At 41.6% G+C, this 133,429-nt stretch overlaps 4 protein-coding genes across 7 annotated transcripts in view; 3 read left to right on the forward strand and 1 right to left on the reverse strand.

Annotated features, from left to right (window-relative positions):
* LOC147893416 (uncharacterized) overlaps positions 1-10,762 on the reverse strand; it is a 14,260-nt gene extending 3,498 nt beyond the window's left edge. The window contains exons 1-6 of one of the 3 annotated variants that reach the window (XM_087386230.1): positions 10,661-10,762; positions 10,270-10,628; positions 10,068-10,145; positions 9,928-9,977; positions 9,773-9,836; positions 9,629-9,684 (exon numbers count right to left, since the gene is read on the reverse strand). In XM_087386230.1, coding sequence (XP_087242356.1) covers positions 9,629-9,684; positions 9,773-9,836; positions 9,928-9,977; positions 10,068-10,145; positions 10,270-10,576 — 555 coding nt within the window. In that variant the 5' untranslated portion in view covers positions 10,577-10,628; positions 10,661-10,762. Of the gene's footprint in view, positions 1-9,628; positions 9,685-9,772; positions 9,837-9,927; positions 9,978-10,067; positions 10,146-10,269 lie in introns of all 3 variants that reach the window. The other 2 variants (XM_087386229.1, XM_087386231.1) reach the window with 2 other exon arrangements.
* An 8,247-nt stretch (positions 10,763-19,009) lies between these two features.
* ERD1 (Clp ATPase) lies at positions 19,010-27,440 on the forward strand. Its single transcript, XM_087385486.1, has 12 exons — positions 19,010-19,974; positions 20,130-20,287; positions 20,495-20,724; positions 20,952-21,060; positions 21,145-21,278; positions 23,507-23,608; positions 23,704-23,985; positions 24,550-24,689; positions 24,785-25,079; positions 25,165-25,398; positions 26,621-26,857; positions 26,967-27,440. Exons 1-12 carry the CDS (start codon positions 19,121-19,123, stop codon positions 27,291-27,293), a joined length of 3,102 nt encoding a protein of 1,033 aa, XP_087241612.1. The 5' UTR covers positions 19,010-19,120; the 3' UTR covers positions 27,294-27,440.
* Positions 27,441-54,294: 26,854 nt separating this feature from the next.
* LOC147893418 (Cyclophilin-like peptidyl-prolyl cis-trans isomerase family protein) lies at positions 54,295-106,724 on the forward strand. Of its 2 annotated transcripts, XM_087385879.1 has the most exons (13): positions 54,295-54,547; positions 54,880-55,113; positions 55,211-55,300; positions 67,207-67,302; positions 73,418-73,525; positions 73,682-73,731; positions 74,415-74,517; positions 97,387-97,440; positions 97,621-97,776; positions 105,815-105,937; positions 106,045-106,094; positions 106,193-106,332; positions 106,432-106,724. In XM_087385879.1, the coding sequence occupies exons 1-12, from the start codon at positions 54,356-54,358 to the stop codon at positions 106,293-106,295; spliced, it is 1,359 nt and encodes a 452-aa protein (XP_087242005.1). In that variant the 5' UTR covers positions 54,295-54,355; the 3' UTR covers positions 106,296-106,332; positions 106,432-106,724. The 2 variants fall into 2 exon arrangements, with proteins under 2 accessions (XP_087242005.1, XP_087242004.1); XM_087385878.1 differs by having other exon boundaries at positions 106,193-106,724.
* A 13,925-nt stretch (positions 106,725-120,649) lies between these two features.
* LOC147893419 (uncharacterized) lies at positions 120,650-121,633 on the forward strand. The gene has a single exon (XM_087385729.1). It carries the CDS (start codon positions 120,650-120,652, stop codon positions 121,631-121,633), a length of 984 nt encoding a protein of 327 aa, XP_087241855.1.
* Positions 121,634-133,429: the final 11,796 nt, after the last annotated feature.

Consider the following 133,429-nt stretch of genomic DNA (forward strand, 5'->3'; position numbering starts at 1 on the left):
TCTATCTGAAGAAGGCAGCTTAGTGATTAAGTATGTAGCTATGCATGTCCATTGGCCTTCTGGAATGGGTAATGGCTGCAACGACCCACCTGCAAGTTTGCTATCCAATTTATTTTGTTGGCATGGCAAGCACTCAGTAACATATTCCACCACCTCTCTCCAAACACCCTCCCAAGAGAAACTCTACTTTATCATTTCATACATCTTTGTGATGCATGTATGTCCTGCGTAAGGGACAAATGCAGCTCCCAGAACACCGACATTCTGTAGTGCGATTCTAGAGCCAACTAAATTCTGTCCCAGAACCACAACAAGCCATTGTGCATTTAAAAATTCAGGATGATCTTGACATGACAGATCCTGCATGCCTAAAAATAAGGTTTCTGCCCTCAAATCTGCATATACTCCTCTTGAATGCCATCTATCCAATCCTCGTAAATAGTGGAGACAACAGGCAATGTGCAAGCCCACATTCTCGACAAGGTATCTACAACCGCCTTTTCTTTTCCTTTCCTGTATTCAATGTTGACGTCATATGACTGCAATGAAGCCAACTACCTCCTTTGCTTGCCTAACAAGTTGGGCTACGTGCGAAAGTATATAACTGTCCTGTGATCTTTGATCTTGCTACAATACAAGTAGTGACATCACTCTTCCAAAGTATGTAGGATTACCAATATCTCTGGTCATAAACATCGTAAGTGAGCTCTCTGCCATCGAATTTTCTGCTTCTAAAGCTATCACCCCATGCTCTTGCCTTAAAACAGGCCCCAATCCTTTGCCACTTGCACCTGCCTCCACAATAATGACTGAAAAAGCAGGGCATACAACAGAAGGGCATGACATAATGCAAATTTCATATCTTCAAAACTGGCCTGCCCACAAGAAAGCATCTTTCTTCAGATGATCTATAGGAGGTGTTGCCCTTTTGGAAAAATGACAAATGAAATGCTTGCAGGAGGCGGCAAGGTCCAAAAGCCTCTCAATTACATTTTACCTTAGAAGGGTCCACTCAAATCCCATTCAGGCCCACAATGTGCACGAGCTATTCAACCTCTTCTCCCACAACAACGCAATTGCTGGCCTTAGCATAGAGCTGATGCAGCCTCAAAATTTCAAGCACCTCTTTGACAAGTACAATGTGCTCCTGTTTGCTTTTGCTATTAATGAGGATGTCATCAAAATAGCACTGGCTGCAATATTCTGTTCATCAGTGCCTGAAAGGTGACCGGTTATTAGCCAATCCGAATGGCGTCACTCTGAACTAAAGGACCCTTTCCATGCAGAAGGTTGTCTTGTGCTCATCACCCTCCTTATAAAATGCCTACTGGCATCCTAACCTCAAATCCATCTTGATAATTCATTGGGGGGGGGGGGAATCTATCTTGATAAAGAACTGGCACCCTTGAGTTCATCCAACAAATCATCAATCCTAGGGAATATAAAACCTGTTTTTAATAGTGGCCTTGTTCAGCTCTCTATAATCAATGCATATGCAGTACAAACCATCTTTCCTTTTCACAAGAAGTACAATGATGGCATTCAGATTAACACTTGACTCCCCAAGATGTTTCATCCAATCATATCCTAGAACAATGTCAACGGGATCCATATCCAAGGCAAAGACCTCCTGCAAAATCATGGTTATTGGAATCATGTATTGTCCATTGGAAACCAACTCTTAACCCATGATAAATCTTTGTGACTACCAGCCTAGCTTGCTGCTGCAAGGTCTTGGCGGTGATGAAATCCATTAGCATGGGAAAAGTCCGGTCACTAATATCACCTCTTAATCAGAGTGTCTCAACACTCCTTGTACTTATCAATGCATCAAGGGATATTGAGTACCATATTGGCTGAGTCCCAAATACTGCTCCTCATCCATAGGAGCATTTCTGTCACGGGGACGTGAAGTTATGAACCGTGACTAACTTTGGCTTAGGGGGCTAGCTTAGGGGAAGCGACACTTCCCAGAAGTCCCAAGGTGCACACACTAGGCCTACTTGCTAAAAGTTAGGCCCAAGGAAACCAATGTTTCATTGGTTAGAAGGGGTTAGGATTTTCATGTGAGGGGCAAACCAATGTTTCATTGGTTTGCAAGGGTTAGAGCATTAATGAGGGGGCCACATGGCAGCCCCTCATGCACACCTACCCTCTTCCTCTCCTTCCAAGGCAAAAAGGCGAGATTTTGGACGTTGGTTTTCTCTCTCTTCTTTCACGCATCCCAAGGTGAAGAGGGCACGCCGTATGAAGTCCAAGGAGGGCTTGACTCCTTGCATTTCTGGCCTGCACGCATCTCGAGGCAGTCTGTACGGCTCTACGGACTGCAAGAACTGCATTTAAGGTGTTCGTACCAGCTGTACGGTGCTTTCAACGCTGCTGTACAGATTGCTAGCCTGCTGTACGGAGAGAACTTTTGATTGGCATGTGAGCCAAGGTGGCTGAATTGCATCAATTGCTGGCTGTACGGAAGAGATACGCACCCCAAGGCTAATTGTACGGAGCATTCATCGCTGCTGTACGGGCTGTTTCACGAATCCCAAGGCAGGTTGTACTGACGTTAATCTACTGGCTGTACGGTCGCTAATTTGCTTCTGCTGCACGGATTCCAAAGACTGCTGTACGGACGTTTATTTCCTGTTGTACGGCCCCTTTCCCTTGCTGTACGGCCTGCTCATCTTCTCTTTCCTGCCCGTGATCCTCTTGCTCTTTCTCTCTCTCTCTCTCTCTCTGATTCCAGCTTGTAATCCCTCTCTTCCTTCCCCTCTCCTAGCTGCCTGTTACTCCAGCTAGCCTCAACACTGGATGTGTCGCTTCTGGAGGTGTTTCCGAGCTGGATTGAAGTCTGTTGAAGCTGGTTTGGGTTCTCTAGTCGCTATCCCTTTCATGTGATTGCATTTGGTGATTTTTGAAAGCTTGTTGTTGCTCCATCTGTTGTTTGGAGCTTCCTCTGGATCTTACAGGCTTAAGCAAACACTCAGTTACAGAGGGTGTGCCCGGGAGAGTGCCCGAGGGGCAGTGTATTGCATTTGGAATCCTTGAGGCTGCTTGAGCATTTCGGGAAGTGTCTGGATGCCTTGTCAGTAACAGTTGGTTACAGTCTTCGTGAAATGCTTGGATACCTTTACAATTGGTCATGGACAAATGGTGAATGCCTTAGCTTTGCCTTGGCACTTGGGTGCTAGTGTGTGCACTAGGATGGAATGCAGGTTATAGCCAAGGTTTTGGCTTGGACAGCGGAATTGCCCGTGGGGCAGAGCACAAGGGAGAGCCCTTGTTGTATGTACCAATTTCATTCCTATAGAAATAAATAAATATCGGAAGGGGCGCCAAGTGTTTGGGGCCAGTGTGGTGTCTTGTACTTTGTTTCATTGAGCAGGGGCACTCTAGCCTCCATCCATTTATTTCTCAAATTGTTTTCTAAGTGGTGTTGTTTAAGTTAAGTGGTTGGAAATGATGCAATGAGGCTGTGAATAATGAATATGCAATGCAAGTTATGGTCTACTGCCCTTTAGGAAACGGAAGGCTAGTTACAGTGGAACCATTGCCAGGATATCACCATCTCCCTACAGAGGTGAGCCCTGGGAGTGTTGGGTGAAGAAAGCCCCATTGCATTTTTGTTACAGCCATATCATCAACAACAATCATTGCCAGGATATCACCATCTCCCTACAGAGGTGAGCCCTGGGAGTGTTGGGTGAAGAAAGCCCCATTGCATTTTTGTTACAGCCATATCATCAACAATCATGTTGCACCGCGAGAGATCACTGACTATCTCCGAGCAGGAAGCAGACAGCTTTGAGAAGGAGCACAACATCAGTGAGGGTGAAGAAGAGCAAAATGATGAGGGACAGCATGTTTCTCCTGAGCATGCCACTAAGGATTCGCAAGACGAGTTAGATGAGGTACAGGAGCTTGATCCCAATGCCCTTTTTCAGTTATGAATGCAAAGTGCAGTGGGAGCCCTATCACAGCTGCAACAGACTTTCATGGAGATTATGCAAGCTTCTCCTGGTAGTAATGCTCCCCCTAGAAGCAAAAAGACAGCTGAGAAGAAGCAGACAAAGCATAAGAAGACTCAGAGGCGTGTATCTTTCAGTGGACAGCCACCAGAGATGCCTACAGTCACCCCAGTGGTAGGTAATGTCAATACTTTTCATTCAGTTAATCAAGGACAGCAAGTCCTCCCTCAGCCCATGAAGCATCCAGGATATTTTGGCGGAGGATCAGTTTTTCAGTCAATGGTGGGACAGCCCACCGAAGGGCTTAGTATGCCTGGTACATACTCGGGTAGTTTCCAGCCAGGAATGCAAAATTTGCAGCAGCATATGGAGGGTGGAATACCCCCTGCAAATGCCAATATGATGTATGGAAACATAGGAATGCAGCCCGGTATGCAGACAGGGATGCCAGGAATGATAAGCAACACTTGGAGTATGCCACAGATGCAGGGAGTGGGACCTGGAATGCCAAACCCCACCATGGGTACGGCTGGAATGGCTCAAAATGCGGGAGCAATGACGCCCCCACCGTTTTTACAGGCCCCCGTTCTTGACAATCTCACCCCTAAAGGCAAATTGAAAGATTATAAGGAGGGAGGGGCAGCTATGAAGTTTGAAACCTTCAATGGGATGCAGGACAGATTGAAGGCTCTGACATTTGTGCAACAGTTTGATGCTGCCTATTCCGGTGGTCATTTCACAGAGTCTTCCAAGGTACGAAAGGCAGCCACCTTCTTGAAGGGTAACGCACTGCAATGGTGGACCAATTTGCTTTTGCAGGGTAAAACCCCTAACACTTGGATTGAGTTCAAGCAAGTTTTCTCATCTGCTTGGCTCACCACCACTTTTGAAGTGGATATAATGACAGCATGGCATAAGCTGGATGCCGCAAACTGTAAGAATCTTGAAGAGTATAACAAAAAGTTCTAGGAGGCCTTATTGCCAGTCAGCTCGTATAGGACCGTATCATTGTCTGAGCAGGTGGAAAAGTATTGTTGTGGGCTGCCAAAGGAGCTTCGTGACTATTGCACCAAGACAAAGGTCTCTAACATATCTCGACTGATTGAGAATGCTACTACAGCCTATTCTCTCATGCAAGGGATGACTCCAGGATTCAAAGGTAAGCAGCAGGATGACTCTTTCACGAAAAGGAAATTTGTCAAGACAACCAAAGTCAAGTTTGATGTGGACCAGTGACCTAATAGTAAGCCCAGTACCAGAGAGAGATTGTCTCCTGAGGAATGGCAAGCCCTATTTGAAGCTGGAAAGTGTTTCCTTTGCAAAGAAGAGGGCCATCAGGCCAAAGATTGCCCCAATTGTAAACGGAAACAACCTATGGGAGCACAAGAAGCGACAAAGGACAGCCACGCGCGCTAGGAGATTTGTTTTCCTTTGGTAAAAAGCAGTAATATTGGTATGAATAATTGTAACAGCCAGAAATTGGAGTCTCCTCTTTCTAGGCTGCTTTGTTATTTCAGGATGTTTATTCCCTGCTAGCTTTGCATAGTAATTTGCAGGATGGTTCTTCCCTGCTAGTTTTGTTGATTTTTGTATCAATCGGAAGATGGAGAGTCTCCTCTTCTAAGCTGAATGGTAAATTGCAGAATAAGTAGTCCTTGTTACTGTTGGATTGCTCTTGTTGCCCGGCATTGCTAGAGCAGCACATCCATGTATCACATGCCCGTTTTGGATGCTCTTGTTGCCCGGCATGGCTCGAGCAGTAAATCCATTTAGTACATGCTGGTTGGCTTTTGATTTGAACCATGAGACAAGGATCCAAGTCTAGCATAGATCGGCTGAACCGATTCAGCTTGCGGTGATGCAAGTCTGAAAGGATTTCGAGTACCGCGATCTATGTTCCTAGGATCCATTATTGTGCTCTGTGTGTGGTTCAAGTTATTGGAGGCGAGTGAACTAGCAGATTTCACTCAGAGTGGTGTAGTCCACTCAGTTGTTGTGCTTTGAGCTGACTTCGGTTGTAACTCCTTCAGACTCAGCAGAGCATAGGTCTGGAGCATTGCCTGATGCTCAAGAGGGGGTAGTTCCTCCACCCCCTTGTCAACAGACAAGCTCACGGTATCTAGAAGTCGCTTGGTGACACTGTATGTCTCACCTGAGGTATTGTTTGCTAACAATACATCTGCTACGGGACTTCTATGATGAGTGTACTAGTCACTCCACATGGATGATGCATTGATATATGGATGGACTCGCGCGCTCTCCTAGACCATATCATCATTGCTCGTTGTTTATGTTTATAGCAGCAAACTTGATAGTTTGCTGTTTCAAGAGCAGGGTATGTCACGGGGACGTGAAGTTATGAACCGTGACTAACTTTGGTTTAGGGGGCTAGCCCAGGGGAAGCGACACTTCCCAGAAGTCTCTAGGTGCACACACTAGGCCTACTTGCTAGAGGCAAGGCAAGGTTTAGAGGGGTCTTAAAGTTAGGCCCACCGAAACCAATGTTTCATTGGTTAGAAGGGGTTAGGATTTTCATGTGAGGGGCAAACCAATGTTTCATTGGTTTGCAAGGGTTAGAGCATTAATGAGGGGGCCACGTGGCAGCCCTTCATGCACACCTACCCTCTTCCTCTCCTTCCAAGGCAAAAAGGCGAGATTTTGGACGTTGGTTTTCTCTCTTCTTTCACGCATCCCAAGGTGAAGAGGGCACGCCGTACGAAGTCCAAGGAAGGCTTGACTCCTTGCATTTCTGGCCTGCACGCATCTCGAAGCAGGCCATACGGCTGTACAGACTGCAAGGACTGCATTTAAGGTGTCCGTACCAGCTGTACGGTGCTTTCAGCGCTGCTGTACAGCTTACTAGCCTGCTGTACGGAGAGAACTTTTGATTGGCATGTGAGCCAAGGTGGCTGAATTGCATCAATTGCTGGCTGTACGGAAGAGATATGCACCCCAAGGCTAATTGTACGGAGCATTCATCGCTGCTGTATGGGCTGTTTCACGAATCCCAAGGCAGGTTGTACTAACGTTAATCTACTGGCTGTACGGTCGCTAATTTGCTGCTGCTGCACGGATTCCAAAGACTGCTATACGGACGTTTATTTCCTGTTGTACGGCCCCTTTCCCTTGCTGTACGGCCTGCTCATCTTCTCTTTCCTGCCCGTGATCCTCTTGCTCTTTCTCTCTCTCTCTCTGATTCCAGCTTGTAATCCCTCTCTTCCTTCCCCTCTCCTAGCTGCCTGTTACTCCAGCTAGCCTCAACACTGGATGTGTCGCTTCTGGAGGTGTTTCGGAGCTGGATTGAAGTCTGTTGAAGCTGGTTTGGGTTCTCTGGTCGCAATCCCTTTCATGTGATTGCATTTGGTGATTTTTGGAAGCTTGTTGTTGCTCCATCTGTTGTTTGGAGCTTCCTCTGGACCTTACAGGCTTAAGTAGACACTCAGTTACAGAGGGTGTGCCTGGGAGAGTGCCCGAGGGGCAGTGTATTGCATTTGGAATCCTTAGGCTGCTTGAGCATTTCGGGAAGTGTCTGGATGCCTTGTCAGTAACAGTTGGTTACAGTCTTTGTGAAATGCTTGGATACCTTTACAATTGGTCATGGACAAATGGTGAATGCCTTAGCTTTGCCTTGGCACTTGGGTGCTAGTGTGTGCACTAGGATGGAATGCAGGTTTTGGCTTGGACAGTGGAATTGCTCGTGGGCAAGAGCACAAGGGAGAGCCCTTGCTGTATGTACCAATTTCGTTCCTAAAGAAATAAATAAATACCGGAAGGGGTGCCAAGTGTTTGGGGCCAGTGTGGTGTCTTGTACTTGGTTTCATTGAGCAAGGGCACTCTAGCCTCCATCCATTTGTTTCTCAAATTGTTTTCTAAGTGGTGTTGTTTAAGTTAAGTGGTTGGAAATGATGCAATGAGGCTGTGAATAATGAATATGCAATGCAAGTTATGGTCTACTGCCCTTTAGGAAACTGAAGGCCGGTTACAATTTCCATCCACATCATTCTGTGCATGGTATGGTGTAGCAATGTGGTGTTCAACAAAGGAGCTCTGGAAGTCTGGTGCGGAATACCCACATTGTACTGAAACCCGTGTGTGTGCTATGCATGCCTTCCATGCCGTGTAGTACCACCTGGGTCAAAAGGAAACTAAAAGCCATCTCCAACTCCAGTTTTTGGAGTTTTCCCTGCACCATTTATCTCCATGTGGCTTTTTGGGTTTGCCCTACATCGTCTACTCCATCAATCTCCATGTGGACCATGTCCAGAATCTTAGGAGCATCCAGCAACTCATCATCAGAAAACTACATGATCATGCTAAGTTTGGCAATCCCATCATTTCTCATTTTGCAGACTTCCTGTGTTCAGGAGTCCATTTCTCACCACAACTTAAGTTTGCCATTGTCCTATTGTCCTTTGCAACAAATTTTTTGCCTTGGCCACCCCCCAATCTACATGCATCATTCTTTTTAAAGCTCACATAATGGTGGAAGAACATCTCATCCCGAATGTCCTCAAACAGAGCAAGATAGGATAGGTCAGCATGTCCATCAATGGCAGACTGGACACATTGCCCTTCTGAAATGCCGAACCTCCCATTTGATGCACGAGTTATGTCTGGTTGTAAGCGCTCACTTGCGGTAAGATAGGCATGAACTCCATATTTTACCATCCTGCCAAATGCATCTTGATGCATATATTGTGAACCAAAAACAGGCAAGAGAGGACTATAGGGGGAACATAGAAAGAAAGAAAGAAAGTCTATTAATGTCCACGGGAGACCAAGAGGTCTATGCGACAACCAAAAGACCATCTAGTACATCTGCTTAGGGAGGGCGCATGGAGCTCCCAAGGAGTGCAAAAAGGAAATCCGATTATTTATAGTACCTACATAATACTCTGAAAAACTTAATCAGCCATACATTAGTTTAAGACCGAGAGTCTTTTGGTTTGGATTTAGACTCTTTGATGATTGCTATTCCTTCACGGTATACTGCCCATCTTCCATCCTTCCTAGCAGTCTTAATCTTGGCTAATTCTGTTGCCTTATTCTTCAATTGAGCTAGTGTGAGTTCCTCAAATATCCATATCTTGGTCCCTTCCAATTTGTAAGATGTCAGAGAAGCTTGATTTCAGCATAATGATAGCATGTCCACCAGAGTGCTGCATATTAGTTGCTCCATCATCATCATCATCATCATCATCATCGCTTCTGAGAGAGAGAGAGAGAGAGAGAGAGAGAGAGACGTAGCGAGAACATGCGATACGTCACATGCATCCTCAACTAGAAGATGTGGCATGCTTAGATAGGGTTGTGCGAAGTGGGCATACCTACCTGGCTCTGACTCTTCCCACTCCCAAGAGAGGTGTGCTTAGTACAGTCCCACTCTGCACAACTTGATTGACACGATTCCAATAAGCCATAGGCAGGCACGTATACAAACTGCATTGAGCTGACATCATAGCTCATAGACATTTCAACCTTTCCTCACCTTAACGGCATGTCTCTCAGCTAACTTTTTGGCCTTTTGTGGACGTTAATACATTTGTATCCTTTCTGCTAGTAAACAAGAGGAGAGTAAAGAGAAAAAACTGCACGGTCGAAGAATTGCGAGGACACTAAACAAAGGCTTGCAAATTGCACAGGTTTAGAAGAGCAAGAGTAATCACCTCGACAATAGGATCCAAACCCACAGACAACGCATAACTTGATAGCCCAGGTAAGCCTGCAAGTTACATCAAACAATGGCTATAAGCTGTGTGAATCTATATCTCGGCCAATTAACTACCAGATGACAAGAACCTTTATCTAACCTCTCTTAAGTATTGCATAAACTGTTGTGACAGCAGCAGCCCCTGCCTCCCTTGTCTCTGCAACCTGCGCAACTAGCAAAGGATTTGGTTATAAGTGTTCATCTGTCATTAAGTTTAAAGTTCAAAAGAAGGTCAGCATAGTGATGTTGGTAAACCTGCACTGGGTGGAGGATCCAATCAGCCCTTATGACGGGAACGTTCAAATCTGCATGTAATGTACATTTGATTTGAGTCCCACGTAGCTTTACTACTAAATTCTCTTGAGCGCGGAAGTTTAAAAAATACTCTATATTACTTTTGCAAACGGCCAAAAGATCGGCAATGCCGTCCGGAGAACTCTCTTCATCTGTGCGTACAGCAATAGCATCCGCACCTGTGAAAGGAGCGTGTCAGTAGACACTGGCTCTCGAATGCATCGTCTTCATTCAGGGTTTCAAAAAGAAAAAACGAACGCAAGGCACTCATAACGTTTAGTCGTCCTCAATTTATGGACATACCCCATTGTATATAATTTTTGCACCTTGTTGCCAGAATCTCGGGAGCTTCAGCTGGAGAAGAACGAGCGACTTCGGCGATGAGGACGATGTTCTTTCTCTGCACAAGCACGCGGAGGAGAGGGTATGGAGCTAGCAAAGGGGGGACGGAAGTCAATCTGGTTTGCAACTGCTGAGGGTTGATGGAACTAAGCTGAGATTCAAGGATACGTTTCTTGTTTTGTAGAATGGATTGGAGTCTGCGAGGAGGCTTAGAGCTGCTGTTGAGCTCTCCTGTAGGCATATTCATCATTGTTCTCACCATGGCCATCGCCAGATCATGAAGGAACTCGATGGTGCGGCCTCAATTTCCACTACACTACCTTCCTCCTTGCAAATATCATCTGCAGACCACACTCTCTTGAGTGTCTTTTACCCTCTCTCAATGGCTCCTCTACATGAGCTTGTAAAGAGTTAGTTACCTACGGGGACAAGCAAGCCCCCGTGGAAAACTAGCATCGACACATCATTCTTAAACTTCTTGCGTGCTCGTCGTAACTTGTGATTCTAGTACACTCACAATATAAACTGTGACACAGAACCCTGTAATAATAGCTCTCGAAATACACTAAATTTTAGTAGAGTGTTAAATATGTTACCCTTGAATCTAAGGCCTTGTGTTTTTATTGCTTATCTTTATAATTGACTATATAAATTGATATCCTATGACGCTTAGTGGGTCGTGTATTAAACTCTAAAAGTCCATAAATATTTATCCTCTCATATCTTAATGTGCCTTTTGAAGAAGGTGAACAAAGAATGTCAACTTTATATCTTGTGTGCAATTGGATACACATATACATGTTAAAACAAGAGGTAGCGTACATTAAATAGGATCTAAGGAAAAGAAGAAGTATAAAGTATAAGTTACTAATAATATTTGTATTCTTTACAATTACAATCTTGTACTCTTTTAAAGTATGCCTTATAACAAGGCCATCATTGTCTAATGTAGTGTAAATGGATATGAACTATTGAGGCTTTACAATAATACATTTTTAGGTCCCCCTTTAACACTCAAGGATAGAAGATGTTCCAAACAATTTCTTGAGGAACTACTACAATTGTGCATTGAGATTCTGTCAACTTCTCTAGATAGATAGTGGTCTTTGCCTTTATGGACACTTGTAGATACAAGTCCCTTTGTAAAGCTTTTTAACAAAATTGACAAGCATCAATATAAGCATCGAAACGAAGGCTAGAACGAGAATTGAAATAAGCATGGATATCTAAGATGAACTATGATGCAAACATATAAAACTTCCATGCCTCACTTTGAAAAGATACATTCGGACGTTTTCATAGTGTATTGCATGGAAATTGTGTGTAAAACCTTTAGCATACATAAGTTAGACTTAAGCCATCATATAATCCATGAACACATGAACTCTTGAAAGACAAGTATAGCATAACAAATTTGTGTTATGTAGTCAATTATGTGAATCATTAGATAAACCTTCTGCATGATCCTCTAATAATACATTGACAACATCATGTTCATCATGTGCTAAGTCTTTGATGTCCTCCACATTAAGGACTATGTTCCCACCTTCAAAGACATGTCACTTCCTTGGTGCAATTGGAATCACATGCCACCATTTTATGTCCTAAGTGATAAGTTGAAAAATAATCTAAGATGATCGCTTGAAAAATAATGTAAGAATAACTTATATCATTAGGTGCATCAATAATTACAAAATCTATTGTCCAAACTATCCAATAAGAATATACAATATTTACATGTTCATCGGAATAATGAGATAGCACAAATGTATCCATAACATCATCCCAAACTATGGTTGAGTCAATGGCATTTCCTGAGCCTTCATTCGGCCCCTGCTTGCCCCCAAGGCCCGCGCACTACTAAAGGGCAAGAAGGAAGGAGGGGAGGGAAGCCAAGTTTGGGGAGCCTTTTCATGCTTACACTAGCTCGACTCTCTTGAAAGAAGTTTGCAAACTGCACAATCAAATATGTTGTGCTCATTTTAAACTTCTCTACATGAAAGTGTTGACCATGTGACCGCATTGCATTTGAACAAAAATCAAAAGAACATTTAGTATTTCAAAGAAATCAATGCTATTTCCAACTCCTCATCATGAGAACCATAAAAGTAGGAGATCGCTACTTATGTGAAGATCACATCCCTTTGCAATTTTCACAATCTCTCCCCTTTAATAGGCCTTTGTAGTTGCATCATGGAGCCATTCAATTTTGCATCTACTTTCGTAATTTAGAAAAATACTGTAGTTCCCTAACCCCTCCACTACTTCCTCTAAAAGCCTTAATATCTTCCTTAATTTCCATTGCAATCATATAGACAAAATGTATTCACCTTTAAGTTCAATGAAACACTCATCTTCTTTGCATGTCATTCCCTTGTGCCACAATTCCCTTCAACTCTTCGATCATCCCTATCATCCCAGAGTCAAGGTATAAATGGATTCCATTGCACAAGAGCCTTTGTGATGTAAAACCATAAGCCATTGAGTGGAGTAAGCTTCTATCTCATAAGCTACTTTTGGCATAAATAAATTACACACACAAAATAGTGGTATGTGCAATGGCCCACCACCATTGAAATTCGTTTAGGCAATTAAAACCCTTTAGTATTGATGTCATATTACACCTTAAGCAATAAATTTTTTATATGGTAAGTGTTTAGGAGGGCTTAGTGAGGTTTAGTTGAGATGAGACTTGCATGGAGAAGGATCAATGCATCTTCACTCATTTACACCTTTGAAGTGAATTTTCACTCTTAGGAACACGTAGTTTATTTAATTATTTTAAGTATCTAAACCCTAACCTATTGATGTACCAATGGGTATAAGCATCAATATAACCTCTTCTAAACTCTGGAACCTCTCTCTAAACCTTGGATCCTCCTTCTAACCCTGGAACCTCTTCTAAACTCTGGAACCTCCTTCTAAACCTTGGAACTCCTTCTAATCTTGGAACCTCCTTCTAAACTCTGAAACCTCCTTCTAACCCTTAAACTCCTCCTAAACCCTGCAACCCTTAATGAAGAAAAAGGCAAATACAAGTCCACTGCCGAAACATCAAATGAAGATCGCCTAGAGGCCATGACCATGAAGTTGAAAGAGGACATGATGCAGGCCATGTAACAAAAACTTCACTTATCTCAACCGCCAACTCAGACATATCCACGGTGAGAAAATGTCAGGTGTCCACACTGCATGGCCAATCATACAGCAAATGAGTGCCCGGTCCTAAGAGCTAGGATCACTGCACAAGCAAATCCACCGCCAAGGTTGTGGTGCCATATCCGCATCGTCGGTGGCCATGATGAAAACAGTTGCATCTTCAACATGCGCAACAACCCGCCACCTCGACCTCAATAATACCAAGCGGCACCCACGCCAGTATACAGGCAATCGGCACTTGCATAAGCACCACTAGCTCCGAGGCTAAATCTTGTTCCTTTTCGGACACAAGTCCCACAATTACTCACGAATCCAAATCCACGATCATATCCAAGAGCACCAAATCCAACTCCTCAGGCAGTTCCAATACATCAATTACAAGCCGAGGAAGTAGACTCGTCATTTGAGTATGAAACAGAGTACCCAATGTACCATGTAGAAGGTGCAGAGGGTCTAATACCAGTTTATGCAAATCAAGTACATCCCAACACATATCGAGCACCAATCAAGTGCTACAGTTGTGGAGAAAATTACTGGATCGCAGAGTGCCCTCATTGTGTAGCCGCGCTACATTCCAACCACTCTGCAAAGATTGTGGCATAGGACATGCCTGTATGGATTGTCCCATGAAAAATAAAGTCCCACAACAAATAGAGGTTAAGACTGACATCCTAATCGGCATCATTGGGGTGGACCATCAAAGTCTGGGTTTGGCAAGTGTAATATCACAACCTATAAATGTAATTACATGCCAATAGAAAGAGGCCGCCAAGGACCCTAACATTCCAATCCAACCAAAGCGACTTCTTAAAAAGAAAGCACAAGTGCCTCCACCTCCGCCAAGCAATGAGCAGCCGAGCTCATCCACATCAATTCCCGAGCTTCAAATAAAAGAAGCTCCATACCCAAATAAAGAGGTGGAGAAGGCTCGTTTTCAGGCACTTCAACAATGGGTACAAAAGGAACAAGCTCAATTTCGAGCCCCTGTTCCAACAACAGACTCCACAACATAATGTACCACCAGTCAACTTGAAGGAGTTGCATTCTCTAGCATCTTCAGTTGCCCTGTGTCAATTCCCATCGAAATCCTCTTACAAAATTATCCCAATCTTTGGGAGAGTTTCAAAGGATGGATTGAACTCGCAAATCCCCCTCTGCCTATGAACGACATCGAACATATCCCTGTGCAGATGGGTGAGAGAGATGACATATGCAACATTACTTTGCCTTTGATCCACAATGCATATAACGAAGTCCAAGCCATAGTAGATGGTGGAGTAAGTGTAAATGTCCTATCAAAGGAGCTCTACAAAGAATGGGGTCTCCCACCAATGCAAAAGGCTAATTTCAACATACGCCTTGCCGATGATTCACGAGCTAAACCCTTGGGAGCTGCACCCAAGAAGGAGTTTATCTCTGAGACTCTAGAGGAAGAGAAAAGGAGATCCAGCCTTCCTTCTATTTTGCCTTCTCTTGCTCTGCTTGCGCTGTCCTCCCGAACCTCTGGGATTTGTGCTCTCTCTCTCTCTCTCTCTCTCTCTCTCTCACACACACACACACACACACACACACACACACACACACTCACTCACACACACACACATGATCATCTTGTTGCCTTGTGGACCTTAGCTATCTATGTCATGGACATTGATTTTACATATACTAGTATCCTCCCTTGAATTAAGTGATGTAGAGTCGAAAAACCAAAAACAACAAGGCTTGATTGTCAACATCAAATGCAAAGCCAATGTCCAATAAATAAAGTCAAATTTTCTAATATTGTAGACTATTTCTAGCACGTCTCTTTCTATGATGGTGTAGTTGATTTTTGCATCATTCAATTGCTTGCACTAGATAGTCCTTCATGTATTCATCTGATTGGCATTGTACGCTCCTAATCATATATTTGCAGCCATAAGTGTGAACACAAAATTGGGGTTATTAGAATGGGATCTATGACTAATTTCAAATTAAAGGTCTCAAATGCATGCTCACATTTTTCTATCCATATGAATTCCACTAAGAACTTAAAAGGTCTTATAATCATAGCATACCTAAGAATCAATATTCTAGAATAGGCTACATGACCCAATGAATACTTGAACATCCTTTGCATTTAGAGGTAATTCCACGATTATCTTCATCTTATCCATGTCAATTTGCAATTCCATGCCTCGAGATTGTGTGTCCTATGACAACTTCACAAGTGACCAAGAACTGACATGGATGAAGGCAGCAGTTACCAATTGGGTGCCTTAATTTCGTAGATGAAGCTGGCATTTACTAAATTTTATATTTCTTCATACACCATGGTACATACCTTATATTTGTTACGTAGAGGTCCCATACCTTTAGGGCTGGAAGTTGGAACCTCCCCTAATGGTTATGGTATGTGTACTACTACTTCTAGGGAGTTTCCTTTCATTTCTTTACAAGACCAAACTAAACAATCTTTGTATTCTATCCGTAGTGATTTTACTTCATTTTCTTCCACCAAAATGAGTTGCCACTCATGAATCTTCCCTTTTTAGGGATAGTTTCGATTTTATAAACTTGGTTGGACCTTCATGAATAAGCTCTCTCCACCAATGCTATCAATTTTAGTTACCTCTGACTCTCTTTTTGCCTAGTTTGGGTAGGGCTATGGTGCAATGCCTCTTGTATGATTTTGGAAGCAGTTAGGTACCTTTTTTCAAATCAACTTCTGAAGATGTAGCACTTCCTTGGCTTTTACTGCTTGTCACATTAATAGCTCTTGACCTTTAGTCTTGATGTTTCATGTACTAGAGTTTCTTAAATTAACAAATTCATTGAGCTACCCCTCATTCTTGCATTCTGCTCTCACGTTTAGAAATTTTTGCTTTGAACGATAGGGCTTGAACTGCTATGGGAGTTAGATTCCCAAGTAAGCCACTTTTGCATTACAAGCTCCTTGATGCCCCTTTGGATTACATTATAGATTTGAAGTTTGTTCCCCCTCTGATGGTTTGGTCAAGCACATTTCCACCATGCTTATTTGCATCCTTATGAATTCATTGAATTGTTTGACCTTAACTTTATTCCCCACCTTGGTTCTTTTTCTTATCCTCCTACAAGTTAGTTTGGGAGGGTTGATTTTGGGGAATAAATGGCTAATTTGGGAGGTCCTATTTTAGGGAATCCTACTACAATTAATGCTTGGAGGAAATCACTCATAAATTGAAATTTTAATATGGCATGATCAATTGCTATCTCCAAAGTCTATGTCATTAGCTATCATTAATGACTTCTTCTAGATCATTGCCTGTTTTAATATTAACCATGAATATTTTTGACTTTTGGTTGTTCATCCCAAAGTGATAGTTCTATTGTATCCTTTTATCATCTATTTTGAACACTATCTGGGTATGAGTTTGTATTGATCAATGGTTGCAAAAGCTTGTATCTGATTGTTTATGTCACTTTTGAGAATCGCCTTCCAATAGTTTTACACGCCTATAATCAAGTTCCAACTCTTTTACAAGAAAGAGTCCTTTGAGATACTTGGCTCCATTGCTAGCTCATTGTCATAGCACAAAAGGAATCTAAAAGATATAATGGCTCTAGTCTAAACTCTACCACATTTATTTATTTCAATTGCCTACAAATGAGGTAATGTAGACATGATGGAGATAGATCAAGCACCTCAAGTCCTTAACGCATACATCAAGGAGACATGAATACTACATGATAACTCTATGAGAATGAAGCTATATAACCTTATGATGAGAAATCACATACACTCATGCAAGGACTAGTCTATTGCAGTCCACTCTAATAATGCAAGTTTACAATGACCACTTGGAAACAAGACCGAACCATCAATGAATGTACTACCTTCCAAACCAGTTCAATCACAATTTTGTTCAATAACATGTAGCCATCCTCTTGCTATGGCAAGGATAATCGACATTGGACTCTCATACTACCTCTTGAAGCACACAATAAAAGTATAGCCAATTGAACACATGAGTTGAACTCAAAAGTTGCATTGTGCCTTGAACTTGACGAGAACTTGACATTGTAAATCCTTTGAAATTAGAGAGGATCTTTGTGTATGTCCTCTTGAGGCTGACATTGTTGATAGAGGAAGCCATACTGTGTCGACAAATATTAAAAATGGAAAGAAGGAAATCCATTCACTTGAGTCGTCACCAACTGTGTTACAACAAAAATACCTTCAACAATACTATTAACACATACTATGGGAAACAAAGCACCTTAGAATAACTAAATATCTTTACTTATCCCAATTCATATTCACCTCAAAAGACCATGAAAAGAGGATCCATAACCCACCCTTTGAGAGATTCATTCTCAAGAATTGTTATCTTTTGGATAATATTATTAAATTGCATTTTAAAAGCGTAACTCTCTCTCTCTCTCTCTCTCTCTCTCTCTTAATGCTTTTGGGACTACGAAGGTAATGCTTTTGGGACTACTAAGGTACTGCATTTGTGTATGTGTATTCTTTACCATCACTCAACGTCATGCTCAATGTATTATTTTCTATGTTTTGTACCTGTTTTGCATTTCATCCTTAAATGAGGACAAGGTGACACAAATGAGATCTTGTACTAAAGTTGTCAACCCATGCATGGGAGCCTTTAATATAAATATTTTGAATGGAATGAAAATGTGTATGGTAAAATATAGTCAAGTCATGAGGGCTCTTAAAGACAATTGTTGACCATCTAATCATCGATTTTTCTTTTGTAGAATTTGAATCTGCATGTGTAGCTTGTCAACATCAATCTTCCATTGACTTAGCTATTGCCATTTAGCCTTGGATGGTTGGGAATGTGAAAAGATTCAATTGCGAGTTGACATCAACAATGGTTTTAATTGCCCCACGCCCTTGATACATAAGAAATACGCTAAGAGAAAGGCTTGTGGTCGATGCCACATGCCATTTTCATATGCTCTTTTCCCTAATGGTCCAGCGGCAAAGGACGTGGGAGGGACGGTGCCTGCCTTTGTGTGATTTTCACATAGGATTTATTTCATGGATCGTATCCTGTCTAGTTTTATTAGTTGTTGCACAGCTTTGCAGTCTGCAAAAGTCTGCAAACTCATGATTGATGTTAGAAGCAGAGGATGAAAAAGCACCTAGTGTGATATAATTATATACGAGTAGCAACTTGTCTATGAGATGGGTGAGAGACCCGCTGCGTTGGGATCCTTAGGTTCCTTGAAGGTCAAGGAGTAAAATTTGAGGTTGTAATTTACAAATCTTTGGACGTGAATGTTTTAAAAAAAAAAAGGATCTTTAGCATTGATATTGATATAATTAATATATTACAAAACGGATCTTTTATAAGGAAGGAGATAGAGAGGGGAAAAAGGGGGGGGGTGCCACGTGCGAATAAATAAAGAAGTCGTGGAGGGCGGCTAACGTTGCCGTGCGGGACTGTCCACGTTTAATTTTGTGTGAGGTGGAAAACGTAGACCTGGCGGCCATTCCCCCAAATTCCATCGTCTCCTCCACCTCCCCTGCTTTCCTCCTACGAATTTCTCTCCTGTACAGTTGCAGATTCAATATCTCTTGAATCCTCATCTTTAAGGCTTTCCCTTCTGTTCCACCGCATACAGACCCCGCAACAGCCTCCCACAGTATCGGAATTCCTTCACCATGGCTCTTGCCGCCGTTCATCTTCCTGGCGGCAGCGTCATCTCGTCCCCCCAGCGCCATCAGCATAGTAGTTCTCCCGCGGTTGTCTCCGAGGCTTGCCATTGGAATTCCGCAGCGCCGATCCGTTCCGTCCCTCATCATCGTTGCATCCTTGGTCGATTTGGACGTACCGCAACTTTTTCATCCCGTCGAACATCATCATCATCATCATCACCATGGTCATCATCCGCATCCGCCTCCTCTTCACGACGATTCAACGGAGCTTGCAGCAGCACGCGTTCCTCCTTGCACCGCACTCATCATCATGGTTTGCGAAAGTCAAGTTGCGTGGATGTCTTGCGGCCGCCCTCTTTCGTCGAGGCATTTGAAGCGGCGATTTCTTATTGCCTGATCAATCAAGGGACACAGGAATGCGGCCCGAGAGACACTTGGCGTCACCGGCAACTTACCAGACCGGTCGTGAAGGCGGTTTTTGAACGATTTACTGAAAGAGCTATCAAATCGGTAATGCTTGCTCAAAGAGAAGCCAAGGCTTTTGCAAAAGCGGAGGTAGGAACGCAGCAGCTGCTGCTAGGTCTGATTGCGGAAGACCGAGCAAGCGAAGGCTTCCTGCGCTCCGGGGTAACTATTGAGAGAGCGCGAGAAGCTGTCCGAAGCCTATCCGAAGACAAGAGCTCACCTGTTACTTCTGACAAGCCTGCTACAGAAGTGCCTTTTTCGGTAGGCAGCAAGCGTGTGTTTGAGGCTGCTTTGGACCACTCCAAGAAGATGGGCCATAATTACATTGCGCCGGAACACATTGCCTTAGCTCTTTTCACCGTGGACGATGGCCCTGCTACCAGGGTTCTCGAAAGGTCCGAATCAGGCGCTCTCAATCTGGGAATTTTTCAGTTTCCTTTGCAGCTATAAAGGCAACTTCCCTTGATATGTAATGGTTATTAATATGTTATCTTCAATCTTTGCCTGTAATCGTACTGCCAGATTTTTTATTTGTTCTGTGATTATACAGGTTGGGCCTGAAAACAGAAATATTGCAGTCAGAAGCAGTTTTGAGGCTCGAAGGGGAGCTAGCCAAGGAGGGTCGAACACCTCTGTCCTCCCTCCCTGTTCCTGCTAAAGCTGCTGCCGGTGCTGCAACTACTTCGAGGCGTTCTAGTGGCAAAAAAGGTCTTAGAGCATTGCGCTCTTTTTATCTTTCGTAATAGCCACAGTTTCCTTGGAGGGAAACATTAGTTTGAGGCAATTGTGTCTGTCATTTGCGCAAATGCGATGCAGTTTTTGTGTTTCTTAGTAGGGTTTCCCAGAGTGGATTGTCAGCAGCGTATTAACAGGTACCATGGCTCCAAGAATGATCTTTGTGCTCCCTGATTGCAGAAAAAGGTTCTCTTGCTGATTTCTGTGTGGACATAACTGCCCGTGCAAGTGAAGGTAAGATTGATCCAGTAATAGGTCGTGACAAAGAAGTGGAAAGAGTCGTGCAGATTCTTGCTCGGCGCACCAAGAACAATCCAATTCTTCTCGGAGAGCCTGGAGTAGGGAAGACGGCCATTGCTGAGGGTTTGGCACTGCGCATTGTCAGCTCAAATGTTCCCGAATTTCTAAATGTAAGTCTAGTCAAATAGGATCTGATTCTTATCACGAATTTATTGCTTGGCAAATCATATGTGACAACTAGAAGCTTTCTTAATAACTGAGCGTAGTGGTGAGCTTTAGGGTTTCTTTGTATGGTAGATCTTGTGGGGTGCAGGTGGGTTTGGACTGGTCAGGAGTCTCAAATTTGCTTTTCTTTTCTTTATTTTCTTTGCTGGGGCATTTGTTCTATCCTATGCAGGGCAAGCGGGTTATGTCTTTGGATATGGGGCTGTTACTTGCAGGAGCAAAGGAGCGAGGGGAATTGGAGACTCGAGTCACCAATCTTATAGATGAAGTCAAGAATGCAGGTTTCTTATATCGATTTCAATAGCCTTTACACTCTTTTACACATTATCGAATATGTTTTCTCATGCTGCATCTCCATTTGCCAGGAAATGTGATCTTGCTTATCGATGAAGTTCATACACTTGTGGGCTCTGGCTCAGTTGGAAGAGGTGGAAGCAGTGGTGCAGGTCTCGACATAGCAAATCTTTTAAAGCCAGCACTAGCCAGGGGCCAACTTCAGGTTTGAGATGACAGAAAAAACCTTTGAGAGATCTTGGCAAGCTTTTTGTTGATAGTTCCTTGTCTTTGTTCACCGTTTTGACTAGCCTGTAATGAACTTCAGATCAAGTGGTTTCTAGGCAAGGCGTGGGTATTTTGAGTGTTGTGGATGCATTCACTCGTCATTTTAAAACAATGCAGTATGGAAGCTTGGAATAGCCACAGGTTTCAAGCTGCCAAGTGCTTGCCACCTTGGTAGTGTGATGATTAGAGGACAGCTTGTGGTGTTCCTTCTTGCTGATTGATTCTTGACAAAGATGACTGACCAAACCAAATAGGGGCCCATCATAGCTTGTTTGAAGAAGGGTCATCAATGCTGGAGACAGCAACAACAGAATGTCTAGGTCGTTTTGGTTAGGTCAAAACACTTGCACACTTCATGTCAACATCTGAGGACAATCGCCAGCCCCAAAGAGTCCTGCAATCTGTAACCTGTCGACTGAGAGTTGTAGCCTACCAATATCATCTGCGTGGACTTAACATCCATCTTCCCCCTCTGTTTCTTGGGAATGTGAACAAAGGCATCACATCCGATATGTGGAAATAGGATACATCTGGTTTCCTCCCAAAATAGGCCTTAAAGCGAGTGACCTTCAGAACAGCAGTTGTCGAAGAACTGTTAAGTATATGTACTGCTGTAGCTGCAGCCTCCACCCAGAGGAACCCAGAAACCTCTCGGCGTGCTAGCATTGTCCAAGACATTTCCACCACGGTCCAGTTGTTCCACTCAACTACAAAGGCAGTTCCGGTATCAAATGCCCTTTGTCACAGAATTCTGCAAAGACCTGAGAACAGAACTCTCCACCTTTATCAGACCTTAGGAAGGTCAGTAGTAGCTTAAACAAAGAATCAGTACCCTCTAATTACTTCAATTTATGTTTTAACATGAAAAGAGGCTAATCCAATACAAGCAAAATTTGCAGGAGCAAGGGTCATTTAACAACTAACTGTACCTTACAAGTTACAAATTCAATCCTTAAGTCAAGATATAATGATGTTTTAAGTACTTTTGTCAAAATTGGACAGTGTGCCCAGATTATCTTGACAACTAACTTTGAGTCTAAAACAAATTTGAGGAATTTTAAACACTTTCAACCATGATCCATTTGGATCCACAAGTTGTTAGGGTTAGAGAGAGCTTGTGCATTATATATTGTGTAAATGAGGCCCACTTCCCCTATGTTGGTTCCCTGGTATATTGCTATCTTGATCTTTGGGATAGGAGATACAAAGACCCTTGAACAAGACCACCTAGTGGATCCTAGTGCCTTAGCTGTGCATAGAATAGATATTTTTGGGTGTGCTTTTTTGCCCTTTCTTTCGTTTTAGTAAATTTTTAAAAGAATTTTTATGTCCTAGATGAAGATTTCAATAGATTTTTTTTAATGGGTTCCCACACTTATTGCCTTGTTGCCCTTTTGTTTTCACTTTTCTCTCTCTTGTTATCGCATTCCTAGCAAGTTACTGGGTGCGAGTACCCCCCTCTTAAGCCATTCACTCCAGTGCCTCCTTTCTATTGATGGGGATTGGATTTCATAGGACCCATCTCTCTTGCCACACACAAAGGGAACAAGTATGCTCTGCTCGCCATCGACTATGGAACCAAATGGGTCGAGGCCAAGGCAGTTAAAAGCTATATAGCCTAGGTTGTGGGAAGATAGGTAATGCCTGTGTTCCCCAGCTGGTTATCGCTTATACCAAAGAGACTTAAAACTATAGACAGATTCTAAATGTATACCAAAAAGAACTGGATGGCATAAGTTCTCCAATATTTCTTGCATTTTGCTTTTCCATACAAAAATGGTCTAGTTCTATTCTCTATCCAATTTTTTCCATTTCCCTTCGTGCATCCTCCAGCTTTTGAGAAAGAAAGGCCATTTTGGCAGGGTCTGTGAGTGCGGACATCCTAGCAGTCCTACGGAATTTGTTTGAGTTCGTCACTGGAATTTCCTATCAAATTCAGTTATGGGGGTGGTCCATCACCAAGGTTAAAAAGAGGGGGTGGTTCATGTGCTGTGCACTAGTTCAGTTTTTATTTGTGAAGGCCCCCAACAATTGCAATTGAAATCGGAATATCATCTCTGAAGACCTAAGAGCTAGATCTGAAAGTTCTACATCGTATGTTTCTGTCTTCATATAGATTCACAATTTGGTTTTTGCATCTCCTCATTAACCCTTCTTTTCTGGCAGTGTATAGGTGCAACAACTGTTGATGAGCACCGAAAGCATATAGAAAAAGATAAAGCTTTGGCACGTCGTTTTCAGACAGTAATGGTTAATGAGCCTAGCCAGGTTGTTCGTACATTCACTTTGTGCCTCTGAGGTTGCAAATGCATCATGTTGTGGAAACGTTGAATCTAATTTGATGATTGAAATGTTGCCTGCAGGAGGATGCTGTTAACATTTTATTGGGGCTTCGAGACAAGTATGAGGAGCATCACAAGTGTAGGATAACTGCCGAAGCAGTTGAAGCAGCAGTATACTTGTCTGCTAGGTATATTGCTGATCGGTTCCTCCCAGACAAAGCAATTGATTTGTTGGATGAGGCAGGGAGTCGAGCTCGAATAAATGCTTTTAAGCGAAGAAAGGAGCGCCAAATAAGTATTCTTTCTAGGCCTCCAAGTGAATACTGGCAGGAAATTCGAGCTGTACAAGCTTTTCAGGAAGCGGTATGTTATGTTTTGTTGAACCTTCTTAGTAAGCAGTATGCATGGGTTGTGTTACTTAGAAAGAAATGAACACTTCAATTGTTTTTGTCAGGTTTGACTTAAATTTGTTTCTCCCTCTGGTCGATCACCCTGTTACTGTGCTACTAGAAGGCTTGGTTGATTGGCATGTGGCCGCTGTTTTGAGTAGTAGGAGTTACCATAAAGTTTTTGTGCGAATCTCAAGTGTACTGCAGTGATTGCTTAAGTTTGAGCCATGATTTTGCATCTTGTTCAATGTTCGTCCTCATGTGTTGTTCATGTTTGTGTTATTGCTTGCAATGCCTCGTGCACAACAATGTGTTTTATCCTGTCCCTCTGTCTGTACAGCAAAACATTGTTATCATGAATACCATAGTACACGAATAATGTTTTTTGCATGTTTGTTACCATTTTTCTGTTATTTTCAAGTCCACCAGTTTCATTTTAAGCACCTGTAGTTATCAATGTGGCTTTTACTCGGCTGATGTATCAATTAGATTCTCTCGAGACATTGTTAAAAAAAAACCCCTCATTCTTGGATAGCAGGCTCTAGTTCCTCAAAATACAACGGGTGCAACGGAGCATGCACTCGAGGGCACTAGCTCTGTTTCCGGGCTTTCAGATACTGATGAGTCTTCGTCACTTGCTATGTCCAGCTTCTTCAATAATGATGAATATGATGACGGGTACACAATCATAGCCTGAGTTATTTCTCCTCCTGAAAGACACTTGCATACTCAAATAATAATCTGTTGATTGTGAAAATACTATTGCTATGCAGTCCAGTGGTGGTTGGTCCCGCAGAAATTGCATCAGTGGCTTCCATGTGGTCGGGTATCCCTATTGAGCAGCTGACTGCTGATGAGCAAAATAAGCTTATCCATCTTGAAGAAACACTGCAAACGCGTGTTGTGGGTCAAGATGATGCAGTAAGTGCAATTGCTCGTGCAGTTAGAAGAGCTCGTGTTGGCCTCAAAGATCCAAATCGGCCAATTGCTGCAATGCTTTTTTGTGGACCAACTGGAGTTGGGAAAACAGAACTTACCAGAGCTTTGTCTCAGCATTATTTTGGATCGGTGAGTCTCATTTTATCCACTGGGATGGCTAATTTCTGAATTACCTTTGTGTCGACATTTAGTAACCTGACGTATGCTGTTACAGGAATCAGCTATGATCAGGCTAGATATGAGCGAGTACATGGAGCGGCACACTGTGAGCAAGCTGATAGGATCACCACCAGGCTATGTTGGATATGGCGATGGAGGAACCCTTACAGAAGCCGTACGGAGACGTCCATTCTCCGTTGTTTTACTGGATGAAATTGAGAAAGCTCACCCTGATGTGTTTAATATCCTTCTGCAAGTGTTTGAGGATGGACACCTCACAGACTCTCAGGTATGCAACCTTCCCATCTTGACGGTGCTCTTATGAGTTGAAGGAGGAAGGCACTACTTATTTATCATTATATGTGGCACAGTTGTGTATTCTCCTACATCCGCCTTCTTTAGTGGCACGTAGTCTTGAATTGGGATCGAGTTTTGGACTTATGTTGCATTTTGTATTCTCCTATGACCTGCTTATTTCGGAATTATTTGCATTGATGTTGGTGTCGTTGATGAACGGTTTTGAATGTTTTCAATTGGCAAGAGCTCCTCTCCCCCCTCAAATCTAGGCCTACTGTTTTTGGATTGGAGGTAGTCCCCCCTGCCTGTGCTTTTTTGGTGGAGCTTTATTTCAAATAAATAGCATTTAACATACTTTTCTTTTTTTCCTTCCCGCGTTCTTTTCTTGGCTGGATTTTACAGATTAGTAAGCACTGGGTTTAGCTAATAGAAACCCAGATGGTTCCTTATGCTTGGGTATTGATGAGTACCCAAGCATAGCTTTACTTACTAAATTAGTTTTCTTTTCTACTTTAGCTTTGTTTCATGTCTTTTTTTTTTGGGGGGGAGGGGGAGGGTTTGTGTTGTTTGTTTTTCTTTTTGTTTTGGATGTTCTCTCTCTCACTCTCTGTCTCCCCCCCCCCCCTATAGGGCATCGGGTCTTGGTGGTTGGGGATCTGCTATTTGTCCTGTATGCGTTTGTGTTCGATCTTTTATACGAAACCTCTACTGTATCACTGGCTCTGTGCTATGAAGTAAAAAGCTTCTCTCTCTTACATCACATGCTAAGTCAACTCTCTTCTCTCTCTCTCTTGCATCACATGGTAACTCAGGGTAGGAGCTATCCTTGAGTTATCTTCATTTTATCTAAGTAAGCCTACCGTCTAGGTAGGCAGCCATGTGTTGAGTGAAGATGGAATAACATTGTGGGAAAACTTATTATAAAAGGTGGTTATGGGCAGTGTGACATAAGGGAATAATGTAACGGAAACTTTGTTTAATATCTGTTTGACCCACCATCTTAAAGTGGTAATCAGGCAATGTTATTGAAGGGGTTACTTCTCTTCAACTAGCCGTTAGGGCTAACATGCATTTACAAGGAGGACTATCAGGGATGGGATCAATACTATGATCATCAACAGTAACTCCTTTGTTTCATTCAGTTTGCAAGGATCGCTTTCCTTTCATGGCATATAGCTTTGTTATTTACTTTGTCATTTGCTTTCACTCTTCAGGGGCGGAAAGTATCATTCAAAAATACTCTTCTTGTTATGACCTCAAACATTGGGTCAACAGCAATTGCAAAAGGTGGAAGAAGTAGGATTGGCTTTACCTTCGCAGATCATGTGGATGGGGGAAAGTATGCAGCTCTCAAAGAGTTGGTCACAGACGAGCTCAAATCATATTTCAGACCAGAATTCATGAATAGACTCGATGAAGTGGTGGTTTTCCGATCTTTGGAGAAGTCAGATGTAAGTGCTATTATAATTGTACAACTATCCATCATTTCCATGTTTATGAAGCTTGTTTCAGCAGATCAAAATTTTGTTTGTGTTCAATCTGAAATCCTCTTCCTGGCAGGTACGGCAAATTGTAGAACTGATGCTAAAAGAGACAAAGACAAGACTTTCCAACTTGGGCATAGGCCTCGAAATTTCTGAAGCCATGATCCGGCTTATATGTGATCAAGGATACGATCGGGCCTATGGTGCCCGGCCACTACGCAGGGCAATAATGCAGCTGGTTGAAGATAAAGTAAGTGAAGCATTGCTGGCTGAAGACTATGGTTCCGGAGACACTGCTCTTATCGATATTGATGAGACAGGGAATCCTGTTGTCACACATCACTGCAAGCCAAATCGTTGCGAGCATGGTCTGTGTGTCTCAGTACGAACCAACTCACTATGATTGCCGATATCTGTACATTATTACTTGTACTAAATGTATGCATGGCCTCTAAGCAGGGTCCTTTCTTGGACATGGGAAGTGCAGGAGGCACAATTCTTGATTCCTATCAGCCGTGCTGGATAAGTCTAATGCAATGGTTGGTTCCTAGCTGGGTGTTATACAATCTGTTTATGTAATCCGCAGGAAAACCCTGCTCTCTAAAACAGAAAGCTTGTATATAAAGATTGCTTTCAGACACCTAACACATGTTGTGCATGGCTGTGCCATATTAGAACTGGCTATAGCTAGTTTTGAGCAGGAATTTGAACACTGCTCAGAATGCCTAGTTACTTGCTCAATTTGGAACATGCAAAATGTTCTCAATGTGAGGTGTCTAGGACCAACGAGTGTCCAGGGTCTGTACGGTTCTCTCTCTGCTGTCAAAGGAAAATTTGTTTTTAGTTTTGAATAATAGATGTTCTTATGAATTGAGGCAACACTCTTTGTAGGGGGCTACCAACCAAACCACTGCCTATATTCCAATAATATGAACCGGATGAGGTGAGAAGTCTCCATTCTCATTGCTAATAACAATCTCCCAATGCTACAAAGCTTGCCTAGAAGAGCCCAACCACTGTGCCATGAAGGACATTCGATTGAGAATTGTGTCCTCATTGGCCGCTACAAAGAGAGAACCTGAAGTTGGGTACTGCTTGCAAGATGATCACAACTATGTGAATTTGCCTCAAGAGGGGTATATTCTCTTCAGATTCCAGTCTTATTCCTCTCCTCTAGAAACCCATTCAACAGAGTTGGTCCCTAGAACTTTATGGATGTTCGCTGCATCACGTAAAAGCTTGAGGGTAGCTAGTGGTAAGGAACTTCGGGGGGGGGGGGGGGGGTTCCAGGGTGGGAAAATCAGGTAAGGGAAAGTGTTTTTTTTTCTTTGGGGGAGGGGGGAGTAGAGGGTAGAAGGCAACAAGCAAACCCATTCGACATGCCTATTCAAGATTTTGTAAGCTATTCAAATCACAACATTATGTGTGTATATGTCTGTAGTATTGGATTCATGGGTCTACATTTGCATGGGCAACTTTGAATGGCTAAAACTATCTCGGCTCCTGGCCCCCTACACTTTTGGTATTGGTTTCTCTCATCACCTAAGAAGCGCAAATGTTACTCCTTTGGACTCTTCTTTGCAAATGTTACACCTCCACTTTCCACTAACACTGTAATAAATGCCGTGGCTTTGCAAGATTTAAACTTTGTCCATGAGCCTCACCCTCGGATTTTGGATGTGTTATTCCATCATTCGAGGTGGCTCCTTGAAGAATGGCTTCAACTCTCTCAGCCCTTGGTCCTTTACACTTCTTGATGCACTTTTTTTTCATCGCCTAAGAAGTGCTTACTTATTCTTGCCATTGGTCATCACAGCTCTCGATCGCAAATAGTAGATCTCCAGTTTCCATTGACTAACATCATTATGTAATCCCTTGCCTTTGTGGGTTCTTGACCTTTTCTTAAAGAGAAACATAAACAATTCCACTCCTACTATTCTATTTCTTGTCTATATAGCTAAACGATATAGATTTTCAATTAAAAAAGTCCCAAACTTAAGATAGGTGCGATTGATGCATGTGTAAATAATGGTGTCAATCGGACACTAGTGCATTTGAATAAGACACTCAGAGCGTGTTTCTTGATTGATGTGCATGACACTTGGTGATAAACATGCTGTAATGGGTGCCCGATCATGCAAACCATATCTAATGGGCACGATACTTTGAATGCGCTGCAAAATAAATGGGATTGATACATGTTGAAAGTATCATGCCCATCGAACACATGTGCTTTCGAATAAGATGCTAGGTAGCATATACAATGAGCTATATAGCATATATAATGTGCCACACTTATTGTGCTTACATAGTGGGCTATATAGCACAAATAGTGTGTTAGATAGCACATGCAATGTGATGCATTCAATATGATATCTGGATAACATACTACATAGCACATCAATTATTCTAAATAGCATATGCTATGACTTATAGCACTTCAAATGTGCTATATAGCACATACACTATATATCCTACATAGACGAACATAGCGCATTTAGTGGGATGTAACATATATAGTATATACAATGCTATATAATGTACTATATAGCATATAAAATGTGCTAATGGCACATACAGTGTGCTATATAGTACAATGCACTACATACACTATATATATATTATATGCCATAAGCTATATAATATATATATATATAGCATATATATAGACTAGGCTATATAGCACATACACAATAGCACATACACAATATATAGCATACATATTGTGTTGCAATTATTGCAATTATTAAGTGTGTTATATAGCTTATGTAGTATTGTATATAGCACACACAAGGCTATAAATAGCACACAATATGAATCATAGCACTTATAGTGTGTTGTACAGCATAAACAATATACGAATAATGGGTGGACATACAATGTGCTACATAGCACATTCAATGTGTTGTATGCAATAAGTGACTTGTATAGCATATATAGTATATAGCACATGCTATGTGCTACGTAGCATATATAGTTTGCTATGCAATACATGCAACGTGTTACACAGCTATATGATAAATGTACTACATAGCAGAAACAAGGTATTGTATAGCATATATAGGTGTGCCACATTTATTGTGCTCATATTGTGTGCTTTATAGCATACATAGCATGCCACATTTATTATGTTCATATAGTGTGCTACATAGCATGTAATATGCTATAGAGGTATTGTGCTTATACAATGTCCTATATAGCATATTCACTATGTTGTACAACATATTCCATGTGCTTTATGCCACATAAAATGTGATACAATTGCTGTACTACATACATAATGTGCTACATGCAATTTGTTATATGCATAATGTACCAATACATAATATGCCACATGCAATGTACTCCATGTAGTGTGCTATATATAATGTGCTATATAGTACATACAATGTGATAGATTAATCAAATATAATTACTAATAGTGCTTCCATTAGCTACAAGAGTAAGGAAAGGCCAACTAAAAGAGTGTTTTAAATGTTGGGAATGTTGGGAATGTGGATGGGACCAAGATTGGGGATGTGCAAGGGTCGACGAGTTTCAATCTTCCTTTACCTACATGAGAAAATTAGTAATGAAAGAATAACAAAAGAAGATAGTTAAGGGTTACAATGTAGTTATGTTTTTCCCATCACTGTCCAGAATACAATCTAGACTAGTCTTTCATTTGCACATGTGAACATAATGCAACTTATATAATTTCAATACAAAAATGATATGATATACAAGATACATCAAATTACACAACATACCAAGGCTTTCAGATGTTGCAACGCGTAGAAAATTTTAGCCCTTATTAGATGCGACTAGTATAGAGACATAAATCTTGTTTATAATCCACTTATCATGTTGATCTTGTTCCATAGGATGTAGTTAGCATGACATCTTATGGAAGGAGATGGGACATGAAAAGTGGATTAGAAAGAATATTTACATCTCCAAACTGTATTGAAAAATAGTGAAACTTATATGATTTAACTACAAACTTGCATGCATAAAATTACTCAACATGAATTCTCACTGATATATCAATGCCTAGCATGATTTTAACAATTTTAGAGATGGTCGTCCTACATTGGCTCTTTGTACAAGTAAAAATTTATGTTGCTACATGGGCAAAGTAGAGAAAATGGTACATGTGACAACAAGCTAAAGAGGGCCTCTAATGGCTCAACAACAAAGGGGAAGCTACATGCTAAATAATGGTTGTAGGCCATACAATAGCCACATCCTCAACAATAGTGAAACTTATATGATTTAACTACAAACTTGCATGCATAAAATTTCTCAACATGAATTCTCACTAATATATCAATGCCTAGCATGATTTTAATAGTTTTAGAGATGGTCGTCCTACATTGGCTCTTTGTACAAGTAAAAATTTATGTTGCTACATGGGCAAAGTAGAGAAAATGGTACATGTGACAACAAGCTAAAGAGGGCCTCCAATGGCTCAACAACAAAGGGGAAGCTACATGCTAAATAATGGTTGTAGGCCATACACTAGCCACATCCTCAACAATTAATGGATGTTGACATTGGGATGCCTCAACTCAAGTCTAGACTTTAAATATCAACAAAAACTATAGTGGGCTTTTGCTTGCCCACTCATTGTCAATTCTTGTTAGTAGTGCAATCTGCACATGTATACATGATACTTAATCTGACCATAACATAGCATAGAAATTGTGCTATGATGCACCTTATTGCATGATCATGTGCTTTATTTCATAATATATATAGCACATTATCTTTGTATATCACATAATTAAACACATAAAGCAACGATTATGTGTTATATACCATAGATCATGTGCTATATAGCACATTATCTTGTGACATGTGCTACATAACATATTATATATACTACATGGGATCTAGTGAGCTATTTAGCACAAATTATATGCTATATTGCACAGATTATGCACTATACAACACCTTATCTTTGCTACATGGGGTCAATTGAACCATATAGCACACATTCTGTGATATATAGTGCATAATATTTATTACATGAGTTTGATTGTGCTCTAGAGTCTATAGGATATATTAGTTGCAATATAGCATAGATTATATACTATAAAGGGCATTTTTCATCATACATAGCACATAATCTTTGCTACATAGCACACAACTTCATGCATATCACACCCCTTAATATACCACAAGTGCCATGTACCATAGTTTATGTGCTATTTGTTACAAGTTATGTAGCACACAACTTCATGAATATCACACTTCACCTTAATGTACCACAAGTGCCATGTACCATAGTTTATCTTCTATTTGTTACAAGTTATGTACTTATCTATGCTATAGCATAGATAGGGTACTATATAGCAAAGATAATGTTATGTATAGGATAGTATATTTGTTACATGGGGCTTACTTAGCTATATAGCATAGATAATGTGTTATATAGCATATAGTCTTTGTTTCATGGGTTAATTGATATCTATAGTGTAGATTATGTGCTATATAACACAAAACTTATGTACTATATCACACATAATCTTTGCTAGATGTGTTTAACGATGCTATATAGCTTAGATACTATATAGATAGGTAAATGTGTTACATAATAGAATCTATGCTAAACATCACCGTTGTCCATGGTAAATAGAACAAAATCTTTTCCACAAAACACACAACTTCATGCATAACACACTTTATCTCAATGTATCACACAATGTGAGTGCAATGTATCATAGTTCATGTGCTATTATATACCAAATACTATGTGCTATCTATCACAAGATATGTGTTTAATTATGCTATAGCATGATAAGGTGCTTAATAGAAAAGATAATTTAATCTACTTAGGATGTATCTACACAAATTATGCTATGTAACATATTATCTACACTATCCGAGCATGAACATCAAGCATGTCGACCAATGCAAAAGGTTAGTGACTAAGAGGACTCATTCGGACAAGAAGAAGAAATAGCTCAACAAGCCACCACAATGAATGGTAGCAATAGGGACCAAGCTAAGAGGGCTGAGGAGGGGGTGAGGAGGGGAAGAGGTAGTGTTAAGCCTAAGCTCACTATTGCCCCCACTCAAAATCCATGGGAGATTATCTGACCTCAACAATATGATAGAATGCCCAAGGGGGTTATCTATCATGCCATGACATCACAAGTGGTGTTGTGTATCATGACACAACATCCCAAGAGGGTTATCTATCATGCCATGACATCCCAAGTGGTGTTGTCTATCATGCCACAACATTCCAAGTGTTCTTATCTATCCTTAACCTCTACAATATGATAGAAAGACCAAGGGGGTGGTCAAGAGAGCACCTACTTCCAATCTTGAATCAAGGCAGTAGAAAATGGACAACCAGGTATTTTACCTTAAAACTTGCCAAGTACTACTTCCCATGTATCAACAAGCCAATGCCCATAAGCATTTGTGCACATCTAGCCACACAAAAATGCCAACATAATAGACCATGGTTGCTCTTGCTAAAAAAAAACCTTGATCATAGTGACCTTTCTTGCCAACACATGAAATTTGATGTTTAGAATATTCAAACCTCCATGCATCCTTGGAGAGCAAAGCAGGTCCATTTTGAGCAACCTCAAAGCTTTTTTATGAAGCTTAGTTTTCCAAAAAATCTCCATAGCTTGAGACATAAAAGTCTCGAGATGACCAATGTAGTAAAGGCAGGTAAAATTGGACATAAGCTAAAACAATGGACTGGACAATTCGAAGCCGCACATGCAAAGGCCATGTGGAGATCTTCCAATATTCTAATTTGTCCTAAATTTTGTTGAATACCCAAGACATTTCTTGCTTATTGCTGATTTTCCAGCCAATTGGATAACCCAAATGTCTTACTATGTTCTCAGGATGAATAATTTGACCTAGCCAAAGAAGAGCATGCCAGTCACAATGCTTGAGAGGCAAGAGTTTTGATTTCTAAAAATTAATATTTAGACCAGCTGCCAATCCAAAATTAGAAAGGGTATCCATCAATAAGCGAAGCTCCATAGGACAATTCACTGTACACATGATTGGATTTGCACTTTTTGAAACTTCTCAAGATATTTAATGTTTGAAAAAATATAAATTATAACTTAAGTTAATTTAAATTATTAATATAACATTTACTTTTATTAAAATATTTTTTCAAAATTCAAAAAAATTTGAGAGAAAAAAAATTCTTCAAAAAATTGAAGCGTATTAGTGAATCATAAATAAGGAGTATGTACAATTCCAAAACTAATCTAGAAAATAGTGAATGAATTTGTAAACTTGGTGTTAGATAATTTGCATCAGTGTGCTTTTATCCTATGTGTGTATCTTTGATGAGTATGATACTTTCAAGAGGCCTTAAAGTTTTTTAGTTTGAGGCCTCTACAAAGTATCATACCCATCAGGTTCATCAAGATAACATAGATCCTAAGATATTAGAGGATGCGACTAAGAGTTTGGAGTACATGATTCAAATTAAATGATGCACCCTCTATGAAAATTCTTGGGATGAAAGAAGATAAGGAAAACGAAGATAAGAATACAAGAAAAGACAAAAAAAATAAAAAGAAGATACAAGTAAGGGAGGCACAAAGAGCACAAACAAGTAAGGAAAGGTTATTGACATACTATTCCTGAGATTACTCAATCGTAGAATTTCCTTTGGCAATTTTGAAATGTAACAAAAGTAGTGTTTTTAAAATCATATTATGTCTATTTGTCTATTTTTATTGAATGAAAATAACTTGTCATTGTTTTAAAAGTGTACAAATAGAATGAAGTGTTCAACATGTTTAAATAGACAGAAGTGTTTAAATAATGAAATCTTTAGCATGTTTAAAACCTTGAATTTGGTGTTGATTCCACTTCTTTTATATATAATTGAAAGCTATAGGGCTAAGAAAATGGCTAGTTAAAGGTCCTATTTATAGATGGTTAGAGGGCCTATTTATGGGTTGGTAAAGTCCTAGTGAAGGGTTCAATTAGGGATGGCTATCATTTTCCTTTCCTGGTCAAAGAAGGATTTCCTTTTCCCGAGGGGATCACTATGTAGAAACCCCATATATCACATGCAATTTCTTAAGGGGTTATTTCTATACCCCTTATTCCCCTAAATTATGTATATTTTTTGTAACTCCTCTTATACCCCTTCTATTGATCGCACGTGCTATCTTACATATGTCTTAGTTACCCCTGCCCCCAAAAGACTTTTTCCTTATTTTGTTGCTTTTGTAGGTCCTCCCAAAGTAAATAGCATGCAATGAGAGTGAATCATATCCAAGAAGAAGGATTGTGAGCTTGTCTTGAAGAGGCTACAAGCTCATTTAGAGCAACTATGGAGCAATTATGAGAGGAAAGGAAGGAAATCCTTCCTCAATACTTGCGCATGGATCATGGGTGCTAGTCACATACAAGGCCAACAATAGACCATGATAATCCCATTGAGCTCATAGCATTTATCTATTGTGTGGTGCATGGTGTAACCCTTGCTTATGAGCTTTCTTCCTTGTGGCCGTTGGTGCAAACTCACATGCAGCAACAAAAAAGCAAGCTCATAAGCAAGGGTTTCAATAGGCACCACACTACTAGGAGAAGGACATGTGCCATTTTACTAAGATACTATCACATTGCAAGTCATTTTTCTATGTACCTTATTTACCTATGAGTGTAAGGAGTCTAGTTCAAACTTTATGTTTATTTTTTAAGAGCATTTATTCATGGTAGGTATATTTCTTTCAAACTTTGAGGAGTGCAAACCAGTGGAGTCTTTGATGGTAAGTTCATGCAACCTAGATACGACTAACAATGGATTGTCTCTAAGAGATATTGCAAGAATCCATTTTGGTTATAGAGGATCATATATTGGATCCCTTGAACTTTATCTTAAATGGTTAAAAGGTAGGCAATCATCTAGATTATTGCATGCAAAGTGCCAATTTCATCCCTCATGCAACATTAAACAATGTGTTTATCTTAAATGGTTAAAAGGTAGGCAGTCATCTAGAGAATTGCATGCAAAGTGCCAATTTCATCCCTCATGCAAACTTCATCTTAAATGGTTAAAAAGTAGGCAATCATCTAGAGAATTGCATGCAAAGTGCCAATTTCATCCCTTGTGCAACATTAAACAATGTGTTTGCCTCATGCAGGTTTTGTTTTCTATGTCCTCCAGTTCATGAAGCAAAGTGCCTTGCATAGGTTTTCTTCATGAATTTATAATTCTACATGCTATGAGATCATGGCATTATTGTTTTCTAATGCTAGCCTTCTACATGACTAGCCCCCATGATTTATGTCCAAGTACCAAAGGATTTCTTTCATAGTCCCTCCAAGTGACATTGTAGACTCTTCAAGACATCAAGATCCTTCTCTTAGATATGATTCAATGGCATATGTTGTTAGTTTTGGGCTTGAGGGGAATGTCTAGTTTTCTTTTGGGGGTTTGTGGATGGGGAGAGCATAAGTTTGGTAACTTTCAGGTAAGAGGGACATGGTACCCAACTCGTACTCAATCTTACAAGATCAAATGTATATGCCACTAAATACATGCATAACTCTATGCACATAAGTTTTAAGAAGTTTGTGATTCCACACCCCACACCACACTATGTGAGCTCCTGGGCTATTCTATCAGTCTTTGCTGTGCGTACCCTCTGTTGGTCAATTTCTAATAGGGTTCTAAGATTTGGATAGAGTCTACATATGATCAAGGTGGAGCATGCGGGCTCGAGTCTAGAGATTACCGACAGATAGGAGAAGTACCTTATGGTAAGATCAGAGGACCACACCATTGGTGGGACTTTGGATCTATCTCTTTTGTGTTGTGTCCATAGCATTGGACAAAAATATATTATTTTGGTGTCTTCTATATCTGGTTGGTTCATTGTCTATTCTGCACATCTATCCTATGCACATAAGTTTAAGCAAAGTTTGAAAATAATGAAAGAGGGGTTGCCCATGATCGTACTCAATCATGCAATTATGTCTACAAAGCATGAAGCAAATGGATGAGTTTGGATGTTGATCCAAAGAGCTCAATCATACTATCACGTCTACAAAGCATGAAGCAAATGGATGAGTTTGGATGTTGATCCAAAGAGCTCACTTGTTTATGAAACAACACTAAATGCAAGCTTCTACCATAGGAACTAGGGGAGGGGGGGGGTCAACATGTAAGATAGCACGTGCAATGAACATAAAGAGTTTTATATTTTTATGAAGTTACATAAAATAAACATACATAAGGGGATTTTAATTTTTTTAAAAATCCATAAAGGACACATTTATCATCTAGCGAGGCATAAAAAGGCTACAGAAATACATAGGTAGAGTTTTGAAAAAATAATCTCTTGATTGTAAATGCTATATGGGGTTTTTACATAGTGACCCCTCGAGCGATAGGATTGACCTCTTCCATAGGAGTAATTTCCTCTTAGCATGTTGCTCTAAAATTCAATCACTCTACATTACATTGCATGAGATTATCTAACAAAGGGCAACATGTCTTAGTCTCTTAGAATGTACTTTGAAAACAGGGCTTATGGCTCTACCCATGGCAATATGAGCCATGAGAACTAGTTTAAACCTGGACTTCTCTATTTTTCTTTCATGTATTATTGTGTTTCTAAACTTGGCCCATGCTAAGACAACTATTGGTAACTTGTCTCTATTGTTTTCCCATGTAAACATACAAACGTAGGTTTTCGAGTGTCTTTGAAATGAAATTTCCATGCATCTATAAGAAATTGAGCACATATTCGCTATTGGTGTTGGTTTACAAAACTAATGTTCCAAAGATAATTGGATTGTATCTCACTTGGTCTAGTGGTGGGCTGCATTTGTAGGCTAGGATGTAAGAGAGAGGGATGCCAATGTTGAGTAGTTGTAATGAAGGACCACACAAGAGTAGTCTACACAAAGTGTGTCACAAAGAATGGAATGTGGAGGAGTGCAATATTTATAAACAATGGTTGTCATTTGTAGGAAGCAACTTGTGTTGAATGAGATTGCCATGTTGTTTAAGAAAAGATCTAAAAGGTCATCTAGATTGGCAGAGTTGGCTTCACGTCTTAATTGTCCAAGCTTAAGGATGGAGAAGATACATGAGATGAGGTGGTTGAGCCAATTCAAGGTAATATCAAAGATTTGTGAAATGTTGGAATCACTTTTGGTATGCTTGTATGAAGAACGTGTGAGAGTTTCAAAAGGAATAGCAAACTTCAAGTTCATATACATGCTGCACTTTTTGGGTCATTCGCTTTTAATGATCTTCCATGCAATTGGGCTTTTCACATATGCACCCATGTGGATGACAAAGTCTGATGGACCAATATTTTAATTGTTTTGAATAATATGTTTTCTATTGACATTGCAAACCGTCGGTCCTTATTAGTTAGCTTCCAATGTGCAATTTCTTGGTAGGAACTACATTCAAAAAATTTGTATTTGCGTGCGTGGCCATTAAAGGTATTAGGAAATGCAAGCTCTTTGCAATATTTGTCCTTAAATATGCTCAATGGTGAAAAGCCTTTTGAAGGTGTAACAATAATAGCTTTGTCTTCGAAATCAATTACTTGCTGCTGAGTATAGATACCATGAACCAGTGTGTTAGTTTCAAGGTTGTGCTAGATTCCACATAGGGGCAAAGATGTTGTAGAGTCTTCTTGTGCTATCTCATTTTGCAATCTTTCAATATGTTGAGTCCAAGTGGTATTCAATTGGATGTTGTTCTCCTTGTACAATGAAGCTTGCACGAGTTCTTTCAAAGCATGCATTTTAAGTGTAGGTCTCACTAACCCGCTCATGTAATTATGTGTATATTTTAATTTCGTCTTTATGGCCACTATGATTGTCGTACCATCAATGATGAACCTTGGAAGAATGTGTTGCACTCTGTCTACATCAGCAAACGCATTTACAATGTTACCCCATAGACCATATTGACTGTCAAACGTAAGTTCTTGTATTTGTGGGAAAAGAATTTGTAGACTCGAGGCATGTCTCAATATTGTTCAATGTCTTTGTGAATGCTATATTTTTAGATAATATCATGTTCGTATGACAATATATGGAGACAACAACATTGCTTTTAATATGTTTGAAGCAAAGGTTACATAAACATTTTTGGCTTTGAGGTATCTCACCTTCAGTGATATTCTCTCGTAAAAAAGTGGACACACCAGGCTTCATAGCCCTCAACTTTGAAAGGAAGGTTAAGGTGTTATAGCTTACGCAAGCATGTTATGGTGTGTCTTGTATTGCACGTCATACTTTTTAAAATCAATGTTGGTTTCTCTTTTTCTCTTCTTTGTTTCTTAGAACCTCCTTCAATGGTATGTTGTTGATTCGACATTGAAGCATTTTTCTCTGCATGAGGATCTACTTCTTCTTCAGGGACAAAAGCACATGCTTTATTCCCTTGTAAGACATTTGCATGTTTTATTCTCTACACCTTCCTTATTATTGATTGGATGGGGTAACACACATTGTTTTGTGCACCTGTGAATGTAAATGCAAGCTCTCTTGCACTTGCATTTGGGTTTTTTTCAAGGAGTGCAAGGTCCATCTCATCTTTCTCTTCCCAAGTGACATATGCACACTTATGCAAGCATTCTACTAGAGGAGATATTTGCATTGGAATGCTTGTCTCATCAAGAAGAATTGTATGGTATGTTGCACTATGAGGAGAGAATACATGAAAGCTTTTGTAGATATTTTTTGGTGTTCAGCATATTGTTTAGAATGGACAATGTACCTATTCAGAGAACTTAGTCAAACAACTATATGTCAATGCTCTTGAAGTAGAAACATTTGCAAACATATTTGCAATGCTATTTGCCCTATCAATCTCATTGTTCCAAACAACATCAATATTTTAAGGGCATTCCATGGGCAATTGCTTGAGTTAGCATGTTTACAATGGATTTTATGACCATGTTGAGGAAAGACGAGTATGTTTGCGAAGCAATAAGATGAATTCGACATTTCACTATGTCTATGTTATTTGGGTTTTCAATCAAGAACTTTTCATTTGATAACATATCAAATGTATTCAAATTAGGAACAATTTCTCTTTCTAATGAGATATCAATGTAATCACAATGTATGTTTGCAACAAAGAATCTTATTTCAAATGAAATGAATCCCTAAGTAGCTTGCATTTGCTAGCATTAGAGCTTCTTAGAGGCTTTGCTTAGTACTTATAGTACTCATCATGCGGAAAAGAGAAATATATGCCAAGTACTACAATTTTGTGAAACTTAAATGATGCAAAAGAGAATAATGACTTCACCTCCAAACAAATTACGAGGCTTACAAAAAGCATCAAACACCAGCCTCAAAACCGATAATGTGCCTTGAACTGTTGATAATGAAAGTTCCACTCCGTTTAGCATAGTGCAATAATGAAAGTATATGAAGGGTGATTTCACTGTGGAGGTCTAGGAAAGGTGCCTCCAATGCTAGTACGTTGTCCACATGGTTGTTGCAAAGTTGGACGGTGATGTCATTGCCCCCATGACATACTATCTTTCTGGTCAAGGATGGGGTTCGTGCAATAAACTATGCACGATTGTAGGTGTGGCAGAAAGGATGAAGATAGTCACTGCTCAAATGTATGCCAGCACAAACTTCGCAAGAATATTTGACAAGCTGTGTGTTGAGGTTTGTGAGTTGCAGCAATCCGCTCACCTACAAAACAATAACATCATTCCATTAATAGTGCAACTAGTAGCCAAAACATATTCGAAACCAATAGGCTAGAAATTACCATGCGGCTGTATCCAAGATTGCCAACTTCTGTTGCGAAGACTTGCATGAGCTCCTACTTCTTTGGGACGTTTGGTACTTTGCCAAGATGGTGAAGTCAAAAACACACAAGGTGTTTCTAACTGACATGTAGGAGACATTTTTCAATGTGTACATCACAATTCCTTCTTCATTGTACTCTTGCACAAGATGTGTGAAGAGGCCCTTGTGCTCATTCACAAAAGTGAGCTATAAATGAAAGTGTTTGTAAGAATTTTTTCATGCATTTTGAAATGAAAGGTCAAGTACACTTCAAATGATGGATTGACTTACTGTTGCTTGGTCTTTGTTCTTAGGGCCATCTGCAATAATCAATTGGTCTATAGCTCCTTCATCCATGTCAACTCCGATGATGACGAATGAGATGGTGCCCATAGCCATATTAATTTGCTTTAATGACTTGCAATTCTTGGTGACAAATGGCACATATGTTGCAATGGTCATTCAAGAGTATAATGGTTCCTTCAAATGGCTCCCCCTTCAGAACACTTGTTGCATCAAGATGAATAGAGTACCGAAAGGTGCCTCCTTCTTCAATGTTGCACTTCAGTACAGTGGGACCTTATATCCTATAGAATCCATCCACTTGTAGCCTTTCCTTGAATTGATATACATATGAATGGGGAACAACAAATGTGATTGTGTCACAATCGTGCCTATCAATGAAGTTGGCTCTTAAGCAAATTGTGTAGTTAGGATCCTTAGCTTTATATGTCCCATATTTTACTACTAGGAGTTTTCACTCAAATAAAAACCTATGGCTAACGCAATCGGTGAGCTTTGATATGTACAATAATGGAAGTGAATTTGCATTATCTATAGCACATTTATTGGCTAGGACTACGGCTTGCAAGTTTTGGTTATCATAATTGAATGGCAAGGTTTCATTGCATCCTCAATTGGCACAACCATTGGATGAATCTCATCGTCACTATTTTTCTTTGGAGTTGTAGACACTTTACTTGTTGCAATTGGTTTTAAAAATATTAGTTAGCAAAGACGTGTGGAGTTCAAACAACTTTAATGGTAATTAAGTGTTTCTTATTAATCTTTTACACTATTTTCTCATCATTTTTTAAAGAATGTTTTCATTTAAATATATTTGAAGTTATTTTCACAAAAAGGAAAGGGAAAAAGTTTTTTTTCATAGACATTAGCTTTTAAAATTTAGTGAAATCTCACTTTTCTTATATGTTATAGCTATATAGCCTATAGGTTACAAAAAACTAGTAGAGCTGTTTTCTTTTATGTTTAGGAATCTCCTTAGGAAAGGTGCCTTTAGACAAATACTATGCTAGATTTTCATATTCTGACGCCAAAAATCAATTAAAAATAAGGTAGCATCAACTTAAAGAGCTTGGGTCTTGGGCTTGACAATTTTAGACTCGTCTGGTAATCGGGAAAGACAATCAACATTAGCGTTGACTTGCCTAGTTTATGAATAATCTTGAAATTGAACTCTTGTAATAACAACATCCACTGAGCTAGTCACCCTTGAATTATGGTTTTTTAATCAGATACAATGAATCTTGATGATCAACATAAAAAATGAAGAAATTACCTAGTAAGTAGTGCCGAAACTTCAGGACACTATATGGTTCACAAATGCCCTCATTTAAGATTTACTGCAGCCGGTGCGATTACTGTACAAGCAATTGTTGCAGAAGGACTTAAATAGCTCTAAAACAAGACTACATTTTCCTTAGCTTGGAACTAAAATAGCACTAAAATAGCTCCAAGAACTAGAAGAAACTATTGCACAAGGACTATTAGGACTAAAATAGCTTCAAAATAGGCATAGATTTTCCTTGGTTTACAACTATAATAACTCCAACAACCAGCAATGTGGTTGCAAGGAAACTATCATAAATTGCAAATGTCTACATTGTCCTTAACTTGGAGCTTAGCTTGGAGCTAAAATAGCTCCAAGAACCAGTGCAATGGTTGAGAAATTGTTGCACAAGGACTAATAGGACTAAAATAGCTCCAAAATAAGACTATTTTCCTTGGTTTAGAACTAAATTAGTTCCAATAACCAGCACGATGGTTGTAGATATAGACCTTGAGGGATCCCCTTTAGGGATTGACATGCCACGGTTGTCTTCATGCCAACATGGTGGTCTCTCCATGCCAACATCATTTCTCGAATCAGCATGGTGTGATCATCGCAACAAAAGATTGTGTTGCGCAACGACAGATGGCGAAGCTCTGCAATGACATGTGGTAAGGTAAAAGTTCTGTGATGTAGTCAGGCCAACATGGTGGTCGCTCCATGCCAACATCATTTCTCAAACCAACATGGTGGTCTACACAACAAAAGATTGTGTTGTGCAGTGATAGATTGCAAAGCTATATAATGACAGGTAGCAAGGCAAAAGTTGTAGAATGTAGTTAGGCCAGAGACTATGATGTGCAAAGGAGGGTAGAGCAACAGTCTTTGTGCTCATGAGTAAATGCATGTAGTACCATGTGTCAAGCTCTATGCTATTGACAATGATAAGATTGTGTCTCATTATTATGCCAGTGCGGCAATCATGATGTCGAAAAAACATCCTGTAAGCGCAAGTCCATGCAAAATGCAAAATCTCACCCACCAACACATCGCATCATGGACCCAAATGGCCCCAAAAATAGTTCCATGATTGGCTACACCCAAGAAAACGTTAACCCATAGATTACATATAGATTACATAGATTACATCTCAAAGATCCTATCCTTTAGTTTACATCTCAAAGACTCCTTTCCTTCAAGGGACTAGTTCCACATTGCTTTGAGAAGGTTGCCTTTTTGACCTCCTTGATTTGAGGCTCGGCTCTCCTTACTCCTTTTCTTGCTCCTTTCCTGAAGGGGTCTGGTTCCTTCCTTTGGGGGCCCGGCCCCTCCCTTCATGTTGCTTCCTCTTTCCTTGTTTGAGCTTCCTAGTTGCAGGCTCAACCCTTCTTGCTCTCTTCTTGAAGGGGGCTGGCTCCTCCCTTCATACTCCTTTTCAATGCACAGTAGGCAAGATCGGGCTTGGCCTTCTTCAATTCAAGCTCCCTGCCTTTTGCATTTTTTGCTCGAATGGCAAATTGAGCTGTAGCATCTACTTTCTTGTGGTAGATAGTTGTAGCAGGCAGACACATTTGATATGTCCATGACCTGGGCAATGGCAAATGGCATTCTCTACATAGTGATATTGTACGCACAAACACCCTTATAAGATCTACTCATTCGTTGAGGTCTCTTTTGTGAATTCCTCCTAGCCACGGTTTTTAGTGATCCCCTTCCTGTGAGTCTCCTTTCCTTTTCAATCACCATGGATATCTCTCTGTGGAAACCTCCCCCTAGCCCAATGCTTGTGTAAAGTGGCCTCCTCCCTTGGTGCCATGTGTCCCACAAGGGACCTTACCCTTTTAGCCCTCTCGTAGGCTCCCCTTTGCACCTCTTAACTAATGTCTAGGCCTAGGTGTGACCCTACACCCAAACCCTCTCATTCCAAACATGCTAAGAAAAATTTACGCTTGCTTTCAATGTCTCCTTTATGTTCACCCAAGATGCATGGGGTTTGAACATTCTAAATATTCATGTTCATATCCTAGGCCTCATAGTATGCAAGCACCATCAAGCCCTCTGGTTTCTCGCCTAACCACAATCACAACACATGGTTCCAGAATTATGGCTAACATAACATTCCCTTCCCCTTAAGAATGGTTTATGTCAATTTGTCCCAGCCCTGGTTTCCTATGATCCCCTTCTCGTAAGTCTCCTTTCCTTTTTCATCACCATGGAGATCTCTCTCTGGAAACCTCCCCCTAGCCCAATGCTTGCAAAGTGGCCTCCTCCCTTGGTGCCATGTGTCCCGCAAGGGACCTTACCCTTCTAGCCCTCTCATGGGGTTGCACCTCTTAACTAATGTCTAGGCCTGGGCGTGACCCTAGACCCAAACCCTCTAGGCCTCATAGTATGCAAGCACCGTCAAGCCCTCTAGTTTCTTGCCTAACCACAATCACAACACACAGTTTTGAAATTATGGTTGATGTAATATTCCCTTCCCCTTAAGAATGGTTTATGTCCTCGAAAACAAAATTGGGAAACCTCCTTTGGAGATTGCTTACTCTTTCCCATGTTGAACTCTCTTCAGGTCTATCTTTCCATTTAACCAAATATTCTTGCCATATTGTGTGTCGTGTTCTTTTTTCTTGTCTATGTAAAATTCTTTCTAGTTCAACCTTGGTCCTTAAAACCCTAAACCCTAACCCCTAAATACTAAACCCTAATCCCTAAACCCTGGCCCTTTAAACCCAAGATGCTAATCTATAAATCCTATACCCTAACCCTCACCCTCTAACCATTAAACCCTCAACCCCAAACTCTAAACCCTAAACCCTTAAGCATAAATCATAAATCCTAAACCTTAAACCCTAAACCCTAATCCCTAAACCTAGTCCTTTAAACCCTAAATCCTAAACCCTAAACCATAAGCTTTAAACCCTAAACCTTAAGCTTTAAACCCTTAACCCTAATCTTGAATCCCTAAATCCAAAACCCAAAACCCTAATCTTGGCCCTCTAAATTGCAAACCCTCAACCCTAAACCATAATCCCTAAACCCTAATCTTGGCCCTCTAAATTGCAAACCCTCAACCCTAAACCATAATCCCTAAACCCTAATCCTTAAACCCTAACCCCTAACCCCTCAACCCTAATCCCTAACTACCAAACCATAAAATCAAAACCCTAAACCCTAATCTTAGCCCTCTAAACCCTAAACCCTTAATCATAAATCATAAATCCTCAACCCTAAATCCTAACCCCTAACACCTAAACACTAAGTCCTAAATCCTAACCCTAGCCCTCTTAGCCCTAATTCCCAAACCAAAAAAATAAAACCCAAAACCCTAACCCCTAAACCCTAAATCCTAATCCATAAGTCCTAAACCCTAATCTTAGCCTTTTAAACCTTAAACCCTAGGCCCTAAACCATAAAACCTAAATGCTAAACCCTAATCCCTAAATCGTAATCCTTAAACCCTAAACCCTAATACTTAAACCCTAACATGTAAACCCTAAATCCTAATCCCTAACCCCTAAACCCTAAAAGCCTAAAGCCTAATCTTGGCCCTCTAAACCCTAAACACTAACCCCTAAACCCTAAATTCTAATCCCTAAACCCTAACCCTTGATCCCTCAATCCTAACCCCAAAACCCTGGACCCTAATCCCTTAACTATAAACCCTAATCCCTAAACTATAAACCCTAACCATGGCCCTCTACACCTTAAACCCTAAACCTTAAACCTAACCCATAGACCTGTAGACCATAAACCCTAAATCCTATCCCTGGGCCTCTAAATCTTAAACCCTAAACCCTTAATCATAAATCATAAGTCCTAAACCCTAACCCCTTAACCCCTAAACCCTAAACTCTAACCCCTAAACCTATAAACCCTAACCCTAACCCATAAACCTCTAAACCCTAAACCCTAAACCATAACTTGTGCAAAGTATCATATACATCTGTCGACAAGCACATGGGATAAAAGCATACAGATGCATATTTTTTGAACACTCATGCATGATGCATGAGGAAAATCAAGAAATTATGTAATCCTGACCATGTTACTGATACTTGATACATATGATACTTTGTACAAATCTTGACATGAGAAAGATGAAGGTGTGTGCAAAGTATTATACCCATTGGACATAAGTATATAGGGTAGGAGCACATGATGCATATTTTTGAACACATTCTGGTGATCAAACTAAGATATATGCATTCCGAACCATGCAAATGATATCATATGGTTATATGTGTGTATGTGTGCGTGCATGCATGTGTGTGTGTGTGTGTGCATGTGCTATATATAGAATAATATATGTATGCATTATATAATATATGTTATATATATTATGTATGTCATATATATATATATTCATACATTTAGATGTACAACATATAAACATATAAATACAAATATAAATATATGTATGTGTGTGTGAAATATTATTGGCATTGGATGTGCTTGAGCTTTCTCATGAGGTAGAAATAGTCAATAATTGATGTTGCATGTAGAGAATATCATTAATTTATGTAAGAGTTTTCATTCGGATTGATAAGTGGGAGTGGGAGTGGAATGTGGGAATGGGAGTAGGAGAGGGAGAGGGAGAGGGAGAGGGAACAGAGTGATGTGGGATTGAGAGAGGAGAGTGGAAAGGAAGGGATGTGGGAAAGGGGGAGGTAGGAGCATGGGAGTGGTAGGTGGGAGGTGGGAGTGGGAGAAAGGGAGTGTGGGAATGCACAACAACACAATGCGTCTGTAGATGTGCTTCATAGACATGCAAAATAGCGAGCGCATTTGTAAGCGCTGATATAGTTAATGAAAATATGGGCACGTCTATTAGCATGGTTATTTACGCATCTATCAATGCGGTTATACATGCATTTAATAGTGCATCTACATTGTATAATAGATGCACATTTAGACGCGTTTATAAACGCGTAGTAAATTTTAAAATTTTACTATAGAGCTAAAAAATATGCATCATGGCTTGCCAAACATTGCCCATGATTACCAAAGCACCTAATTTAATAAAAATATCAATGCTATGCACATGTCACACACCATAATATGAGTTTTGGCAAATGCACATATATAAAAATTAAGTAAGGGGAGAAGAATGAGACAATATATAAAATAGTTTTGCCAATATGTAAGAAATTTGGATGATACAATGATGGGCTACGGTTCAATCTCATCCTCAATGAGATTAACCATTGCCAAACTATCTACTTCAATATCCAAGCCAATGTGGAGATCTACAAAAACATTTAGCCCACTACTACTTGTGCTACTGTGCTCATCGAAATCAGCATCACCAATGGTAGGCTCATCCTCATGAGTAATGGCCCGAATATCTGTATCTCCTATATCATGATCATCCTCCTCTCTCGTATCATGATCATCATCACCTCCATGGCCATGATCATCCTCCATATGGTCCATATTAGTAAATGTACTATACATCACTTTGGAACATGGCATAATAGGTATGACATGCCAGCACCTATTATTATCCCCACCATTTCTTGATAAACAACCTATTCAAACACAAATACAAACATGTTAATATCCTTGCGTTGAAGGTATCAAATATATATAAGTGACCAATTTTATATATGTGTAGAGTACTTGTTCACATTGTCGCGGTTGTACTTGCATGGCATTTGAATGTTGCATTAGGGCCTCTTTCCACCATGTCCTTAAACTACTTGACATCCAAAACTTACACAAAGAAGCACCGAAATTCAAGCTAATAATATCTTAGATTATGCATTAATAATCATCCATGGCTCCATTGACTCCCTCAAATCTAGCAATGACACCGCAGCTTGTGTGTTTCTCTTATCATCAATCTGTTGTGTCCGAAAATGCTTGCCCTCACACCATATAGCATTGAACATAGTATACTACACCAAGACAAAATCTTTTGAATAAGCAATCTAAATTGTTAAAAGCTCCTGGCTTATGCAAAACATTCTATAAACCGTCCTTTTGCATGCATCCTCTAGCATACTCCCATTCTTCCATTGTGATATGCATCCCCTCGTCTCTCTCTGCTCTCTACATTTCTTCAAGTAGCCAATTGACATGAATATCCTTCGAAAGTGCTCTTAGATGCTTAGGGTGGCACATGAGTGTGTATGAAAGAGGGTCCTTTCTCCTTGTCTTCTTTCCTTACATCCTCATATCTTGTCACCCATCTTTTCATCTCATCACTATTAAGCATGCAATAGAGGTTAAGATTATTAAGCAACTCCATGTCCATTACTTTACTCTGTCCTTTCCCTTGAGGCATAATAGAGGTCATCCTTAAGTCTTCTTCATCTCTTCATAGTTGTGGGAGAGAGCTATCCACATCAGCAAGAAACTCAGAAATATATAAAGTTACTCTTGTACCAATCAACCCTTGGCCGTGCTACCTTTGGGCCTTGCATTTTGCCTCACAAAACCCTTCAAGATCTTCATGAAGCACTCGAGGAAGAACAACCATCGTGCATGTACAGTGTCGCATATAGCAATCTCATCCACCAAATGCACTATGAGATGTAGTTGGCTTGTGAGAATAGAACGTGGAAAATTGTTGCATTACACCTTTTGCTTCCCTATCTTCTAATACTGGTCTATAAGTATTTGTCACTATTGGGATGGGCATAGGGAGTAATGATGTATGCCCAGCCTAGTTGAGCTCTTTTCATAGTATAATTGAGATCTGCAATGTTTGAAAAAATATATAAAGAAGATTGCTATCTAATCTAATTCATGCAAATATCCTCTTGGGATTGGTGGCTTTTGTCATTGACTAAATGAAGCACATCTATCAATCATAAAGAATCACATGTCATATCTACTTTGAGACAAGAAGAATGTTTATTAGGGTCTTTTAATCTTGTGTATGGAAGCTTGTAAAACTTGTTATGTGTGGAACCTAATTCTAGAGATTTTGTCTTCTAGCCACACTTGGACCCAAGCATGTTTGAGCCCACTCTATGAAGGGGGATTGTAAGGGAGGCTTGCCCTCCCTACTAGTTTTTTTGAGTGGATCAAGGGAGGATCATGATAGGTATGTAGCCCCCTGAAGCATAAAATGCATGTATAATTTTTCTCTATTGACTTGTGAAATCCATCAACCAAGGACTAGTCATGAAGAACCAATCAAGTCAAAAAATTTGACTTCTAATTGCCCATTGTGATGACCATTCTAGCTTTGTAGACTGAGAATGGGTCAAAATCAAGAGGCTATAAAGATGCTTGTGTGTGTGAATTCTTAGTAATGGTAACACATAACTCCTATACTTAGTGTGTGATAGTAATTTATGTGTTGCTTGTAGTCTTCTTGCTAGATTAGATAAACTATGGACTGGCTATTCTCTTCATGGATGTGCACACAGTCTCCTAGGTATAACTGTGTCTCTCTCTCTTTTCTTTAGCATTCTTCTATACATCGTATTTCACATATTTTTCTCTTCAGATTATTGTTGCATGATCTCATTACTCCTAACAACAACTGGTATTAGAGCTTTGTACTCATACACAGAAAAGAATTAGCTACTACATGCCTCCTTTGAGCCTATGTGTGATTTGATCCTCTGTACTTTATGTTGAGCAATGTTAGGTGACTTGTTTAGAAGGAGATTTCCTGGTTCGAGTGGCACCAATGGCAAAACAAGGCAATTTTAGAGTCAAAAAGTCCAATGACCAAAATTACTAGCCATGGGAGATGCAAATGGAGAGCTATTTGTACCACAAGTATCTCTTCCTATTGTTAGGTAGAATAGCAAATAAGCCTACGAGTATGAGATATAAAGAAAGGGAGATCCTTGACAAAAAGACACTAGGAATGATACAATTATGTCGGATAGCATATATGGCCTTCAACCTTTCAAACCATAAGAAAATGGAGGACTTGATGACGTTGGCTAAATTGTATGAAAGTTTCTTGCAAAGGTACGTCTTTTGAAGTGTTTATTTGATATGAAGATGTCAGAAGGTGCATCTGTTGTCGATCATTTAAATTAGCTCAATATGAATATAAGTCAGTTAAGATCTATAGGAGTAAACTTTGATGATGAAATTTGAGCTCTCTTGATTTTGTGTTCTTTTCTAGGAAGTTGGGATGGTTTGGTCATGGTTATGAGTAACTCTATCTTCTAGTCAAACACATTATAGTGTGATGATATTGTTGGTGTTATTCTTAGCGAGGAAATGTGATGGAAAAGCATAGGTGAAACATCAAGTAATGCTTTGAATCTTGAGAATAGGGTAAGAGAAAGGGAGAGAAGGACAAGCCATGAAATTTTTGGCAAGTTAAAAAGGGTCAGATCCAAACCCAAAGGGAAGCTGGAGCATTGGAATTGTGGGAAGAAATGACACGTGAAGAAAGACTGTTGGTCTCTGAAGAAAAAGGATGGAGATGGACAACAAGAGAATTAGCACAAAGCGAATGTAGCAAGTACTATGTTGTAAGATAATCCTTTCATTATATAATATTACTGATGCTTGAGTATTAGACTCAGGGCTTCATTTCATGCCACACCTCATAGGAAATATTTTTAAGATTATGTGTATGGCTATTTTAGACATGTTCATTTGAGTGATGATGAAGCATGTAAATATGTTGTTGGAAGGGTAAGTACAAAGAGAATTCCAGAATGAAAACCAATTCTTTTTTAAGGAGGTAAGGTACGTTCTTGATTTGAGAAGGAATTTAATTTTAGCTTTATCTATCGGTTAATGCATACTCCCCTATTGCTTTAGCTTCTAGCGGAGCATATACAACTTTGTGGCATCATCAGCTTGGGCACGTGATTAAGAAGGGGATGCATATTATTTGCTCAAATAATTTTTTGCAAGCTTTAAAGCAAGTTTATTTAGAATTCTATGAGCATTGCATGTATGGAAAATAGAAGAGAGCCAAATTTATCAGAGTTGGGAAAGAAACAAAGAGTGAAAAGTTAGAGCTTGTTTATAACTCTGCTCAAGCATCATCCCCTGGGGCTCTTATTATCATGATACTTTCATTGATGACGCAACTTGGGTTTATTGTATTCTAAGGAAATTTGATGCTTCTAAAACTTTTAAGAAATGGAAAGATTTGGTTAAGAATGAGACAGGAAGTAAGTTGAAATGTCTTAGATTAGATAAGGGAGGAAAACATTGGAGCAAGGAGTGTTATAGCCATGGTTCATACAATGGAATATATAAAGAGAATAAAATTTCAAGAACACCATAGGGTTAGAAAGGATGAACAAGACAATCATGGAATGAGCAAGGAGCATGAGATTCAATCCTATGGCTTTGAGTCAAAGCTAAGTATATGGCTATGTACTTAATAAACAAAGGCCCTTCAAGCTCATTGGATAATGGAATTCCATAGGAGGCATGGATACGTAAAGATATTAACTACTGTTTTGGCTGTGAAAGATTTGTCCTTATTGATAAAGAACTAAGAACAAAGCTTGAGGCAAAATCCATGATGGAGTTAATGGTTTTGGTTATCGTTAATGGGATTATGAAAATAACAAAATCATTAGGAGTAGACATGTGGTATTCAATGAGAAGATTATGTACAAAATCAATTGTAGAAAAAGAAACAAGACACACAATACACAATTCCTGATGAAATCATTGAAAACAAAATTGCAAAGGTGGTAGAAAACCATAATGTACAATAGTAGCAAGCAAGAATCTCAAACTCTTGCAAGTTTAGTTAGAAGATCTACAAGGCTATGTAGATCCCTGAACAATTCTCTCCTTCTTTGTATTGTTGACTGATTCTAGTGAACCAAAGACATATAACACAGATACAATCCAAAAAGAAGTTTCCCAAAATGCATTGCTTCTTCGTTTCATTTTGCACCAAGGAGTCATCACCAAGAAGCAATGTAGTAAAGGAGTCATCACACCAAGAAGTTGGAATAGTCATCACACATGGGCAATTACAAATGAAGGAATGCAGATTCTAGTGAACCAAAAACATACAAAGAAACAATGTAGATATGAAAGATTTGACTTGTACTTTCCCATGTGTGATGACCATTCCGGCTTCCCAAACTAAAAATGGGTCATAAATAACGAGAGCCTATAAAGAAGCTGTGTGTGTGGCTTCTTAGTAGTGATAGCGACAATTCATCTACTCAGTGTGATACTTGTGGATGTGTTGCTTGTAATCTTCTTGCTGGACAGAATAGAGTAAAGACTATTTATTCTCTTCATGGATGTATCTCACAATGGGTGAACCACGTATATCAATGTGTCTCTCTCTCTTTTCTTCTACATTCATTTGTACTATGTATTTTGCATATCTCATTCTTCAAGTTATTGCTCCTAACAAAACTATGTAAGTTTGGTACAAATTGGTAGAACCATTAGGGAATGCATTGTTGAACTCTATATCTACTTAAGATAAGGCAGGGTGGCATTAGTAGATTGGAATTTTCAAGAAATTTTGAGAGATTTAAAGATGAGAAAAGTTAATAGTTACCTCTATAATGCGATTATTAACTGACCACCTATACATAGAGTTTTGTAGAAAAAGAGGGGGGGCATAGATAATGAATTTCCAAGTTGGGGTACGTTTAATCCATTTATTCATATTTTGCTTCTTCATAATATTGAATACAAAAAAAGAGGAAGCGTAATGCAAGAAACTAATATCGTTTAATTCCACCTTTTATGTCTCTCTTGGATTCAAAAGCAATGAACTTTTTAAAATATACAATTTGCATACACACCTGGAAAGCTCTACAACACAAAGGAATCAAAATCACAATTATGAGAGTCTCAAAGAACCATCAAGATTCTAACATACTTAGCATACGTAGACATTGGACGTCTAATTAGATGAGTTTATTCAACATATAGGAGTGGTAATAGAAAAACACAAGAAAAACATAGACAATAGAGAAACACAAAAGATGTGGCAGAAGGAGAAGCAAGTTGGTCAAAATTTAAAAAGCAAAAACCATGGAAAGCATGAAAAGCAAAAAACCTAGCTTTACTTTACCTCACACCCCTTACTCGTGCACGACTTACATCAAAATCCTTTGTTAATTAATGACTTTGAGACCAAACCATTCACACTGTCGAGAAAATTCCATACAATGACAATGTATCGTTTTTGTAGATTTGATCATAGACATGATAAACAAAAGATTACCCAGTTTCTCATTGGAAAAGTGGTGCAAAAACCTTACAATTGAGATAAATAACAACCATACACGAGTCACAACTTGCAATGGGGAACAAGCTTTGCATATTAAGGTGATCATTCCAAGGCATTCATATTATAGACCTTGCTACATGAATGCAACAAGGTCTATCTATAATGGGATTGTCATGTTATTGGCCCTTCTAAGGGACTATGGGGAGATGGGTTCCTTTTGGGTCCAAAGCACCTTCCATGTTTTTAGTTTGTATTTGATCAAGCTGACTTTGTTAAAGAGGTCATTGATCTTTAAATGAATTTAAAATGTTAAGTTAGCTTAATCCATCTTTCATTAAAAGCAAGGCCATAATGGTTTTGCCACCTTATTATTGGCCCTCAGGACCACTTTTTTTTGGCTAATTTGGGTCAAGGGTGGTCAAGAGAACTCTATTAGAAAGTAGGTTAGAGTTTAATTTTGTGTTAGTTGTTATTGGGCACTAAAGGTTGCCTTTCTCTCACACAAAACCAACAAACTATATACAATGGAATTGCAAGCTTTCAAGTCTATGGAAGAAATTCTTGTTTGTAATTTAAAAAATCAACTAATTTTTTGTGATGTTCTAGTTACATGTTGGCCTTAAAACCCGGAAAATTATAGGAAAAACCTTTTCTCCATCTATAAAAGTAAAACATGAGTATAAGAGTAGCTCAACTAGTCTTCTTTTCATTAGAGGAGAGCGAGAGTGGTTTTGCCACCTTGTTATTCAAACGAGTCTGTGAAGACACTGAGCCAAAGGAACGATATCCAATATCCTACATGTACTCTATCTCTCTTGCGAAGAGCCACATTGGATTAGCCAAACGAGTCTCTTTTAATTAGAGAAAAGGCCAAAGTGGATTTGCCACCTCATTATTCAAATGAGTCTTTGAAAACACTCAACCCAAGGAACGATATCCAATATCCTACACTCTGTCTCTCTTCCTACATTGCATTATGCCAATCATCTCTCATGTTTGTTGCCTTGTCGCTCCCAACCATTTTTCACACAGCAGATTTAGCCTTGCTAGTAATGGACATCAACGATTCTGCTCCAGCTCCCGTAGATTTAGCCATCCATTTTATCACAGTACAACGCAGCCAATCTGTAATGTCACGGCCGACGCTTCCAATTTTCCAAACTCACAGGTTCATTGCAGAAATCTGATTTCCTTGCATTGTTGCATTTACGCCATTGAAGATGTTTTGCCTTATCTTCACGTCGATTTTGATCTCCTTGTGGTGAGTTGCTTTAAGCAAAATTTGAAGAACGACCAAAAGAAATGCTCATTTCCGAGCTTATGATTATAGTTTCTCAAGGCTTGTCACAGAACGGGTTAGAGCTAGGAATGGTTTGTATTCAACTTATCGAAACGCGGCCTCCAATATTGTTGGAATGCTTTGTACCTGTACATCGCACCAATAAGAGAAAGAGGTTCTTCCAGACTGGATCTTATTCGGGCAACTTTTGCTTTCCACAGGATAATGAAAATTGTGCTCGGCGGCGGAACGCTGACGTTGGGAAGGCATTTGTGATAGCTTTCACTATGCTGCAAATGACTGCGTCGCTACCTATGCCGGAAAATATTTTCAGCTGGGCCTTAGGATCAGCAGAGGCAGTACTCTATTCCCCTGATACAAAGGTTCCTAGAAATGCGGACGTGGCTCTAAGAAAAGCCATTCCTGCAGTAAACTCAGCTACGAAGAAAATGCAAGTAAGTATTTGTATGCTTAGTCGTAAAACAAGTGGTTTATTCAGTCTTTCCAGTTCGTTTAATGTAGGAACGAGCACCAAAGCATCTGTTTCAACAGGATTCCCTGGAAGATATCTTTTATTTACTTAGAATTCCTCAAAGGAAGCCTTATGGGACAATGGAAGGGGATGCGAAGAAGGCATTAAAGGTGAGATTTTCAATTCTGTTCCTTCTACACATGGTATTTGACTCGTGGTATGGATAATTCAGAATCTTAAAGTCTCAGTTTTTGCATGGAATAGGTTCTTTTTTCCTTGTAAGAAGCAAACATATCGCTGTTAAGTTTCTGCCACCTTCGTTCCAGTGTTGAGAGACACACATTTATTCTCTACCTTTAATGCTAGGAACTGCCTTCCATCAGCCTCTGCCTCACATCTGTCTTCAGAACATATTAGTTGTGGCTTTTGAAGGTGCCACCTCAAAGTGCTACGATGGCTGGACTACACGTTCGGTTTGACTTTCAACAACAAAAATCCACCATTGTTGTTTTCGCTAGGCTATTGTTGCGTTGGCTGTTCCTTTCCACAACAAAAATGACCAGAATCTTCATTGTTAAACAAAAGAGCAATTGAAGCGTGGTCCAGCACAGAAGAATAATAGCACTGTAAGCAGCTGCTCTATATGTGGAATTCTCCTTTATCTCCTGAAAATAGACCCTTCCATCAAATGTAAAGAAAAGCAGAAAATTACAAAAAATGGGAGAGCATGTCCCATCGAATCCTCTTCCATCAAGATCTGCAAACACGGGACATATTTCAGGCTCTGGAAAGAAAACACACCAAAGAACCCCTTAACGATCGAGATTCTTTACGACCATGCCTAGGGACAGTATTTCCAGATGTGGATGCCTGTGATGCAAGGAGAAATCTGGGCTTTATTCTTAGGTGGCTCTAGATGACCGGTCATCTACCATCCAGCCTGGTTGATTCGGTGCATGCAACTTATGGCAAGGTGCGATTCGAAGCATTCTGGAGCGCTTTGATTGGTTAGGTGCGTCCCCCTATTGGTATTTTTAAAAAAAAATTAACCCGCTTCACACTGTGCTTGGCATTCATGTATTACCCGTGCAACTGCTCTCAGGTCCTGCTGCTGCTTAGCTGGTGCTGGAGCCTCTTTGCTTCTCTCACAGCCCATTCCCTCTCTCAAGACTCAGCCCTACCCCTATCAGCCTTCTGCTCTCTGCTGTAGACGGCAGCCTGCCCCCTCTCTCAATCCACACACTCAGCCCTCATCCCTTCAACCTTGCCCTCTCTCAGTTCAGCGCTCTCTCAGGAGTCAGCCCTCAACCTTGCCCTCTCCCAGTTCAGCCCTCTCTCATACCCTTTTCTCCTCTGTCAGCCCTTCCCACGCCCTCTCTTAGCCCTTCCACACAATACATCGACCGCCTAACCCCTTAGGGGATGTACCCCACCGCCTATACTGGTCCACTCACTGTCGGCCCCAGTAGGAAATGGAGGTGCACCTATTGGGAATAGCCCTATCACCCAAGTCCTTAGTCAAGTTTCCAGGCTGGGAGGTAAGGGTATAGGGCCTTCTGAGTCATCCCCACAACGTGTAGCCGATCAAATATTGCGAGAACACTCTGATCTTGCAGCCATAGCAGCAGCACGTGCTCTTGGGGCTTCATCAGAGTTAGAGGAGGATATGCTATCAGATATTGGAACCGCCAGTGCCTCCGACAAAAGGCAAAGAAGCACTTCCATGTTGCCATCTCCATCTCATCTCAAACACTCAGTGGCCTGCCTCCCTTGTGCCCTTGCATAGGCAAGGTGCCCTCCATCACTCACGCACTACTCAAGCTTGGAGGAAAGAGTGCATGATGGCTGAGATATAGGGAGAACACTGATCTTGTGTCGTCTCTAGGACTACCACAGTGCTTGATTATGAGATTGGATGCATAAATAGAGCCCTCGATCCATTAAGGAAGGATGGAAGAATTTTGGCTGTACCATACTGTTTAATGGGTGGTCTTTGGAGGAGGAATGTCATCAATATCCTTGTCCCCTCTTGCCTTGGCACACACTTCTTACTTGCTGTTGATGCAGGAAAGGGTAGAGAGTTTATGTACTGTTACATCGGGCAAGCGATCATAGAGCAAGCTTGCATATGCCATGGTCCATGATGCAATATGCATGATGCTATTGAGTCTTAATGCTTTTCAAGTTTTGATTGTCATTCCTGCATTGAGCAAGACTCAAGTTGGCACTTAAATTTACATGTTCTATGTACAAGCATAAATTGCAGTGGGACCAGAAATTGTTGTGCAATTGTGTGAAAGACAATCACTCAAATTCTAGGAGTATGGGAACTCTTGTAATGAGAGAGTTTCCCATGATTGTTTGGATTCCATGTTCTTCTCATTTTCTTGATTTGCTCATAGAGAACATAGGGAAGTTCCTTGTTGACAAGGAACAAATCGTCATCAGCTGGGATGTTGTCTTCGATGAGATGTAGCCCCAGCCAGAGGGGTTAACACAAGAAGCCCCAGAGGTACCCCCAACAACACACAGATTGGCAATCAAGTAAAAGGAAAATGAGGTAGAGCCAGAGGTGTTAGAGACAGAGCAGGAAGCATGAAAACCACCGAAGAAGACACCAAAATGGAGAAGAAGTTTCCATGGTGGTATGTGAGGACACTGCAAGAACGTTGGGTGATAGATATACTCGAGTCAAGTTTGGAGTTAAGGAGGTCTTAATGAATCTTGAGAAATCCTACTATGAACTTTGCATTGGTGCCTCAGATTTGATGAGCCAAGATCTTTTGAGGAAGCAAAAGATGTACCAAAATGGCAAGCTGCCATGAAATGGGTGCCATTTTGAACGATGACACTTGGGACTTGGTGGACAGACTTGTCAAGAGGAAGGTGATAGGTACTAAGTGAGTGTACAAGGCAAAGTTTAAGTCTGATGGTAGTTTGGACAACTACAAAGCCAGGCTTGTGGTAAAGGGGTATGCTCAGGCAGAGGGTCTTGACTTCGATGAGATCTTTGCTCGTACAAACATGGATGGTGATCATACGGACGGTGATAGCCTTGGTTACCTATCGTGGATGATCCATTTTTCAAATGGATGTCAAGTCTCCATTTTTGAATGGAAACTTGGAGGAAGAGGTATATGTGGATCAGCCATAGGGTTTTCAAGTTCCAGGTTCAGGTTCACAGGTATGTAGATTGAAGAAAGCTCTATATGGGCTGAAACAAGCTCCTAGAGCATTGGTACTAGCGCATCGACGACGACTTCAACAAAATCTGGTTATTTCGAAGTCCATCAGATGCTAACTTGTATCTCTTCTCAGAGGGGGAGAGAAGTGTGATTGTAATCTTGTATCTTGATGACTTGATACCTCCTAGTGATCATAAGGAGAAGATCTCTCTTGTCAAGAAGCTTCTGATCAAGGAGTTCGAGATGACGGACCTGGGTCTTCTTCAATACTTCCTCAGATAGAAGTCAAGTAGAAAGAGCACATCATCTTCATCTTTCAAGAGAAGTATTGCCGTGAGATACTAAAGTGGTTCCAAATGGAGGACTGCAAGGAAGCAGTGACGCTGTTGGAGGTTCTGCTGAAGCTGAGTGATGAGGATACATCTTAGTTAATAGATGCTAGTAGCTATTAAAGGTTGGTAGGCAGTTTGCTTTATCTAACCAATGCTTGGCCAGACATTTCTTTTGCCATTGGTGTGCTTTGTTAGTTTTCTTCAAATCCCAGTGAGAATCACTGAAAGGCAGGATTAAGAGTGCTGAGGTACTTGAAGGGTACTAGCATCTTATGGCATCATATACAGTACAAGTGTGGAGTTGGCATGGTTGGATAAAAATGTGTTTCTAAAGGTTAGAAACGTCAGAAACCAGCTCCAAAAATTAGTTTTTTTAAGGGGAAATTTGCACTTTGGCTAAGGTCGACGTCTGTACGTTGTACGACGCCATTTCCAACCCCACGAGCCATTCAATGCATCAAGCCTGCAAACCCGATGTGTTGATCTCGGAGCCTTGTGTGCTTTCAGCCTGTCACTATGTGCCCTCAGCAAACTTGTGAGCACTTGCCTTCGACTTTGTGGAGCCCTGCGTGGAGAGCCCTGCAAGCTTCGTCACATTTCAACGCTATTGCTCCTGCAAATTGCTTCAGCGGCCCTTTTGCATGGACACTGGAGGGAAGCTTCAATTCACAACCTTTCTCGGTAATTTCTATTTGAATAATTACCCCCTGTATAACATTCATCGACACATGGCTGCTATGCGTCGCTTGTTGTTTTGGGTTGGTTTGGGGCTGCTCTTCTGGGCTGGTTTGGGACTGCCCTATTGGCTGAGGGCTTCTCTCATTTACTGGTAGAGGGCTGCTCTCATGTACCACAGGTCACTGCCATGCATGATGCTGCATGCAGGTGAGGAGTTCTTGAATTGGAATCTTCTGTCTAGCAGACTTTTTTTGAGGGTGACAATTTTCTGGCATTTGCTATCCACAAGCCTTGGGAACGGCAGAAACATCAGTTGAGCTGCTGCTCCTCCCCGTACACCCCCTGCTGCCCTCAGCAAGAAGGATGTAGACTTGAAAGTTCTACCACGTTGATCGCATGCATCTATGGGTCTCACCCTTCCAGGTCACAAGCCAGAGATGCTTTCGGTCTACCCCTAGAACTCATCCCTTGACTTAAAGATGTTCGCTTACTGGGACGAGGTTTCTTCCAAGTGGTGTTTGATTCACTAGAGGCTGTGAGCACTGTGCTCAAAGCTGGGTACGTGCACTTGGGACATAGATTCTTTGACCCCTTCACGCTGGGCTTTGACCCTGTGGAGGAGGCCAAGCAGGGGCTTTTGCTTTTCTTCAGATTTTTCCAGTCTCCCCCAGGTTTACCATCGCTTACTCCTGATTATTGGGGAGTAGTTTGGTATTGTCACTAAGATCCCCCCTCCCTGGTTTGCCCTTGATAGCTGTTGCAGAGGCGATCATGTCTGATGGTTACATTGGACCCTAATTTATCAGATGATCATATCATGCTTCAACGGCCAGGTGGTTCTTTCTTTCGGAGAGTGGAGATCGCGGGCAGACAGGACCAGTGCAGGATCTACAGTACCTTTGGGCATTTCATCAAGGAATGCCCTAAAAAGAAGAAGAGGCTCAAGAAGCCTTCTAGTACAACAGCTCCCCCTCAACCTCGACAGGGGGGCAGCATAGTTCCAACACCTCCTCCTTGACCTCGATAGGCATAGTTCCAACACCTCCTCCTCGACCTCGACAGGGTATTGGTACAGCTCCTCCACATCAGAGCTCAGAGTGCTCTCTTAGTACCGCTGCCTCCCGCCTCCATGGCACCTACTGTCCCCTGAAAGTGCGCAACAAGACTAAGAGTGCTTTCCTCCATATCAGATATATGCAAGACAGCAAAGAGAGGATGAAGGGCTTTCACTATGGCTCGCATATCACTCCAAAATGTATGATCCAGGCACATCCTCTGAACTGCCATGCTCCCTGATCGAGTAGAGTCATGACACTCCAACCACATCTGTGACACAAGTGTCTGTCGGAGAGCTGCATGTATGGCAAGGAGACGCTCCAACACAATGTGCAGATAGGCAAAGCGTGTCTTTGAGGCCGAATGATATCAAGAGTACTATGCTCTCTGAAAATAGACAATGCCTTCGGTTTCTTCTTAAAGAAGGAGGTCACCCAAGAGAGAAATAGTGAGTATTGAGACAAAGACCTCATAAATCTGCCAAATAGCCAAAAATGTTTCCCGAATCTGTGACTCGGGAAACGGAGCCGAAGATGATCTGAAATTCTCCCTAGGAGGTTCCTATAACACGGGTAGTGCCAAAGCAAATGAGGGATAGTCTCTGAAGGAGCCTGACATCTTAAACATGTGGATGGTGCAATGTGACGTTTGGCAAGTGTGACTCCCACTGACAATGTGCTTGTCATGCATCTCCAAAGAAAAAGTCTTTGTTTCAAAGGCATTTTACACTTCCATAATATCCGGAGATTCTTCCGCCACCATGAGAGGGGCTTCTTGATATGCCACAGAGTATTAGCATATTGCTGAATCCATGGAGCAGGCTGAAGAAGCCTGTAGGCTTTGATGGAGGTCAAGGTAGGCAGAGGAACAGGATGAGAGCATGTAGTAGAGGGTTGCAATTGCCAATCCATAAGCCTGTTTGTGTCAACCAGAGGGGGAACAGGTAGAAAAGGATGTAACAAATCAGCAATTTTCTTCCATATCGACCTATGGTGCATTCCCAATGCATAGGAAGCAGTGGCCTGAGGAAAAGATAAGACATAGCCCTGATTATCTACCACATCATGTATATATCTAATTTCCAATTTCATGAGATTGTATGCCCGAACAGGTTCCTGTAAAGCTAGTGGAAGGTCAAAGATGGCACTCCAATGAATACTCTCTTTCCTCATTGAGTTTGTCCCCGAGAAATTGTTAGGAGCCCATTTGACCTTAGAAAGTACTTGTTTCCAGTCAAGTATCAGAGCAGTAGAGAAAGGACAGCCAGGTATCTTCCCTACAAGTCTCCCAATGACAACCTCCCAATGATTTGTAGTCCAATGACCATAAGCAGAAGTCCTCATGTTGACACACATGGATGCTATCATACAAGTCCATGGCTGTTGTTGGCGGAAAAAAGTATGGAGCATAGTCGCCTTCCTTGCGAGTACATGATATCTTATATTGAGGATATTAAGTCCGCCATGCATCCTAGGAGAGCACACCATTTCCATCTGCATCAGTCTCAATGCTTTCACAGCAGTTTTTGTCCTCCATAACAGCTCCATAGCTTGAGACATAAAGGCTGAAATATCTCTAGAGGACCAATGCAGCAAAGGCAAAAAGAATTGGACATAGGACATTAAAATGGACTGTACTATTCTGAGCCTGACATGAAGTGGCCAAGTAGAAATTTTCCAGTATTCCAGTTTATGTTGAAGTCTTAGGAAGATCCATTTTAACTGCTGCTTCTTGGTGATATGCCATCCTATAGGATATCCCAAATGTCTGACTACATCTTTGGAATTCACCACCTGACCTGGTCAAAGAATAGAATGCCAGTCACATTGTTTTAGGGGAAGCAATTTAGATTTGTCAGAATTGACATGCAATTCCGCTGCCAATCCATACAATGATAGAGTGGTCATAAGCATGTGAACTTACCGGGGAGAATTCTGTGGCATAAAGAAGGAATCATCAGCATATGCTTGTGCGAAAAAAGATGCAGCCCCAGGGATTTTAAGACCAGTCATCTGTCCTGTGTTTGTAAGATGATCAAGATACATTAAGAGGGGATGGGTCGCAATGGCATAGGAGAGAGCACTAAGAGGGCAGCCTTGTCTAATTGATCTACCCAATGTCCATGACCGAGATAGATGACCCCCAAGAATGCACTGAGAAGTAGATCCAGAATAAAGCCAGTAAACTGCATTTGCTATCTTTGGACCAAAGCCCAACTTTGTCATGATTTGAGAGATAAAATCCCATTGAACAGTGTCAAATGCCTTAGCAATATCTACCTGCAATATGAGCACATCTTGATGCGAGTACTTAGCATATTCAATTGCAGTCAATGCATTGGAGATATTGTCATGGATTTGTCTTCGCGGCACAAACCCATACTGATGAGGATGAAGGCCCACATTCAGTATTCCATGAAGCCTATACACAATCATTTTGGCTATGAGTTTGTAAACTACAGGCATCAAAGTAATAGGCCTCCAATCTGACATATGGTCACACAGATGTTTTTTGGGCACAAGTTTGACAATGCCATGCTTCCAAGAGTGCGGTAGCTGATTTTCTTGCCAGGCAACATTGATCATTTGCAAGAGGACATCTTTCAAATCATCCCAAAAAGAAATATAAAATTCCACCTTAAGGCCATCCCAGCCAGGCGACTTGTATTTCCTGAGGTGGAACAATGCATTATCAAGTTCTGTATCAGTAAAAGGTCTCTCCAAGGTAAGAGCATCATCCATTTCCACTATTTCAGAAACATATTGGAGGAATTCAGTCCTCGCATCAGTCATTTGATTTGATGGGGAACCAGGAGCAGAGAACAATTTCTGGAAATAATTTTGGCATTCATCTTGGAGATCAGAGAAAGAGTGCGTCCAAGAGCCATCTAGCTTCCTTACCCTTAGACATGAGTTTTTCTTTCGAGTAGCATGCAGGCCTTGGAAAAAGGCTTTTGATGAGCAGCCCTTATCCATGAGGGGCTTCATTCTTGCTCTAATCTGCCATTTGTGCAATTTCCTCTGATCATTAGCAGTCAATTTAATCTGAGCATGTGAAAGGGAATCATTTTCTGATTCAGAGAGAGGCCTTAAATGTGAAAATTCAGTCAATTGTTGTGCTGTCCTTTTTGCCCATTTAACCTCATTCCTCCATTTAGTCATATGCCAGTTTCCATACTCCCTAATGACATTCTGTATACGAGAGACAAAGCTGTCCCAAGCATAATCCATGTCCTCCTGGGCATGCAAAGGCAAGGGATGAATTGCAAGTCTGATCATTTGCTGGAAATAGCGATGTCGGAAATAAGCCTGATTAACATGCAATAATCTATTGGAAAGGGGTGGCAAATCATCCAGTGGCATACCAAGATGCAGATTCATCCATAATGGGGCATGATTTGACAAGCCCAATGAGAAATCTACGAGGAGATGAGGGCTAAAATCTGCATATTGTTGTGGGTAAAACAAATACCATCTGTCAAGCCTTGCCCAGTAGTAAGTGCATTATGATGAAAAGTATATCCAGGCACTGACCCTTGGAGAAGCAGCCATAAATCTTCAGCCTGCACAGAAAGAAGCATGCTATCCCATTTCTGCCTTTCCAATGATAGCATATGAGATCTTGAAGTGGTGTTATCTCTTGGCAGAGGGGAATTATTAAAATCTCCACAGATGAATGCATTAGATCTCCATGGATATTTGCTTAAAGAATCCCATAAAGAAGCCCTCATGGCAGAGGTCTGGGAGGCATAGACTGATGCAAACTCAAGAATATCACCATTGACCTTACATTGTATGACCATCCATTTGCCACTGTTGTCATTGAAGGCTAACTGAGGCTCCAACTCATGTCTAGCCATTATGCATACACCTGAGTAGGTAGTGGTACCAGCATAGTATATGTCATAACTGCCAAAATAATCATGATGACCAACCTTAGAGTGTTGATTATGCTCTTGCAAACAAACAATATTTGGCTGCATTTTATGTACATAATTCCATAAAAGCCTCCACTTCGAGACATTGCAGAGGCTCTGTACATTGTATGTAAAGCACTTAAGTGTTTGATGCATGGAAGAGGTATATACAGTAAAGTATAAGTATAGAACAAGATGTCAGAGAGGTGGGCTGTATTCCCTCATGATCCATGAAAGAAATAGCATTCTCCCCTTCTTCAGAATCACATATGGGGATGCCCTTCTTCAAAACCCCCACCCAATTTTGAAGGACAGGAGCTGAAGTAGAAGCCTATCCTGGTGAGGGAGAAGAAGCATCCCATTGACGAGATTGAAAGGGGCGTTGCTTCAATACAACCACCTTCTTAGGCTGTTGAAAACCATCCCAATCAGTTCCCGCAGATTCCTTCATCTTCTCTTTTTCTTTATCTTTTCCTTTTCTAGCAAGTGATTGCACCTGATTAATTGGTTTGGCATTCTTTGCTCCATTTCTATTTGCTGTCTTAGCTTGCAAATTCTCATTCTTTTTCCGTGTCTAGGGCGGCAAGGCATTGGGAGGGGGTTGATGCAGAACCATTGGGCATTCAGAGGCTAGATGCCCAAACTTGTGGCAGGCAAAACAAGCTCCTGCAAACACACCCCATTTCAATTCAAAATACTTTTTTCCCAATTGCACTCCCTCAACTTCCACTGCAATAGGAGGGGTAGGTGTATCAGTGTCCCAGAGAATGCAGAACCTGTTACTGTTTCCCATAGGGCGTGGAGGACAAATGACCTGTCTCAAAGAAGCAGCCAGGCCAGGCAATCCTTCATGCATATAATCCGGGAAGTTAACAACCTCAACCCATATAGGACAATGATGTCGTATAAGACTTTGATAATCCTTGTTTGGGGACTAGGGCATAGCATGTACCATCTGCTTCCCGTAAAAGAGGGGAGAAAGCTCAAGTAGCCTCTGCTTGCACAAAGCATCTGATAAATGCACCTCATAAAAGCCTCTAGATGCAAAATAGACTCCCTCTACAATGCATCCTCCAAGGATGGACTTAATCCACTGTGCAACATCACTGGCTGCTGGGATTCTTCCTGGAAAGAAAATTATTACCGCGGTTTGAGATAGCTTCTTGAGAGGATTCACGAGGGATGGCAATTTCAATTTGTATGTGACCTCTGGAACTGGTTTGCCCCATTTCTGTCGTGATTGCTGAAAGTCATCCTTAAGTGTATTAAACACGTATTGAGCTTCCATAGTAAGTTCATCATCTTGTGATGCAGGCTGTGAAGGACGGCGCTTGGCATCTGCGGGTCTTTCTTTTCGAGCATATGTACAAACATCTGAACCTGAAGCCATGATTGAAATACGGCAAGGTAAGAAAGACTGTACGGAGAAGTATAGAGTGAAAGAAAACGAGACAGAGAACTGTACGGAAAAGCACAGGAGCAAGACCCATAATTGTACGGAAAAGATACTGGATTGTACGGAAATACAAACAGAACTGTACGAAAAAGGCTGGATTGTACGGAGATGCAGACAGGGCACGGAAGGACTGCACTGTACGAAAATACTGACGAGGCTGTACGGACGTACGGAACGCAGACGCCAGAAAAGAGTACGGCGATGTAGACAGGTACGGATCTGCGCGCGGAGCTGCGCAGAGGTAAGTCGAGCCTATCCTAGCTGTTTGTACGGTCGTACGAAAACCGTACGGCGACCGTACAGGTGTACGGACAGAAAGGGAGCCTGTAAGGAATCCTTGGCGAGGCTGGAGAGCAGAGGCTGCACTCTCTCACACACACACACACACTTTTTTTTTATAAGTAAAATCCAGTGCAGTATATTTATATTCTTCATAAATTTACAAGATGGGAAGTCTCCAAAATGGAGAGTATCCCAAAGATCAGAAACATAAAAAGAAAAGCTCTATGCAAGAAGCATGTATATCCCCCTCATGGCAGGCATCATATAAGGATTGCCGCAATGAGGCTCAAAAAGATTCATATGACTTGTGAATCTGCCGACCCAAGTATGCCAAATTATGTTCACTTCAGATTGTCCAAAGACCCCAATATCTCACCCATGAGAAAAATAGTGAGTATAGAGACAGAGACCTCATAAATCTGCCAAATAACAAAAAATGTTTCCCAAATCTGTGACTCGGGAAACGGAGTCGAAGATGATCTGAAATTCTCCCGAGGAGGTTCCTAGAACACGGGCAGTGCCAAAGCAAATGAGGGACAGTCTCTGAAGGAGCATGACATCGTAAACATGTGGATGGTGCAATGCGACGTTTGGCAAGTGTTATTCCCACTGACAATGTGCCTGTCATGCATCTCCAAAGAAAAAGTCTTTGTTTCAAAGGCATTTTACACTTCCATAATATCCGGAGTTTCTTCCGCCACCATGAGAGGGGCTTCCTGATATGCCACAGAGTATTAGCATATTGCTGAATCCATGGGGCAGGCACACACTCTCTCTCTCTCTCACACACACACACACACACACACACACACACAGATAGATAGAGAGAGAGAGAGAGAGAGAGAGAGAGAGAGAGAGAGAGCATTTTGTTGGCCTTGAGAGAGAGAGAGAGAGCATCTATTTGGCCTTCGGTCATTACTTTTGTGAGCATTCATGTGTGTGTATGGGGTTGATGAGTTCACTTCCTATTTAAGACAAGGTTCAACATGATATGCTCTATCTGTGGCGTCATTTGCATTTTTGTTCATTTTTAAAATACTAGCCTATTTTGTGCCGGTCACATTAAGTTTGCAACCACCAGATGTTATGTCAAAGGTGTCTTGTATTGTATATTCTTCTAGAAGCAAAATTCAAGTTGAATTTCAAGTTTTATAGTGCTTTGTTCAAACAGCTTGCAATGGAGGAGAAGGATCTCATCTTAGCTACAGTGCCCGTTGACCAAAAAGAAGTTGGTATGCAACTATTTGAAAGTCTAACATCTACCAAGGTAATCCTTGTCTGGATTTGATCTCATGTTTCCTAATTTCAAGGAGGTTGCTCCATATGCTTGGAATCACTTTTTTCTTTCTACAGTATTAGTGATGCTTTTATTTCTAAGCTTTTGCGGGCTCTTGCACGGTGACGCCATGACTAGATATACCGTAACTTTAGGGGCACTCATAGGATTCTAAGATTTTCTGTCTATTCACGGCACTCATATATTTCTAAGTTTTTCTACGTGATCATGAACATTGATTGCCAAGGTGGTCCTAATTTCCAAGCAGATGCCATGTTACTGCCACATGTAGATAATATGTGTAGATCTCAGCATGTATCCAACGATACTCATGTTCACACTGCAATCACACAATATGGATAATACTTGCAAGCTGCTAGACATATACAACCAATGAGCTGGTCATATACAATATCGTGCGCAAATGGCTAAGGATTAAGTGGTACACCTGTAACTCACACAAGGGGGGCACAATGTTGAGGTCATAGGGTCGCCTCCATCTCCATTTCCTTTTGCATATGGAAGTTAGGAATTCGACTACTCCCTAGATCATGTATATGGTGCTATCTTGCCTCACTCCATTCGCATAGCTACACAACATTAGTTTCCCTTCACATTTAAGATAACAGGGGGACCAAAGAGGGGTCTATCCCTAGGACAGCTGGTATGATGATGAGTTTAAGTTGCATAACACGAAGGGCAATTTGAGACCAAGTATGGGCATTGCAACAGAGAGCAGACAAGCAGGAGTATTGGTGGTTAGTGGGACATAAGAAAACTACCTTTTCTTGCCTTACATGAGCAAGAACTCTTGAATATCCTTTATAGCAACAATTCCAAAGGATTCTGATAAAACTCTTGAGAAGAAGTCCCCATGCCCTATTAGGATCTCGCTCAGTGGAAACAATACACTGACACCCTCTACAATGTACCCTATCAACCCTAACTAGAGATTTAGACATTCCGTGCCCTACTAGCTTAACCCTCTTGGAGCTTGAAGAAAGTAACTGAGCCTGTCTTTAAGGACTTAAAGCCTCCTATGTTTAATGGAAGATACACCCAAAGGTTTTGAATATTTTCTTGGATGAGTGGAAGGAGCTTCATTATACTACCTAGAGTTATATAAGTTGTCGAATCCAGTCTTTCTTTGGTAGTAATGCTTCTAAGTGGTGGCTGAATCTTAAAAAAGTTGTAACATTGGTCAGAAGCAGCTATTTGTACACACCTTCATTATACTCCCAGAGTTATAAGTTGTAGAATCCAGTCATTCTTCGGGTAGTAATGCTTAGAAGTGGTGGTTGAATCTCAAGAAAGTGGTAAAATTTGGTCAAGAAGAAGCTACTTGCGCACAGCCTCTGCCTGCTTGCCTCCCAACCTGCTTGCCCCCCCTGTCATCCTCCTCTCTTCTACATCTTCTTCTCCCTACTCACTCCCTTGCTGCCCCTCCTCCTCGCCCCAGCCTGTGACAGGTCTGGGTGCAGCCCTTTTTGGGCTGCCCTGCAACCCATTCGAGGGTTTCCTGTTCTGCTGTCATCGCCTCTGCTCGTGCCATCTTGGGCTTCCTTTCAACCTGTTTAGACCTGCTGCAAGGCCTTGCTTTCCCTCCACCCTGCCGGGGGCCACGTTCCAGCCCCTTGTGCTGGCCAAACGGGCCAGATCTTGCTCTTCTTGGGGATCTTTCGGGAATGCTGGCTTTTCTTCATCACCCTTTGCTAGATGGGCTTTCATGGCAGCTCCCTTGGCACCCTCAGCCATCTGGATCTCCCACGTCCCCGTGGACAAGCACAGGTGCAGATCGGCTATACTTTCCCTTCCAAGATTGAGCAGTGCTGATAGGTTTAACATTGCATCTAGGTGAGCTTAGTCCTGGAAGGTGATCACATTCTAGATGTCACCATCTACTAGAGGGGTGCTTTTCAACTTCAGCTTAGCTCCTCGGACACACTACTCAAGGCCCAGGCACTAGTGGAGCAGAGCCGAGTGTACCTTGTCCTCATCTGGTTTTCTTCATCAGTACCATGGTTTAATAGTGGATGACGTGGAGACGATGCATCTTGTACCATCATGCTCCACTTCTGAGGCCTCCCGACGACTCCCAAGGAGCATAGAGCTATTTTTTCCTTTGTCAAGGCTTGTTTCGGCATTGTTCTTGAGACCTTGACCACATGAACTTTGGTACTCTTTGATGATGGAGTCTTGTACTTGTGCTTGGTCGTGGATGACTTAGACACCCTCCCCTAGGTGGTAGTTCTAGATACCTTGGAGGGGGCTGTCTTCAGGTAGAGGGTTGAGGTTTCAGGCTTACAAGGGTGGCACTTTTGATATAGACAGATGGGTCACCTGACCAGAGCTTGCCTATGCTTTGTGATCTTTCACTTACTCGTTGGGTCCCCCCCCACCCCCCACTGAGATCTACAGCCTCCTTAGTGGCAAACCATGGGTCACCGCATCAGAGGGGTTCGGGCTAGAGTGGAGGGCAATAAAATCGGCAAGAGAGTAGCACAGAATCGTAGAAGATAGGTCACAAGCCTACCGAGGCAGCAACTATAGGAGTTTGGAACTAGAGTGGAGGGCAAGAAAATTAGCAAGAGAGCAGCACAAAATTATAGAAGGCAGGCCTACCAGAGGCAGCCACTGAGGATGGGACTTCAAACAGAAGCTCCCCACGGGAAGAGCAGTTGACTGTTGGATTTACCTCACGCCAAGCAAGAGTGCCAGTGAAATAATGCCACAGGACATAGGTTAGGTTCCTTGGGCACATGGTTAGACAGCTGGCCAGCGGAAGAGGTTCCCCTCTCCTCCGTCTCTCTTGCCTGACCTCTGTTGCCACCATCACTGCCCCCTCTTGCGTCCCCCATCCTTAGATCGGCCATGGCATATCTAGTTGGCAATATGCATCCTTGTGATTGGGGCAGCAAATTTGACATGCTGCCACCCTCGCAACATGTGGCTCCATGTCATTTATACCTTGTGTTTGATTTGGGAGTAAGGTAATGAGGGCTTTTGGAAGACCTTCAAGCATCATCGACGATTTTGCAAGCCTTGGCCTAAAGGTGTCTCTTGCATTCTCACAAATCAAAAAATCTGCTGGCTGTATGGTGCTTCACATTGGCTATTAGCACTTGCTCCTGAGTGAGATTAGGGAGAGAGTAGAACCTTGATGGACATGGTGCAAAGCACATAGTCTCTTTTTCTTGTCACTGCCCCTTGTGGATAGGTGATCTCTATTTAAAGAAAGGTCTTTGTGCTGAGTTTCTCTCAAGTCTCGATAGGTAATTGATAAGTAGTAATGTATGCAAACAACAGATTAGTGTTTTCGAGGGAACGGTTGATGAAAATAAGCATACAAAATTGTGTGTCACCCTTTCTTAGAGATTTGAGCTTCTACTGCTCCCCCTCATTGTCATAGGTTATGGGGATAGCTGCTTTCATGTCATCACCTTCGAAGTATTGGCCTAACTTATAGATGGGAACCTTGGGTAAGTTCTGCCCCTTTTGCTTGCCCTCTGTCCATCTGGTCGCCTCTCCCTTTGTCCTGCCCTTTGTATTGCATGTTGCCTCCTTCCTTCCTATATGGCCCTTTCCCTTCCGCCCTGCCTGGCCCTTTCCGCCTGCCCTTCCACTTGTTGTCCCCTCTGCCAGCGTTTCTGCTCACCTGCTGCTCCCTCTGCCCACCTTTCTACTCACCTGTCCCCTCTTGCCTACCCTTGCCTTGACTGTTCCCTCCTGCCTGACCTCTGCGTCGCCTAGCCCCACCCTTTTGTCCTTACTGATCGCCACCTACTGCCTTCCCTCCTCCTGCCTTGCCTCACTTCCTCTCCTTTCTCCCTTAGCCTTCCTTTTCTCTGCCCTGTCCCTTAGCCTGCCTCTAGCCTCTGCTGCTCTCCCCTCTTCCTTTGTCCCTTCTTGTAGCCTCTCTTTTAGTCTCTCCAAGGTTTTGAGATCAAGTTTCATTGTTTATTCAAGTCAGCCTCCCGCTTCCGATTGAATGGCTCCGCATTCAACCAACCCTTGTCCCTTTCCAGTGGCCGCCAAAACATGCACATTTTCCAAAGTTCAACTTCAGCAGCTTCAAAAGGACATGGAATTTGAGAGCTCCACTACCTCTTTGCACGCGTCCATGCCTCTCTAGGACTTAGGCTAGGGGATTGTATGCTTGCTCCCCTTCCTTTTAATCTCTCTCCAAACCTTTCTTTCAGGTAGTTTTTGACTCCCATGGAGTTGCGTTGAGGTGCTTTAGGCTAGCCCTTTAGAACTTGGCTTTGGGATTATCTTCTTTCATCTTTCTCATGGGCTTGGACCCAGTGGAGGAGGACAGATGGGTCGATTTCTATTTATGAGGCTCCTTGGTCTTCTTCAAGTCTACCACCGGCCCTTGGCCATGATTGAAGCCTCTTTCGGTTTGATCATAGAGGTCCCCCCTCTCCCTAGTTTGCCTTCTTTTGCAGCAGAGGTAGTAAGGGCTGATGGGGTTCCAAGTTAGGGTCATTGTTGTTGTTATATATATTGTTCGTGGGTATTGTGAAGAATGGTTCAATAGATACCAGAGCTAGAGTGGCTTGGGAGACGTTGGTTCCCCCTCCGTAGGAAGGTGGCCTTAATATCAGTGATCCAGACGTGCATTGTAGGGATTTGCTCTGCAAGTTGGTTGTCAGGGACTTATGCCAAGACAAGATCCTTGGAGACATTTCTTTGTTCGTTGCATTGGGTTTTGTACCCCTTCCGTAGGTGGTGATTGGATGGGCAGCACTAGGTGGATAATTACTTTCACTCATGATGCCTTCCTCCCCTCTTATGGCTGCCATCTTGAAAGCTTGAGGCAGCTTCAGGAATGCTCTTCACGTAGGAAGACTTTGATAGGCAATATGTCATGTGGAATGTTTTGGTTTTGGATGAGCATAGCAAACCCCTAGGCGCTTCTGGTCCAGGTGGGAGAGAGGCTCCGCTTCCTCCATGGGCTGTCAAAAGCCTTTTGGATAAACACGGATTTCAGATTGTTAGTCACCTCAAAGGGAGTAGAAGAAGGATTGAACATTGATGCATCCTTACTTGCGGACTTGGTCTCTACTGATTAGAGATGGCACTGTTCTTCTAGTTGGATGGGGGCCTCATGGGGATGCCTTGGTCTTTGATGTGCACCCTTGAGGTAGGTTATCGAGGTCAGAGGTTGGGGGTATCCTTGTGGATGTGCATTTTGAGCCATTCAGGATCGTGGGTGACATGGAGCAGTGCTTTCGGCTTCTAGCTGGTATTCAAGTCCTTGCTCGGAGGACATCCCTTTGGGATCTTGGAGGATTTGGCTTTATGAACCCTTAAGAAATGGGAGTGGATTGATGCAGGAAACCATGGGAAGAGTCCCTCGTTCTTTCATTAAAGTGTTAATAATGCTAGGAGATTCCAGCTTGGTGTTGGGGGTTGGTAGCCCTCTAGAGCCTCTCATTGGGAGGAGTTTCAGGTTTTGCGGATTTGTAGAATGTTTTTGAAGAAGGCTCCGGAAATCTCTCAAGAGTGGAAAATTCACTCTTTTCTTTTGGCTTTCTACTCATGTAGGGATTGCAGTAAATAAGTGGAGGTCTAGGTTTTTTGGCTTCCTCTTGCTGATGTTGTCTCTTTGCTTAGGAGTCCATTTAGCATTGCCTTGGGGAATGCAGACAAGCCAAGGAGGAAATTGCAGAGCTCTTATGCAGAGTAGTTCCCTTTCCCTTCCTCATCAAATGGAGCTTAGTGGCTTGGCTCTCTCTGACTAGGCCTCAAGTAGCTTTACGAGACATGCAATTACTCTCTCCCTACAGAACCTGTATATGCCTCATTGGACACTTGTTGGGAGATCATAGCGAGCATTTTTGTGTGGCATATTTGGAGATCCAGATGCATAGAGGCAGTTTGTGGCTCCTAGTTTCATCCTTTTCGCACCCTGGCCAATGTATGGACAAACATTGGATTTTTTAATACTTAATAGAAGTGATTTTCCTGGGAAAAGAAATGGGTAGGTGTGTTGTTTAATAATGAGGCCTGTTGTGATGAAAAATATTGCACACCTGTCTGCTTAAGATTGACTAGGGAGACCTGCAGATCTTCATAAATCTGTACTTCCATTCTTTTGCAGGGAGGACTTCAGGCTCTGCTTGATGCTATTGCTGATAAAGATCCAGATAAAGTCTCCATGAGGCTGTCATCTTCCCTCGAAAAAATTGCGCAATTAGAACTTTTGCAGGTAAGATTGAGAATCCAGAGTACTCATATGTCCGTTGCTATTTAAAGATAAAGACAATGACTTGGGATTTAATTAAGCTTGATATTTTATTTTACTAAAATTTGAAATAAAGCATTGAAATTGGTCTTTTCACGTGACAATATACTTTTTGAACAGGCACCGGGTTTGCCATATCTTCTCCCTGATCAATACCAAGGGTATCCAAGGTGAGAAGGTCTCTTAAAATTTCATTTTGAGAAAAGAAACAGCTCTCATGGAGTTATTAGTCTTGGGCCCAGAGATGTAAAGTAAGCTCATTGTCACAAATGAGATTCGATTCCTATTTAATCTTTCACGATCGTCTTTGAAAAGCAGTTGTTAGCTTGATAGGGAACAATGTTCATATCCTTATTATCTGGGATGCTTTCCCAAGATTTTGCTTCAGAGAATTTGCTTTATTAGAAAGAGAGGACGTTGGACTTTTCCTAAACTAGCATTTCTCTTTTGCACACTTGGCATGTTTATTTTATTACCTACTCTGCAACTTGAGGCTGTAATCTCTTAAAAGTTGTCTTTTGTCTCATGGCTTTGGATGTACAAAGTCCCGTACGTCTGCAAGCCTGGAGGGATTTCCTCACCTGGTTGTCATGCATATAGTTGCACAGAATGTCTCCTTTTGTCAAGAAAAGGTGTCCAAAGGTCATATAAATGTGCACAAATTTGTTGTTACAAGCTCTTTTGATTTTTTCATGTATTTTAAATTTTAATGTCCTAAAGTTTCAATAAGTAAAGATACTGGCTTCAGAGTTAATGTTTGGGAAGATGTAGGATACCTTTTGACAACCATATGAAACTTCATAAAAAAGGTTAGGTTTAAATCATACTCACAAGCAGCGTTCTTTTGTCTCAGGTTAATAGGACGTGCTACAATTGAGTTCACAGTTGAAAAAAATGATCGATCAACTTTCACAGTTGCAGCAGGTGGTGGGCCTAAGAAATTAGGTAGAATTGAGGTGAGACGTTGGTTGTGACGTTTCAATTCATAACCTGAAGTAGCAATGGAGATCGTTTGTCCAGCTGTTTCATGTCAACTTTTGGAGGCTTGCCAGGTTCTGCAGGACATATGTTGCAGTGAGAGCTTGAAAATCTGAAATTAGAGGGGGCTATGATGATAGATAATTCACACAATTACAAACCGACCTCCACCAATTTGAAAAGATGTAATAACACTTGTTCCGCAGGTCTAAAATGTATACATCTTATCATGTCTTGCTCTGAAGCTTTAACGGAGTTGCTGTGTTCAATTTCCAAGTTCATTGACTTGGAAACAATCTTGTAGGAAGCTTATTGGTAGAATCAATTTTCTTGCAGCCAACAATGGAATTACATCTGAAGTCTTGGACATTTGAGTTCGATACATAGGTTGAGGCTTCACATATCTGGCTGCTTCATGGCAAATTTGGAATCACCTATCTCCATTACCTGAGACCAATCCTCAAACTTGGTGCAATGGCGTTCAGAAGTAATGTTTGCAAACATTGACAACTCTTTTTTGGGTCCCCTGCAACCATATGAAATATGGGATGAAGCATCAAGGATAGAGAGAAGCAATGCTTCCCATAGTTACAATCTAGGTCTAGCAAGCTTGATTTGTGCACTCAACTCTACCATAGATGGCAGGATGAGACAATGAGTAGGAGGGTTTAGAAACACTATTCGTCTGGTTAAAAATGCATACTCCTTCCTTCTGGTTCCAATCTGCTCTTAAGTCTGAATAATACTGCCTCAGAGAATCGGCCCTTGGGTCACATATGGTCTGAACTGTTTGCCAAAGGCTTTTTGCTATAGTGCGTCCAAGGCTGGGTTTTCCTTTTAAGTAGCTTGGACGAGAGGAAAATAAATTTCTAACTTATTCTTCTGTTTATGGACATAATGTAAAATGTATCCTCGTTTTACTTCTAAAGGTAACACCGAGTCGCTTAGGTGGCCTTGTTGGACACACTTTTTTTTTTTTTGGGTGAGAAGAATATTTTATTGCTGTGAAATAATTACATTCATAGGTACTCCAAAAGCGGAGTAACTACTACTCAGCCGAAAATCTCAGTATAAGCCATATATACATCATGGTCAATCAAATGAGTCTGAAAGCAATCATAAAACGATTGCCGCAGAGATCGTTTGAAAAGAACAAAAGATGGAAAAGTAGGATCACCAAAGACTCTATGATTTCTGTCCATCCATAGAGTCCAAAGTGCCTAGTAGCGCACCCAAACAAAAAATAAATCAAAACCCTGTCTAGTTGGATGAAAACCAACTAACCAGAAGAACTTGCCAAAAGTAACAGTAGGAAATCTTGCTCGAAGCCCGTGGCGAATGAAAGCGAGGAAATCACAAGTATGTGGACAGTGCCAGAAAATGTGAGGCACAGATTCAGCAGAATGTAGACATCGGTGGCAAACAACCGGGGCAATATGTCTATGCGCGAGTAACTACCCAGATGGAAAAATGCCAAGTAGGACTCGCCAGAGGAAAACCTGTTGCCGAAGAGGGACTTTATAATGCCAAAGGAGATGCAGCCGCTTTCTCCACCACCTTGATGGGCGATCCATATGCCAAATAGAATTGGCTCTGTCAAAAACCCAAGACGGAGGTAACAACACTTTATACAGAGAAGGCAAAGTGATATGTGACAACTTCAAAGGACGGGCTGAAGAAGAGGAAGAATGGAGAGTCCAATTTTCAGGGTAAAGAAAGAATCATTAGCATATGCTTGAGCGATCATGCTGCGGCTGCCGGGAATTTCCAATCCATGCAACAAGCCAGTGTCCAAAAGGTGGTCCATATATTGAAGCATTGGATGAGTGGCTATGGCAAATAGTAAAGCACTAAGGGGATAGCCTTGCCGAATAGAACAACCAAGAGTCTAGGTTGTAGAAATATTCCCTGAAAGTATGCAGGCAGCTTTACTATCTTGATATAGCCAATTGATAACTTGCTGCATTTTTTTGCCAAATCCCAAGGCTTGCATTGTTTGTGAAATAAAGTCCCACTGAAGAGTGTCAAAAGCTTTGGCAATATCAACTTGCAATAGCAAAACATCCTGCTGCATATATTTGGCATATTCTATTCCAACATAGGCATTAGCAATGTTGTCTGTGATATGCCTACGAGGAACAAAACCATATTGCACAGGATGCAACCCATCATGCAAATAGCCTTTTATCCGATCAACAATCATTTTGGTAGTAAATTTGTAAATAACTGGCATAAGCGTGATAGGTCTCCAATCAGCCAAAGATTCACAGATTTGCTTTTTTGGAAGGAGTTTAACAAGACCTCTCTTTCATGTGTCTGGCATTTTCTGATTTTGCCAAGCAGAATTCACCATATGCAGCAAAGTATGCTTCAAAAGAGGCCAATATTCTAAAAAAAACTCAACTGTAAGACCATCCCATCTTGGAGATTCCCATCTACCACAGGATTTGATTGCATCTGACAATTCCCTTTCAGTAAAAGGATCCTCCAATTCCAAAGCCTGAGTAGTGGAGATAATAGGAGAAACATGCTGTAAAAGCAAATTTCTTACAGACAAAACCTGCTGTGAAAGAGGATCTGCATAACCAAACTGCTGAGAGAAATGATGTACACAAACAGAAGCAAGCTGTGACCGTGATGTAGTCCATGAACCATCAGGCATAAGCACCCTGCAAATGTTTGTGTTTAATCTCTTCTGATGCAAGCTTTCAAAAAATTGTTTGGAAGAACAGCCTTTATCTATAAAAGCTCTTTGTCTTGCTCTGGTCTCCCATCTGGCAAGTTTCTTGTGATCATTGATTTGGAGACAATGTTTAGCTTGGCATAGTGTTGTTTGCTCATGCAAGAACAAAGAACGAAATTGACCGAGTTCAGTGAGATCTTGGCAAGTCAATTTAGCCTGAGCAACAGTTTCCCTCATAGTCTTCATGTAAGACTTGCCATAATCTCTAATTACAACTTGCATTTTGGAAACAAAAGAATCCCATGCATTATCAATATCAAAGTGGCTCTGAGAAGACAGAGATTGATAGGCATTAGTAACCATTGCCTTGAAAGTAACATGCTGCAAATAGCTATTGTTCATAATCAGATGTCGCCTTTGAGGCAGTCTATCATGTGGCATATCATGAAAAGATAGCCTCAACCATAATGATGCATGATCTGAATGCACAAAGGCATAGTCAACCCACATTTTGCATGTGAAATCATCATTTTGTTACAAGGCTACTGTTACGCTCTAGCCGAGGTAGCATGACCTCGGAAGAATCAGTCGACATTTCCCTTTAAGGATCTACGTTTGTAATATATTTGTTTGCGCTTCATGTAAATGATCGGGAGGGAATTAATGTCAAGGTCCTAGGTGAGGGTTGATAGCACCAGACTAGGTGGATCTAAGGCTAAGGGCCTAATGCAAGAAATGTGCCTAGGGGCAAAGGAAAATTAAAGTATCCCAAGAGAGGGGTGAAAAGATGCATTAGGAAGGCCCTATGATGATGACATGTGGCATCTAGATCCATCTAGGGAGATGGGGCTTGTTGGAGTTAGTGAGAGAAAGGAGAATGGCTTTTACGTGATTTTTGATTTTTCGACTTCTCTGTCAGCTTTCATGCTCTAACAAGAATTGGCTGGGAGGATACTTGTGGTGCTACTCCCGTGATTCTGTTGTAGTTAGTAGGAATGTACTTAACATTTGGTATCAGAGCCTAGGCTAGGAAGTCGCGTATGAAGGAGGTGCAGGTAAGAGAGGGGATCTGTGTGAGTGCATGCTACTGGCGAGGACAGCGTAATCTGAAGCGATACCAAGAGAGGGGATCTGATAATCAGACGATACGTGATCGACGAATCTTGGAGGTGTTGTTGCCCGTGAATTGACGGAACTCTGATTTCGGGATCTGTGTGATTGGACGGGACGTGAAGTGCATCGTGACGAACGTATCTCTTGATCTTTGGTAGCGGACAGCAGGTTGGAGCGCAGGCGTGATGACGAACGACGTGTCAGTTCAGTGGTCCTCCCGCGTTGGCTAGCAGGAGCTTGCGGTGTGTTAGGTGATTGTTCGTAATATTTGCTCGGGCTTAACAGGAGCTCGTATTACGGGAGACCTTCGAAGCGATACGTGGATTGGGCGACGCACGGGATTTGGGAGCCTGTGAAAATAGACGACAGGTTGACGATCGCTATCTGCTTCGTCACATCTCCCGCTCTCTGGCGCTGGCCCGTAATAGATTTCGACCTGCTTCCCAATGGACTCACAGTCATAGCCTTCTAAGGCCACGCAGACAACTTGTAGGCTGAGACAGATTCCAAACAGAGAGCTACGCCTTGGCAGAGGAAAAAAAAAAGAAGAGCGCATCATTTGTTTGTGGAGCTGAGGCGTGTATACAGTCTGTTTCATTTGGTATCAAATCGAGAGGCAGGAGCGAGCAAGACCAGGGAGCATCAATTTTTCCTTTATTATAAAATTTCAGTTTTTAGTGTGCAGCTTATTATTTCTGTACAGCAGAGTTTGCAGTTTACTATGCGTGTGTATGTGCCTGTGTGCTTCAGTCAGAGTTAGTTTGCAGGAATTTCCCTAGTATAGGGAAAAGCGGGATTTGGATATATGCCTGTGTCAAATGCCTAGTTAGTGTGAAGCTGGGATTGCAGGTATTCCCTAGTATAGGGAATTGTGTCAGAGTGCTAGTACCCTGAATTTTGTTAGTCTGTAAATACAGTGTTCTAGCGGTGTTTATATATTTAAAAAAAAAGAAAAGAAAAAGAAAAGCAAAACACCCATTGACCTGAATGGAAGCAGAAGAAGGGGCTTCCAGGAGGGACCCTGGTGAATCAGGAGTCCGGCTGACTCAGCAGGTGTCGCGCCCAGTAGCTCACACCTTATCTGGCAGGATTGCATTACTTGAGAATGCCTTGCAACAGTTATTAGCACAACAGTTACAAGCCAATGCAGGGCAGTCTGAACTTAGAAGAGTGATACACAGTATGTCTGCCAGACCTTCTCGAGATGAGAAGGGAGAGGCTCCAATGGAACCGGAGTCTAGTGTCCATACGGTCGAGCCTAGAAAGGCTAAAGTACCTAATATTGCCAATTACAGGCCGGAAAAGTATTCTGGTCGGATGAATGACCGTAGTTCTGATGTCATTGAGACCTAGTTACACAAATGGGACGAGGCGTTCGCCATTTGTGAAATCAGAAATGATATCAAGAAGATCCGCGAGGCCACCCACATGTTTAGTGAGGCAGTGGATCGGTGGTGGATTAAACAACAAAAAGATGGTATTGCATCCACTACCTGGGAGGGGTTTAAAAGAGAATTCAGGAAACACTTCTTACCTCCTGACGAAGCATCCCGAGCTTGGGATCAGTATAGAAACATTCGTCAGAGAAATTTGTCAGTGGCAGAATACACTGATAAGTTTCGAGAGAGCGTAATGAAGGTTGATGAACCCCTGCCTCAATCAATCCAAGTGAAAGATTTCATATTTGGATTGAATGGTCGGATTAAAATGGAAGTTCGGGCTAAGCATGTGGTCACAGGACCGGTGTTCAAAATAGTTGATCCCCAGAAACCGTTGTTCTTGGAAACCGATGCAAGTGGCATTGCGGTTGGAGCAGTTCTCCTTCAAGAGGGAAGGCTAGTAGCCTTTGAAAGCAAGAAGCTTTCTCCCTCTCAAAGAAATTGGCCAACTCATGAATTGGAGTTGTATGCTGTTATCCATGCTTTGAAAACATGGAGGCATTATTTGTATGGTTCAGAGTTTTATGTGGATGTGGATCATGATACTCTAAAACATTTTTGTAAACAGCCTGACTTGAGGGGCCGCCAAGCTAGGTGGGCAGAGCTCATGCAGGAGTTTAATTTGACGATTCGGTACCGAAGAGGAAAAGATAATAAGGTTGCTGATGCGTTGTCTCGCATTATGCACAATATGAGTTTTACGGTATTAGAGAGTGCTCTAATGACCGAGATTAGAGAGACTCAAAAGGTGGATGAGTTTGTCCAGAGCTTATGGCCTAAGGCTCATGTGTTAAAACCCGGGGAAAACGAAAAGGATGACCTGGCATCCAGAAAAGGCCAAACATATGCAAGATATACCATAAGGGATGGTATGCTGAAAAGAAATGGCAAGGTAGTAGTACCTAGTCAAAATGTTCTCAGGCAGAGAGTCATTCGACAGTGCCATGATAGCCCATGTGCGGGACATCCAGGAGTTGAGAAGATATATGATCTCGTAAAGCGAGATTTCTTTTGGCCAAAGATGAAAAAGCATATTCATGAATATGTGACACGGTGTTTTTCGTGTCAGGTAAGTTAGGCCGAGCGGGTGAAGCCACCCGACTTTTACAGCCCTTGGAGATACCACTAAGTAAGTGGGAGAGCATTTCCATGGACTTTATTGTAGGGCTGCCTACGACACAAGGAGGGTATGATTCTATCCTTGTGGTGGTTGATCGTCTAACCAAGATGGCTCACTTCATTCCGACTAGAGAGTCTGTTAGTGCCCCGCAAGTGGCGGATTTATTTATTAGACATATATTTCGTCTGCATGGATTGCCTAGATCCATAGTGTTAGACCGAGATGTCAGATTTACCGGTCATTTTTGGACAGCGGTATTTGAGACACTAAGAACTGAGTTGGGAATGAGTAGTGGAGATCATCCTGAAACGGATGGTCAGACGGAGAGAGTCAACCAGACTTTAGAGGATATGCTGAGGGCGTATGTGTCATTGAGGCAACATACATGAGACAAGTGGTTGCCATTGTTAGAGTTTGCCTACAATGATAGAAAACATTCCTCTACAGGGTTCAATCCGTTTGAACTGAACTATGGTTATAGACCAGCAAATCCAACTATAGTTGGAGTACCTCAGAAAGTGCCTAGTGCCGCGAACTTTGTGATTCAGATGCGGGAGATGCTAGCACTTGCGAGAGCTAATATCCGCCAGGCTATGGATAGAGCCAAGGCGTATGCGGATGAAAACCGGTCTATAAGAGTATTCAAGGAAGGGGAAAAAGTTTTTCTCAGAGTTCCTTTACACTCGAAGTCGTTAACTTTAGGAGAGTGTGCTAAGTTATCACCTCGATACTGTGGACCGTGGTTAATTCTAAAGAGAATAGGCAAGGTAGCCTATAAATTAGAATTACCACAGGGTTGTAAGGTGCACCCAGTGTTTCATGTTTCGCGCTTAAAGAAATTTTTACATATAGGTGACTCACTAATCGAAGGTGTGGTTTTGTTTCAGGAGATAGAGGATAATGCAAGGCGCAAACCAACAAGAATCCTGGACCGAGGAACAATACAAATACGAAATCGGAAGATACCCATGGTGTTGGTTGCATGGCATGGTCAGCTTCTATCCGAAGCTACCTGGGAATCCGTATATCAGTTGCGGAGAGTGTTCCCAGACTTTATCATCGAGGACGCTGATGTCTGAAGAGGGAAGGAATGTTACGCTCTAGCCGAGGTAGCATGACCTCGGAAGAATTAGTCGACATTTCCCTTTAAGGATCTACGTTTGTAATATATTTGTTCGCGCTTCATGTAAATGATCGGGAGGGAATTAATGTCAAGGTCCTAGGTGAGGGTTGATAGCACCAGACTACGTGGATCTAAGGCTAAGGGCCTAATGCATGAAATGTGCCTAGGGGCAAAGGAAAATTAAAGTATCCCAAGAGAGGGGTGAAAAGATGCATTAGGAAGGCCCTATGATGATGACATGTGGCATCTAGATCCATCTAGGGAGATGGGGCTTGTTGGAGTTAGTGAGAGAAAGGAGAATGGCTTTTACGTGATTTTTGATTTTTCGACTTCTCTGTCAGCTTTCATGCTCTAACAGGAATTGGCTGGGAGGATACTTGTGGTGCTACTCCCGTGATTCTGTTGTAGTTAGTAGGAATGTACTTAACAGCTACGCTACACTAGCGATCCAGACGTGCCTGGTAAGAAGAAAGGGCATTATGTTGAAAAGTGTATCCAGGTGACAAAGGTTGCAATTCCTTCCAAAGATCAACCAAATCAAGATGAATCAGTAATTGAGACCATGCATGTCTTTCAGAGGCTAACATATGAGTATTTCCTGATGTATTGTCAACCTGTTGCGGAGCATTATTGAAATCCCCACATATAAAGGCATGATATCTCCATGGATATCGGTGCATGGCATCCCAAATTATACTTCTATCTCGAGAAGATTGAGGTGCATATACAGAAGCAAATTCAAACACCTCGCCTTGAATGATGCATTGAAGAATAATCCATGTGCCTTGATTGTCATTTAAAGCAATAACTAGCTGAAGCTCATGCTTAATCAGAATGACTACACCTGAGAAAGAGTGCTCCCCAGTATAAAAGATATCATAGCCGCAGTAATGACCTGTCTTTCCTGCATAGACATGTTGATTGTGTTCTTGTAAGGCCACTATATCAGGATGAAATCGATTGATATACAGCCACACAGATTTCCATTTCCTACTGTCGCACATCTCGTGAACATTTAAGGTAAGGCATTTGATATGAGCAAGCATATTTACAGATATTTATAGGAAAAAACAGTTATGTACAGCAGCAACCTTCAGGATGTCAACCCTGCATTTCTACCTTAGGGTCAGGGCCGCTTCCCTGAGAAGAAACATCCGCCTGAGGATTGGACAGCAATGCAGCAACCTCTTCTTCAAGGAAGAGGGTTCTTCTAGTTGTCACTGCAGCCGACGTGATTCCAATTCCTGAGTTGACCTCTGGAGAATTTCCACTAGAAGATGCACCATTCCAAGTGCGAGGGGGTGGAGGTCTTCTAACAGAAGTAACTTTTCTTGGACTTTTCTTGGCCTCTTCCCTAAGAAGAAACATCCGCCCTCGGACAGCAATGCAGCAACCTCTTCTTCAAGGAAGAGGGTTCTGCTAGCTGTCACTGCAGCCCACGTGATTCCAATTTCTGAGTTGACCTCTAGAGAATTTCCACTAGAAGATGCACCATTCCAAGTGCGAGGGGGTGGAGGTCTCCTAACAGAAATAACTTTTCTTGGACTTTGCCATCCATCAATTGGAGTTTTTGGTCCTTTTGCTGAAAGTTGAATAGCAAGAAGCGAAGGGGAAGAAGCATTCCCATTTGAAACAACTGGGGCTTTGCCTTTATCCTGATTCACAAAAAGCTGTCTATTACCTTTATTTTTATTCCGAATAGAGGCAGGAGCATCCTTATTGGGCATCTAAGCAAGCAAAGTAGCAAGAGGCATTTTATGTGCCATGTGCCAAAATTTTTTACATTCAAAACAATCCCCATTTCAATTCATAAAATGCACTTTCCATGTCAACATTGTTCACCATGACTGAATAAGACTCCGGTATGGGATTATCAGTATCCCAGAGAATGCAAAATCGGTTAGAGTTGCCATGAGGCCGCGGTGGGCAAACCACTTTGCCTAAAGTCGCTGCAATTTTAGGCAAGAGTGAAGCTATGCATTGTGGGAAGTCTACAACTTCAACCCAGACCGGACATCGATGTCAAATCAGAGCTTGATAATCCCTTGTGGGGGACCATGGAAAAACGTGCACCATTTGCTGCCCAAAAAAGAGTGGTGAATGTTCCAAAAATATTGCTTGTGAACCTCATCTACCATAATGACCTCAAAAAAGTTTCTCGCTGCATAGTGTACTTTACGAACAAACGAGCCAGCCAGTGTTCAGGTCAACCAGTTGCCTTCCTCTGCAGCAGGTGGCATCCGATCTGGGAAAAATAAAATGACTGCATTTTTGACATATTCTCTAAATTTCATCCACTTCAACCATGAGACCAACCGATGGAACAGAGTCTTTCCACTCTTTCCTTGTGTCTGCAATCCTTCGTGCATGACATCATACACCAGTTGTGCTTCAACAGAATCATGCACGGGGTCATGCTGACCCTCAACCTGCTTTTGCTTTTTGCATTGAGCCAATCGATCCTTTTGAAAAGTTTTTTCATAAGAGTATTCAGCCATGTCTTCTGAAGAAGATGGAACCCAAAAAGGGGGTACCTATAAAGTGATAAAAGAGAAAAAACAGTCGCGAAAAACAGCCCACAAAGAAGAAGGAAATAGTGTATTTGCAAGGAGAAGAAGAGGGAAGAGATATTTAGGGATTTAGAGAGAAGAAAAGACAAGTTCTAGAGAAGGAAAAGAGAAAAAACCAGAAAAAAATCCAAGATGAACTAGAAATTAGAGAAAAAAGAGAAGTTCTGGCAATGGAAAGAGAAAAGGTAATCAAGTAGAAAGATTGAAGTTTTGAGAACAAACACCAAAACAGCATACAAAGAGAAAGGAGAGAGAATTCGACAGCAAGAGCAAGCAGGATGTGAATTCGAACGAGAAGAAGTACCTCCCACAATGTGCAGGTCCCAACAGCGTCAGCAACAGCAGTTCGTACAACCATACGGTTCCGTACTGACTGTACGGAAACTGTATGGGTAGGAAGGGGGTCGAGGAACGACTTTGGCGGGTTTGCACGGCGAACACGAGGCGGGTAGAGGGGTGCTGGCTGTACCGTACGGCAAGTAGGGGCTAAGGCCTCTCTCTCAATCTCGCCCTCTCTCTCTCACACACACACACACCACACCCACACACATTTTTTGGTGAGAATACCACCACACCCACACACACCACCTCTCTCTCTCTCTCACACACACACTTTTTTTTTGGTAAATCCATGATCTCTCTCACACACACACACACACGGCCTTGTTAGACACACACACACACACACACACACACACACACACATACACACTTTTTTTTTATAGTGAAATCTTTATATTTCTGTGTGGGAAACCTCAAAAGAGATAAAAACCCACCAATAAGTATTTTTACAAGTAAAACCTTAGAGCAAAAGTCATGAGGTAGCCAAGTAAAAAGTGACATATCAAGCTGGAGGAGGATCAAACACGGCATCCTCCAGCTTCAAATTGTTGCTCTGTAAAAACTGATGCAGTGATGAAACCACACCATCAATAAAAACAAGCTGTTTTTTGCCCTTGTGATTCTTCTTGATATAGGCTGGTACCCGAAATTTTTGAATCAGAGGGTCAAAAACCTGTTGTAACATGGGATGAAAAGATTCCAGTAAAAAAGGTACTTCTGCATCCGGGACAGAAGAAAACTCTGGCACAGGCATCAAAGGCAGAGAAGCTAAATCAACATCCGTATCTTCCGATGAAAAAGCTGCATCTGATAAAGCAGGGTTTAGCATTTGAGCTTCATTTTGAGGATCAATCTGAGTAAGAGCAGGGGCAGCATCCTGAGAGAGAGCATGTATATCATCCTATAAAATGCCCTCTGCAAGGGGTACATCCATATCCTGAGTAGAAGGAAACTGATGGTGCTCAACAAGGGTGCAATCCTGAGCTTCTTCAGCAAGAGGAAGATTTGCTTGTGATTTATCAACCTTTCTCCAGTAGTGCTTCGGAGCAGTAGAAGGCTTCGCCAAAGAAGCCATAGCAGAAACCGGAGGAGAAGGGAGAGTAACCTTGACAGCTGAAGAAGGAGCAGGAGGAATGGGCCTGGATGTAGAAGGGCAAGCACGTGCAAAATGACCAACCTGTCGGCACCGATAACATGCAGTGGGAAAAGATGCAAAATGGAGCCTGATGCGCATCGGGTGGGCAAATCCCAAATCAAGATCCAGAGTAGATGGCATGGGCTGCGTCATATCCCACAAAATGTAAAGACGAACATCAAGGGAGGCTTGCAAGAACTCCTGTCTCGGAACATGAAGAGGCCTTTTCAAAAAAGCCGCAAGAGTTGGAAGATGCTGAAGAAGAGGCACAGGCAACGCTTTGAGAGTAATCCAAACCGGACAGTGAGTCAAAAGGGTTGCAGAAGGATCGAAAAGTGGATCCCAGGGCATGACATAAGCGAAGAAACCAGCCCCAAGAACACCAGCATGACTGACAAGGCGCTCTACTACCTCAGTCGAAGAAGAGCAGTGGGCATAGTAAAATCCTTTGCCCAGAAAGACAAAGGAAGAAATACAATCCAGACCCACTAATCCAGACCCACTGCAACATCAGCCCAATGACGAAGCTGAGCTGAAGATAAAACCATGCCCATGAAATAGAGGCAGACTCCAAATTGCTGAGTCTATCAAAGACCAGAGACCAAAAGGGCAGAATCCAAGGAATAAACAAGCGGGAAACTCGATGAAGGAACTTACGTGACAGAGGCAGAGCACAATTGGCGAAGAAGATCCAGCTGGAGGGAAGAAGAAGGGCCATCGGAAACATCCAGCTTTGCCGATTTGATCAAAGGTGAGGCAGACAAACCACCATGCTTCCGCCGGAGAAAAACACGAGGAGGAGCAGAGGCAGAAGGAGGCGTTGAGGTAGAGAAAACAAAAGAGGAGGAAGGAGGTTGCACAGTTGACCGTACAGGCTGTACGGCCATCCGGATGGCCGTACAACATGCACGAAAGGCCGTACGGGGAGGTGCAGGGAGTACGGGAGCTGTACAGGGGGCAGCAGGCTGCACGGAAATTGTACGGAAGGCCGTACAGTTGATGACAACTGTACGGAAGGCAAGGTAGGCAGCAGGGACGTCGAGGGTGATTGTACGGACGGAAACGGGAAGGAAGACGAGGCTGGCAGGGCAGAGGAGGAGGTCTCCATCACTCACTACACACTTTTTTTTTTTTGGTGGGAAGAAATCTTTTATTGCTGGAAAATAATTACATTCATAGTTACTTCAAAAGCGAAGTAGCTACTACTCAACTGAAGATCTCAGTATAAGCTGTATATACATCCTGATCAATCAAACGAGTCTAAAAACAATCATAGAATGATTGTTGCAGAGAGCGTTTGAAAAAAAGAAAGGATGAAAATAGTGGATCACTAAAGACTCTATGATTTCTGTCCATCCATAAAGTCCATAGGGTCCAATAGCTCACCCAAACAAAAAATAAATCAAAACCCTGTCTCTGTGGATGAAAACCAAACCACCAGAAAAATCTGCCAAAAATAACAATAGGAAATCGCGCTCGAAGCCTCTGTCGGATGAGAGCAATGAGATCAGAAGTATGTGGACAGAACCAAAAAATGTGAAGCACCGATTCAGTAGAGTGCTGGCATCTGTGACAAACAGCTGAAGCAATATGTCTGTGTGCGAGTAACTGTCCGGATGGAAAAATGCCAAGGAGAACTCGCCATAGGAAAAGTTGTTGTCGAAGAGGGACTTTGTAATGCCAAAGGAGACGCAGCCTTTTTCTCCACCACTTCATTGAACGATCCATATGCCAAACAGTATTTGCTCGGTGAGAAATCCAAGGTGGAGGTAATAACACTTTATACAGAGATGACACTGTGATATGTGAGAGCTTCAAAGGACGGGCGTATAAGGAAGGAGAGCGTAAAATCCAATCCTCAAGCCGATTCTGAAGTTCCAAATGAGGTACCGACAAGTACGGTTGGAGCATTGCTGAAATTTTATGCCATAAAGGACGATAGTGAGCTCCCAAACCATACTTGCGAGCAGCCATAGAAAAAGATAAAATTATGCCATCATCCTGAATTACATCCGCCATAGATGAAATGCCTTTGAAGGAGAGAAAATAAGAACGTCTGGGTTCTTGTATGGCCAAAGGAGGGTGGAATACTTTAGACCAAAAAATATTCTCTACCCTCAAAGAGTTGCCCGACAGAGAGTCCCTGCCATGCCATTCCAAGTGGGATAAGATGTGTTTCCAATCAAGAAGCAGACGAGAGACAAAAGGGCAGCCTCTGATCTTGCCTTGGATAGAGCCAAATAAAAAATCCCACTGAGTAGGCTGCCAATTCCCAAAGGCAGATGTATGAAGATGTAATAAGAGAGAGCGGATCATGAAAGCCCAGGGCTGATCTCCTTGCATAAACTGTATCATCATTTTCCCTCTGTGAGCAAGTAAATGCATTTGAATATTGAGAATGTTCAGACCCCTGTGCATCTTTGGAGAACAGAGACGATGCATAGAGAGTAATCTGAGACTTTTCTTGCCATGTTTTGAACGCCAGAAAATTTTCATGATAGCTGACATAAATGAAACCAGATCTGCCTTAGTGAACATAGTGAGAGGCATATAAAATTGTATGTAGGCTATCAAAATGGATTGTGTGATTCGCAAACGAACATGTAATGGCCAAGTTGCAAGCTTCCAATATTCAAGTTTTGCCCTTAACTTTACTAGCACCCAATCAGTTTGTTGTGAACGAGTGAGTCCCCAGCCTAGAGGATAACCGAGATGTCGAATGAATTGAGAAGCGGGGACAATTTCCCCAGGCCACAGAAGGTTGTGCCATTCCTGTGCATGTAACGGCAGCAATTTTGATTTCTGAAAATTTACCCGAAGGCCAGCAGCCAATCCATATGTAGAAAGAGCGTGCATAATCATGGACAGATCAGCCCGAGTATTTTTTGGAGTAAAGAATGAATCATCAGCATATGCCTGAGCAATCATGCTATGACTGCTAAGAATCTCCAAACCGTGCAGCTGGTCAGTGTCCAAGAGGTGATCCAGATATTGAAGCAATGGATGAGTGGCTATGGCAAAAAGTAAAGCACTCAGGGGACATCCTTGCTTGACAGAACAACCAAGAGTCCAAGATGGAGAAATATCCCCTGAAAGTATGCAGGCAGCTTTACTATCTTGATATAGCCAAGTGATGAGTTGCTGCATTTTTGTGCCAAAACCCAATGCCTGCATAGTCGATGAAATAAAATCCCACTGAACAGTATCAAAGGCTTTGGCAATATCAACTTGCAATAACAAAACATCCTGCTGTGTGTATTTGGCATATTCAATTCCAATGTAGGCATTAGCAATGTTATCTGTGATATGCCTACGCGGAACAAAGCCATATTGAGCAGGATGCAACCCATCATGTAAAAACCCCTTTAGCCGATCAACAATCATTTTGGTAGTGACTTTGTAAATTACGGGCATAAGAGTGATAGGTCTCCAGTCTGCCAAAGACTCACAAATTTGTTTTTTGGAAAGGAGTTTAACAAGACCTCTCTTCCATGTGTCCGGCATTTGCTGATTTTGCCACGCAGCATTTACCATATATAGCAATGTATGCTTCAAAATGGGCCAATATTCTAGAAAAAACTCAACTGTTAAACCATCCCATCCTGGAGATTTCCATCTGCCACAGGATTTGATCGCATCTGACAGTTCCCTCTCGGTAAAGGGTTCCTCCAATTCCAAAGCTTGAGTATGGGAAATGATAGGAGAAACATGTTGCAACAGTAAATTTCGTGCAAGCAAAATCTGTTGCGAGGGAGGAGCTGCAGAGCCAAATTGCTGAGAGAAATGATGCGCACAAACAGAAGCAAGCTGTGACCGTGAAGTAGTCCATGATCCATCAGGCAGGAGCACTCTGCAAATTTCTGTTTTGATTCTCCTCTGATGTAAACTTTTGAAAAATTCTTTGGAAGAGCAACCTTTATCTGTAAAGGCTCTTTGTCTTGCTCTAGTCTCCCATTTGGCCAGTTTCCTGTGATCATTTAGTTTAAGACAATGTCTGGCCTGGCATAGTGTTGTTTGCTCATGCATGGACAACGAACGATGATGGCTGAGTTCAGTGAGATCTTGACAAGTGGATTTGGCGTGAGCAATGGTTTCCCTCAGAGTCTTCATGTAAGACTTGCCATAAGCTCTAATCACAACTTGCATTTTGGAAATAAAAGAATCCCAGGCACCATCAACATGAATATGGCTGCTAGAGGATAGACAATGAGATGCTTCAGTAACCATTGCCTTGAAATCAGCATGGTTCTTGTAATGCCACTATGTCAGGCTGAAATCTGTTGATGTACAGCCACACAGATTTCCATTTCCTACTGTCACACATGCCCTGGACATTGAGTGTAAAGCATTTGATGTGAGCAGTCATATGTACAGGTATTTATAGTAATATAACAACTATGTACAGCAGCAAAATTTATGGGGTTAGCCTTGCATTTCTATCTCAGGGTCAAGGCCTTGCCCCTGAGAAGAAGTAGCCACCTGAGAAGTAGACAGCAAAGCAGCAACCTCTTCTTCAGGGAAGAGTGTTCTGCTGGCTGTTACTGCAGCCCATGTAATCCCAATGCCTGTATTTATCTCTGGGGTATTTCCGCTAGAAGATGCACCATTCCAAGTGCGGGGGGGGGGGTGGAATTCTTCGAGCAGAAATAACTTTTCTTGGACTTTGCCAGCCATCAGTTGGAGGTTGCTGTCCTTTGGTCATGGATTGAATAGCAGGGGGTGAATGTGAAGTGAGATTCCCATTGGGAGCCACTGGAGCTTTGCCTTTATCCTGACTCCCAGAAGGCTGTCTACTGCTTTTATTTTTATTGGCAACTGGAGTAGGAGCATCCTTGGTAGGCATTTGAATCGGCAAAGTGGTACGAGGCATTTTATGCTGATTCATTGGACACTGTGAAGCCATGTGTCCAAACTTTTTGCACTCAAAACAAACCCCTGCAAATAAACCCCATTTGAGTTTATCAAAGGCACTTCCCATGTTCACATTATTCACCGTGACTGAATAAGAGTCCGGTGTGGGATTATCAGTATCCCAGAGAATGCAAAATCTGTTTGAGTTGCCATTTGGCCGTGGTGGGCAGACCACTTTACCTAAAGATGCTGCAATTTCAGGCAAAAGTGAGGCCATACATTGTGGGAAATCGACAACTTTAACCCAAACCGGGCATCTGTGTCGGATTAAAGCCTGAAAGTCCCTTGTGGGAGACCATGGCAATACATGTACCATTTGCTGCCCAAAAAAGAGAGGTGAATGTTCCAAAAGCATTTGTCTGTGTATCTCATCCACCATGATAACCTCAAAAAAGCCCCTGGCTGCATAGTGTACTTTACGAACAAACGAGCCAGCCAAAGTGCGTGTCAGCCAGTTACCTATCTCTGCAGTAGGTGGCATCCGGCCTGGAAAAAATAAAATGACTGCATTCTTAGCATATTCTCTGACTGGATCCACAATTTCATCGACCTCAACCATGAGGCCAACTGAAGGAACCGAGTCTTTCCACTCTTTCCTCGTATCTGCAAATCCTTCATGCATGACATCATATACCAGTTGCGCCTCAAGAGTATCATGCATCGGGTCATGCTGACCCTCAACCTGCTTTTGCTTCTTGCAGGGAGCCGAGCGCTCCTTTTGAAACGTTTTTTCATATGAATATTCTGCCATGACTTTGTATGAAAGGGAGCTCAGGAATGAAGAACCTGTTAAAGGGTAGTGGAAGCCCAAAAAACCAGTCCCAAAGAAATATCCACAGGAAGTCCACAAGAAAGGAGAAGAAGAGTATAGTTGGTAAGGAGATAGCAGAGGGAAATGTAAGATTTTGGCTGGAACACAAGACTGTTTGGGAAGACACCGGAGCCCAAAAACCCCAAAGATTTGTACAGCAAGAAGTACGGGACTGTACGGATGGCGCTGCACGGAGAGGAGTCTGACTGATAAGTGTACGGAAAGACCTGCAAGAAGAAGGTACCGGGCTATGTACGTGAATTTGCAGAGGGGGACCAGAACTGACGCAGATGTACAGAATCGTACGGACGCTGTACGGACGGGGCTGCACAGGGTTCCTGACGAGGACGAAAAAAAACAGAGCGGCGTACACCTCACTTGGATCACACAAAACACACCGCGAGCAGTGCACACACACCTAGGAGACTGTAGAAAAGGTACGGAAGAGCAGCAGCAGATGCGGGCCTGTACAGAAACGCTGAGGGCAGACTAGAACCTGTACGGAACAGCCGTACAGGTGGTATGGGAGGCCGCAAAAAAGGCACGACGGTGGCTGGAAGGCACCGGACCCTGGCAAGCTCGCGGGGATAGCACGATCGTGCTCCTCAGCTCTCCTCAGGTCTCTCTCTCTCCTCACACACACACCATCGCTCACTACACACACACACACACACACATACATACATACATGTGTATGTATGTATGTATAGACACACACTTTTTTTAAAGTGAAAGTTGTCACTTTATATTACAAAATCATCCTCCCAGAATAGGATGTATTTCGTATGTATACAAACACACACACACACCCAAAAAAAAAAAAGTGTGTGTGTGTGTATCTTTGGAACTTGGATAGGCCTTTATCTTGGTGGCAATCACGACTCATGAAAATCTGGAAAGCCAAATTGCCATTAAAACAAAGGCTTTTCTTTTGGAGATGTATAGTGGGAGCTTTTTCCATTGGGGTGAAATTGGCAGCACGTCGCATTGCTTCCTCTTCCTGCCCCCGTTGCTCTCATCACCGCGAGACAGTTTCTCACCTTTTATGGTCTTGCCCACACTCTCGCATATTGATCACTCATGTTTCCCATTTGCTGCGGCTTCGGTTTCCCTCTATCCGATTTGGGAAACTCTTCTGGATGTTTGGATGCCTCTCATCTCAGATGTCTCCATTCCTCCTCTTCTTTCACTGGACTCGCTTTTGGGTACTATGGACCATTTGGACACAGAGACTGCATTCCAGGATGGGTCAACAGTTTCCTCAGGCATATATTTTCTTCAGAATGTCCCTCAAGCAATCCTTATATGATAGTTTTGCTGCAAGGGACTTGGATGCTACTAGCCTTGAAGTGTTCTCTCACTGTTTTTGAGTTCTTTCATTGGGCTCTCCTTTGGAGTCTAATGTCATGTACATTGATTTTATGTTAATATAGTAATCTGCTTTCACCAAAAAAAAAAGTGTGTGTGTGTGTGTGTGTTTGGATTTCATCCACTGTCCTCATCTGAGTATCTTGGTGTTCTGCTGCTGTAAGAACCTGTCTTAGAAGCCACCTCAGTAGGAGGAGGCTCGACAAAGCTGCAATGCAAATTTTCTCTAGGAAAGGACTTGTTCAAATCGGCACCATTTTCATGCTCTTTTTCATTCTGTAATGCACTTGTAGGTAACGCTATGTCACTTTCCATCGCTTCCAAAGGATTTAGCTTGCTTTCCATCGCTCCCAAAGGATTTATCTTGCTATCATGTCAAATCAATACTTGCCAATATTCTGGGGAAAAAATTATTTGCTAGTACTTCAAAATGTTTATAGGCCTTTGAGGCATTACCATGTGTAACCAAAAATAAGTCGGTGAATTCAAGTACAAAATCATTACATTTGCTGCCTTATCACCTATGTCTACACCATTCTCAAGAACATATCAAACGTTGGTCATTTTTTGACCCCACAAGGACAAATATGTCAATTACAGCAAGCTCATCGAAGCTCACACTCGAGTGGGAAACCTTGGTCTCATCTAAGGCAACACTTTGCACGGTCATCCTTTTGCCCTATACCAACAAGGCTCACATTGTGTCCTCATGCGAATCAATCCTTGGGGGTGTATGAGAGTCCTTTTGAGCAGAATGATCATTTGTCACGATTGTGGATCTTGCATTTGTATATAACCTTAGCCCCATAAACACTGACTGACTTCCTACAAGATGCCTATCTGAAAATTCTCCTTAACCATTTGAGCCCTTGGACTCTAAACCTTTGGTACAAGCTACCCCATGCTAACTTGGAACGTGACATTTTCCGACTTACCAAAGTTTTATTTCCTCCATCTGAATTGGTTTGTTTTTTGAAACGAATCCGTTCATTTTTACAAGTTTTTCATCCAACCTATTTGCATGAAACATAAGGTAAATGCTTACGCTAGCTGGGAGATGCAGCTGATAGGAAGCTAATGGAAAAGTAGATGATGAACTATGAATTAGCTTATTAAGTCACCATTGGGGTGATTCGATAGTTATTATTAAATAGTTCCTAGAGTGGTAGGTTACATGTTAGGGCCTAGCCTAGAGCACCTATGACTTTATGTTATTGGTCTTAATTATTTTAAAGGATGTCATCATGTGGTGTTCACCCAATACATCTGCTATGGATTGAAAGGATAGGTGCACATGGCACCATGTCACTGGCTAGTCATATGTGGCTTTGCCGCATGTCAATGGACATGCACACACCATTGGGCATCCAATTAGGCGAGATGTTTTACATGTGGATGTGTGTAATGCATTTTGATTGGGCACATTATTTGTGTGACACATAGGAGGGGATTGTAACCCTAGCTTATATGGGTTATCTAACATATCCCCTGACCCTTAAGGTTAGGTTTTTGTACATAGGACTTGGATTCAATGTAAGTCTCAATTGCTGCATTTTGGTGTGGGCAAATCTCTATCTTTAGGCGGCATTGCATTCGATGTTGACATTTTCATAGTGCAGCAATGATTGTGTGCCCTCTTCATCCTAGATGGGAAGGGAAGGGGGGGGGGGCGCGGGGGGCATCATAGTCTAGTGAGCCTTTATCTATGTTGGCTTTATTAGAGGCCAACCTACTAGATTTGTGGAAACCTTGTAAAGGGCAGTCTTCTAGCAAAAGAGTGTACATAACCTACGTTTGAATTCATTTCATTATCCACTATAAGACTTAGGGCTTTGATTGATCAGGAAGGATTTTGTAGCCAGTAGAAGTGACCCTAATCCTAGGAGTCATCATAGCCTTACGGCCATTTGTAAATAGTCGGGGAAGCAATTGTAGCAACGAAAACCATAAGAAAAGGATGAAGATATGTCCTAGACGCTATTGCAGCTGACGACCACCTGTGTGAAGAGCTTGGTCAGCCAACTCAAAGAAGCAAAAGATGGTGAAATGGAAGGTCCTACAATCATGGGGTGGATAGAGGACACCAAATATTGATTTTGGGATGAGAGGTAAGTTTGTATTATAGGCACACTTCGATGGAGATTGAAACCGGCGTTCGTCCAAAGGGCAGTGAATAGATAACAACCAGCAAATACCCAACTTTCAGCCATAAAGAAAATATCCACAACACACCAATAATTCCAGACTCAATATTTAGGAGCTAGATTGCCCCTATCTGCACCAGATTGGCCCTAAACTCAACGCCCCTTTCGGTATTTCTTTATCATTTATTCAGAAGGCATCCAAATACAAGAAAAGCACTGTCGTGCATCTGCCCAAAATCTGTTCACAGGCACTTCCGTCCTGCTATGCATCAGTTTCACTCTCAGAAAGGCATCCCAGTCGAGTGCAATATCACATGGCAGTCTTTTGGTAGAGGAGGAGATAGCCGACATGAGGGCAACATGGATCAACAGGAAGAGACAATGCGGAGCGGTGGAGCCAACAACATAAAGGATAACCAATGCACACACGATAGAGGTCCAGCCCATCACTGCTCTACTCAGAGGAGACCGTCCGAGTCAAGGTGTCACTCTGGATATGACCCACCGAATACAAAGATCACAAAGCCCACGCCCCCCGCCACAACGAGAGATTACTCGATAGATGCAGATACGAGACATTTTTGCATCCCATTGGAGAGCCACAATGGCGCCCGGGTGTGTATTTGGAACACTAGCTTTGCATGGTTGAGTTTTGAGATTCGAGTTTTTGAGATAACTAGCTTAGCACTCAGCAAGGGCCTTAGCGAGCCCTTTGCTTCAGCCCATAGTGGCTTGTATGAGTTATTTTCTGGATTGTACTTTGTTTCATAGGCCCGCGAGGCCTTCCAAAAAACGTTAATACAACTCTCTCTCTCTCTCTCTCTCAAATTGCTGTAATGAAGGCCACTTTGCTATAGGACTAGAACTTAGATGTGTGCTAAAATAATATCGAGCTGAGATGCCATGTGCACTCCTCAACTTTCTGTTTTAGAGGATGTAGTAGTTATACTTTTGTGGTGTGTACTTTGTCTCATGGGCTCGTGAGGCCTTCTGAAGAGGTTAATTTCTTTCTTCTTGGATCTAGATAGTTTTAATATATAATGCTGGAGGGGTAGTCTACATGCGATTTTGTAAGAGTCATCCTTGTTTCCCAGGGGTTACCATACCTAAGTCAAAGTAGCAAGTTAATGCGTTTAAACTATGAAAGCACTGTACCATCTGACTATACCTGATAATAGTTCTCATGTTCAAGAAATTGAAGATCTATGGCCACAGGTCTATAAGAATGTTTTTGACGGTATATATCATATCTTCTTGATTGCATTTGATTTTCCATAATTTTCAGTCGTTATGTTGAAGGTAGGTATTATGAAAAGTATTTATTTCTACCATGCATGTCTGATTCTAATGCTGCCACATGATATCTTGTATGTTATATCAGTTACGTAAACAGTCCGATCATGTCTCCCTGGACATCACTTACAAAACATACATATAAGGTATAACCTGGTGTGTTTCCATGTGATTATGGTAGTATGGATGGGCAACAGATGAGAGAGCTTTGGCTCTACAGAATCATGGCACTTCTTCTCAGCAAAGGTGCTAGCTAGGTGATCAGCACATAGCCTTGTAAAAGCCATCATAATGCAAGCAATTGTTGAAGATATGGGTCTAATGGTAGACCAGATAGAAGTTAGAGACATTCAGAATTATGATCCGGCAGCAAGCAAACATCTGTATGTGGGTCAGCTGAAAAGAATGCCCTTTCTTTCAGCTCATAAGGGGTAAGGAGCCAAGCATCCATAACAATATGCAAATTACTAGAGTTGGTTCTACATTGTTAAGTGTAGAACTCCAGTTGTTCATTGGAACGAATGCTCTCAATAGCACACAAGTTGTCAACATCAGAGAAGAGGTATGCACAAGCATGAATCAAGCAGAGGAGAACTGAGTCCTCGCTTCTGTGTGCAATATGACTCACTGGTCAGCCAGCACGATAGTGGCTGTGATGAATGGGAAAGCGGAATCGTTTAGCCTATTAATTATTGACCTCATTTATAGTTTTAATTATAGTCTGTCAAGTTGTGGAATAACCTTTCATATGGGCTTTGTGTGGTATTCATTTTCTTGTTCCATGTATGTGTGCAGGTGGTCTTGGATGGCTATTCAGCTCCACTAACATCAGGAAATTTTGCCAACCTGGTATTCTTTATAAGTGTCAACACCAATGAACATCTAGTAGATGTGTTGAATCAAACACAGTAAAACTATAGTGGATCACATGAATCTAATGCAAGTTGTATAATACATTTAGCTTGCTGATTGTGATTATGCTCAACCTGCCTAAATCATGCAAGTTTTGTTTTTCACAATTAAAAACAGGTTTTAAAAGGTGCATATGATGGTATCAAGTTGCGGGCAACCGAGCAAGCTGTTCTCTCAGACAATCAGCAGAATGAAGCAGGTGCTAGTTTGCCCGTTGAGATTATGCCAGCAGGTGAATTTCAGCCATTATACCGTACCACACTAAATGTACAGGTATGCTGCTCGTCGTGAAAGTAGGGTTTAATTGTTTGTTAAGATTAATGTAGGATGTTGACTTGTGGTAATGATTGGCATCTGGGAATACCGAAGCAGAATTGTAATGAAGCCTAAAGCAGATGCGACTAAGAGGACTTAAAGCATTTTTTATGCAAGCTTTGCTTTGTACTGTGTTTCTTTATCGTCTATCTGAAGGGGCTTGCATGCTATTCTAATCTACTAACTAGAGGAGTATGCATCTAACACTTGACATAGGAGAGATGACTAGCAACTAGAACGACCAAACACAAAGCTCAAGAACAATAGCAACTAGACTAACGGCATGAAGAATAACACAAGAGACTCTCATGTGCGATAGACAAATCGCCACTAACTCTATACAAAGAAAAAGTCCAATTTCCATCACCGTTATATAGGAAAATCCAAGATACCTATAAGCACTATGGCTAGGGTTGCTAAACAAGGCTAATAATGCTAACTCCCCATGTTTCACGTAGTAGCAGCGGGGGAGCCCCATGGAATAGATTGTATGATGAGAGGTTGCCATGAGAGCTCAATCAATAATCAACCCTTGAGATTGGAACGAGCCAATATCAAAGGGCGGAGTAGGTATGCCATCAAAGAAAGACATTTAGCTCCAGACCGGTACCCCATCCGTCATGGGATCAATTCCAAAACATGCTCAAAGTGACTTTGCAGAAAATGGAAAAAGCAGCGCGAGTGCAGAGTTTTGGAGAGAGACCAAAAGCACAAAGTGCAATTCGAGGTGGATGGTGAGTGATAAGGGAGAAGCAAAGCATGCAACACTGGACCCGTTGCAAACCTGTGTTTCACCATTAACACTATTGCATCATGCATGTGATACACCGTCCACACTATATGTCCAAATTCAATGGCGTACCCTCCAACTAGTTGGCTTTTGTGGATGGTGTAGCAACACTTTATAATGCATACATCCACCATTCTAAAGCTCATGCTAGAGCTAGGAAGATCATCCCCCTCTGCACTTGAAGTTGTGCCGGATGGAAGCTCAAAGAAGTGTCAAATCGATGGGGTTATTATTTCCTTACCATTGCTAATTGGGGTTGTGGGCATGGCAGACAATGGTTTCTCCTATCCACCCTCAAGCATTGCAAGATTGTCAGTACAACCTACTTTTGCCACCTTGCAGAGCTACTACTCCAGTCAAAGAACATTATCATCAAGCACAAGACCACAATTCAATACAGAGAGTATCCCAGCGGTAAGGTCCTGCCTACATGTCAAGAAGTGTCAGGTTCAAGCCCCACCAGCCTCACTGACAATGAATTTGATCGTTAAGAAAGTGCCCGCCCATATGCTTGGGCAGTGGATCTTGCACGTCCATGTTTGTCCAAGTAGCGTGAATGGCAAACTCAATGATGTTTTTGCTCGCCCTCGCCCTTCTAGAGGTAGAGGCCCTAAATAGCAATTTGTGCATTTCTACTTTGTTAGCACTGCCTTCCTCCCCCTGCTGCTCCCCGCTCCTCCTGCTGCCCTTCCTCCTTCCTGTTCCCCTCTTGCTGCCCCCTCCCTCCCCTCCCCCCTACCTGCTGCTCCCCCCCGCCTCCCCTCCCTCTCTCCCCTTCCCTACCCTCCGCGCTGCTGCAGCCCCTTCCCCCCCGCGCTGTTGCCCGCACAGCCCCCCCCCTCCCCCACACTGCTGCCCGCCTGCGTGCCCCCCCCGTGCTGCTGCCCGCCTGCATGCCCCCCCGTGCTGCTGCCTGCACAGCCCCCCCCGCCCCGTTTCTTCGCTCCCCCCCCTCTCCTCCACTCCTCCTCTCCTCTCCTCTACCCTCCCCTCCTCCTCTCCTTCTCCTGCCCCCTTCCCTTCCCCTCTCCCTCTTGCTGCCCTCCCTTTCTCCTTTCTGACTCCTCCCCCTCATTCATTCTCCCTCCTTGCTCAATCTCCTCTCTCCCTCCCCTCTTTCACCCTATCCCTTCATCAGGTGTACCCCCTATTTTTTGGGGGTCTCTTGGGCTTCAGGAAAGCGGACGGAGTTTCTTTGTGTTTGAGTCGGCCTTTCCCACCTCGATTGACGAATGGGTACCCATTCAGTCAATCTGTTATCGCACACACCGGCCGCGAGAACCGTCAATTTCTCAAAAGACGAGCTGCAGCAGTTGCAAAAGGATTTGGAGCATGAGTGTTCCACGGCTCTCTTCGCATGCATCTTTGGCTCCCACCCCTCCAGATCACAGGCTAGAGATTGGATGCTTGTGGCGCTTCCTCAGGAGCTCGCTCCCTACCTAATGGATGTACGTTTGTTGGGACGAGGTTTTTTTTCAGGTGTGCCTAGATTCCTTGGACGTCACGAGAGACTTGCTATAGACTGGGTTTCTCTTTCTAGGCTACAAGAGGTTTTTTTTGTTTCCCTTTCAACTGGGCTTTGACACAGTTGAAGAGGATAAGCACGGAGTTTCCTTCTTCATCAGGTTCCCTGGTCTACCTTGAGTTTATCACCAGCTTCTTTCAGTTATTGGCGGCAGGTTTGGTGTGGTAGCAGAGATCCCCCATCTTCTTGGCGAGCCTTCGTCGACTACTGAGGCAGTCAGGATGGATGGGGTACCGAGGGTTAGGGTATTTGTCGAGGACCCTAACATTTGAGATGACCACATCATGCTACAGCGACCCGATGGGTCATTCTTTCGCCAGAGATTTGAGCTTGCAGGTCGTCAGGACCAATGCAGGATTTGCAGATCCTCCGGGCAGTTCGCCAGAGATTGCCCAAAGAAGAAGAAGAGGCTAAAAAAGCAACCAGCTCGTACTAGGTTACGACAGAGATCAGGAGCAAGACTTAGCGCTCCACAGGCATCACCTCAGACACGGGCTCCCCCTCCTCCTTGGGCTGCCCGAGTCTCTCCTGCACACCGCACTACCTCTGGCCCCCGGTGGGTTTCGGTCGTGGTTAGGTCGTCTACTTCAGATCATGGGTTTCGGTTGTGGTTAGGTCCTCTACTTTAGATCATACTTCCGTTGCTCCGGAGACTACCACTCAAGAGCCTCGGGAGGCTACCGCCGTGTAGCCTATTGTTCAAGAGCCTTCTTCCGCTCCACCATAGGATCAGGCTGTGCCTCCTTCAGCAGCCCAGGTTGTTGGCACCTCATCCGCAGTACTTCTTGATCAGGACGCAGCACAGGTGCCTCCTTCTGTTGACAAAGGGAAAGGGGTCTTACATTCTTTCCCTGCTTCGGTAGGAATCCTTCGGACCCCTTCCCCAAGACTGGCTCAGTGGAATTCCTTTTCCGCTCTTGAGGACCTCTTTGACCTCCCAAATGATGATTTTGTACCCTCCACTTTTGGAGAGCCAGTTATCGGCATCCCCTTTGAGAGATCCTTCTCTCTCACCAGTGGACTTTCCTCCCCTTGGACCTCGTGTGTATGGTAGGAGGTCAGCTCCGGTAGAGGGTTCTTTTTCCGCCACCAGGTCGGGTAAGGTATTCCAACCCGCTTCCTCACGTGGATGAGGATAGCCTGTTGGAATATACAAGCGTTGGGCGGCATCCCTCATCGTCATCGCAGATAGCTGATCAAGAATTAGCTTCATCCAGGTGTGTCAGGTGGTTAGACATTCTTTTTCTACAGAAACACAAATTGGATGCCAGAGATTGCTCTAAGTCAGGTAAGCTGCTTTCAGGCCGGATGTTTTGGTTTCCTGCCTTGGGAACCAGAGGAGGTACTTGCATATCAGTTTCAGACTCTATCCTCCCTCTGGTCATTGGACGTAGTACCATCACTCCCTCCAGGGCCCAATGGATTTTGCTTATGGTGGACGGACGTAAGGTTGGTTTCCTCAACCTCTACGCTTCGAACAACAGAGGGGACCGTGTTCTTTTTTGGAGAGAGTTGCTCTCATGGGCTGACATTGCAGATTCTTGGATTATTGGAGGTGACTTCAAGATGGTTGAGGCACCATCCGATAAGAAAGGGGGAAGAGAAGGTGGTATTCACTCCCTTGAGAGAGCAGCTTGGGATGCCTTCTTGTTCAGATTCAGTGGCAGAGATGTTTGGTCAGATGATGCATTTCATATTCAGTCTCAGTCACTCTTGTTTTCATGGTCAAACCGTAGGGTGCAAATGCCTATCCATGCTCGGATTGACAGAATCTATGTGGATGACTGGGCTCTTGATAGAGGGGGGACAGTTTGCATTGCACCCCTGGTGTTTCTACCTCCGACCATTTTCTGGTAGTTTTGTCCATCTCAGAGCCCCATCTGAGAGGACGATCTTCCAGTATCAGGATCCCCGATGCCTTATACACAGATGATACTCTCACAAAGGCAGTCTTGGAGATCTGGGTTTCTCGCATGCAGGGGGGGTGGCCGCACCTTCACATGTGGCCACAGCACTTGTCAGTATCAACGACTTTTATCATTCTGTCGCTAGTACTAGGCGAGGTGAGGTACTCAGGTGGGAGATCGGTATCTGCCGGCAGTTGACAGCCCTGTAGAGGGAGGAGTAGAAACGACCCTCAGATGCTTGGATCCGGGAGCGCCTTGCTGCAGCAAGGGCTCACTTGCAAACATTGCTAGATCAGAGAGCAGAGTATGCCTTCCATGCACGGGAGTCTTTTTGGATACAGATGGGAGGGAGAGTCAATAAACACTTTTTCTCTACACTTGGTCCTAGACATAGTAGAGAGAGTGTCAGGCAGCTTATTGACTCTGACGGGGTTTTGCAGTCTCATCCGGATACCGTCATGCACTGAGCGATAGATTGTTATGCCTCCCTTCTTTCTGCAGACCCTGACACACAGGCCAGAGATGTGGCTAGAGATGTGGTTTGGCAGCGTTTACCTGTGTTGGTCACACTAGAGATGATATGCTCACTTGATGCACGATTTACCAACACAGAATTCCGGACTGCTCTCTCCGCCCTTCATAAGGGCAAGTGCCCTGGTTCAGATGGTCTTACTCCATCTTTTTTTATAGCCTTTTGGAATATGATAGGTGATCATAATACTTCAACCCTGCAGGGCATTTGGGACTCGGGTGAGATGCCTGACTGACTCACCGAGGGACTTATACACCTTATCCCGAAAGGTGGCAATAGGAATTTTGTATCCCATTGGAGACCCATCACTCTTTTGGCTCTATACAAAATTATTGCCAAGGCGATCAGCATCAGATTGCAGCCCCTTCTTTCAGACCTCATCCCTGATACTCAGACAGGCTTTGTGCATGGCAGGAGCATATTTGATAACATCTTTTCCTTTTGGGAAGCCTCATAGTGGGCTATGCAGAGTAGGCAGAGGCTGACAATTCTACTCTTGGACTTTGAGAAAGCCTATGACAGAGTAGATTGGGGTTTTCTTGAGGGCACTCTTCTACGATTCGGATTTTCAGATGCATGGATTAGAGGGGTGGCCTCCCTTTACAGATCAGCCCACAGCCAGGTTTTGATTGGAGGGGTAAGGGGTGACAGGTTTCAGATTTCCAGATCAGTCCGTTAGGGATGCCCTTAAGCCCCCTTCCTTTTTCTTTTTGTGGCTGAAGCTATGAGTATCTATCTTAGATCTCAGGCTGGTCTATATGGGCTGAGATTACCCTTGAGACAGGAGCAGGAGCTTCTTGACTATGAGTTGGCTGATGATACTGCCATTTTTATTGAGGCCTCCTCGCAATCACTGGATGCTTTCCGGACAGCCTTGGATATTTTTTGCTCAGCTGCAGGACATAAATCCTTTGGCTTTTGGATCAGAGATGAGGACACTCCAGGCTGGGAAGTTGACATTAGCTTCTCCTGGATTTAGAGGGGTGTTCCTGTCAGAAATTTGGGATGCCAGGTAGGTTTGGGCATCTCTCCAGCACAGCAGTTTACCCCAGTATTGGAGAGTATAAGGAAAAAGCTTCTCTTTTGGAGCTCGACCAAACTTGACCTTGCATCTAAAGTTGTGGTAGTGAACCAGGTTCTCTTGGCCACCGCCTGAATTGTGTGTTCATGTTGGTGCCGGTCTAGAGAGTGCATCACTCAGCTCATTAGACCAATCAGAAATTTTTTATGGAGTGGACTCGATGGCACGGCAGATGTTGCAGCGAGGGTGGCCTGGGAGACCATTATTCTCCCTACATGTGAAGGGGGCCTTAATATCATTGACCCGGACCTGCAATGGAGGGCATTGCTTTATAAGGTGGTGGTGAGGGGTCTCATGCCTGGGCAGGAACCTTGGAAGGACTTCTTTTTTGGACGCATTCAAGCTTGCACACCTACCTTGGGAGATGATTGGGTGGACAGCCCTTGCTGGATTTTTGCTTCCGCCCCTCTCAAATCTCCTGCATCTCCTCTCATGGCTGCCATCTTGAAAGCTTGGGGCAGCTTCAGGAATACACTTCGCAGCGTTCCGCCCTCTACCCCCGAAGAGATTGATAGGCAGCCGGTCATTTGGAATGACAGTATTCTTGATGAGCATGGCAGACCACTGGGCACTTCGCATTACATGCAGTGGTCTAGATGGGAGAGAGGCCCCGTCTTAACAGGCACTTGGAAAGCATTTATCAAGCTACCTGAGGATCAAAGACTACAGTCCGTGAGTCACCTCAGAGGGGTAGCACACAGGATTCAATAGATAGATGCAGCCATCCCGGTGGACTGGATAGTTGATATGCCTATTACTTCTACCACTTAGATGGGAGCTTTCTGGAGGACAGCAGTTCCTCTTCAGGTGATTGCTCTTCGAGGTGTTGGGGAGGATGCACTTGTCTTTGACGTTGGGGATAGGGATATACTTTCTAGATCCATGGATGCTATTCTTCTAGAGGTTGCCTTTCAGCCTGTCAGGATTGCGGGCTTTGTGGATCATGGAGCGGGCTTGTAGTGGTATTTAGACCCCGACCCTCTGCTCTTGGCCCTAGGATCCTGGAGATTGTGGTTATATGGAGGTGCACCTATCAGGTGCTTACAGTGGGACCCAGGAGAGTGGGAGTGGATAGATCATGGGCACCAAGAGAGGGGGATTCCCTTATTTCGTTTTATGGTTTGTAATGCCAGGAGATTTCAGTTGAGCAGTAGGGGTTGGATTCCCTCCAGAGCCCCCCATTGGGACAGCTTCTTCATCACTGCAGATTTGCGTAGGAACTTCTGGAGGAGGCTATGGAAATCCCTCAGAAATAGAAAGATCACTCTTTTCTTTTGGCTTTCTATTCATGGAGGGATTGCAGTGAACATGTGGAGATCACGGTTTGGGGCTGATCCTACTTGCCCTCGCTGTTCTGCAGAGGAGTCAGTGCGACATTGCCTTTGGGACTGCAGTCAAGCGATGACTGTTTGGAAAGGGTTGCTCGGATACTCGCATTTTTCATACCTCCCCTTTCACTTGGGGCTCGGTCGCCTGGTTATCCCTTACTGGGCCCCAGATGTTCTATGAGGGTGGGTCTTCTTCTTGGGCACTCTCCGTCCGCAGGCAGGTGATAGAGACATACTCTCTTCAGGATGTACCATTTACTCCCTTCAGAGCTTCTCATGCTTCAGCGGACTGGAGCTTGCTCTAACGGGTTTCTTTAATACTTAATAGAAGTCTTTTTGCCCAAAAAAAAAAAAAAAAAGCATTGCCTTCCAGGCAGTGCTCTACTTCTTTGTGTCTCTCCCCCCTTCCCTTTCCCTCCCCCTCCTCCCTCCCTCGCGAGTAGTCCTTCTCTGCCTCCCTCCCTCCCACCCACCCATAGTAAAGCAGCGCTCACGAGTACTTGTACTCGCTTGTTCTTTTAATTTTTTGTTTTTAAAAAAGTCCACCCGTCCCTACTGTTCCCTTGCACCTAGTCGTTACCAGTCAATTCCTCATCGGCTCTTCATATATAAGTGAAACCATACTACCTTACCTTGAGATCTGTGTATTGCTCTGACGGCAGAACGTCTTTTCTGGTTCAAAACAGCTGTCCACTTGATTTCCTGAAAAGAACTTAGTTTTTAAATCTCATTCAAGATAAAGTCTAAAGCTTTTTGCTCGTTTTTTGTTTCACACATCCCCAGCTAGTCTGTATTGCTTGCATTTGACGCGCCTTTGTTGTTGTCTTTGAAAGGACGGTGAACTTCCTGTTCTTCCATTATCTGTATATGGCGCTGTAGCAATGGCACACAGTCCAACATCTGAGGATTATTCAGACCCATCTCAGTTTTTTTTCTACTTATATGATAGACGCAGTGTAAGGTTTCCATCATCTAGTTTATTTCGAATAATAGAATCTTTGACTCGAAGCATTTCAAATAGGCCAATGTAAGTCTTAAAAATGTGCGACTTGACATTCTCCAGGCAGGATTGGGAGGTCTGTCATTTGACGAGGGACAATTCTCCGTCTTTGGGTAAGAATTTACTCTGTTGAAAGCATTCGTAGTAAGGACGGTATTTTGCTTTCTGAACTGCCGCTTTAAACCAAGAGACTATATTCCTTGCTGTACAGGTACGTTACAAATGGGAAGGAGCTTCTTTCACAATTAAGGACTGGTGATATGATACAATCAGCCAAATTGATCTCTGGCGCAGATCGGCTTGTCGTACCATAAATCAGCCCAAGTGACATCCTGGCTAATTACTGAGCTAGTCGGGTGGCTTTGGTTATTTTGAATGTGGAGCAAGGGGGTTCAAGTTTGTATAATAATGCTCGAAGTGCTTTGATACGTCAATCTCAAGGGGCTAGAGTGTATTAGGATTACTCTTGGTCTCATTTGACCTTTAACCTTGTTTTCGTAGAGTGCATTACTTGCCATTCTTGCTTAGTCCCATCTGCCCTCAAGCTCCCAAAGAGGATAACGCCATAGGCCGACCCAAAATAAGGGGCCTACGCAAGCTCACACTAGACATTATCCGATTGAGAATAACCTGCCAAATAGAAACCTGGAGTCTATGCTAGTGTTTGGAGTACACAATACTTAATCCAAGACAAGATGCCAAACATGATTTTCAACGATACCCATTGTCTAATTTAAGGTTACACACCAAATAAAACATATTGCTTACGATCTTAGTAGGCAATGCCCAATTGAAGAAAAGATCCTCACCATAAGGCATTGTACAACTTACATTGACTCAACTTTAACTTGCAATGCATGTGTTCCAATTTACTAAACAAGAAGCATAACGCGCTTTACATTTGCACCACGCTTTGCCCAAAGGAATACGAGTGATACACATAAGGATGTAATAGTGCTAAGTGTGCACACAAAAATATAACTAGCTGTAAACACAAAGCAATCTTTGAAACATAGATTGAAAGTTGCATAGATAAGAAGTAAATAATGACATAGGAGCAAAATGGAATTTACAATGTGGATTGCTATTACGTAGAATGTTAGTGCGCATACAAGTGGCAAAGAGAGGAGGAGGAGGTAGTCCCAACATTTAGCAAATTGAAACCATAATCATCAATTAAGCATCCTTATGTCTCCAAATGAGTTGTACTTTCTCCATGGAGTGAGTTGGAAAGAGGCAAAGCTACATAACAATTATAATTATTATGATGAGGCAATGACAAGCTAAAGAGTTTGTATTTAGCACTATGAGTTTGCTAATAGTTGTAAGGACAAAAATATTCTTACTCTAGTAGTTGTATTGACAAAAACATTCTTACTCTAGATTTTATTAAGCTAACTTCATCAAGGGATCTACTTGCGAAGTAGTAGCTTTAGAGCCTATGATAGCATGTTCCACATTGTTGTTTCGATAGGAGAAACAAGGGATTTGATTGACACCATCTTAAAGGCACAAGAAGACCAAGATGCGATAGTTCAAAAAAGCCATAATAAAGTCGAAGCATTTTATCTTGGACACAAGTAAATAGGAGAAACCATATAGACCTTAGAATAGGATGAAAACACGAAATGAATTTATTAAGTCTTATACTAAGTACTCTATTTATAGAGGAGATGATTAAAATTGATGAATAAATGTACAAGTTCTCTTTCTTACAATTGTGTTTGTTTTTTCTTTGTATAATAATATATTGCTCTTGTGCGATTTTACATGAGAATGCAAAGTGCATGGCTCACCTCATGAGTATGTAAAGATTGCATGGACTATCTCGAAACAAGAGTCTTTATCCATTCTTTAATGCTTTTAAGTACCTCGTAATAATAGTTCACCACATATCAACACTAGAGATAAGCCACTTCCTCAAGAGCCTCCTCAAGGCTCCCCTCGTTATTTCTAACTTTATCTCTTTCCAAGCCAGGTTGGCAAACAAAGTAATTTACTTTGCTCTTTGTCCTTGTTTTTATAATCTTACTTTCTTTCCAAAACATTGATTTATTGTAATTATTATTGTTTTATTAATTTATTGTAAATACTATGATTGACAAATTTGAAATGTATCATCAAGGTCATGCCATGCATGTAAGCTTTTACCATCTCATTACGAGGGTCGGGAAACAAAAAGAGCAAATTACATTGAGAATCCATGAATTTTCAAAACATCTCAAAGTATGATCTTGGTAAAAACATAGAGCCAACATATTTATGGTGACCATAATGACCTTGCTAAACTTGTCCTAAAAAATGAGTATGTTGCTCATATCATATGTGAGTTTAATGCTCTTAGATCTACATTTAATGAAATGGATTTGAAGAGCTTAGTAAAACAAAATTCCATAACCATAAACATGACACTAAAGGATGTTGGTATTTTCTGTGGATCCACAATCAAGAGTTGTTGTGAGTGTCACCAACGAATTACATTGGACACATGATTGCTTATATTGTTGAGTATTTATGCCTATGAAATTAATTGAATTTCTATGTATGTGCAAAAACTCTTTTGAGATCTTGCATTTTTTGTGATAGGATAAATCTCAATGTTTGATGACACTTTGATGTTTGACACCTATCATTTTACTATTACAAAAGCTAGCATTTCCATTTTCTTGGTCATGTTTTTCTCAAAGGGGTGTATGTGCTATTGGTTGGTTGCGTTATGGTTTTGACAATGACAAAGAAACTAAGGATCAATATCAAAAGCCTCAAACACTTATCAATGGGTTTTTCAATTTAATTTTGAAATGAACATGATTGGATCTTAGATACTTTATTGGTACCAACACAATCACACCTTACGCTCTAACTAAAGATCACAATGCTATTGTTGTGGAGAGAGTTGAGATATAATGGGATTTCAAAAAGGGTTGAAACAATACCCTCTATGTATTTCCACAAATGGGGATTCAAAGTTGAGACTTTTGGCGTGGATTCAATAAAGCCTCCCACTCACAAGGCACAAGCCTTTTGAATTATCAACGTAGGTTTTGAAGCATTGGTTATGAAGTGTGTTCTCAAGGTAGGTTTTGAGAACATTGAAGAATGTCAAAGTTCATCTTCTCCCTTTCTTCTTTCAAATTACATCACATGGATTCATTACAATTTATACATCTCTATTTTATGGAACTTTATACTTTCAAGAAATATGAAAATATAATTTTATGTTTTATGCACTTTCATCTTAATAGTTTGCAATGTTGCACATGAAACTTGCGAAGAAATCTTAGTACTAGAACCAAACACTGCGAGGATGTTTTATTGCATTATGAGAAAATTTGAATTCAAACAATTATTTTAAGATTTCAATTGAAATCCTCAATGAGAAGGAATGAATAGTTAATTGTTCAATGACCTTGTGATGAGACAAGTAGTAAAAATCAATGTCTTTTTGTGTTGTGTATCAAAATGTTGCTGTGAATTAAAGAAAGTGTTAAAGACTGACATAGATGGGCATATTGTATAGGTAGTCCACATGAACCATGGTCTCGTAAGCATTTGTGGTCCCAAAGGAAGAAATCTTGAAAATGTTGAAACTTTTGGCACATAAGGAATTGTAGGCCAAAAAGCCCAAAAAAGGACTACAAAGAAGTTTGAAACCAATTGTGGATTAGTATGAATTCTTTTATACATGTTTGCGATATGATCCAAATATAAGAAAATTGAAAATATTTTAGGCATTGAAACATAATCAAAGATTAAACAAATAAATACTTTTAAAAAATATTCTTAAACTAAATAGACCTATGATGCTCATGTCAACCCCTAATATGGATGTGCTTGTCATTATATGTATACTCTAAAGTTAGCCCCTACAACATCCAAATGTAGATCACAACGTTTGTCAAAGGGAACTTTTTAGATAGAGTTATAGACATGTGAAGTATTGTACTAAGTTAACCTTCAGTTTTGTTTATACAAATATTATCTTGATGTTAACTTGAACATAGCATTCAAGCCCACCTCTCAAGAACATATGCATTCCTTGTAGGACTAAGGTAATCTCATGATTTGATGTGCAAATTATTTGAGGTTGTTCTCCCCTCTCTTATAGAGTTACCTCGTCGGGATAGTATGTATTTGATAACCATTGTCTTTATAATTTTATGAAATTGATGGTTGTGCAACATCATTCGAGGCTAGGTTAGTGGTAGATATAAAATTTGATAGCTATTGTTGTTTAAAATTTTGCTAGAGCTGTGAAGTGACATTCATTTTATGGACGTCCAACACTTAGAGATGACAAGGATGAAGGCATAGTTTTTTCTTGAAGATGGATTTTTGTGATAAGTGGTGGCAAGCTAGTGGGGCCCCTTCATTTATCCAAATACATAAGACAAATAAAGCATCCCTTTACATATCTTCATCACCACAAATGAAGGTTAGGCCATTCACTTGCATAGTGCTCCCGTGACTAATCTAATTGGGTGTATAGTTGTTGATCTACAACCCTCAACACAAAAGGGGATGGATCCAAGATGGGTGTCCAATCTTTTCTTTTATTTCTTTTGGGAGGATCTTCACTCCAAACCCAAGATCCATAATGACTCTGATGATGCATACCTTTTTCGTAATGACTTTCAGTTTGGGAACAAAATAACATCCATCACCTTTAGCCTCAAGAAGCATAGCCCCTACACCTTCTTGAGCCACTTGGACAAGGAGATCTAGTGTCTTGACTTGCACTCGAACTTTGATTTACCCCAGTTCTTATGCATTATATGAAAAAATAAAATCCATGAAGGATAGATTGATTGAGAGACTATTTTGAAATGAAAGACTTGGAGTGGCATACTAGCTTTGAGGTAGAACTAGGACTCAATGCACATAGCTAGGGAAGAGAGATCTATTCTTAGGTGTTGGTGAAGGATAATTCCAAGTCATCTTTATCTACCTCTATCCTTCATGTGACAATTTGTTGTTTTATTGATTTTTATTAGCCATTTTTGGCATGAATGAGACCTACTATGTGAGGGGTCATGTAAGTGAACATCTGGATGGGTGTTGCACTAATAGATGTAGATTTCAATGCCTCATATAAAACTACAAGAAAGAGGATGTGCAATATTGGGTCCATATAGGTGAAAGGAGTTGTAGTGATGCAAAGATGTACCAAAATTGTTGGATTAAGCAATGGGAATGCAACAAGCATTTGATAGCTGGGAACATGTGGGGTGCAGCTAGTTGGAGGACAAGAAAAGCTCCTAATCAATGCAAGGTCTAAATACCATGAAGTGCTTGTGAGACGAAATAAGAAGGTTAGCAATGGTTTCAAGAGGCTTGCCCCATGGGTTCAAACATTATGCAGGAAGTGGGTCTCCAATCTTATCATGAGGGTATGGGACTCTTATAAGGGTAACAATTGATGTGAGTCCCTTTGGATTTGGACCCAAAGAATGTTGATGGGGAGGGCTCCGTAGGCCTTCTTACAATTTGACGATGGGGAACAGATTATGGTGAGCAAGTCTCAAGAAAGGATTCTTATGATTGGTCCTATTCAGGGAATCTTTTTCCCTTGGACTTCATTGACCAAGGCGAACTATGATGTTCCTTGCTAGGTGGCTATGTAGGTGTGCTTGGAGTGACTGAAATCTTTGAGAGGTTGGACCATGATTCAAATTTGGAAACACTATGAAGGGCTACGAACCAGTGGGCTTTGTAGATGCCATGCATGGAGAAAAGGCTAGCTTTGAAATGAAATGTAGCATTGAGAATGTTGATAATGGGGTAGTCACATGAGCTGCTTGGAAACTACCATCCTTATCCATATCGAGGTCTCAAGCTCAAAAGTTTAAAAAGGGGAGCTTTGAGAGTTGACTAAAAACATAAGGGTAAGGAGCTAAAGGAAACTCTGGCTATCTCGGGGCCATGGAGAAAGGAGGATGTTGTTCAACGAGTTGATCGAGCTAATGTGGCTCTGCAAATAGATGTTCTTGAAAATGTTTGATTGATGGAGTTGTCATGGCCCCTCATGCAACGCTCCCTTGTACATGAATTGTGGGTTCCCTGATAGATCTAGTTAAATTTAATAGTCATTTGGTCTAGGGCTAGTTGCATTCTAATGGAGCAATTCCAATTAAGCACAGAGGGGGACTTAGAAATGCAAGGCTTTCTAGTTACATACATGTGTATACTCTATGGTAAGTGTGTGCATAAGAATTATTATTTTTAAAGATAATAAAAAAGAATGGTCATGTGAATTTAAGGTATGTATATAAAGTCCACACATTGAGGATAAGATAATGTAGGAGTGTGTAGTGTAAAGTACATTTTATGGTTCTCCCCCTTCTTCTCTTCACATTTTTACTTCTTGTGCAATGGTTACTAGTTATGTGATTTTCCATTCCTCATTAAACTCCTTGTGACATAACTAAGCTAAAAAGAACATATTTGAATATCGACATGAAATAGGTCTTGAGGAATTAGAATAGATGTGGCCTTAGGCAAGACAATTCATTTGCTAGAGCTGAAGAAATAGGTTTGAATGCCTTAAGTAAGACGATTAATTTGCTAGAGCTGAAGAAATAGGTTTGAAGGCCTTGGATGCATTATTTGCGGGGACTTCAAGCTTGTCCATTCTTTTGCACCTTTTGTTTCTCCGATTTCTCCTTATGTCTTCATGAAAAATTCAATAATGCTCTCTATGTCAACAAGTAAATTTAGAGCTCAAATTAAAATAAATGTACCCAAAACCAGTAGACCTAGAATAGGTGAATTTGAATCAAGTGAACCCTGAATCAGTGGCATCTGAAATGAGTGGATCCAAAACCTAAGTAAGTGAACTTGAAAGTTGGAACAAGTGAAACTAGATTCAAGAATTGGAAAATCCAAAATCCAAAATGAGTAGACCTAGAACAACAAGAGACAGAATTGGAATCCAAAACAAGCAAACATGGAACCTAGAACAAGGAAACCCAAAGTTCAAAACAAGCATACCTAGACTTCAAAACCAATAGATTCAAAATATTTGCCTGTGGAATTTGGTATTAGTATACCTAAAATGAGTGTATCCAAATTGCATAGATCTAGAGAAAGTGTATCCAGAACAAGTAGATATACAATAAGTGTATTTAGATTTACTTAATCATTTGCTCTACAAAAGACATATCTCAATTTTAAAAAGGGTCATAAAGAATATACCATTTATGATTTTTGTATATGATTCCATGGCGATAGAAAAGGAAGAGCAATACCAACATATTTTTCATCATTCATAGTTCATTATAGTTGGAAGGGGCCCATTATATGGATATTGGAATATCAAAGATGCCCTTGTCCAACCTTGAGTATCATATTCAAAAGGTTTCTCATAAAACATGAGTCAAGATTACCTACATGGAAGGGGGAGAGAGAATGGCTTAATCTAAACAATAGTAACATCAATATCTAACATCTAGTAGCACATCCTAAATTGTAGGTATGCCAATGAAATCGAAGCCAAAAAGTGACAAATGTAAGCCATGCTCCTCTTCAAAACTATAGACAAGCTCTCCTATTTAGAACTATAGAAGAGGTAAATGACCCCAAAACCATCCATAAACTCCTAGTTACAAAAAACACATAACACCCCCTCAGAATTAGATTGTTTGTATTAATAGGGCAATATTATTAGTAAATAAATACACAAGCTGCCCCCCCCCCCCACACACACACACCAAAAAAAAAAGACCCACCCCTCCCATTTTTTCCCCCTTTCCTCCCCACACTTATTTCTTATTTAGTTATTTGGCTTAAATTAATGCTTCTCATACTCTATATATTTTATTGTACTTTTTTTTTGAGTTATCTATACCACCTAATTCCTGCAACACTTCCCCCCCCTTGTACTTGGGTTAACTACACTACCCCCACCCTAACCTAAATTGTTAACCCCCCCTCAAAAAACCCCCTTCTTTCTAAAATTTTCCCCCTTCTATATAATTTTCAGCCTTTTTAACTATTATTATTTATGTAAGCCCCCTTTTTTTCCTTTTTTTTCCCTTGATTTTTGTTAATTATTAAACCCCCCTTCTATGTAATTAATCCCCCTAATTATACCTATGACCATCCTACCCTTTCTCCTACATGCACTCTCTAACTTTTGGCATGTAGTTGCCACCCTAGTTCTTAGTTGTGGGCATTACAATGAGGTTACAACTGGCGTTACAAGTATTGCCACCCTACTTCTTAGTTTTGGTGTAACCAACTGGCATTAAAACTAATTTGCTCGTCACCGCTCTCGATCCTTAGTTAAAGAGATCATTCTCATCTTTAGACTCTCCTACCTCAAATCTCCTTTTGTGCCTCCTTCTTGTTTGCAGCCGCATTGCCTTATGCAAGCATCCTTTATGCCCTTCTATTCCTTGCCGTTGTCGTCAACTTCCTTCATGCTTCCTTGTGGCGTATTCCAAGTTCTAAGCCTTGTGATACTAGTGTTACCAAAGAAGAAAAAGTATTGAAATGTAACATATGCATAGAGTTTACTAATGTATATATTATATTTATTTTAATAGTCTCATGGCATTTCTTTATGGAAATTTTGTCATTCCATTATGACATTTGGGTAGGGTTTATTATGATAAATTTCATATTTCATTGTGACATTTGTGGATTATGCATGATACTAATTTTGTAAGGTCAAGTTGTCTCATTATATTTTATCTTATATAAAGATATACCTAAAATAACTTAGTCTCACATCATAAAATATAGGGTGAAATGTCATACCATAATGTATATGATATATAATGTAGTACATTTCATATTAGTATTGAATCTTTGTCATATTGTGCTCTATAAATTAATATGCCTTAAAGGAATGTAAGGTAATTAAAGGTTAATATTAGCACTCTGGTTAATCACTACTTAAATTGATTTCTTAGCATTTTTAATTAACAATTGATTAGTATTACTAGTGCTAATTTATAAGAGGACTCCTTATTAACAATACAACTTAGCTAATAGATGGGAGCTTGAGCCTAGTAAATATTCAAATGGTGTATGGAAAGCATTTGGCCAAGGAAAAGAAGGAGATGGTAAATGAGGCAAAGGATGATTTTTGGGGGTTTCTAAGACATAAGATTGCTTGAAAGTTGGAACAAGTGAACCCAAATCCTAGAACAAGTATATCTAGAACTAGAAACAAGACGACCTAGAATAAGTCCATCCAAAGTGTGAAACTAGCACACCTAAAATAGGAAAATCTAGAGCGAGTGAACCTAGAATCAATGGCATCCAAAATGAGTGAACCCCAAAACCTAGAGTAATTGATCTTGGTACAAATTTGTTTATGCCCACCAAAAACGTTGTCCTAGTTCATTACAACCTCTAAAGATTACAAGATGGTTTCCAAAACTATTTATGGCCTAAATGTTAGGTTTGATTTGATCCACCTAGCCATCTGTCTGTCTTTGCTCATGATCGTAACCCGATTGCACACAAGTTAGTGACCTCAAGAAGGGATACCAGAGCCATTTTGCATGCCTCTTGTAGAGCAGCCAATGCAAAAGACAAGTTCAGAGGTCATCTTTGTACTCTTGCATGATCTCCTTTACTAATCGAGCAAACATAGCTCTCTTAATCAGAGGCTCCATGATCCTTTGATACTTTCTAATCTCGAACAAAGCCTTCATGCTAGGCTTTATGTGACACCTTTCTCTAGGTGGTCCTCCACCTCCACCTTTGCCTCTACCTCTTCCAAGTGCTAATCTCTTTCTTAGGTTTGGCAATGACTTTCTAGTTTGTTGTTGAGCTTGTGGAAAATCTATAGTTATGGTTTCGCCATCGTGGGTGTTGCTGCTCCAGTTGTCATTTCCTTGCCTCTTGGGCCATTTGAATTCTCATTTGCATGGCTTCTTCTTACGCTTCGGCCCAGTCCTCCATGCATCATCTTTTGCACACCTGTTGTTCTAGTGTGCTCTCAGGCTCTTTGGTTGCCTCTACTCGTCCCTAAGGGTTTGATGGTTCCCCTTGATCCTCCTCATCCTTTCTGCTTCTTGCCTCCTCCTCCTCCTCCTCCTCCTCCTCCTCTTGTCTCCTCTTTTGTCGTTCCTTGACCATTTTGTTATATATCTGGATGGGGATCGAGCGTCCAGTTCTTTTATCAACTGGCCTGTTGGCTTGCTTTGTTCTCACCATATGGGTGATGGTAGGGCTATAGACTTGAAGGAATGAGAGTTTTATGGTATTATGGTAATGAAGATGTTGACCTTCATATAGGCCTTCATCTATTTTAAGTATCATCATTACCCCTCACCCCTAGTCATCATTACCTCACCCCCCCTCCCTCCCTCTTCTCAAAAAAATCACAAACTTTGTCTTAAAAGATTTTGACAAGTATAGCCCCATCTTGAACATTTTATTACTCTAGTGCATGAATCAAACATTATTGTTCGAATGTGTATGATTGTAATAATAGAATGATGCATGAATCAAACATCATTGTGTGAATGTAACACTTCTTTAAACAAAAAAATGAGCCAATGAATCAAATGTGTTCTAATAAATATTAATTTAAGGCTCAAATTAACATCAATGTACAGTTTGTTTGGTGATCCAATGCTTTCGTACGCAAGTTCTAGTTGCTAATCACCTTTTGTGTTTTTGAAAAGCTTGCAAACATTTCCACATAGTCCTCTATTTACTCATTTGAGTCCAATGAACTGCTTGGGCTAAATCTCTTTACAAAGCTTTTTTCCTTTCATAGCGAGACCTAATTATATCACAATAGAACTACTCAAACATCTCACAAAGAGAATTACTTTAGTCAACCCCACCTCCATGCCTTGTACTTTTGAAATAAGCACCTTGAGCTCTATAATGCGACTTCTCCATCCCTTGGGGACTCCAAATAACCAACGAACCATATTGCTCTAGGCACCATGGACTATGAACATAAAGAATGTGCTGCATCCATAAGAAAGGTACATGAGATGAACACCTAAGAAATAAATTTGATTGCAATTAAAATTTTAAAAAAAGTGACGACCAAACAAACCATGTAATGAGTAATGTGTGATTCTCCCCATCCATCGAACATGACTTCAATGAACTTTTTCATGATGGCTTTATATAGCTACTATTAGTCCTCATCGTCTATGCAAGGCTTTCTCAAAATCTTCACCATGTTGTCCAATGCATTCCAAATACATACTCTCAGGGTTTGCACATGAGGATGAGCTTCCAAATTGGCAGTATAATCACATAACTCTTTTCAATAATTCCAATGCATTTTTAATAAAGTGTTTCCATGATTGAACCAAAAGGTACGTGCCTTTAAGCCTCCTATGGACACTTTGTTTAGAAGATTTCTTGATTTTCTAGAGAGTCATGTGTCTTTGGATAGCTTTACATTCCCTCCATGTAGAACCATGCTCAAGAGAAGAGATTTGCCCCTTGATATACATGATGTTACGCTCTCTTCCAATTTCATGAAAAAACCATAACATTAAAAAAATAAACAAGTACATTATTTGCAAGTATCACTTCATAACTACGAAATAGTCCAAGCATACCTATGTAGCTTGCACCTTGAACTTCCTTGCTCCTCCACCATATGCCAAGCTCTCCATTGGTTGCACAAGCTTGATCCTATTCTTGTAACTTTTAGGGGTTCTTTTTATTTTTTGTAATATCCTGGTCAATGTAGCAAGCCATTGTTAGAGGGACCAAGTCTCTTTCAACAATTTGTTCTTATCATCAATTAATCTTGTGATTGTCTATTGTGACCTTGCTTTTGCAAGTTTAAAATCAGCAAGTTTTTTTTGTTCTTGGGTGTTTTGTTCATGGAGATTTTGCATGGTATCTTTAAGTCTTTTAATCTCCCATTCCATCCTCAACAAGTGAACTTTGGCAAATTGTGCTTCAGCATTGGAATGGTTGTTGCAGTTACAATAGCCAAGTAAGCCTTGAAGACCATCTCCTAAATATTGAATCAAACTTGTCACATTTTTAAACATAGAAGGAGCACCTATTAAAGGATCCACTAGATAAAGTCCACCAACACTCCACAAGTGAGCATGCCTTGCTCCTTGTTGTCATAGTTGATCTATTGTTTCTTTGTCAACAATCCTATGGCCACAACATTGATGAGTCGTAGCATACTCTGGTGCACTTCAATGCGCACGGTGCTTTTATACAACTTGTTGGTACAATCTTCCAATGGAGCCATGAGAGGAAATCAAAAATAGGTTCTTAGACCAAAGTCAAAGAATCAAAGATTTTACGTTCGTATAGTGTAGAATAGGATCAATGGAAGTAGGTTTGGGATCACAACAAAACAAAATGGTAAGAAGAAATTGGATTTAGGGGTTGAAAAGTGATTATAGTGAGAAACAATATAATTTAGAGATTGGGAGGTGATTTTGGTGAGGAGGAGTAGGATTTACTCGTTGGAAATTGATTTGGGTGCATAGGCATGGTTTCCAAGAAGGTTTGGAAGGGTTTTGGGACATTTTTGGCAATTTTGAAAAAAATCAATTTGTTTTGAGAGTGGTACCTATAAGATACTTTTTGGGAATGGGGACCACCCCAAAAGTCTAAAGAGAGTCAACTTTGTGGAAGTGGGGTCCCCTCCAAGTAGGAGACCATCCCCAAAGTGTAAAGAGAGTCAACTTTGTGGAAGTGGGGGGGCCACTAAGTAGGAGAGGGAGGTGCACTTTTTGGGACCCCCAAGTCTTAGGGAGATGTACCTTTTTATCACCATGTGGGAGTGATGGAACCCTCCATAGGCCTTATGAATTCTCAATCCAATTTGCTAATCCACTCCTTATGGGACCTTTTGAGTCCAAAATTCCTCTAATTATATATGCGGGATAGATACATAGAAAATGTTCCTCTATCTCAATCTACCCTAGTGTGTATAACCTGCAGATCTGCTACTGTCTAGGTATGCTTGCATCTCTACCTACCTCAATCCTTAGTTGATGGGATGAGACATGCATCCGTCCAATGGCAATCCTCAATGCATGTGAGACTCCTTGTCCTTGAATTACTAGGGCCTAATGATGAGTCCATCCTTTGATACTCTCAAGAAGTGATCGTGATAGAATTGGATCTTGGTGTGAGAACTCCTAGCCCCCCCCCCATCCGAGATGCATGGAGTTGGAGGAGGGCTAACATATGATACAGTTAATCTCATCTCATGGAATCAACTTGGGCAATGCATTCATGTTGTACTGAAAGGGGGAAAGCAAGCCCATTAGAATTCCATGACTACGAACCAGGTGGATGTGCATACATACCATACTATATTGAGCCCACTCACTACTAGATGTCTAGATGACTCTAGCACCAGCCTTGGTAAGGCCCAAACTCTATGGAGGAAAGTCACTATCTAAAAAGGGCATCAACTTGGAGAGGGGTCATGGCAAATTCTGCCTATAGGGCCATCCTAGCCCCCATAGTCACCTATAGTCACTCAAATCTCCTCCGCTCTGTCCTAAAGATCACTCCTCCAAAAAAATGATGTTACATGGTAGTCAGCCTCACTAGGGTGTCAAAAAGACAACCCTTTATCAGTGGATCCTAGAAGTGCACCTAGATGCATTGCCTCTCAAGTTAGGCCAAAGCACCCTGCCCATGTGTGAGTCAAGCTCTAGCTGCATGAGTCATTGTGAAAATTGGCCCTGTGCAGGCTGCCGTCCCATGCCTGCATTTAGTGAGATATGGCCCAAGGACCATGGGAGAAGTAATATAAAATAGGTGGAGATAGATATTATATTGGATTATTCCCTCCATGTAGGATAGGCTCATGTGGGGGGGGGGTGTAGAAAGTCTAAGAATGCAAGTCCAGATGTCTCTTCAATCCATCTGCTAAGGATGATAGGAGGATTATATCATCCGCACATAGTAGGAGCTATATCATCTAGTCAACCCAAGTGTGATCCCTCGCCTCCTAGGTAGTCTAAAAAAGTGAAACTATTTGTATAAGATCCCCAAGCATCTTTTATTACTAATTATTTACCTATAGTTTTCAATCCCTTGTATGGGGAGTAATTGGGCTATCATTGGAGTCGTAATCATAGCCCTTTGAGCACCCCATTTGCATGTAATTTTTATCTTTGATGTGAATCTTCACCTATTTTCACACTATCTCTCCCAAGTCTAGGGTGAGAGGCTGTACCCACAATCGTGCCGTTGGTCATTGTAGTATAGGTGTTCACAAGTGTAGCATAAGTCCTTGGGTTGTATTCTAGCTAAGAGGTGTAGGCTAAAGCGTGGAAAGATCTCATGCACATGTGGGGGAGAAAGAGCGCTTGATCACAATGATAATTGAGGCTCTTGCCTCCAGAGGAGCTCAAGGGTGTAGAAGGGGGTTGCAGGGTTCAGAAGGGGTATAGGGTTGAGAGAGGTATCTAGGAGTTCCAGGTTAAGAGAGGGTTGTAGGGTTTAGGAGTCATCCAGGGTTGAGAATGGAGAGCTAGTCTCCTTCGTGACTTTGAGGGTAAGGGTTGAGGGAGGAGGAGGAAGGAGGAGGAGGAGGAGTAGGAGGGGGAGGGAGGAGGAAGGAGGAGGAGGAGGAGGAGGAGGAGAAGGAGGAAGGAGGAGGGAGTAGGAGGAAGGAGGAGGGAGTGCAAGGGTAAGGTCATGCTAGAACATGATACGCAATGGAGATGCATGTTTGTCCAAGGCCCTGATGCATGCCAAAGCCAATGATTTTCCTGATAGCACAAGAGTAGAAGAGGAAGTTCGAAGTTATAGGTATCTGGGAGGGGGAACGTTTATGGACGCCCATTTTTTCAAGTTCGTGTCGAGAAAGATCTCGTGCTTCAAGGAGTTTTGTGAACAATATCCTTCCAGGGTGCGGAAGATTCTGGGATGGTGGCAAGATATAAAAGAATGTTTTGATAGGGAGGATTACAGTGTGGATCTAGAACTGCTTGCAAAATTAGGCGATGCATGGAGACACACAAGCAATGGAGTTGAAATGAATAAGATTAATAACACGGTGCTAAAGGTGAGAAGGGAGATTTTCGGTCCCGAGGAGGACAAGGTGGTGGAGCTGATCGGGAAGCAGGTGGAGGGGGTGAGGGTGGTGATGGTGGTGGGGGGGTTTGTAGCATCGTCATATTTAAGAAAGGTACTGAGGAGGGAGTTTAGGGGGAGGTTGGAAGAGCTCTTGGTGCCCAGCAACCCTAGTAATGCCATATGCAATGGGGCAGTGCCATTGCAGCTATCCATGAAGAACCACCTGTTCGCTAGGATTTCGAAATGGACTTATGGCATTAGAAAAGATTGCAAGTTCAAAGATGGGGATCCTATTGAGCTTGCATACCAGAATGATGAAGGTGTCACACATTATGATGTATTCAGCATCTTTGTGCGGGCAGGGGAGCATGTGGTTGTGGATTGTATTGTCTCAGAGGTCTACTACCCAATCTTTAATGGGAAAAATCACATGGATATCTATTTGTATAGTGTGACTTCACCGCACTTATGCTATACGAGGTCCAAGCAAGCAGAAGAAGATGGCATGACGTTGGAAGGAAAGTTTACTGTGGATATGTCACAAGATTTGGCATTGAACAAAGCTCGCAGAGCACGAGTGAGGATGCACTTTGGGAGGTCGATGGTAGAGGTGCGAGCCACTCACCTAAACTTCAGCAACCAGATGAAGTGAACACCATGATGCTAGTTGTCTTCTGCTAGCTAGTATGCTTGGCCAGGATAACGAGCCAAACCATGGATGAATGTGGATATGGTAAGTACGATACGTGAGAGCAATTTTAAGAAATTTATGAGAGACTCTGTAAATCAAACTCGTTAGTTTTGACATGAAGAGATAAACGTCTTTTAAATAGTGTATTGTGAATGACATGAAATGGTAGAGTAAGAGACAACGAACTTTATCATGGGAAGTTATGTTATTGTAATTAAGAAACTGTAAACAACGTTGTGATAAGCGGACATTAAAGTATTGATCTTGAGCAATGCAAAATTACGATGCGAGAGTGCTTCTTGGCTTGTCCATTTGACCTTGGAGTTTCTATTGATTATCAGCCAATTGCGAGGAGCATCTTCCTTATCTGGATCATGATGATTGGCATACCACCGGTACCAACAGGGTATGGCATCAAATGTGGGATGCATTTGAAAGGAAGATGGAGCTTGTAAATAGTCAAGGAGGTACTTTTCTTTGAGCAGTTTAGGTCTATGCCAAGTAGGTTATGGCTCAAATTTTTCGCTTATGTCCGGAGTGATTTATGCTTGGCAAATGCGCATGGAAATCCCAGAGAGATCCCATCCTCCTCTTGTCTATCTGATCTGGGTATTGCTTCCAAAAATCACCAATGGGATTACCAAGCATGGGAGTTTTGTATGTATCCTTATTCAACTCCCGTGTGGGTGTTTGATTTGGATTATCCAATTCATGAAGCTCATTGATGGAATCATTGATGCTGCCTTCCATTGGAAATTCAATTGAGATCTAAGGAATATGTGGTCTTACAGGAGAGGAAGAGGTTATAAGGGACAAACATGAGGTGGAAGCAAGTAGTGATTAGAGAAGGGGGAAGCAAGGATGTTGATGGAAAGTGCAAGAAGAGCAGGGAAATGGATTTGGTGACTTGATAGTCCTCAAGGGAAGAGTTTTCAAGTGGTGGAAAAAAGTTAGGTGTTATTGGATAGTAGGACTTAGATTCTTGGATTAGGAGGTACTGTTGAGAGGCATGGCAAGGAATATGGGCTAGCATGGATTTCTGGAAAGGTACGAAGGATGTTATTAGAGTTAGGGAGGGATGTGAGAAGATCAGAAAAGAGAGTGGCAAGATAGGCAAGATTAGATTGAAGGTATACCACACATTCCTTAGGCAGATCTTTGTCGCCTTTGGTAGGCATTGTCAGCTTCAATGTAGGATTTGTCTTGAAATTATATCCTAGGGAAGCTAATGGTGATTGTTGCAATAAGGATAGAAGTCTGGCTACCAGTGCTTTTGGCTGCCCTCGCAATTGATCGTTCAGCACACGAAGTTGGAGAATCTCTTGTTCTTGAGCATCTAGTTTTCTTTGGCATTCACAAGTGTCTCCCTTGATGCTATGCATTCCTTCTCTAGTGCTTGAATTTGATGTTTACCTTCTGTGAGGTTTTGTTGCAACTCATTGTTTATGTCTATTGTGGTATGGATCTAATTATCTTTAAGTAGCAGGATTTCATATAAGTGCACCATTTCTTTACAAGAGACTTGCACTTGGGAGAGGGATAGCTCAGCCTCTTCCTTTCTGCTCAAGTCATCACATAGCTATAGGTGTTTTTCTTGAAGAAAAAGTGTAGCTTGTAAGGCATCCTTCCTACTTTCTACTAGAGCATTTAGTATAAGGAGCTATTACCATGCTCTCTGTGAGCTTACGAATTTCAATCTCATCACTCTGCAACTCAATTTGGAGTGATGGGATCATCTGTCTTTGCTGTTGCTCATCTAATGTCATGCTAGCAACTAATTTTGACCATTGTTTTAATGTTGATTGTGATGCTATATGATTTAGAATGTGCTATTACCGTGCTTGTATTGATCTATAGTTGGCTCCCATATGCCCATGTGGTATCCTGATCTTTTTAGAATGGAAGCCTGTTGTAGAGTGTCACTAGAGACAATTTAGGGTTGTGGCCCTAGGGCCATAGAGTCGTCAACATTGTTGACTTGTGATTCTTAAAGAAGCACACTATCTGGCCCATTGGTAAATTCATTGTGTGCATTAGAGGTTGTAAATATTTATAACACAATATATGTGGACACCAAATTTGGTGGTTGTACTAGTTTTCAATTGTTTTGAGTAAACGATGAATTGTTATGTTTATTTTTCATGAATGTTTTTGGTTATTTGGAGTTTGTGCAAAAAAAGTTCATCTACCTTATTTTTTCCCTAAGATATTTACTATTAAAAAATTAAAATTTTGTGCCTGAAATTAAATATAATTGATGCTCCATTGTGTAAAGCTATTTCTCTTAAACAAATTCAAAAAAAATGCCAAACTAGGCGATGTATATATGGGTGCGTGATAGTCGATTCGCATGCCCACATGCATGTGGCCTATTATGGCCCTTCTTTTTAAAAAAATGCTAAAGGAAATGGCTTCACAGCACCATGGAGACATCGCATGACCAAGGAATTAGCAATTGCCCTAAATTTTTTTGCCAAAATTGGGCAATGGTGCATTAAGCCCAAATTTGTGAAATTTGACGAAATTATTTTAGAAAAGTAGTGGAAGGGACCATGGAGTAGATTGGCATAGATTTCTCATTTGCCCCAAGTTCTGCATCCAAGAATTTGGTATTTACCAACAAAATTGATAATTTTGTGAATTTTTCTTTGAGGAAGTGTTTAATGCCAACATGGAGATTGCATTTGCGTTGAAATTTTGCATTTTCCTCAAAATTTTCCCAAATTCTTCTAATCTCCTCATATGGTCAATTGTATTTTTATTTTTAAGGATTTCAAGGTACATGGGCATGTTTTACCTCCACAAGGAACCCCCCCTCCCTAAAAGAAAACAACAAAAAATGCCAAATTATGCCCATGTGCATGCCAGCATGCAAATCGGCGAAGTGGCAATGGTATCCGATAGATTTGCATGGCAGCATGCAAATCGGCCAGGTGGCAATGCTATCTAGTAGATTTGCATGCTAACATGCACATGGGCATGGGAATTATCATGCAAAGTCCTTGGCAATCTTGACATATTATTGACATTTCATGCAAAGTCCTTGACACTATTTTTTAAAACCTTTAATTTAATATTCCACATCAAAATTGTTTACAATAAATGCACATAATGTAAAGACAATTTTACCACAATAGAATTTAATGTCATTGCAAATTAACATCACCTTTTAAAAAAAGAGTATACATTAGATTTCCAGTTGTATTTATGTTTTTGGTAAACTGAAGTCATTAGATTTCCAGTTGTATTTACAATGTTTTTGGTAAACTAAAGTCATTACAACATGATATCAATGAAGATGATTTCCTCCACAATGTATTTTCTTGCTTTTCCTCCTCCACTTTGTCCAAAATTGTAGCTCTTCAATCGGTTGCCAAGACAGTCAGTTGTGTGAAATCCTCCACAACTTGAGCGACATCATAAACACCTACCGTAGCCCCCATAACAACAGCCACCAAAAGCCTTCTTGGTAATCTTTCCCAAAAAGTTGAAAGAGCGAGATCTCGCCTCACCAAAATGCCCTTATGGACTAATGGAGGTAAGGGCACACTGGGCACCAACTTTGAAAGTGCCTTGCATTTGATCAGCTCCTCCTTTCCGTGACTTGAGAATAAGGAATGCATGCAAACTAGGATGTGAAGCTTGAACATCCCCGTGTAGTGTCCAAGTGCAGAGTCCACACCAATGCTATCATCTCAACCTCCATGTCACATTGCAAAAACATCAACTTCAATAACAACCTAAAAGTTGTAATAAGCGGATGAGTATGCTTTTTTGAAAATCATTAAATTTAAAACATTAAATTGTCAATATTGACAATGTCATTAACTTACAATTTGTTCTTCATCTATGTCATCATCGTAAGCCTCTACACAAATATTGATGGAGCTTTTGCTCTTATCAATGTTCATATGTGAAACCGATGACTAAATTTTTGAACTACTCTCAATCCTCAGACTTTTCTCCTGTCGCTCCACCATTAGTTTTTTTTTAACCTCATGGAGCTCCGTCTCTATGACTACTGTGATCACTGAGTCATGCATTTCTTCCCATACAGTTACATACAGTTAAGATCGGATGTTCCAATGTGTTGGCGACAATCGCCAAATCCGTGCACGTATCAAGCCCCTCCTCTAGAAATCCCAGGTCAATACTACTATCCTAAGCGGAGATTGCCCCTAATGATTCATGCTCCCTCAACTACTTCACATATTGAATATCAATTAGAAATAAATATTCTCTATTTTCAATCAAAACATATGGAAGGGTTTGCAATATAACCTCTTCCGTCATACCTCAGCTTCTCCCTCTCCTTCCTCTTCTTCCCCTTCTACCATCGTGGGCTATCCCATGGAGGATGTACTGTTTGCTTTTTGCGGGACCACAACTAGCTCTAAGCCAATAGATTTTTCTACCTCTATAGTGTGGTTTCTTTTGTCCAGGGTTTTATTGGACCACTCCAAGGTGAGGCTGGCTTCAGCAAGTACATTTACATTTTCTTATATGTCTCTTTCTTGATTTGCTACAAGAAGAGTAGCCACTTCCTATATGAATGGAGGTGCAAGGGTGTCCTCCATTTCTAGAATGATTGCACAATATGCTATAGGTAAGGATATAAAACAGGTTCCTTTAGGCCCCATCTAGACATCCAACTCCTCCTTTGATGTTTTTTTATAATTTTTTAGACTCAAGGATTTACATATTCTCTACATCCTATGTCTAAAACCAAGATTAGCATTGTGACATTCTAAAAGGATATTGAGAAGAACCTAGTCCATATCTATCAATGTCTAACAGGATCAAGAAAGTTCTAACTTTTTCATTGATGTAATCAACATCTTTGAAAATCTCCATGTGCTTATGGACTATCACTACCACATTGATCTCGCAATCAAAAATCTCATACAAGTCCACGTCTCTATTCAAATAATGAGTAGAAGCCATGAAGTGGCATTGGCAGTATGCATCATGGGGTGTGGCCATTGGAGATCTATAGTAGTAGGTGCTGTGAGTTGAGGGTTGAACAGGTTGAGTGTAGATGAGCACAAAAAAGTTTATTTTTAGCCCTAGGCCTTTATATAGCTGACTTTGGACTCTTTAAAAGTCAAAGGTGACAATTTAGGGATAAAATATTGGGCAATAAAATATATTAGCTCCATCTTATTAAATCTTAAAACCAATATTCAAATTTATCACCACGATTGCATACTGCAAAGCATGAAAATAATTTACCATGAGACTTTTCAAAAAACCAATCAATGTTTTAACAGATTTAAAAAAATAATATAAACTCATTGCTTGTGAACTTTAAAACTACTAAATCTATTAAGAATCAATATTTTAAAGACTCAAAAAAATAATATAAACTAATTTCTTTTCAACTTCAAAACTAATAAATTTATTAACAATCAACATCTTAAAAGATTCAAAAAACTAATATAGAGTCATTTCTTATGAGCTTTAAAACTACTAAACTTAAAGTTTAGACTCATTGTACCCTTTCATAAATGACATGACAATTCAAAAACTTTTAAATTTATTTGATTGGCCAAGATACAAGAAGGCTCCCATTTGTTGAGCATTGATGTTGCTTCAAGTCGCCTCCTTACTATCTTACCATTCAATGTGAAGAAAAAGTCCCTATCATCACAGGTGATAGCAATGCGTTCTCAAATGTGCTTCAAGCTCCCACTATTTGTGACCTCAAGACATTGGATTCACCATTTGGCATATGTATCTCTACCTTTTTGGTGTCCACTATATCACAACCCATAGGTATGCATGTGCCATCATTATTTTTTCAACGTCTATAAGCATATCTCATATAACAAATACTATACACTATTTCATACCTTATAAGTAAACTTTCTTTACTAACTACACATCTAAAATGGTCTCCCTTCTAAAAACCTACCCTAAAATCCCACGTTCGGTAAAGAAGATTATCAAGAAAGTCCTTTTTTAGGTCTTTGCATACCCACATGGTCTTTGTTTTGTGGAGGAAAACGGATTTGAAGCAATAAACAAATACAGTGGAGGGCATGAACCAACTAACACCCACATATTTTGAACCGAAAGTAAACTTCATTGGTGATTGAACATCGGATATCATCTTCATTCTAAATGCATCTATGGAGAACGGATCACGAAAAGGCCATTCTACACTATCAAAGTTAGGAAGATGAATAGCACAGAGGATTCCATATGCACCTTCTCTTCGAGGTACTTGGTAACATGCATTATAGAATAAAAATACCACATTTTATTAAGGAGGTGGGTTTTTATCTCGGGAACATTATCTTACCAATGTTTGAATGAAAAACTTGAAATGTTCCCATGAGATGCTCCGAGGGGTGAGTTTCAACTTTGGTGGAAAGAAGAATATCCACATAAGAAGCAAAGAAAGATGTCAAAATGAGCCAATCAATCCCCCCCCTCTCCTCTCTCTCTCTCTCTCTCTCTCTCTCTCTCTCTCTCTCTCTCTCTCTATCTATCTATCTATATATATATATATATATATCAAACACTTTCTTATAAAAATCTCTCTCCCTCTCTCTCTCTCTCTCTCTCTCTCTCTCTCTCTCTCTCTCTCTCTCTCTCTCTCTCTCTCTCTCTTTCGCCCCTCACCCCCCCTCTCTCTCACCCCCCCCCATGTCTCACTCACCATACTCTCTCCACTACAACACCATTTCTCAACACACATACACATTAGAACGGATGAATGGAGTGCCATAATGCAAAAAAGACAATGTAAAAGAGAGATACAATTTGAAGGAAAGCAAGTTCGATTTGTAGGGTCCGAGTTCATGTCTCGAGCCATGTACACATACTGAACCTTCACCTTGAGTCCTTTCTTTGTATTCAAAAGTCCAACAATGTGACCCTTCCAATGCTTCTCTTTGTTTGCTCTATCCTTACTTGAAACCTTGAATGGACCTATTGAACATGGTTGCATTGTGACCTAGAACATTAGCCTAAAATGTTGTGGAATCCAAACATCATTGTCATCCTTCCAAATGATCCACACAAGATTGAATTGATAGCTTTGGTCTAGGGGAAAAAGAGTGCTTCACCGTCATAGAAATAATGGGAGCAAGCAAAGAGAGAGACGTTGAAAGGAGAAAGAGGTTGAGAGGAGGAGGCTAAGAAGAGGTTGAGAGGAGCTAGAGGCTCAAATGAAGGTCCTCAGTCAATGGGGATAGTTTGGGGGGACTCCTGAGAGGTGTTTGGGAGGGTGGAAATTTTTCTCTTTTTTTTGGAGGGAAACAAACTCGTTAATTTTGGGGCCTACCAAGTGAGGGAGAAGGGTAGGGAGGAGAGTAGGGGGACCAGCCCTAAGAGGTAGTCTCCCATACTGCAAAGCATGAAAATAATTTACCATGACACTTTTCAAAAGAAAACAATCAACGTTTTAATAGATTTAAAAAAAATGTGTAAACTCATTGCTTGTGAACTTTAAAACCACTAAATTTATTAAGAATCTACATTTTAAAGATAAAATAATAATATAGACTAATTTCTTGTCAACTTCAAAACTACTAAATTTATTAGCACAATCAACATCTTAAAAGATTCAAAAAATTAATATAGAGTCATTTCTTATGAGCTTCAAAACTACTAAATTTATTAAGTTTAGACTCATTGTACCCTTTCATAAATGACATGACAATTCAAAAACTTTTAAATTTATTCGATACCAGTATGAATGGCCAGGATACAAGGAGGCTTCCATTTGTTGAGCATAGATGTTGCTTCAACTCGCCTCCTTACTGTCTTACCATTCATTGTGAAGAAAAAGTCATTATTATCACATGTGATAGCAATTGTGTTCTCAAATGTGCTTTAAGCTCCCACTATCTGTGACCTCAAGACATTGGATTTCACCATTTGTCATATGTATCTCCACCTTTGTGGTGTCCATAGGTATGCATGTGTCATGATTAATTTTCCAACGTCAAAAGCATATCTCATATAACAAATACTACACACTACTTGATATCTCATATAACAAATACTACACACTACTTGATACCTTATTACTTAACTTTCTTTACTGACTACACGTCTAAAATGGTCTCCCTTCTGAAAACCTACCCTAACATCCCACATTGGGTAAAGAGGATTATCAAGAAAGTCCTCTACCAAGTATTTGCATACCCACATGGTCTTTATTTTGTGGAGGAAAATTGATTTGAAGCAATAAACAAATACAATGGAGGGCCATCAACCAACTAACACCCACAGATTTTGAACCAAAAGTAAAATTCATTGGTGATTGAACATAAATGTATCTATAGAGAATGGTTCTGGAAAAGGCCATTTTCAACTATCAAAGTTAAGAAGACAAATAGGATGGAGGATTCCATATGCACCTTCCCTTCAAGGTACTTGGTAGCATGCATTATAGAATAAAATACTACATTTTATTAAGGAGGCAGGTTTCCATCCCAGGAACATTATCTCGCCAATGTTTGAATGGAAAGCTTGAAATGTTCCTATGAGACTCTCCAAGGATGAGTTTCAACTTTGTTGGAAAGAAAAATATCTACATAAGAAGCAAAGAAAGATGTCAATGAGCCAATCAATCCCCCCACCCCCCCCCGGTCTCCCTCTCTCTCTCTCTCTCCCTCTTCAAGATCTATGGGACAGTGATCACTATCAACAAGTAGTGATTGTTTACATCCATTGAAAGAAAATAGCATAAATAAAAGCATATATATATATATATATATACTCTCTGCCTACTCTCCCTTCTGCCCCTCTCCCTCTCCCCCCCCCCCCCCCCGTTACGTCTTACTCACGATACTCTCTCCATAACACCATTTCTCAACAAACATACACATTAGAATGGACAAATGGAGTGCCATAATGCAAAAAAGACAATTTAAAAGAGAGATATAATTTGAAGGAAAGCAAGTTTGATTTGCAGGATCCAAGTTCATGTCTCGAGCCATGTACACATGTTGAACCTGAACGTCGAGTCCTTTCTTTGTATTCAAAAATCCAACAATGCGACCCTTCCAATGCTTCTCTTTGTTTGCTCTATCCTTCCTTGAAACCTTGAATGGACCTATTGAAGATGGTTGCATTGTGTCCGAGAACATTAGCCTAAAATCTTGTGGAATCCAAACATCACTGTCATCCTTCAAAATGACCCATACAAGATTGAATTGATAGCTTTGGTCTAGGGGAAGGAGAGTGCTTCACCATCATAGAAAGAATGGAAGCAAGAAAAGAGAGAGAAGTTGGAAGGAGAAAGAGGTTGAGAGGAGGAGGCTAAGAGAAGTTTGAGAGGAGCTAGAGGCTGAGATGAAGGTCCTGAGTCAATGGGGATAGTTTTGGGGGACTCAAGAGGTGTTTGGGAGGATGGGGATACTTTTGGAAAATTTTGTTTTTTTTAATAAGGGAAACAAACTCGCAAATTTCGGGGCCTACCAAGTGAGGGAGGAGGGTAGGGGGACCAGCTCCAGGAGGTGGGGGGGCATGAGGGAGGCAAGTGGGAGCCTAGTGGGGACCAAGGGCGGTCTCTCCACCAATGAGAGGCTAATATAGAATCCTCCATTCTTTTTATGTCCAAGCCTTCCCATTGGCTGGTTTTCTAATCATCACAAATCTTAAGAGCTTAATCCAAGAGGCCCTTTTTTAGTCCAAAATTCCCCTAATGCACCTCTTTCAGAAGGGACATGACTTTGGTCTACTCTCACAGTTGATCCACTTCCATGCCTGGGTCTGCATTGGGCTCTATCTAAATGAGATGCAACGACATAGGGAGACACTAGTGCAGCACATCAAAGAGCAACATGAGACAACACCATCACAGGTCATTGAGGTAGACCAAGCATAGAGACATGTCACAAATTTTTATGCATATGAGTTAGCTCTAGGACAATGAGGTTGAGGAGAAGGAGCTAGCTGATATGAGAGAAGTATGGATCAGTACAGAGAGCCAACATGGTGCTGTCATGTGAGGGACGCAGACACCAAGAGTGACTAGAGCACATACGATCGAGGTTTGGCCTATCTTAGCTCTCCTCAGAGGGGACTACCAGAGACGAGGCAGCACCCTTGATATAGCCCATTGGATCCAGAGAAAGAGGAGACCACATACTCCGCCACAGCATATTTGCTCGACAAACACAAATCTAGGATATTCTCGTAGCCACCAAAGAGCCACCACGGTGTCGAGTTTCAACTTTTAAGTCTCAGCTTTCAGTTTCTAATTTTTCGTTTTCAATTTGTATTTGAGTTTTGTTGGAGCTCTTGAGCTTTTAACTTAATATAGCACTTAGCAAAGACCCTAGCGCACCTTTTGCTTTAGCCCTTCGAGGCTTATATGAGTTACTTTTACTTGGTTACTTGGTCTCATAGGCCTGTGAGTCTTCCCGAGGAATTCTCTCTCTCTCTCTCTCTCTCTCTCTCTCTCTCTCTCTCTCTCTCTCTCTCTCTCTCACGCATGCACACATGCATGAGCGCACACACACACTGAGAGTGCCAAAAAGCCAGCCCTTCGTCGATGGATCCTAGAAATGTGCCTGGAAGCACTATCTCTCTAATTGGGCCAGGGCTCCCTTCCGTCGTGTGAGTCGTGCTCTGGTGGCATGGGTCATCGTGAAGCCTGGTCCCATGAATACTGCCCCTAGGTACATGTAGGACTGCACTATCTCCACTGGCTCCCCACGATAAGTGAAACTATGTTGACGATGTTGATGTTGATGAAGAACTACATGGGATGTGTTGAAGATCATGACCTTGGTTTTCCCAAGGTTGACTATCAAGTCCCTCTCTCTGCAGAACATCTCCAAGGCCTCCAAGTGTTTCTGCAAACCCCCTGGTGAGGACAAAATGAGGACTATGTCATTTGCATAAAGTAGTATCTGTACCATCAAATCAACCAGTAGGGAGCCCTATCCTCCTAGAACAAAGGATGCGATCTCATCAATGTATAGTCCAAAGAGAGTTGGTGAGAGGGGAAAGCCCTGCTTCACCCCTATGGTGCTCTCAACCCAATTTGATAGCCCGCAGGAGCGTGGACTCGAGACTTGTATAGACTCATCACTCCCTAGATCATGACCTCTGGGAGATGCAGCTCCTGTACTCCCTTAATCAGGAGAGAGCAAGGGATAGTGTGAAAAGCCTTCCAAAAGTCTAGGAAGCCAGTGTAGACCTTCTGGTGTCTCGACTTCGCCTCCTTGATGATGGCTCTTAGGGTAAAAATATGGTCCAGTGTGGAATGCTGTCTCTGAAAGCCTACCTACCCAAGAGCCCGTTGTCTATGGTACTCTGTATAACTATTGATCACCCTCTCCGATATCGATCCATAAATCTTAGAGAGAGAGAGTATTTCTTTGAGTTCATCAATGGACACATGTGGTGTCAAGCAAAGGAGGAAGATAGAAATAGAGGATGCCTAATTGTTTGACATGAGTGGCTATGATCACTATATTGAAACTAAGGGATCATTGGCTCTTCCAATTAGTGGTTAATCTCATCAAACCTTTTGGCAAGGTATTCTCAAATGTAAGGAACAGTCTCCATCTAAATCTAGAGGGCTTGTTATTACTTAATGAAGAAAAATGAGGATTAGACTAGAAGTAGCCGAAAATATTAAAGCAATAATAACTTCATGATGTAAGTGTTGATTGTAGAATGGCATGATTGTAAAACTTCCCAATCCTGAGTCCTCTGACATTGGTCCACACAGCTTTATGCAATATGAGCCACATCAGGGCAGACATTTTGTCTGGAATTGAAGGAGAC

This window comes from Dipteris shenzhenensis, chromosome 15 (assembly GCF_047967505.1).
Source record: "Dipteris shenzhenensis isolate YYH24624 ecotype China chromosome 15, Dip_SZ_1.0, whole genome shotgun sequence".
NCBI classification, from domain to species: domain Eukaryota; kingdom Viridiplantae; phylum Streptophyta; class Polypodiopsida; order Gleicheniales; family Dipteridaceae; genus Dipteris; species Dipteris shenzhenensis.

Bases quoted from the DNA above. Each gene is read 5' to 3' on its own strand.
- ERD1 (XM_087385486.1), top strand. From the start codon at position 19,121: ATGGCTCTTGCCGCCGTTCATCTTCCTGGCGGCAGCGTCATCTCGTCC. The intron at 19,975-20,129 runs GTCCGAATCAGG...GTGATTATACAG, and splicing joins GCTACCAGGGTTCTCGAAAG to GTTGGGCCTGAAAACAGAAA. The intron at 23,986-24,549 runs GTATGTTATGTT...CTTGGATAGCAG, and splicing joins TACAAGCTTTTCAGGAAGCG to GCTCTAGTTCCTCAAAATAC.
- LOC147893418 (XM_087385878.1), top strand. From the start codon at position 54,356: ATGCCAATCATCTCTCATGTTTGTTGCCTTGTCGCTCCCAACCATTTT. The intron at 54,548-54,879 runs GTTCATTGCAGA...TGCTTTCCACAG, and splicing joins CCAATTTTCCAAACTCACAG to GATAATGAAAATTGTGCTCG. The intron at 97,441-97,620 runs GTATTCTTTATA...AATTAAAAACAG, and splicing joins CAGGAAATTTTGCCAACCTG to GTTTTAAAAGGTGCATATGA.
- LOC147893419 (XM_087385729.1), top strand. From the start codon at position 120,650: ATGCATGCCAAAGCCAATGATTTTCCTGATAGCACAAGAGTAGAAGAG.